Raw genomic sequence first — 129,785 nt, forward strand, 5'->3', positions numbered from 1 at the left:
GTGCCCATGCCACTGATCTTAATGAGTTCTATCCGTTCAAGAAAAGTGAACATAATTAGCAATCCAGTCCCTTCCTCCATGAACTGCAGCAGCCCTTTCCCAAAAACAAATCAGCTTTTCATGCAAAAAAGGTCCTGACTTTTATAATATACATTTAATGTAATAGTTAACCTCATATTAGTCCACATGTTGATTGAGTATATTAGCAGGGAAATAGATAGAACAATGGATGTTTTAAATTGGTTGCAAAATAATATTTTTCCTGTCATGCTAGTATATGGACTGTTTCACTTTGTCTTGATAATTCTGTACTGTTCACAGTGATGTTTTCATGCTGGAAGTATATTTTAGCACTCTTAATTAATAGCACTCCATAGCACACATAAGAATGGGTATCTTAAACCAGTCATTTTTGTGTTTGTTTGGCTTTGCCTTAGGAAACATCAGGATGGTCTTGATTGAATTGAATTGTTCTCTCTCTTTGTAATCAAATATTGTAATTGTTGTATTTGTGATACAATTTATTTGGGAACTAGTAAACCAATAAATAAGGTCAGTGTGGTTCAAAATTTAATAGTACCAAGAAATATACAGCAGTGTTTTTCAAAGGGGATGGGTGGAGCTCAGAATCAGCACTGACACCAGCTTCTGGCCGTGCCTTCTCTTGTTCTGAACTTTAAACTCTGTTTTATCTGCACTAACATTTGGATAGGTTTTAAGAGCGTCTGTCAAATGCCTTTTCTTTCTGAGCTGCAAGAATAAGATCAGATGCCTGAAGAAATAGTAAATAACGTTTCAGCAAGAGCAACAAATAGGTCAGGGCTGTGTGAGTGTTCCTAATGCAGGTAATAACAGGAAATATTTCTTTTTCGAGGGAGGAAAGCAAAGGAAACATGTCCAGGAAACGTGCAGTCTTGCAGATGTAAACATGTAAAGGTCTATAATGTTCTCTTTAATGAAACAGACTGATTGAATCAGTTAGCCTCTATATGCTATGTCTTCAGACACTGCATATTTAGCTCTAGAGACACGTTGCATGCAGATGGACACAGTTGTCTCCGCTTGAGGATATTGATTAATAAAATGATTTTTTATCTATGCTTTAGGTAATTGGCTGCCAAAGCTCATGCGCTGAAGCAGATAATAGCAGTTCTTTGCCACACAAGAAAATCTTACTGGGATGAAATCAAAACATCACATGCTACATATTGTCCTTCACAACCATTTTTTTTTTTGGATAATCATCTAGGCTTCAACATAAATGTAGCGATTTCTTTGGTATCAGAATTTTGATCATCCTAAAATGGTGGAATGTATGTCAAAATCAGTTGCTGTTTTCCCTTAAGATTCCCTCATTGCATTTTATTAATAGGGAGTTGAATCATATTAACAAATTAGCATGTTAAAGCATGTTACCAGTAGCATATTCCCATTATTCATCAGAGAAACCTCTGTCTCTCTCTTCACAATTCTTCTTTTTAAGTATATGTCAGTTTGAACTGATGTGCCTATGGAACGGTTTGGAAATGATCAACTTCCTCAACTTCCTTGTACACCATCAGGAGACTAAATCTAAATAAACATAGCTATAAATCAATGGACTAGACTCTTGCTTGCTTTATAAAAGCCCTTCATGGCATTGTGTGCATAAATAAGAGTGAAATGAAATACAAGAACAACAAACTATACTAATACATAAAAACATGTTGTAGGGCAAAAGCATATTACAATCCTATCATAAAGGTAGCGTTAAGCTGCTTTAAATGCTTTGCACCACTGGTTTCCATTACTACTGTCATGAATATTTCTGACCTGCTAGGTTTCTTTAAAATATATATATTTTTTTTTTACATCAAAACAATATCAATGAGTATAGAAGGAGCGAAGTATGTAGAGGTTTTGAAATACTGCTAGAATTCCAATTCCAAAAAAGATACACCATATCACCATATCATCTTTAAATCTCATTAACATCACCCAGATTGCACCTTTACCTTTCATAAGAGATGATAACACTGAGTGATGAAGTACAAAGACTGCATGAATAACTTCCAGTGACCTGTCCATGATCCTTAGCAATGCTGATGTAGGCACACTTTAATTAATTTATTGACTAAAATCCCTTGCATAATTAATCAATTAATCATCAGCATTTATTTTGGCACGGTGTATCACTAAACTAAGTCACTTAGAAAAAGTTGTAAAGGTAAGATATGTGAAGTTATCAGCATGCTATCATCTACTAATCATAGCAACACAATCGCAATAGCCAAACCGTGATAACGGAAATGTTCGATAGCACAGACTCATAAAGATGGTCTGCATTATTCTGAGAACTGCTGTGAGTCATTTTATGATCTCAGTTCCATGCAGAGTTTTTGAAATCTTGTCAGCAGTTTTTATTTATGATGTCCCTCTTCTCACACTAAAACCTCAGCGGGCTTCTTAAACATTTTAGCCAATGTAACATGACAGATGCTGCATGTGTCATTTTAGCCAAATCAATACTGAACTAAGTGATCAGAAGAATTTTATATGCTGGTCTTTTTTGGGTCTACATGTGTAAAATTTGCTTACTCTCCAAAACAGAACATCTGATGTGGTGTGTTGTCTTTGGAACAAACACAAATTGTGTGCAATCTAACTCAAAGGACCAGCCAAGGTCACTGGTCAGGCCTTACGCATCAGACAATAACATAGTTTCATTTAGCAGAGAAGAGGCCACTCTGCAGTTTATGTGAAGATCAGTGTGCCTCTAAAGTTAAACTGGTGGTTAAGCTTGGTAATTAACTGTAAGCTAGAGATAGCAAAGGCCCCGTATGTCATGGACAGACTAGTTCAAGAGGACAGGAAGGCTATGATAACTCAAATAACCAGTCTTTACAACCACAGTGAGCAGAAAAGTCTCAGAATAGACAACATATTAAACCTTGAGGTGGATGATCTACAACCACGGAAAAACACATTAGGTATCACTACTGTCAGCCAAGAACAGGAATCTGAGGCTACAGTGGGCAGAGGCTCACTGAACCTTGACAGAAGATTGGAAAAACTTGGCCTTGTCTGATGAATCTTGAGTTCTGCTGCAACATGCTGATGGTAGGGTCAGAATTTGGCATGAATCCATGGACCCAACCTTTCTTTTGTCAACAAATCAGGCTGCTGGTGGTGATGTAATGGTGTGGGGAATGTTTTCTTGGTTTCGTAATACAGCAATACAACAAACAATCAAGCATTGTTTGAATGCCACAACCAATCTGAGCCTATCTTCTAACACAATAATGTCACAAAGCACATGCCATCAAAAACTGGTTCTATGGACATGATACAGTAAGTCACCAGCTGACAAATCTGTAGCAATTAGGTCAGGGGTTCCCAATCCTTTTGAGCAAATGACCCCAAATGGCCATAATGAGGGGGGTACTGTGGCTTAGTGATTAGCACGTTTGCCGTACATCTCCAGGGTTGGGGGTTCGATTTGAACTGCAACAAGTGCTATAAGGTGCAGACAGTGTGTCTGTGATGTAAAGAACCATTCCTATTGTAAGAAATGGCATATTGCAAAGGAAAGATGTAATATAGCTTTATGGAGTGAAATTAGAAATGTGTGCACACCTCGGTGACCTTGTTTCCCCCACACAAAGTCTAAGAAAAAGGAAAAAAATATGCATCTTTCCTTTCCAATGGCCAAATGATTTCAGGTTTTTGTGTTGTTTTGAGCTGTAGCTGGGAGGTTCGTGAAGGTTTTACTAAGCTGCCTAAGCTGATATGTGCTGGGTTTGATTCTCTAGATGTTCATGACCAAATTGGAAATTTGAAAAACGCTGACTGTCCTAATCAGAAATGAAAATCAATATTTATGCTCAAGCACCGTCTCCTAACAATATCAGACACCCGCAGTGCTGTCATAAAAGCTAAGTACTCTGTATTCATACATAGACCTCTGGCCCCTTGATTTCGAGTAAGCATCAGGCTGAGATGAGCACATTAGTATGATTAGCTCTGCTGGTATTTTGTGTTTAAAAGCTGTTTGTATTTTTTTTCTAGGAGATAAGGGTTGTGTTTGCATGTGCTCCCTGTTTGCATGTGCTCCCCATGCTTCAGGGGTTTTTCTTCTGGGTATTCCGGTTTCCTCCCCCAGTCAAAGACACGTGCTGTAAGCTGATTGGCATCTCTAAATTGTGTGTGTGTCATTGTGCCCTGCAATGGGATGGCACCCCATCCAGGGTGTCCCCCGCCCTGTGCTCAGAGTCCCCTGGGATACGCTCCAGACTCCCTATGACCTCGTGTAGGATAAGCAGCACAGAAAATGGATGCATGGATCGATCGATGGATGGCTAGCCATTATGAAGTTTCTGTGACTGCCAAGCCTTGACCACCTTACATTTTGAAAATTCCAAAATTTACAGTTTAATTCTGTAACATTAGAACATTTCATTGTCATATGATGTCACAGGGAAAAAAATTGACTAAAAAGTGACTAAAAAATCAAAGGAATATTCGTTGCACTGGCTTACCAGAAGTGAACTTCCATGTCTTGACACAACTTTTCAAACAGTCATCCTAACCTGCACATACTTGTGGTACCTTCCTCTAGAACAGTTCAAACAAAAGGAAGCTGTGTGATGCGATCTCAACAGAAGGACTCCCACACATTGGGCAATCGATATATAGTATTCTGTATAGATGTCTCCATAATTCAATTCAATTCAATTTTATTTGTATAGCGCTTTTTACAATAGACATTGTCTCAAAGCAGCTTTACAGAAATATCAACATGGTATACAGATATTAAAGGTGTGAATTTATCCCAACTGAGCAAGCCACTGAGTGGCGACGGTGGCAAGGAAAAACTCCCTAAGATGTTTTAAGAGGAAGAAACCTTGAGAGGAACCCGACTCAGAAGGGAACCCATCCTCATCTGGGTAACAACAGATAGTGTGAAAAAGTTCATTATGGATTTATATGAAGTCTGTATGGCCTTAGGAGCAGCCGTAGTCCCAGCAGTCTGGAATTAGAGAAGATTTGAGCTCCATCCAGAGGCAGAAAGGATCTGGATCTCTAGTATCTCCATAAATTCATGTGGGGCTCGGCGAAAGGAGAGAGGGAGAAAAAAGATAATTATGACTGCGAAGTAGTAGAACAGAATCTAGTCAGGGTAGGCTTGAGTAAACAAATACGTTTTAAGCCTAGACTTAAACACTGAGACTGTGTCTGAGTCCCGAACACTAATTGGAAAACTGTTCCATAACTGTGGGGCTCTATAAGCGAAAGCTCTCCCCCCTGCTGTAGCCTTCGCTATTCGAGGTACCGTCAAATAGCCTGCATCTTTTGATCTAAGTAGGCGTGGCGGATCATATAAAACCAAAAGGTCGCTTAGATATTGTGGCGCGAGACCGTTTAGTGCTTTATAGGTTAATAAAAGTATTTTATAGTTAATGCGAGATTTCACTGGGAGCCAATGCAGTATTGATAATATCGGTGTGATATGGTCGTATTTTCTAGTTCTAGTTAGGACTCTAGCAGCTGCATTCTGGACTAACTGGAGCTTATTTATATTCCTACTGGAACATCCAGACAGTAAGGCATTACAGTAATCTAATCTAGAGGTGACGAATGCATGAACTAGTATTTCCGCATCATGTAGTGACAATATGTTTCTTATTTTAGAAATATTTCTGAGATGAAAGAAAGCTATCCTAGTAATATTATCTACATGAGCATCAAATGATAGGCTGGAGTCAATAATCACTCCAAGGTCTTTAACTGCTGTACATGATGAAACAGAAAGACCATCCAGAGTAACCATGTGATCAGAAAGATTACTTCTAGCTACACGTGGGCCTAATAAAAGTATTTCTGTTTTATCAGAATTAAGTAGAAGGAAATTAGTTAACATCCAACATCTAATGTCCTTTACACAATCCTCAACTTTACTAAGCTTCTGTCTGTCCTCTGGCTTTGCTGAAACATACAACTGTGCATCATCAGCATAACAGTGGAAGCTAATTCCATGTTTATGAATAATTTGACCTAGGGGTAGCATATATAAAGTAAAGAGCAGTGGGCCTAAAACAGAACCCTGTGGAACTCCAAAAGTAACCTCAGTACGCACGGAGAAATCACCATTTACATCTACAAACTGATAACGATCGGTCAGATAAGACCTTAGCCAGGAGAGGACTGTTCCCTTAATACCAACAACATTTTCTAATCTATCAAGGAGAATAGTGTGATCTATAGTATCAAAAGCTGCACTAAGGTCGAGTAACACAAGCAGAGAGACACAACCCTGATCGTAGGTCAGTAGAAGGTCATTTACCCCCTTAACTAACGCTGTCTCTGTGCTATGATGAGGTCTAAATCCTGACTGATACATTTCATGAATGTTATTCCTATCTAAGTACGAGCATAACTGCTTTGCTACAACCTTTTCTAAAATCTTAGAGATGAAGGGGAGATTTGATATTGGTCTATAGCTGGACAATTGAGACGGGTCAAGATCAGGTTTTTTAATCAGGGGTTTAATAACTGCTAATTTAAGTGATTTAGGTACATAGCCAGTGCTAAGGGAAGAACTGATTATATTTAAAAGTGGTTCAATTACTCCTGGACAAATCTGTTTAAACAAACATGTAGGTACGGGATCTAGTATGCAAGTTGATGAATTGGCTGAAGAGATTAATGTAGCTAGTTCGGTCTCTCTAAGCGGAGCAAAACACTCTAAACATTGATCTGATATTGCTACATTGTCATGTAATGGGTTTGTTACAGTACTGTCCGGTTTTAATTTAATGGTTTAATTTAATTTCACGTCTAATATTTTCAACCTTATCAATGAAAAATTTCATGAAATCTTCACTGCTATGTAATGATTGAGTGTTTCTCTCTGTAGTGGTTTTATTCCTAGTTAATTTTGCTACTGTGTTGAAAAGGAATCTAGAATTGTTTTTGTTGTCTCCTATTAAGGTGGAGAATTTCTAGCATCGCCAAGAGATTTCCTATATTTCAGTAGGCTCTCCTTCCATGCTGTTTGAAATATCACCAGTTTGGTTTGACGCCATTTACGTTCTAATTGTCGAGTTGTCTGTTTTAAGGTTCGCATTTGATCGTTATACCAGGGTGCTAATTTTTTTTCTCTAATTATTTTCCTTTTGAGTGGAGCCACGCTATCTAGCGTGTAGCGGAGTGTTGACTCCAAGCTTTCCATAAGATGTTGGAAACATTCCATCCTATTTTGTTTTGTTTTGTTTGCAGACAGAATCCCCAAACTGACAAATATATGTGACTCTGTATAATTATAAGTATAATTCAGTGATTCATGTAGATTTTAGTGAGGATATTTGTCAGTGGCTACCTTTGTGATTTATACTGATATGGGAGCAGGGGCACCATTACTCATGTGTTTTCATTTTTCAAAATTAAGGTAACATGTTGCTACTGATATGTTAGGGCCTGCTATCAGTGTGTAAGTTGACTCTAACTTTCCGGTCTGTCTTTCCTGGCACAGACACTAGACATTGTATTGCACATACCCAAATCCAAATTGCCCATAGGGATCATGTTATTGATGATAATTTTTCATATGTTTGACAGAATTGGAAAGGCTTAAGCTTGCACCATGGAGTGGTGTGGTCTTGCAGCTTGCAGCTTTACCAGCTCAGTGAATGAACCTGGACTTGGCTTTGACACTGGATAAGCCAGTTTCCAGATTCCAAAGGTTTTTCTTGAGAACTTTCTTGAGAGTTAAGAGTAATTTCTTACAGATGATTATGGCAATTCCCTATATGCAGCATATGGACTGAGTTCCAAAACCTCCCACTTCAAGATGGCTCCGGTTGTGAGTCATGTACAGGGATCAGGATTTGGGTTTTGGCACAACTGCCATGATTGTGTAACACTATTTTTCCTTCCCCATCATTATCCAGTGCTGGGAAGAAATTGCATTCAGTCCCATCACATTCTGTATTGGTGTTGCAACAATTGAAATTTCTACAGTATGTCATCACAAAGCCAATGTGACCCAATACAATGAAGCTCATTTCCATTGTCGTCTTTCATTCTCTGCTGCCATTTATTTTGCTCTATTGCCCACAAGCTCACACCATTCTGTTGCTGAGAGACAGATAGTTTTCTGCAATCGACAGCCAGATGATGCTATGCTTCTTATGACTTTGGAAATACCAAGGACACTAAGGAGTGAAAGCCTAGTTGTGAACTAAATCGGATGATTAATCTCTTTAAACATTTATTTTTGTCTCAGAATTAAAATCTCTGCCTAAAAGACTCTTTTGATCAAAGGAGAGATTCATTCACAATGCATCGTCTTTAGAAAGAATTTAGCAAATGTAGCCATTTCATATGGTTTTACAAGAACAAATCAAAGGGACTGAGGAAAGACTATAATGGAGGAGGCAACTCTAGGTGAGGGCAAGGATTATAAATGTGTCACAAGGAAGACCTTTGGATTGTTTCAGCATGTTTTAGCGCACTGGAACCTTCAATATGAATAATTATTTGCTCTTTCTCAGATGTTTATTGCCAACAAGTGTGCAAAAAAAGGAGGCACTCTGTGTTTGTAGGAGATAGATTACTGGAGTCCTAATATGTGTAGAAAGCTGTTAATGCTCTCTGCCCAAATGGCATTGAAGGAGAAAATTGCCCTTGGAAATCATATTGTGTCCTCATAGCTCTCATCCTTATCATTCTTATGTTCCAGGTTTTCTTCAAATATCTCCCCCCTATCCACACTCTACTCCCTTCCACTTTAAGCTGTGAGAGAATGAGCTGTTAGACAGCTCCTGAGTGCTGTGATTGAGGAGCGAGAGCACAGAGTGCACAGCTCATCTTCTGCCTGTGACATTGTCAATAACAGCTGCAGTAGTGAGGGCTTTTAAGCTCAGAATCTTTGCATGCTCCCATTATCGCTTTCTAACCAGCACCAACAGAAGGGACAGACAGGTAGGCAGTAAGGAAAAGATAGTGAGCGAGAGAGAGAGAGCAAGAGAGCTTTGATAGTAGGACGGTGGGTAGTTGGGAGAAATTAAGAAAAAAACAGAAGGGAAAGGAAGGAGGGGGTGTGAAAGGAGGGTTTGAACCCTTTTCCCATCAGCTTGTGAGGGGAAGGCTGTCAGAGAGTGTGGGCTGGGTTAAACGGCACTTAAAAGGCACCGGCTGCGAGCGTTCCAAGCCCGAGTAACGGACAGATAGGCAGGGGGAAAGGGTGAAGTGGAAGAGATAGAAAGGGGGGGGAGAGAGAGAGAGAGAAAAAGAGAACCACTGGAAAGGACCATCCAGAGGTGTGCACACCTAGACACACTTCTGCAGAGGGCTACACACAGCAACCAGGGTTATTTTTAGCTTGCACTCTTGCTTGGAGTTTCTCTGCACTTTTTCCACTCCATGGAACCAACGATGCACTGGGCCGTGTTGCTGCTGTCCCTAGTCGGAGTCGGGGTGGCTCTGAAACCTGAGTGGCAGCCTGGGAAGTACGATTCCACAGAGGCTGGGGCCATTCAGTTTGTGAGTGATTACAACTCGACTGCTGAGCAAGTGTTCTACTATAGCACAGAGGCAAGCTGGGAGCATAAAACCAACCTGACGGAGTACAATTCCCAGCAAGAGGTATGAGTCATGGTGCATGTCAGATGCTCTGTCATTGTGGTTGTTGTTATAATCTTTGTGGTTGTTGTTATTTGTCACATGTGTCTGGCTTTAAGGTGTCCTCAAAGCTTATATTATGAGATACAGACATGACAGCTGCTTTATGAAAGACCTTTGCAGGAATGCCACCACTATAGCCATAGCCCTCCAGATGGTAAGGTTCCAGTCTGTCTTCCAAAACCGTCCTGATGTAATTGCTGGCCATAAAATGACACACATTTATGATTCCTTGTGTTATTTTTATCACGACACATTCAAAGGACCTACGATTAACTTAACCAAAACCTGGAAAATGAGAGCAAGCGAAACGGCTGCTGTAGGTTGTCATTTATTCTAGTAAACAAAATGAAAATGAGAAACGGCTTCCCAATAAATAATGCTATCAGTGTATGATGGAATGAAAAGTCAGTCAGTAAGGCAACTGCTTGCTGTAACTGTTGCTACTGTCCAATATCACAATGCCGATATGCAACTATACAGTTCTATACACCAGGGGAAAGTGATATAGGTGAGGGATACTGTATAGAGCACAGAAAAAGTCAAGATGTGCTGGTCATCAGGAGACTGATGCTGAGGCAAAGGCTTAGAATTCCTACTCTCCTAAAGGAACACACACACACACACACACACACACACACACACACACACACACACACTCCCACCAGGCATCTCCTCGCAAAATCTCTCACTTTCCACACAGCTGTCCCAACACTGTTTAACACCATCAGCTGGGCACGTTACAGCGGCCCGACCCCGTTACGCCCAACAGATGTGACCGTGCTCTGACCTCAGCCCGTCATCCTAGAGCTTGATAGGACACTCCCCAAGAGATGAAATTTAAAGAACCAAACCAAAGAGAGGCATGTGGTGCACTGAGCCTAACCTGGGGCTCGCCTGGCGTGATGTCTATTATTCTGGACAGATCAAATGAGGTGATCAAAGCACGTCTGTCATGAGCAGAGGTGTGGGAATGGATTTGTACTGAAGAACCACTGCCATGTAGAAGCAACAAAAGCCCAGCACCTACATACCACAGCAATGAATACAGAAGTTAATGTCTACCCATCTTTTAGTGTGATATATTTGCTGGCAGAATGTCGGATTAATGGTACGCATGATTGGGTACAAATCAGCTACAGGGTTGGACAAATCATAAATATATTAGCTAGTAAAAGCTCCAGTGTGCTGCCCAGTCACATGTTTTGGTTGCCCAGAAACCTGACTGACTCGGATCAAATGTAGTACCTACAATAACATAAAAATGTACTGCATGGTGAGCTAGTGATTAGTCATTAGTTATTAACCCTCCTATTATGTTATGGGTCAATTTGACCCATTTGCACATTTGAAATGTCTGAGATACTGGTTACTCTCTCGTCTGACTTTACCTCATTTATGGTCATAACTTTAGGGCATGCAAATATTTCTTCTTATGGCTTGTCTCGGACAAGCCGTAATAAAGGTTTACCATTTTAAGCTGTTCTTTGCTGTTTTTTGTGTGTATTAAACTGTGGAAGTCATTTTGACCCATAACATGATGGATGCAACTTTTCCCCTCAACATAATAGGAGGGTTAATGCAGCATGTAGCAGCGTGTATGACAAAAAGACAAGTCATTGGCCAAACATTTTGGCTATAAAATGGTTTCTTCTCATCACATCACAAGTAAAATATACTATTTGAGTTTGGCTACACACTAATTAATCCATTTTGTAAAAAGCATTCCACCATTCCAGCCAGATTACGCCTCGGCTGATGTGTGTAGTGCAGCAGGTGATGGGATTTGTAACGAGAAGCTCATATTATAGTTACAGCATCAATGTAAAGCTTTGTTAAGTTTAAACATAGCTACCTACCAAGGAAAAGTGGTTTTCAAGTGAATAAGCTGTGTTTTTTTTCTGGATGTTGTACCTACTTGTCCTATGGGCAACTACAAATAAAAAAAACTAGCCTGGATACATAATCTTGTAGTGAGTTGTCAACCTCTTTATTAGTACATACAGGGTGTCCCAAAAATCTCCACAGACAGGGGATTATTTTTGCCAGCACCACATCGGTTGTACCTTCATCAGTGGATGTTCATGGACGTCCACTTCTCGGTCGGTCCGCAACACTTCAAGTCTTTTTGAATTTGTTAATAAGTTTGACAACAGTGCTGTGTATGATGTGCGTGCCATGTTTCCTGTTAAAGTCCATCGCAACCTTGCAACAGCTTCCCGATTTCAATATGTTCTTCTTTTGTTAAAAGCATTCTTAAAGGCTTTCTAAAAAAATAATAAGTATGGGCAATTTTGGGACACCCTGTACTAATGCTTTTGTTCTTCTGAGTAGGAGGTCATATATGACCTATACATTCTAATCCAGCAGTAGCAGATCATACAGGTAATAATAACTGAAGACAGGCAAATTACAACCAAATAAGCAAAACCTGCAAAAGTATACTTCCAACAAAATAATCATGCATAAACAGGTACGTAAAGATAGGGTAAGGCAGACTGAATATAATTTAATCCGTGTAAGTGAGTCAGGTCAAGCAGTGGACTGGATCAAAGAGTAGTGCCTGCTGGACTCAGTCAAGCCGATTTTTTAATTAGTCTTTAAAAATCTTTCAAGAAAGAGAGACACTACCCTCTAAAGTGCTGATGCTGTGAAAGAATATAGTGGACATAAGCACAAGCTGAAATATCACATCCCAGCCCATCACATATCGGCTATCAGTGCAGTAATGGAAGGATTATTTGCCTAACATTGAGATCATCTCGGGCAAGCGTGAATTAGAAAAATGGGGAAAAAAATAAACATGAGAAGAAGCTGTTACCCATAATAACAGCTATCAACAAGGCATTTTAGTGTGAACCAATTTCCCTTCTCTTCCTTTTCGGTAGTTGTTTTGGGACTCTAAAAACAGCCCCTGCATGCCAGGGTGGTCAAAATCATGGAAATGATGAAAGAAGAAAATGTGCCCATGCTTATCATTCTCAGACATTTACCATGCATCCGGAAAGTATTCACAGCGCTTCACTTTTTCCACATTTTGTTATATTACACCCTTATTCCAAAATGGATTAAATTCATTATTTTCCTAAACATTCTACAAACAGTACCCCATAATGACAACATGAAAGAAGTTTGTTTGAAATCTTTGCAAATTTATTAAAAATAAAAAACAAAAAAGCACATGTACATAAGTATTCACAGCCTTTGCCATGACACTCAAAATTGAGCTCAAGTGCATCCTGTTTCCACTGATCATCCTTGAGATGTTTCTACAACTTGACTGGAGTCCACCTGTGGTAAATTCAGTTGATTGGACATGATTTGGAAAGGCACACACCTGTCTATATAAGGTCCCACAGTAAACAATGCATGTCAGAGCACAAACCAAGCCATGAAGTCCAAGGAACTGTCTGTAGACCTCTGAGACAGGATTGTATCGAGGCACAGATCTGGGGAAGGGTACAGAAACATTTCTGCAGCATTGAAGGTCCCAATGAGCACAGTGGCCTCCACCATCCGTAAATGGAGAAGTTTGGAACCACCAGGACTCTTCCTAGAGCTGGCCGCCCGGCCAAACAGCGATCGGGGGAGAAGGGCCTTAGTCAGGGAAATGACCAAAAACCCGATGGTCACTCTGACAGAGCTCCAGCGTGTCTCTGTGGAGAGAGGAGAACCTTCCAGAAGAACAACCATCTCTGCAGCACTCCACCAATCAGGCCTGTATGATAGAGTGGCCAGACGGAAGCCACTCCTCAGTAAAAGGCACATGACAGCCCTCCTGGAGTTTGCCAAAAGGCACTTGAAGGACTCTCAGACCATGAGAAACAAAATTCTCTGGTCCGATTAAACAAAGCTACCAGGCACCACTCATCACCACTCAAAGAAACCAGGCACCGCTCATCACCTGGCCAATACCATCCCTACAGTGAAGCATGGTGGTGGCAGCATCATGCTGTGGGGATGTTTTTCAGCATCAGGAACTGGGAGACTAGTCAGGATCGAGGGAAAGATGAATGCAGCAATGTAGAGAGACATCCTGCTCCAGAGCACTTTGGACCTCAGACTGGGCAAAGGTTCATCTTCCAACAGGACAACGACCCTAAGCACACAGCCAAGATAACAAAGGAGTGGCTACAGGACAACTCTGTGAATGTCCTCGAGTGGCCCAGCCAGAGCCCAGACTTGAACCCGATTGAACATCTCTGGAGAGATCTGAAAATGGCTGTGCACCGACGCTCCCCATCCAACCTGATGGAGCTTGAGAGGTCCTGCAAAGAAGAATGGGAGAAACTGCCCAAAAATAGTGTGCCAAAAGTATTGAGCAAAGGCTGTGAATACTTATGTACATGTGCTTTTTTGTTTTTTATTTTTAATAAATTTGCAAAGTTTTTCAAACAAACTTCTTTCACGTTGTCATTATGGAGTATTGTTTGTAGAATTTTGAGGAAAATAATGAATTTAATCCATTTTGGAATAAGGCTGTAACATAACAAAATGTGGAAAAAGTGAAGCGCTGTGAATACTTTCCGGATGCACTGTAGGTCAAAGGAAACACATGGAGTGAACCTCTGACGATCCTGTTGAAGAACTTGGGTGTTTGTGTGGAAATGTGATCCCGAGATCAAGACAAAGTGAGGCCAAAGTTAATGTTTATGGACTGTCATTTCTTTTCTCTTGTTAATCAGTGATGGATACAACTGAGATAAATCAAGCTTGGGTTGAAAGTGCAGTCTTCAAAGATCCACAGGCTTGTCTGGTCAGTGATGGCGACACAGGAGTGACTTATGAGTGGTGCTGCCTCAGCATAGGATAAAGCTTAATCAGTTCACATAACAGAGGAGAGAGTCACAGGCACTCAGTGCCACACAAGTTACAGCAGGATGTAACAGATCTGTGCTTGTGTGTATACTATTAACTTCCAGACTATTCCTTTAAATATTTGTTTCTGATGCTTTTGGCAAGCCTTTTTATGTATTTAGTGTAGGAGAATCATAAGTGCATCACTAGAAAGCTTTATCTTTGACTATAGTCTCTTCGCAATAACAATATTCCTGGCAGGGCAATGCTTCTGTTAAATTGAGCGTCCATTATCTTGGTCCTCCATCGTTTAGACGTCACATGCTATTCCCATTTAGCTCATGCAATATGATAAAGGTTAGACTGTTTGTCTTTTTCAATGCAAGAATGTAAATATCGTGGGTGGTTAGCTACATTAGGCTGAATTACACGGACACTCTTATACACTCTGTATTCACTTCTTAACTTACACGGATGTGTAGTGAATCTGCCGTGTAGTTGGCCAATTCAAATCCAACACAAGCATAGGGATTAAAATGGACTCATCACTCACAAGACAACTAAGATGACAGCTATTATACGCAGTAGTCATAGTCATTTTGTCGTAGTGACAATTTCATCCAGTGCAATTCAGAGGAAGATGGGCTCCCTGGGTGCCATAACAGGAACTGATACTAATTTGTTTTTTCCCAGTACTGGTTCATTAGCAGCTTAAACAGGAAATTCTTCAAAGCTGTTTGGTTAGACAGCTGCAATTTTTGTACTTTTCTCTAATGTTCGTATCCGATGTTTTGCACAGGTGCTGGCAAGTCTAGAGAAACAAAATTTCACAGAAGCATGGGGAAAACTGGCTAAGGAAACATTCCCTGACACACTCCTGGACACCTTTACTGATCCAACACTGAAGAACCTCATCAAAAAGATTGATGTCCTAGGACCTGCCAACCTCCCTACCACAGAGCGAGAGAGGGTTCGTCTGCATGCTTTTCCCCAAACTAGAGATAAACATTGGTCCGAATAACACCACGCAAGTGTACACGTTGCATTCTGCCTAAACATGATGCTGTATCTGTATATCACTTGTATGTCTTGTAATTTGAAATCTCAAATCTTGGCTTTAAACTAATTACTCAGTATTTTTTATTGCACTACCGTTAGCGGGACGAGAAAGCAATTAATTCCATTTTTTTTTTTAGTACAATTTAATTCTGAGTCAGATGGGCAGCATCTATTCCACGGCAAAGGTATGTCCCAAACCAGGGGAGTGCTGGTCTTTGGAGCCTGGTAAGTGAATATTTATTGCCTTTTAGCAACCACATTTTATTTATGTAATATAATGGGCAATCTCCCATTTTGGTTATTTGCCATTGTCTCTCTGAGATGTAAATAAGGAATGAGAATTAAATGGTGTGTAAAACTACCAACTGTACACGCAAGGAAGAAGAAGAAAGCTTGAAATTTTCACAACATTTAAATTGGAATTGCGCAAAAGCAACACAAGCTAGCATTTCCTCTGTTAAGGGGCACAGTGCTAGTTTTAACATGGACACTGATTTAAGCATGACTAATGTCATAAATTTACAACACGCCATCTGTTTCTTTAAAGTATCAAACTATGCAGATGACATCATAATACTTTTGGCTATATGTATTTGCAATTAAATAAATAATTAAACAAAGCAAATCCCACCTCCACCCTGTGTGTGTGGAGCTTGCATGTTCTCCCCATGCTTTGGGGGTTTCCTCTGGGTCCCCCAGTTTCCTCCATGTGCAAAGTCATGCATTGTAGGCTGACTGGAATTTTAATATTGTCTGTAGTGTGTGATTCTGCATTGTGATGGGTTGGCACCCTATCCAGTGTGTCCCCTGCCTTGTTCCCCAAGTTCCCTGGGGATCCAGGGCTCCAGGCTCCCTGTGACCCTGTGAAGGATAAGCCATATGGAAAATTAATTGATGGGTGTTTCTTCTATTCTTCGGTGACAACTTTAATGCTCATGCAACAGCATTTAGATTGGAGAGATAAAAGTGCAGATAAACCATTCTGCACATACACATTTTTAGAGAAAGATGCACATTATATTTCTAATAGCTGCTCAAGATTCCCCAGAACTTGTATTTCATTTTTCTTTCACACTTTTTAAGGTAATGCCACTTTATGTATATTTCTAGAGTTGACAAAGATTCTGGCCACGTCCCGGAGCTACAAGCAGCTACTATACGCCTGGGAAGGCTGGCACAACTCCTCTGGAGTACCACTCAAACCCCTTTACCCTGAATTTGTTGAGCTCAGCAACAAAGCCTCCGTTTTGGATGGTGAGCATGTCATTTTATGTACAGAGAGTGTCCGTAGGAAATTGAATGGGGGACCGAAAACAGAGAAAAACCAGGATGAGATTAGATGTTTGTGTCCTGTCCAGGTTTTGCAGACACTGGTGCTTATTGGCGTTCCTGGTACGAGTCTCCAACTTTCGAGCAGGACCTGGAAAACCTGTTCAAGCAGCTGCAGCCTCTCTACCTGAACCTGCACGCCTTTGTCCGTCGCAAGCTGTATAACTACTATGGCCCCAAGTACATCAATCTTAAAGGCCCCATCCCTGCCCATCTGCTTGGTCAGTTCCTATAATGCACTAAAGCAGTGGTCACCAACCCTCTTCCTTGAGATCTACCTTCCTGTAGGTTTCACCTCCAACCAAGATCTAACACAACCAAGATCTGTTTTTAGCTGATCAAGAATTTCTTAAGACAATCATTAGATGGTCAGGTGGACACAATTATGGTCTAGCTCTCCAGGAACAGGGCTGGTGACCACTGCACTAGAGCTTGCTACTTACAGAAAGAAAGATACTGATATAGCTTGTATGTGTTGGTTTCTGTAGGAAACATGTGGGCACAAAGCTGGAACAACATCTATGACTTGATGATCCCTTTCCCTAACAAGCCCAATGTGGACGTGACTAACACCATGGTTGCCAAAGTAAGTTAATAGTCCACATTAATCTTCCAGGGGACACCAATCCTCCATCCAGGACATTAAATGATAAGCTAGATCAGGCAAGTTAGATCAGAATTTTGGTAGGAAAGCCAAAATCCTGTAGAAGGGTTGGTACACACAAAGAGCACTCAGATTACTGGAGAATGAAGAAAGGACAATGACAAATGAATTTCCTTTTCACAGGGCTACAATGCCACCCATATGTTTCGGGTGGCTGAAGAGTTCTTCACCTCTCTTGGTCTGAAGGAGATGCCTCCCAAGTTCTGGGAGAAGTCCATGCTGGAGAAGCCCACTGGTGACCAAGAGGTGGTCTGCCATGCCTCTGCGTGGGACTTTTATAACCGGGAGGACTTTAGGTGAGCAATGTGTGATAATTTAAGCACTAAAATACACATATAATTTGTCTTATTTCACAAAATAAAAGCAACCAACATATTTTTATAGGAGCTACAAATGTTTGTTTAAGTAATTCTAGGATAAATGATACTTCATTAGTGTGGTGTCACCTATCTCTATGACAGGATTAAGCAGTGTACCACAGTAACTATGGAGCAGCTCTTTACTGTGCACCATGAGATGGGGCATGTAGAGTATTACCTGCAATACAAAGACCAGCCAGTAAGCTTCAGGCGAGGAGCCAACCCTGGCTTCCATGAGGCCATTGGAGACGTGCTGTCGCTTTCTGTATCAACACCCAAACACCTGCAGACTATTGGCCTGTTGGACACACTAACTGATGACATTGGTAATTCCAAGGACTTAATCAATAATCAATGGACTTCAGTCAATAATTTGTTTAAAAGGGTTGATTTGACCAATGACTTCTTTGGTATGTTTCAGAAACTGACACAAATTACCTGTTAAAGATGGCTTTACAGAAGATAGCCTTCCTTCCTTTTGGATACCTCATTGATCAGTGGCGCTGGGGTGTGTTCAGTGGACGTACACCACCTGAACGCTACAATTCAGAGTGGTGGTACCTCAGGTACGTTCCAATGGTCTGTAAACATTGCTTTCATATGTAAATTTATCCTTTTAACCAATGTACTTTAGACAACAGCCCTGTGATCCAGTAGTATCTACAGTATATGGTATAGTAGCTGCTCTCTATGAACATATAGATAAAATGTTATCATAAATCTTATATGTACTTCACAGAACAAAATACCAAGGTATCTGTCCACCAGTAAGACGGACAGAGGAGCAGTTTGATGCTGGGGCAAAATATCATATTCCAGGAAATACTCCATACATCAGGTGAGATTATAATCTAATGCTGCTGCGATGAAGGTTTCACTCATATTTGCATTTTTGATAAAAGTTTATATTGAAACAAAAACATGGTGTTCGAAATCAGGCTTAAGGGTTTTGTTCTTCAACATTTCTTTCAGCCAGTTAGCTGGCCAGCAAGTTAGCCTACCATGTCCTCAGAGCTGCCCTGCATGAATGGCAGAGCAATGAGATCCCTATGCCCCACAACAAGCTATTTATTATAGTAATTATACTATTTATCCAATTACCTCACTACTATAAACCTCAGCTCAGCATTCAGCACCATGGGGAGTGAGGAAACCCCAACCCTGGAGGTATGAGGCAAATCTTCCCCAAGCAGCTCTCGATAGCATTTATTTCTGCCAGAGAGGGTTACTGAATTTTAAATCCACCAACTGTAATGTCTCAGTGCCTCACAATATAAAACCAACCTGATGTTTTTGTCTACTGCATCTTTATTTTATTTTATTTGAAACCAGAGCTAATCTGTTCATGAATGTTACAGGATAGTCAACCAACTGAATATACAATCTTACTTGGCATCTTTTAGATACTTTGTGAGCTTCATCCTGCAGTTCCAGTTTCACCAGAAGCTTTGCCAGGAAGCTGGACACACTGGACCGCTGCATAAGTGTGACATCTATAGATCAGCCAAGGCTGGGGCTGTTTTAGAGTACGTACTAATCCAGAATTCCTGCTTGAATATCTCAGGAAAGAGTAATGTTTTTTTTTTTTAACAAATCCTGCAGTACAATATTTGATATGTTGGAATTATGTTGGAAGACAAAACACATGGTATGCAATATGTTTTGGTTTGGATGGCTTCTGTGAGCTGAGTGTTTTCTTTGCCTCTGCTTAAAAGAAAAATCATGCAGTTCGGTTCCTCCAAGCCCTGGACTGAGGTGCTGCAAGAGACTTTGGGCACAAACAAAATGGATGCCAGTGCCTTAATGGAGTACTTTCGGCCCATCACTACCTGGTTAGAGGAACAGAACAAACAGTCAGGTGAAACACTCGGCTGGCCAGACTTTGAATGGATGCCTCCTGTTCCACAAGGTTACCCAGAGGACATTGGTAAGATCCAAGTGTAACTATTAGTGTAACGATACACAAAATTGAAATTCGATACAATTCAGTGGTGCCTCGATACGATGCATTTTTGATACAGCAAAAATAATGGAATGCATAAAATAGGCTGAATAATGTTATATTTTTATTTTTAAAATATATTCATTATATTTTATTGCTCATCAGCAACATATTTTCACTTGCTATTTTTATTTTATTTATTTATTTATTTTTTGCAGCGCATGCAAAAGATCGCAAACTAGCCCAAAAAGTTGGGGAATTGTAAAAGCAAGACACATTCTTCTTCTTCTTCTTTTATTATTTTTAAAAGTCTTTGGAAATCTAAAATTTCCAACTGTCTGTCTTCTGTATGACTACAAGCCACGCCCCTTACAAGGTACGGCCACTATTATGAGTTACGCCCACAACAAATATGATTAGGGTTAGAAAAATTTATGAAATTCAGGCACCTGGGCGTGGGAATGTTGTGTAGTGTGATATGCTAGTAGGTGGTCCATGTAATGGGCGTTCAGTGGTGCCTCGATACGATGCATTTTCAATATGGCAACAATAACTATTGCGTTAATAGGTTTTCATTTTCAATTGATTCAATTATTCAGTATTATTTAAGAGCAAAATAACTGACACTTAAGTGAATTAACATAGAACACAATTAAACATTAGCTCAGGGTTGCAAAGACTTACACAGTAACAGAGATATCTTAGCAAATGGAAATATCTTGAATATAATCATATTTTCTAGTATTTATAGTATTATAAGATTACAGTACACCAAGTATATGACTATTAAACCTAATTCTAGATTCTTCTTCTTCTTCTTCTTCTTATTATTATTAGTAGTAGTAGTAGTATCATTACAAATTTAAGCTTCAAATAGTCTAGTTTTGTTGGAAGCATTAATTTATTAAAAGAAAGCATAAAAACAGTCATTTAAATTTTTTGTGTTATATTTTGTCAAATATATTTATGATAATTTTACAATAAGAAATATTAAGTAACATTGCCCATTGTCAAGATATTTTCACTTGCTATGTTATTTTTTTTTTATGTTTATTTATTTATTTATTTGCAGTGCATCAAAACATCAACCCCAACTAAATCTCACAAATGATCCCAAAAAGTTTCAAACCTTTGACCTAAAACACTTCCAATTTGGCATAAAAAACACAAACCTGGCAACCCTACAGTCAGGGGCGTGTCTGTAGTCACACAGGTGTTTGTTTTTGTATCATGTTTTGTCCTCCAAACCGAGTGCTCTCATATCTGCAGCTATGAGCTTTCACCTGGATTGAATCAGCCAGGAAAGGCTGTTTTATTGCAGCAGAGTGTGTGTGTTCGTCTGCATCATGGTAGCATATAATCTCATGTAAACAGTGTGTTTAGGAAAAGCTGGTGTTAAAGAGAAAGCTGCTTTCTCAGAGGAGGCAGTTTGGGTTGAAGTGTAAACGTTTATTACGCATCATAATAGCTATAAGTGCTATTTTATGACATATAACCTACCTGTGCAGTCGATATACAGACGTATCGAAACCATTAAAGATGCAGTGGTCTTTTTTTAAAATGACTTATTTGTACAAATATCCTGGAGGATATGTAAAACATGTTTTAAAAAAAAAAACCCCAAAGCATTAAGCTGTTGCCTTAGCAAAAGTGTATAAAGTCGCTGAGAAAACCTGTTTGGAAAACCGATTTCCGGTGCGGAATTCTTGTTTATATTTGGATACGCCTCCTGTCAGTCATTTTATAGACAGTTCTCTGTTTGTAGATCCTGGAGGCGGAGCTTCATGAATATGGGCGGGAATGATTTGAATTTGAATGTCCAACCTAATGGTGCGTTCCAGTCATGTCGGAAAGATCGTGCTTACGAGTTGACCAGAACACCACCACAAAGTCGTAATTACGATTGGGAAACGTGTTTTCTTTGAGTTCCGAGTTGGGGGTGTGTCAATAAGAAAATATGATGGAATCAACGGATGCAACATTTGTAGTTGACTGTAAATTTGTTTAAACTGAATGTTTACTCGTCTGAGAAGCTGATTTCAGTTATGCGTTTGGGATATGCAGCAAGTTATTGTCAGGCTTTTTTAATTACAATAAAACAAGCTGAATGCCTGCACAAAATACAATAGCATTGCATAAATCCAATTAATATTTAAGGATAAAATTTACAGTGGCTTCATAAATTGATTAAAAACATAAAAAAGGAAAACGCACCTGATACACATTCTTTGTTCTTCATTTTCTAGAAGTAGAGTAAAAAAAACACCTTGCTGCATTTTTCTTTGAAGCTTGTCGTTAATTAAGAGAAGCTACACCGCTATCTTGCTCCGACCAAAGTGACTTGAACGCACCTGACATCGTAAATGCGAACTTCCCAGGAGGACTTGAACATACAGTAACTACCTAACTGCTAGAGACCTAATCGTGGAAAAAAACTACAAAACTTACATAATGCACAATTAAGCTTAATAAAAATATTTTCCTGAGCAACCTGATTAATGAAATGTTTTGCTATTTTAATTAATTGTCCACCACATCACCTTAAAAATGTGGCACTAGAATGTAATGTAAGTTCACATTATGTGACGTTCCTCATTTCCAGCCGAGAAAATAACCGATGAGGCTCAGGCAAAGCTGTTCCTGGCTGAATACAACTCCACAGCAGAGGAAGTCTGGAACGCTTACACAGAGGCTTCGTGGGCCTACAACACTAACATCAATGAAGAAAACAAGCAGATTATGGTGAGACCGGAGATCATTTTGGAATACAGTGCTTCAGCATCTAGTTCATGTTTTTACATGTATTTGTTTTTGTACTAACCAGCTGCAGAAAAACCTGGACATGGCCAATCACACAAAGACCTACGGAATGCAGGCCCGCAAGTATGACACTACTGATTTCCAGGACTACTCAGTGAAAAGGATCCTAAAAAAACTCAGTGATCTGGAGAGGGCTGCACTCCCTGACGCTCAGCTGAGAGAGGTACAAGGGAGAAGGGGAAGAAAAAGCCAAAAGCTAGAGAGAGTAAAAGCTAGAGTGAGATTTTCCTAAAGGGCCAGAATGAAACTATAACACTGTTAAGGCTGCAACTAACGATTATTTTCATAATCAGATTAGTTGGCTGATTATTATTATTATTATTATAATTTTTTCTTTCGATTAATCTGACGGGGGGCAAACTTTCAGTACCATTTTTTTTATTTATTTAAAATATAATCCACAAACTGAGTGTTACAAATATAAACTTCAGGCCAAAACTTTACACAACTGTTTGTCCAATTATATAAGACTGAAAAGAACCCAATACACACACACACACACACACACACACACACACACACACACATACACCAGAATAAATATTATTCATTTAGGACTGTAGTTTAATTCTGTGCTTTTTTGCATCTTTAAAAAGTAATACATAAATGCACAAATGTGTTTGTGTGTGTGCATGTGTGTGTGTGTATATACATATATAATTAGTATTACTGCATTACTTCTTATGGATGCACAACAAGCACAGAATTGTACAGTCCTAGCAATGCCTGGTTGATTGGTAGAACCTGTCATTCTCCAGGGATTAGTTCAAATACCAGGTTCAGTTACATTTTATTGTTGGTGTGACATTTAATTTGACTCTCTGAATTATCTTTTGTTTATTTTATCCATCAGTGCGACACTTGAACTTGTCTACCACTCATAGGTTTTTGCAAATTATCATTTCATTTGTAAATAGATTTAAAATAAATCCATCAATGAACGATCGTCAGCTCAGCTAACGTGATATTTGTGAATGCACGTGAATAACCAAATTGATTAATTTTAAAACATCTCATTTGAATAAATTTTGATGCATTTAACAAAAACATATATATATAATATTATTTAAACATTTTTAAAACTTTCCTACGGACCCCCTGCAATAGCACAAACTGACCACTAGGGTCCACGGCCACGGAAACACTGCACTAGACTGTAGAGTACAAAATGCATAGTGTAAGTGTATAGTATGTAATTTAGGACACAACTGTAGTATTTACTCTCCGAACCGTGTTTTCGGAACAGAAGTAACGTAACGTAAATGTACCGTGCACAGAAAAACTAATCGATAATGAGATTCGTTGGCAACGATTTTCATAATTGATTATTATCGATTTTACCAATAATGCACTATCTGTATTATTATAGAACACTATATGTACCTCTAGTGGGAGACCTCTGGTCTCGTTTCTCAAAGGCATTTCTATAGGATTCATGATATGTAGCACAGTATTGCTCACAAACTGCCAGTGTTACATAAAAAAAAAAAAAACCTAATTAATGCCTACAAACATTAAATTTGCTTTATTTTATTTTATATGAAAAATAACATTTTCAAATTTAGAAAACAAACAAATAAATTTTTAATGCTGAAAAGAAGAAAACAAAATAAAGAGAAATGGTAAAATGAACGTTTTACAATTTAAAAGATTAAGTATAAAATTTTAACTTCGTACCCGCTGCTTCCAGTCTGTAATTATTATTATTTTTTTAAATAATAAAAAGATATCACAATATACACAATATTTCAGAAAAAACCATATTGTGAAATAATTTATGAAAATATCAATATCATCATATCGCACAGCCGAAACCTCTAGTATATGAGATGTATTAAAAAAAGAAAAAAAAACCCTTCAAAACACTGAGCCAGTTTTGAAAAGATAATTCTCTGAGCTATTTAAAGACCAATTAATCTAATAATAAGTGACAGTTTGTGTGTAAAAGCCACATATTTTAACTAAGGACAGAACTCTGAGAACTGGGGCTGGAGCTCTGGACAGAGTGTGAGGGAGGAGTTGAATGAATGATAGGAAAAAGATGGGAAGCTGGTAGGAGTGAAAACTGCACCTTGAGGAATGAAAGTGGACATAAAAGTGCTTTAGCCTAGGAAGAAGGCAGAGTGTCAGGACTTTCAGTTATTTCCGTTTAGTGGGACTTATCACAATATTCTCCTCTCTCTCTTTTCATAGTACAATGACTTGTTGGCCTCCATGGAGACCACATACAGTGTAGCTAAAGTCTGCGAAGATCATGGTACCTGTCTACCTCTTGATCCAGGTGAATATGTTTGCATTTAATAATGTAGCTCAAATCTCATGACCATCTTAAGAACATACACGGCGTTCCTCCCACGTGACCGATTGGGATTGAGGCTCTACCTCCTCTATGAGTGAAAATATTGGGCCTCATTTTTCAAACCGCATATGAAAGAATTTATTCGTACGAGCGTTTACACAAGAAATTTGGTATTCATGAGAGTCCTGTGAATTCAGAAAAAGCTTTCATATCCTATTCGTGTTCATGAGTTTGTGTAAATTTACGCATAAGAAGACTAACTAATATAAATCTCGATTTGATCATCTTCAAATCGTATAGTTTGCATGTATTATTTAACTTTTATTACTAGAGTATAATGTCAAGTTGCTTATTTATTTTTATTACTTTTACAGCATTTAGCTGATGCACTTATTCAGAGCGACTTACAGTGTAGAAGTGCTTTGAAGTCTTGGTCAAAAATACATCCTCAGGCTAGTTTATTAGATCAGGGATCATCGAGAATATTTTGTGAAAATCGTTTGTTTTATATTATCGGCATTAATTAAAGAAAGCGAGCCAAAACAAACCTATAAATTAAGACAAATAAAACTAATCGTTCAGTTATAACCAAAGATGATGGAAATTTAACACTGCATGCTGTGCTTATGAGGGAAAGGATATTTAAAGAATAGTATATATATATATGGTTTTTTGGAAGATGAAAGCTGGTGTATAAATCGGTTGCGTTTACAGTGTAGATCTTTTTTTTCCTTCTGAATTTTCATGTCACAGAATTTTCTTTTCAACTCACTTAATTCACATCTGTTCACCTTTTCTGTAATTTGTCTTCAGATGTGCCGATATACTGCTAAATATTTTTACTGCCATAGAAGTGAGTCAAAATAACTTCCACTTCTGCCTTTTTTTTTCACCGTTCCTTAGTTAGTAATTTGATCTTTCTAGCCCTCCTTATATGGAGTTTTGTGGGCACCACTAAATGCAAACGAGCTGTCTCAGTAATGTGTTCCCAAAACTTTTGTAAATCCGGCGGAAAACTTTAGTTCGGTTTGCCTTGCGCAAACATTTAGACACAAAAAGTGATAAACGAGGCCCAATGTGAAAGTAATCCAATTCAGTTTATGTATTATTACATAAAGGTTTAATGATAATGAATCTTTATTGGTCACATATACATAACAGCACAGTGAAATTCTTTTTTCTTTGCATATCCCAGCATGTTATGAGGTTAGGGTCAGAGCGCAGGGTCAGCCATGATATGGTGCCCCTGGAGCAGAGAGGGTAAAGGGCCTCGCTCAAGGGCCCAACAGTGGCAGCTTGGCAGTGTTGGGGCTTGAACCCCCGACCTTCCGATTAGTAACCCAGAGCCTTAACCGTCAAGCCACCACTGCTCCCATCAAGCCACCATGGCCCCCCATCAAGCCACCATGGCCCCCCATCAAGCCACCACCGCCCCCATCAAGCCACCACCACTCCCATCAAGCCACCACGGACCCCATCAAGCCACCAGCGCCCCCATCAAGCCACCACGGCCCCCTATCAAGCCACCATGGCCCCCCTCAAGCTATCATGGACCCCATCAAGCCACCATGGCCCCCCATCAAGCCACCACCGCCTCCATAAAGCCACCAGCGCCCCCATCAAGCCTCCATGGCCCCCCATCAAGCCACCATGGCCCCCATCAAACCACCACCGCCCACATCAAGCCACCAGCGCCCCCATCAAGCCACCACCGCCCCCATGAAGCCACCACCGCCTCCATCAAGCCACCACTGCCCCCATCAAACCACCACCGCCCACATCAAGCCACCAGTGCCCCCATCAAGCCACCACCGCCCCCATAAAGCCACCACCGCCTCCATCAAGCCACCACTGCCCCCATCAAACCACCACCGCCCACATCAAGCCACCAGCGCTCCCATCAAGCCTCCACCGCCCCATAAAGCCACCACGGCCCCCCATAAAGCCACCACCGCCTCCATTAAGCCACCAGCGCCCCCATCAAGCCACCATGGCCCCCATCAAGCCACCACCGCCCACATCAAGCCACCACCGCCCACATCAAGCCACCACGGCCCCCACACAGTTTTCAGTATTCCTTGTTTGTGAGAGACTACATTAAAATGATCTCAGGCAAACAGTCTGAACGTGATACTGTAAAACCCCTCAAAATTCAATTCCATTAAATTCAGTCTTATAGCGTTATTCAGAGTGGGTTGTGGTATGTCAGTCTGACAGTTGATTTTTTTTTTTTCAGACCTAAATAAGATCATGGCTGAGTCCAGGGACTACGACAGGCTGCTGTTTGCATGGCAGGGCTGGCGAAATGCTTCAGGAAGAGAACTGCGCCAAAGCTACAAGAGATATGTAGAGCTTGCCAACTTAGCTGCCAGGAGTAACGGTAAATGCCTCAAAATGAAGGCTGCCTTTGTGAGAAAGAGGCCCACAGTAACGCACGCTGGTATTGATAGTAAATGATCAAAAATGTGGTCCACTCTCTATTAAGGCTAAATGCTTTTTTTTAGTGGAAATTAAAGCATCTTAGGAATTGTGGGTCACTAGTACAGTATATGAGTTATTCTTTCCTCAACAGGTCACGCTGACAATGGCGCATTCTGGCGCTCTTTGTACGAAACACCCACCTTCGAGCAGGATTTGGAGGCGTTATGGAAAGAGCTACAGCCGCTCTATCTCAACCTCCATGCGTATGTCCGGAGAGCACTCTTTAAAAAGTACGGAAAGGAGCGCATCAACCTTAAAGGTCCCATCCCTGCACATTTACTAGGTAAGAGTAAAACTGAAACAAATGTATCAGATCTCCATTACAACATTAGTGCCACATCTACAAAATGCTGAAAATCCATGCGAATCGATTTGCAAGGCTTTAAAAAAAATATTCTAACATTATTAGAGAAAAACATGGGTTATCTGTAACCTCTAAACCCTCTGGCTTGTCATAAATGCTGTAATTACTTAGCTGAGACAGATCATATGAAAAGATTTGCTTTTGGCTGAGCTCTGTGATCTTGTTTTGAAGAGCTCCACCATATTTTTGACTTGAAGCTGAGCCTGAATATGCATTCCATATTTTCTATGAATGCACATTAATATTCATCTGCTGTTTGCGGCAACTCCAAAAGAGTCGGCAGGATTTAATGTGCTTTCAAAACCATCAAGCGTGACAGTGTGCGTGCGTGCGTGTGTGTGTGTGAAAGAGTGTGTCTGAGTGTGAGTGAGAACACAGCTATGTGCATGTTTGAGTGCATGCAATCACACACACACACACACACACACACACACAGTGCTTCCACATGGCTGAGTGGTGTTGGAATTTAAAACCCAGTGGCGCACCTCGGCTCCAGAGCGCCATAGACAGACGCTGACCAATGAACCCAATCCAACAGCTTCTCTCATTTTTTTTTCTTGCACTCTTCTCAGGAAACATGTGGGCACAGACCTGGTCAGGAATCATGGACTTGGTGAACCCGTACCCTGAAGCCACTCAAGTGGACGTCACACAAGCCATGATAGACAAGGTACTCAAGCTTTTTCTTGACCTCCATTCAAGCCACATCTACATATATTAGAGATCTTGTTGAGTTTATTGTAGCCATGAGAGGAAAAAATATTTTTAGCTCCCAGGATAGGCCCTGACCAAGATAAAGGTTACTGAAGATGAATAAATGAGAGAATTTCCCATGAAGAACATTTCCCATTAAGTTTGATGTAAAAATGACCTGAAGCGCTTGACCTGTGTCTGAATGCTTATATGCATTGCACTGCTGCCACATGATTGGCTGATTGCATGAATAAACAAGTTTACTGTACAAGTGTTCGTAATATTGGTCGATGCAAGTATATACAGTTTATAAGTTTGATATACAAGGCCTGGTAACATCAGGCACCCCCTCTAGACAGCTGGCCATGATGCCTAAGCCAAGGACCAGCTCCCAGGATAGGTCCTTACCAAGATAAAGTGGTTACTGAAGATCAGTAAATTAATAAATATACAGTTGTTTTGCTAAGAAATGGGGGTCTATTGGACAACACATGAATCAACATAATATAAAATAAGTTGAGGGTTAAATCTCTCCACCTGATTAGCTCCACCTGCGCTCAGTGGCAGCTTTGTTTGGATTTTCTCAGGGCTGGGACGCTTTGAAAATGTTCACTGAGTCGAACGACTTCTTCACGTCAGTGGGCCTGGAGCCTATGCCTTCGGAATTCTGGAACAAGTCAATGCTGACGAAGCCTGCAGACCGTGAAGTGGTGTGTCATGCCTCAGCCTGGGACTTTTACAACCGCAAAGACTTCAGGTATGCCTTGGGGAAAGGAATGGAGGAACATACTCTACAGGAGTTGATGAAATGGGGTCATGCACAAAATTTGCGAGCACAATTTCTTTATTGAAATGTGTTGAATGTCTTGATGCTTATCTGGTTTTCCAGGATTAAGCAATGTACAGTGGTGGACATGGACGACCTGATCACAGTGCATCATGAAATGGGCCATGTGCAGTATTTCCTCCAGTATAAGGACCAGCCCATCTCGTTCCGTGACGGCGCCAACCCGGGATTCCATGAGGCCATCGGGGATGTGCTGGCGCTTTCAGTGTCCACACCCAAACACCTTCACACCATCGGCCTGCTTGATAAGGTCGAGGACAACCCGGGTAAGCTTTGAAAAGCTTTTGATGGACTTTTTGAGGACATTACTTCATGTAGGGCTGAAGCTTGACATGGCAAAGAACCTGTGTCTTAAACTAAATTTCTTCCATGGACTGGAATTGAAGGTGGTTAGAGTCCAAGAGGTTACTAATACATTAAGGATATGTATCGCTAATCCATTGTGCACAACACATTTGGATTTTATGAATGTATTGCTTGCATGTGCTAGTGGGGCTTCGTGTTTCAAGACGGCATAAGGTGTAATACGGTCCATATATGTCCTTATGGCATAAGGTCCATATAGTAGACTCTATGCAGTCCACGTTATTATGAACACCTGCTTATTCATACACTAATCCATCCTCACTGGAAACTGAACAGTCCTTTTCTAATCTTCAACTGTCCAGTTTCGATGAGACTGTGCCCACTGTACCCTCAGTACCCTCAGTTTCCTGTTCTCGACTGGCAGGACCATGTGGTCTTCTGCTGTTGTAGCCTATCTTTCTCAAGGTTCAATGTGCTGTGTGTTTTGAGATGCTTTTCTGCTCAGCACGGTTGTCAAGAGTTACTATTTGATTTGCCGTAGCCTTTCTGTCAGCTCAAACCAGTCTGGCCATTACCTGAAACGCTTGACCTGTATCTGAATGCTTTTACACATTGCGCTGCTGCCACATGATTGGCTGACTTGATAATCGCATGAATGAGTAGGCGTACAAGTGTTCCTAATAGTGGTTGGTGCAAGTATATACAGTTAAATGTTTGATAAGCAAGGCATGGTAAAATAGCTGATGATGCCTAAGCCAAGGTTCTGATATAACGATTAATACCATCATGGCGAAATATATTCACACATTTTCACATCATGTTAAGTTGCACTGCTACTGCAAGACCAGTGTAAAGTGCACCGTCATGCAGAGGTGAAATCAAATCGGGTGTTAATCTGTGCACAGAGAGCACCATAAACTTCCTGATGAGCATCGCCCTGGATAAAATCGCCTTCCTGCCTTTCGGCTACCTGATGGACCAGTGGAGGTGGAAGGTGTTTGATGGCAGGATATCGAGTGACGAGTACAACAAGGAGTGGTGGAATCTCAGGTGAGACTTGCATGTCAATTCAGGTGGGAACAAATGTGATTAGACTATTTGGTACACGGTGTACTGTACATTGAACAAGGCACTGTTCAGGATGTTAATTGCTAATGTTACATGCCAGCTATAATTTTATAATCTCTTCTCTGAGGCTGAAGTACCAGGGCTTGTGTCCACCTGTAACCCGCACAGAGGAAGACTTCGACCCAGGCGCCAAGTTCCACATCCCAGCCAACGTGCCCTACGTCAGGTACATAATGATATGATATGATAATGGTTTCATGATTAACCATCATCATCTGTTTACTGCTTAGCAGTGGATATGCCATTGGCCCTTGTGTGTCCTTTGATTTTTATAGTGATACGACAGGAACATTTATGACGCATAATAATCACTGTTTATGTGATAACATGGTCACATAAAATCCCTCACAAGGCAAAGGCTTGTATGTGTCTCGTTACATAAGTAAGGAATAAAAATGGGTTGTGATAGGAAAATACTCAACAACTGTGGTAAAAATCCTCTTATACCACAGCAATTTGCCAACATTAACAATTGTGTATTTATTAAAGAATGACATCATACTTTTTTTTATCCATTTGTAGTTAAAGTCTTTTTACCAGCCTCTTTTTTTCTTAAAGGCAATAAGACAAAAAACATAGAAACGAGTGCAAAGTCCTCTGTCCTGAAGACTGTACTGTGTCAGAAACAGCCTTCCCTCTGACTTTTACAAAGTGCTAACACTGGAGACTCCTTCCAAAAGTGTTCAATAAACCTTCATAGAAAACGTCACCATATTAATGCTTATACATGTTTTTTTTTTTTAATCCATTATGGAGAGTCCATCATACAAGTCCCTGTATAAGTGGTTACCATAGAAACGCTAAAGCATTAGAATGAGCATTAATAAATAAATATAAACTATAAGAAATATCAACTGTCAGAGCTGCTGTTATGGAAGATGAATCAACACCTGACCAATCAGATACGAGAATTCGACTGTGCTGTGGAATATTCATCCTACAGAAATGACATACAATGTGAAATAAAGGTGATAAAATCATTTCACCACTTTTATTTCACACTGCTATGATATCCCTGCTGAAAACCAGAAACCATCACAGAATTTCTAATGGTTTCCACTACAAATACCATTACAAACCATCAGCTAACCATTAAAACCATTACCATTACTGGTCCTTAATGGAATCCACTACACGCAAGATGCCACCAACAGAAGCAGGCAACAATTACCAGTAGAGACCCACAGGGACCATTATAATTAAAACCAATACAATTCCCATTATAACCATTAAAACCATTACAAATTCTATGTAAGTTTCTATTGTTTTTTTCAACAGGGATGTCATGGCACATAATTTCTCTAGTATGAATATGATCCCCCCCCCCCCATATTCATTAGAGACAAAATCACCAAAAGATTCAATTGAATTCAAATTGAGTTTCATGTTGAGTTTCTGATTTTCATGTTGGAAAAAATGATTTTCAGCACTGTTTTCAGTTTAAAAAGGAACGCTTTACATAAGCATCAAAAGAGGTTGTAATTCATGTTATAGCTACAGTATTTCTGTTTTGTTCTGTTTTTTTGTTCTGTCATTTCAAATTATTCACAGTTTATGCCCAAAGATCGTTCTGAGAAGACCATTTTGTTTTTCTGCGACAGGTACTTCGTCAGCTTTGTGATCCAGTTCCAGTTCCATAAAGCTCTGTGTGACGCTGCGGGTCACACTGGACCTCTCCACAACTGTGATATCTATAAGTCCACAAAGGCAGGAAAACTCCTTGGGTCAGTCATCCACTAATTATTACTTACTAGTTATGACATATTCTCCAACGGAAGCTGGTGCCCACCGATTACTAATGTTAGGCTGGCACAGTGGCAAGGCACGTTTGCCTTGCACTGTCAGGGTTGGGGGTTTGTATCGTGCCTCAACCCCATTGTGTGTGTAGTTTGCATTGCATCCCCGTGCTTCGGGGGTGTCCTCCGTTTACTCTGGTTGCCTCCCCCAGTCCAAAGACATTCGTTGTAGGCTGATTGGCATTTCCAAATTGTCAGTAGTGTGCAATTGTGCCCTGCGATGGGATGGCACCCCGTCCAGCGTGTACCCCGCCTCGTGCCCTGAGTTCCCTGGGATAGGCTCCAGGTTCTCCTGTGACCCTGTGTAAGATAAGCGGTATGGAAAATGGATGGATGGATGAAATTTAGATAACTTGTAAAATAATGTTTTCTTTTTGGCTTGTCCATGTACAGTATATATGATCAACAAATAGTTACTTTGTAGACTCTAACAAACATGTAGTGGATAGTAAACGTCATACAACTGTACTGTTGTAATTGTAAAATAATGTGTGTGTGTGGGGCACAGATTTGTAACCCCTCTCTGTATGCTCTTGCACATATTTAGTGATGTGATGAAGCTGGGCTTCAGTAAGCCCTGGCCCGAGGCGATGGCCTTGATCACAGGTGAGCCCGTGATGTCTGTACAGCCTCTGATGGAGTACTTCGAGCCCCTCATCACCTGGCTAGAGATGGAGAACAAAAAGAACGGCGAAATCCTTGGCTGGCCCGACTACAACTGGATGCCAACCACGAGTACGTGTGAAAGCTGAATTTGCTTAATCCTTGTGCATGTGCGGGTCAAAATCAACCTTTGGGGTGAAATTATACTAAAACTGGAACAATACTCAAAATGTGATTGTGATTGTGATTGCATCTACGTTTGGAATCGTATAAAAATCAGAATTATTTGATTATGTTCAGCTCACTTTGGTCCACAATAAAAGCCTTAAAAATGACTGGTGTTTTTAAATCTTTATCAAAAAAAGGTGATTTTATTGGCTGTGACACCCAGATATTTTTTAATTCAATATTACGTACACACCTGCCATCAACACAATTCTTATCGTAATATTATTTACATGAATATTAAATATATGTGCCTTTTAATTCAAATTAAACACTATAATCTTGTCAAATCAGAAGATACGATTGATCAGTGGGACAGTCTTGATCATAAGCATTTAACTGGTCCACTTCATGCCTCTCCTGTGTCCTGTGTCCTGTGGCAGCTGCAGTTGTGGAGGAGTTCAACCCTACTACTGTGGATTTCTTAGGCTTAAGTGTGGATGAAGCTGCAGCTGTAGCTGGACAGTGGGTTCTCCTTGTGCTGGGGATCGTTCTCCTGGTCTCCACAGCCTTCTTGGCCTACAAATACCGGAAATCCAGACGCCTACACAACAAGTCCATCTCTCAAATGGAGCTCAAATAGGAATCCAGATGTAGGCTAAATGTCCTGTGTGGCTGTATTTTGTTTCCCTGCAAACAAAATCCCCCCAAAATCCTTGTATATTTATTAATGATTGTTTTTTGGTCAAATTAGTTTGACTATGCAAAAAAAAAAAAAAAAAAAAAAAAGGTCTTAAGTGTTTAATTTATTTGTATAAAAAAAAAAATTAAATGTTGAGTGGGTTTTCAATAATTTGTTTGTAAAGGCCAAACTGTGTATGCATTTTTAGATAAATTTTATTGGTAAATACATTTATAATAAATATATATTCAGATTTTTTTTTGTGTCGTTATCTCTGGGGTGAAATAGCTTTCTGAAATTATGTTCAGCCAGTTTAAAAATCATCTGTGAAGCTTCATTCATACACTCTAACCACCTTCAATTCCAGTCCATGGAGGAAATTTCTTTTAAGACAGGTTTCAATAAGCACTTTATCCAGGTCAGGGTTGTGCTGGATCTGGAGCTCAGTCCAGGAATACTGCTCACACCTCAGATGGGATTCCAGCCCACCGCAAGGCACCACACACACACACACACCTAGGGGCAATTTGAGTAGTCCGTAAGCCTGTCAAGATCATTTTACGCCACTGATATAATAATAATGTAATAATAATAATACATATTATGTACAATAGTAAATAATATAGCATGTCCTTTCAAAGAGCAATGAACTTTTAATTCTCAAGTATATTCATACATTGAAATACAATATTGTGAATTGTTCATGCTTTAGTTGTTCATTGTCAGTGTTTTAGTGCGTTGTTATAGAAAGAGTGTATTCACAACTTGACTTGCCATCCTACCTCTAGCACCTTACTTAAGTTCAAATTCACATGTGCATTCGCATAATTTTGTGCGGTTTAGGTTGTATAAATGTCTGATTAATCTCGTGTATAGAATGCATTTGCGGGAGTTAATTAACCTGCTGGTAAAGCGCTTCAGTTTACAGCTGTTCATTCATTGTTCAGCTTCAGCTCACGCAGCTTAAGCGGCTCAATCCCCGACGTTATCGACTACGACTGGATTATACGAACCACTAGAACTATCTAGATTTTTCTTTTTCAAAAAAACATTGTTAGTGCATTGTTAATAATCTTGTGAGTCATTTTTCAACCATATGTTTTAATTAAAATTGGAGCTAGTGCTTGCTACGCAAATTTGAATGCACAGTTTTTGCATGTGAATATGCATTTTTATCTTAAATTCGATGAATATTCGAAGTTCGAAGTTTAATTTGACAGCCCTAGGGCAGAAGAGAGGACAGAATCAGCGCGAATGGCTAAAATGTTGGTGACGTCCGCAAAAAATGTCCATATATCGTATGACAAGCCGATAAAGTCATTATTATTGCGACAGGCCTAGCAGTCAGTACAGCTACTGGGAAGTTTTTAAGAGGTGGGAGGAAACCAGAGATAGGGAGAACATGCACAGAAACTGGATTGAAACAGGATTAAACTGGGGATCGTGGAACTACCATCTGCATCACTGTGTCACCTTAAAAATAGTCTGGGCAGCTTATTATTTCAAAAAAATACAGTAATTAAATTAAAGGTAGCAAGCCATCATTATATAAAAGTATATATCATCACAATGTCTGTCATTTAGATCACTTCACATATGTCAATTTAAAAATAATGTACAATTATCAGTCAAATTCACTGTAAGAAACAATAACAATAACCAATGCATTTATATACAAAACATTTTAATATCTGGAGTGTATAAAAGAAGTACCTTCTGACTCATATGGATTACTGAATCACCATTTCTGGATATACTAATAAATTCGGTCCTGATTTGAAGCTAATGATTTACCCAAATCTTTTTTATAGTGCTACAACAGGACCTAATGACAGTGTCATAAAACAGCTGATCGACATTCTTTCACAGAACGACACAGAAGATGAAATTCATGACGTTTCATTTCTTTTTTTTTTTTTTTTTAACATACTCTACGTGAAACCAGTTTGAACTGGAATGATGATCTTACCGTGAATCTTACAGACTAGCAGAGAAGCACATAAAACACTAAAAAAAACCAAACAAACATTATATTCTCCAGTGTATTGACTCTTATTAGTCATATATGCACATATAAAATAAATATCAATAATCAGTGATGTGTGGTACTCTTCCTTGTGCTATAATTCACTGTGTGCCTCTGTACAGGACAGTGTCGTTGTGTCTTTGATATCTATCGGGCAGATAAAGAGGTGAAATGTATTTCATCCCGGCTACAAAACTGTAACACTTGCAATCTGTTGCAATCCCTCATAATCGTTCATAGTTTGGTGGGTCAGACTGCTCTGAAGAAGACATGTCTCTCACAGTGTCAGTCAGAGTGTGAGCATCATCCTGTAGTCATTTAAAAAATACAATAAAAAAAGCCCTAAACTAAACATCATTCTATAATACCATAATACACACTATAGTACACAAAAGATATCCATGAGGAAATGTTCGGCAATACTTTCAGTATTGGAAAATCAATAAAAATAATAATGATACGTATTCAGAATGCTGAATGGTTTCAGTCATGGAAACTTGTTGATCTGCAACATAATATTGCATCAGACAACAACAAACAACAACAACAACAAACAACAACACACTTCACCCAGTACTTGATTCTTTATCATGTGTAAATGTTGTCCCAGAGTCTGTTTCATTTAACAAAGGAAATCTCCAGCCACTGAATTCCTTTAAACCAGCAGCTGAGTGGGTGCTTTCCAAGTTCAGTAGTAATATTCTTGCACTTCTGTCCAGTTAGTGACCCAGAGTTTTTTGCTGAGCTCGTGCTCAGGCTGGAAAGCCCGGCTCAACTTGTACCTCTCCTCCTTGCGTATTTTCACTCCGTGGTATTTAGGCATCACCTTGTAGTAGACAGCTCTTTTAAAGAACCCACACTGTATAACAGAGAGAGAGAGAGAGAGAGAGAGAGAGAAGAGAGAGGAAACATGACATTATTCACCAGAGACTGAATGTGCGACTCATTGCCAGGTCCTGGAGCGAGCAAGAATCAAATAGCTTTTGAAGAGAAAAACAGGCAGGAAGGCTCATTCAGAGAGATACTGTAGAGTGTGTTATTTTCCATGCTTCATTTGTGAGTAATTGGAGTCTTTGTGTACAAAAAAAAAAAAGGTTCATTAGTTGAAAATGGTACCCGTTCCAAAACAAGCTTGGCCAAACACCAGTTCGTAATAAATTAAAAAAAAAAAAAGCCCAATCCCAGAGAAACAAAACAGTTTTAATGAGAGTTCGAGGAAGGCTTATCGTTTTACTTCAGCAGGCAAATAATTCAGCTGCAAAAAAAAAAGGAAAGAGAAAGTCCTCTGATCCATGAAAAGCAAGCGCCAGTCAGTAAACAGAGAGCGAAAAAATCAGAAGAGAAAAAGTGTAAAATAGGAACAGAATGGGAATACATGGGCTGATTCCACGGTGGCTGCATTACCGAGGAGGACCAACAGGGGGCCGATGGAGACCCCGTACGGTCTCAGTAGTCCTCAGTCAGCCTCTCTGTCTCGGATGGCTGTATCTTCATCTGTGCTTTTTGGGCCTTGGCTTCGTACATCTCCCTTCGACTGGCACGTTTAAAGAAGCCACACTGCAGGAAAGGTGGGATGATGGATCGAAGTTTGATTAATAGACTATTTTTGTTTTCAGGATGTGCTGCTGCACAACGTGGATTTAAGAAACCTGATAATAAATTCAAAGCCATTAACAAGTATTGTAATTGCAAATATTATACAGTATCGTATAGTACAGTACAGTACATTATACAGTATGTTGTACCGCTACAGATACAGTACATTCCTCTGCTGGTTAGTCCAAGTCGGGCAAATTAACAGAGAAAAGTTTTATTAATGCTTTAACTTCATTGAACTATCACTGAAGTGAATCCATTCATTGAAGTATAACACTGTATGTATTCCTAACCATCTGAAAGTACTTGTCTAGTCAGAGTTTTTGTGTTTTTGTAGTCACACTAATCCCTGACCACTGACCCTACTCAACCTTAGGAAATCTTTTACTCAGAGGTGCCAACATTGCTAAAAGTACATCCTACCAAGCAAAAAAACCTTGCCAGTGTGTCAGCGAACGGGACGACTCCCTACTAACAGAATAAGTGATAAAACATGTATGGGTTGTACGGATATGTGAAGAAATTTGGATTTAAAATGAACCAGCTGAGTGTGCAAGCTCAATTTATACAGCTGTTACATAATTAAGAGGGCTTAAACGCTGGTAGGTTAGTCCGAAACAGAGCATGTTTTTGCATGATCAATTGGTAACGTGAAATCCGAGACTACCTGTAGGAGGTGGTCTGAGTTCGGTTGCACTGTAACTGATCTCGATTCCCGAGAACATGAACGCAACTTGTACTCAGGTCCACACTTTTTCAGTTAGTAAAGTAACCTGCGCATTTGTTTTAGTCGATGACGACATCGTTAGTTTCCACAACACATGTCTACGATGAGTGGCAGGGGAACACTGTGGGACACAGTAGAGATACCAAAATAATTTAAAAGACCATAAATATTGTGAATCAACAAGCTGACAATGTGGGTTCTTGAGCAAGGTCCTTCACCCTCAATTGCTCAGATGTATGAATGAGATAAATGTTAGTTGCTCTGGATAAGGGTGTTTGCCAAATATTGTAAATGTAATATAAATATTGTGAAGTTTCCTTGATTTTGTGTTCATTTCTATGATTGCAAAATCGCAGAAAGCCTGGAGCGACTGGCTAGTTTTTTTTTCTATTGGCTGCTAGCTAGCTAATTCAAATGTGCACCAAGCAACAGTAAGTACTGTAAAGCGTGACAAAAATGTCTACCATGACCGTTACATAAGCAGCTCCTCAGTTTCTGTTTCACTGGCCGAAAAAAAAAGTCCTGGCATGTTTTTTTCTATTGGCTCACAAGACCAAGGCTTGTAAATTTGCAGGAAAAAGTCAGCGTGAAGCAAAAGTAACTGCTTTAACAGATTGAAATGCACATCTTTCACATCTTGCGACCTTTCCCCTTCAGTTAATTGTTTGATTGTTATTTAAATAATGATTGTTCCACTGGGAGAATTGTATTTATGTTTGGTCTGACCACTGCTCTACCTGAAACAGCACAAAAGTGTAGTTTTTTTTTTTTTTAGTTGTAGCAAACGGTCCAAATTAGCAAATACAGTACTTTAATGTTGATGTAGATGTTGGCACTTCCGTTTTACGATATGAATTGTGAGATGGTTGGAAACATGGACCACACTACCATGAATATGTATGACATGCTCTCGAATTCAAATGATCTAATAAATAGCATTGTGAGAATCTGTACCTTCCACAGGATGAGGCTGATGATGCCTAATAAGAGGATTCCTGCTACGCCTGCAATGATATATATCCATAATGGAACGTTATATGGGGTTTCTTCTCCTGGAACAGGATCAATGTTCACCACAAACTGTAGAAAAAAAGGAAAAGAAGAAGAGAATGAAGAGAAGTGAAATGATGAGTGTTGTATATACAATATACATGAAATAAACACGAGGGAGACCTAGTATGAGTAATATGTAATCATATTGAGAATTCACTAGGCTGGTGGACTGTATGAACGGATATTCACCTAAGACACAACACACAGATAAGCAAGGCGCAGGGGGATAACAATACATGTATTTGATTAAGGGCGGCAGGCCTCAGAGCGTAGGTGGAGTACGTCTGGACACAGGCAGAAGGTCAACTAAGAGACACACACACACACACACAGAGGCCTGGTGTGTATGCAGAAAACAGAAATTAATCTGTTTCATATTCTGTTTCAGGAAAAACTCTTATAGGGTAATGTACATGCAAGCACTATAAACAAAAAAAAAGAAAATTAGAACAAACATAAAATTTACTCATAATGTTGAGATGGTGTGTTTGAAAGTGTCCGTTCTCGACGAAAATCCAGTCAGGAAGCGACACAGACAAAGTCAAGTTATTTTTAAAGAGTGAAATAAAACAAAATATATTTTGGAGCCGGAACTTCACCTGATAAGGGTCGCTCAACAGTGCCAATTGATGTATGTAATGGTGTTCCGGGATAGCTAACTCTAAACATATTGATGTCTGGGTCATCCTGACCCTAAGAAAACTGTATAAATGGAAAAGCTTCAGCTCTGGTTTTTTAGATCGCATTTTGAGGCATCTCAAACTGTGGGGATCTCGTGTGGTGGAATGGAACGAATAAACCTGGACCCTTGCTTCTTCTCACTCACGGCTGGTGTCTTATTTTTCTTTCTCTAATTGAATATGTGAGTATCTGTTTCTATGTTAAGTGTCTTCAGGTAATAGGCAAAATTTGAGCCAGCATTTGGCGACCCAGATGGGACTGGGCTAAGACCCGTATGTCTGTAATTTCTCCCGTGGGACTTCACTCTCTAAGGCAACAGATAGGCCGTGTAGGAAAAAGGCACTGCAGATGCCTGTTATTTCAAAGCTCTGTCTTAGTGATCTGTTGTCAAGAGTGGGAAGCCCCGGGGTGGGAAGAAAGACTAAGTTGGTCTCCAAAAGAACCTTGAGTGAGTGAGAAAAGGTAAGAAAAGTCTGAACCAATATGTGATTGTATAAGGGTTATGTATAAGGTGTATAAGGTTGTTTAATGAAATTGTATATGTGTTGTGTGAGTGAAAGTCCTGCAATACCGCTGGTGAAAGATTTCAGGGCTGCAATAGAGGCAGGTGGAAATGAGGCCTCAAACCCCAGATACCGGCCACTCGAGGTGGCGGCTGCTTTGGTGGGGGACCCCTAATACCGCTGGTGAAAGATTCCAGGGCTGGATATAGAGGGGTGTAAATCCTGGGCCCAGGTCCGGGTCACGGAACTCAGGGAAAGGACCCATCAAGAGAAGCGTGCCCAGTGTATGAATGTGTAACCACAATTGTGTGTGTGTAATAATATAAATATGTGTAACAGTGTGTGAATATAACATGTGTATGTGAGCTTGCATGCGATGGTGATAAAAAGAAGGCATGTGTGTGTGATAAGTTCTAAAAATTTAGTTTTGGAGACAAGTGTGAGTAAAGGCCTCCCTCAGTGTATGTGTATGTGTGTGTTCTTATCTGCGCATGCAGGCCTGCTGCTGTGTGAAAGGAAAAAAAAAACAACAAAAAAAACACCACACTGTGTGGGTGTGCTCTTCAGATTGAGATGGGTAACACAGAACTTTGTGAGATATTTCTGCTTTTTCATTGAATGTTTTGAATTTGGTACAAACTTTGTGTGAGTTGGATTGGACTGTTTGTATTATAATAATTACTTTGGTATCAATAACTGCTGTAGGAATGTTTTAAAAATTGCGGAGCAGTCAAGAACATTGTAAATATTTTAGACATCTGCCTGATTGCCCGTTGTGTAAATCAGAACTTCTAGACCTGTAATATATAACAACATATTCCCAGATTGTGTGATCCAAGGAAAAAGGAAGACTGAAGGTAGAAAAAAGTGTGCATTTTCAGGCCCCAGAAGCCATTGTTGAGAAATGAGTGAGTCAGACGCTCGAAATGTGGAGGAGAAAGTCCATTTGGACCTTTCATTTATATTCCATAAATTAAGTGATAATAAAGGGTTTCTCTTTTATGATGTGTGAGCAGAGAGATAAAAAAGGAATAGTTTTCTGTAGGCCTAAAAGGAGGTCTTAGCCCAGATTATAGAATACATGGTTTGGTTTGTCGTTCACACATACAGCCTTATAATCTCAATAGCTCAATTGTAGTTAGCTTGCTCTTTCAGCAGCCTTTGGGCTGTGGATAGTTCTATGGGAGATAAAAAGTAGTAGACACAGAGTGTTTCTTTTTTGTCTATATTGCTCATTTCATTCAGTGCCTTGTCTATAAATCCTTCAGAGATGTTAGGTATAATATTTGTAGTATTTTAGTAACTATTGTTATACAACTTGAAGTTAGTAAGTTATAAAAAAAAATTGTGTTCACAATTATGGTAATTAAGTACATAACACTTAAATCCTTTTAAATAATGTGGAAAAACTAGCTGGAACAACATGATTTTTATGAGTAATCAAGTTAAAAACTTGTGTTTATTATACAGATTATTAAATGAGTTTTAATTGAAAATACATTTGATTGTAGAGGAAAAGGTGATTTCTCCAACTCAGTGTAGTTCGTTGGTTGAAATTAATTTAAAGTTGTCATAATGCAAAATAATTGGTGTTTTGCAAAACTGTCTGTGTGGTTTGCCTAAGAGAGTGTTATGTGTGTTTATTGTTTGTTTAGTATTATGGTGTTACTGTGCGTGTTGTGTTCCAAGTTATGGGGGAGGGTCTCCGTCCGGCCTGGCTCTTCCGTTTCCTGGCATGACACCGGGAGACTGGATTGAGACTGTGTTGGGCGGATTGTATACACTTCCATATTTAGATTGTGTACACAGCTGGTCAGAGGCATGCGCGCCGGAGCTCCAAATCATTCTTTTCATTTTAATTTGAATTCCGTGTGTTTCCCTGTTTGGAAACTGAATGAAAGTGTTTTGAATTCCATGATGACGTTCATCTAAACACAGAGCGCGCGAGAGAGGGAGAGAGTGCGTGCGAGAGATTTTTGTTTTTTGTTTTTTTTCCTTTTTACAATCCTTTAGTTATCAAACTTCACACTACACATTAAAGTCAAGGTGACTCGATATATAAATAAATATTTAAACATATTTCTGCAAAAGTTAAAATCAATCAGTATTCTTGATTTTATCAGTCCGGAGAGAACTTTTATGGCAGTCTGCGTTTTGTGACACTTTGTTTTTCGCTCAGGTATATCGCCATTTTTTGCCTGACCAAAGATAAAATTGATCAGCTGACACTTGAATCCGATGTACTTAAAACTAAAGATAAAAAAACTGAAAAGTAAAATCCACATAAAATGACTTCAGGTTGTTTTTTTTTAAAAAAGGAATCCAAACGAAAGACTTTCTTATTATTGCCATTGTATATAATATTCAGGGATTGTTATGAATATGAGTACAAATTATTATAACGTTTGGATCATGAACTAATTTTGCATGAATTTGTAAACATGCCGTAGTGTTCTTTTTAATTTTGCATTCTCGGGCTCTAAATTTCTAAACCTCTGATTGTGGAAACGCAATAAATCTCCTAAATCAGCTCAATTTGTCAGAATATGTCTCAATCAGAATCAGATCCAGGTTACAGACTCTGCCTAACTGTCTAGACCACAAGGACATGCAATGTCCTATCAGCTAAGTCAAAAAATTCTCATCCTGTGTATGTAAAACAACAATATCCCTTACCTGAATCGAAAGCCCTTGATGTTGATGTTATTGTTAATTCTCTGTTACAGCAAGGTGTTTTGAAGCCCTGTGTGAGCCCGTATAACACACCTGTTAAATCCTGTTCCCAAGCCTGATGTCACATGACGAGTTAGACAAGACCTCAGGCAGAAGCTGTGTTTCGATGTTGTGTTTTTCCTGTTTCTAATACATTAATAGCTTCACACCATGCGTGGTTTAGCATGGTAGATTATGCTCTTTTGGTTTCAGTGTTCAGTCACTGTTTGCATTTACGCAAGGGGACGCCAGCTGGCCTGGACACGCCTGCCGAAGGGCTACGTTGGCCCTGTGTTTGCTTGTGTGGTGAGACGAGCCTCTGAGACTCTTTGCAAGATTTCCATGTCACAGACGACGCCAGTCAGAAGCTTGCTGCTGAACTGCAACCTTGAGACTGCCGTAGCATCTGGCTCACAAAGGATTCAAGGTTCCAAGTGCAACATTGCACCTATGTAAAACAAAGTCAAATGTTTTTGTTTTCTCTTATCAAAAGGACAGAGAAGGCTGTTGGATGGCCAGATGGCGTTCTCAACTGCCCGCTACAAAACAGCTCAGGGCCATCGTAGAACATTCGATCCACGTTGACTCCTGGGACCCATACTCATGTGACACACACACATCTGAGACTGTTTCTGCATATAAACATTTAAAAACCTGTTTCATGTTCCTCTCTCCAGCCCTGGGTCTGCCAGACTACACGGAACTTTACCATCTGCCCACTAACACTCCGGGGGTGGCACAGGAACATGCTGGGCTACCCGCACGTGTCTGCGTGCAGTGGCTGAGAGTGCTGCTCTTTTGGTAATAGATGCAGGATGATTGGTTCTGACACCCTTTGGTGTTGCACAGGTGAAACGGGTATTATCCAACATTGAAACACAACACATGACGGCTCAGTTATGAAACTGTTCTCTGTGCTACCACAAATTTGACCATTAAATTTGTCTGCTAAATTGACACCATTCCTTTACCTGAAAATCATGATTGTTTAAAAGAAACTGTTTACCAGATGTGGTAACTGAAGCACATTCATTGCCATTTAATTCAGCTCAAATTTGTGTGTGCACGATATCTGAAGGTCAAAGAATCACTATTTTTACAGACTTTTACAGACAGGGAAAATGCTAAAACTATTGTCAGGATTTTGCCGAAAGAGTACTGCCTGATCTGACATGCTGTTCTTACTGAAATTCGAATGACCCCATCTAAAACCACAGGCCTTTCACCCTTTGAGGTGTTAGTTATTCGGTCGACCTTTCCCCATGGCTTGGAAAATGTCTACTAACCTTTCTCAGTCCATAGGTGGTGTCGATATTCATCTAGACGACTATGTATGTAAATTGCTTCATGTGTTGTGTATGTGCTAAATTAAAATGACCTTTGCCCCACAGTAAATCATACTTTTTAATTCCAGGTGAACAGGTGTTCTGACCTCAGAAGGACCGATATGAGACATGCATGTTGGATAAAAGCTGTTAACAAATGAGCTCTGTCCATTCTATTTTTCCTCCACCTATTTTCTATGACTGGTTGCCCATTCAAGAATGTACCTGTACCTTGACAAGGTCTGAGCATCGGTGAACGTGTCTACAAAGGAAGGAAGTCCTGTCCTGCTGGCTGACCCAACTCCACGCCTCCAGAGAGACTGACCAGAGCTGGGGACCGAGAGAGGTTTTTTCCTTGTCCCGTGACCCCCGAATTGGGTACCTAGGGGTGTTCCAGCCCAGGAGTGAAGGGTGAGGTGTTACCGCCTCAACGGGGGGTGGTGGTCACCTTGAGCAGCGAGAGAATGGCTGAAGCAACTGACTATGAGGACATGAGACCCCCGACCTGTGAGGCAGGGGACACGTGAAGGTCCTGTGTGGACCAGAAGCTGTCAACGGGGGGTCTGCCCTCAAGAGACATTATCGCAGATCTCTCAATTCAATGGCAGGCCAGGATGAGAAGACGATGTGATGAGCCATGCCATGAGCCATGCCCTGGGTGTAAGTGCTAGCCTAACCTCTCCCCAAGTGCCGGTGCTGAAGACAACCAGCAGACTGAAGGATGCCGAGGGGCGAATGATGGACATTACCTTGATACAACTGGTTAATTGGGATGTTATATAAGGATATAAAATGTTTGTAATGTGACATGTGATGTGCAAAGAAGTGTGAACACAATCAGGCACAGAAAAGTATAATGGTGCTGTCGAGCACATGGTGCTGGCAGGGTGGGAATTTTTCCTCATAGGAGGTTTTTTCTCCCACCCCTGAGTGCGAGATTTGATTATTGGGGAGAAGCAACACACTGCGCGGTCCCGAAAAATACAAAACTGAGGGCTGACAGGCCCAGTTGAGAAAGACAGGGATGTGTAGATCCAATCAAGTAGTTACTCGTAGCTACCACTTATACTAACGACAGTAGTAGTAATAATCACTATTTAGGGGGTACACAGTTAATCAACGTGTAATCAAAGGAGTCAGGATTCAAAACAATATATACGTGTAGTTTGTGAGGCTTTATAGCCTCAGAGGGAGAAATGTTGTATATAAAATATACATGAAATAAACACGAGGGAGACCTAGTATGAGTAATATGTAATCATATTGAGAATTCACTGGGCTGGTGGACTGTATGAACAGATGTTCACCTAAGACACAACACACAGATAAGCAAGGCGCAGGGGGATTACAATACATGTATTTGATTAAGGGCGGCAGGCCTCAGAGCGTAGGTGGAGTACGTCTGGACACAGGCAGAAAGTCAACTAAGAGACACACACACACACACACAGAGGCCTGGTGTGTATGCAGAAAACAGAAATTAATCTGTTTCATATTCTGTTTCATGAAAAACTCTTATAGGGCAATGTACATGCAAGCACTATAAACAAAAAAAAGAAAATTAGAACAAACATAAAATTTACTCATAATGTTGAGATGGTGTGTTTGAAAGTGTCCGTTCTCGACGAAAATCCAGTCAGGAAGCGACACAGACAAGGTCAAGTTATTTTTAAAGAGTGAAACAAAACAAAATATATTTTGGAGCCGGAACTGCACCTGCGTGATAAGGGTCGCTCAACAGTGCCAATTGATGTACATAATGGTGTTCCGGGATAGCTAACTCTAAACATATTGATGTCTGGGTCATCCTGACTCTAAGAAAACCGTATAAATAGAAAAGCTTCAGCTCTGGTTTTTTAGATCGCATTTTGGGGCGTCTCAAACTGTGGGGATCTCGTGTGGTGGAACGGAATGAATAAACCTGGACCCTTGCTTCTTCTCACTCACGGCTGGTGTCTTATTTTTCTTTCTCCAATTGAATATGTGAGTATCTGTTTCTATGTTAAGTGTCTTCAGGTAATAGGCAAAATTTGAGCCAGCATGAGTCCTTCTACTTTTGCCCGCTTTGTTAACCATCCTAATTCTGATGTTAGAGTCCCGGAATTCTCCTGGAAAATTCTCCAGCATACTGCTCTACTACTTTATATACATACAAACAAATCAGCGTATTTCAGTAACCAGCTAACTTTGATCCATTTTGCTCTTCAAATACTATTTAAATATCCATATTTATTCAAAGACAAAGAAACAAATGTCCAATTGTCACAATCTTTTATCAATTTTACCATTAAATGCATTTGCTGTTCGCTTATAATGTTGTGAAAGGTGAACAAATTGAAGCAAATTCTTAAAAATGTAAATGCTTCTTAAGGGAAGATTTGGGTATTGAACAACCTCCTTATTTCTAAGCTCTCAAGTTGGCAACTGCGCATAGTGATATGAATAAGCAATTCATTTGCTGACCTCTCGATTTTCAGTTTTCATCTTGATGGTGGGTTTGTCGGTCTCCAGCCTCAGCGTGGCGTTCCCTTTCACGGTCACCCGAAAAGCGTTGGCAAAATCCTGAGGAAAACGAGCCCATTAGCGGATCACAGCGGGCAATGCCTCCATGTTAAGTACAGAAGAGAAAGAGCAGTGTGTTAGCTGAAAACCTTCCCATTCTGAACATTCACCTCCAGCATGGTGCTGTTCCACACACGGGCTCTCACGGTGAGCGAGGATGTAGTGGACATGTTCCTCAGTGGGCACGAGAAGGTCACACAGCGAGCTGTCTGCTCCGCACAGTCCTTTATTCATAAGGAATACAGATGAAACTGTTAGTGGTTCACTGATAATAATCACTGTACTTCTGGGCCAGTGGTGTAATGGCTTACAGTGTACTGAACAAATTCGAAGATTACATTCCCAACCACTCAAAATGACTTTATGTGTGTGTGTCTGATAGCAGCTGTGGGTCTTTACATGTGTGATATCCATCCATCCATCCATCTACAGTGAGGGAAAAAAGTATTTGATCCCCTGCTGATTTTGTATGTTTACCCACTGACAAAGAAATGATCAGTCTATAACTTTAATGGTAGATTTATTTGAACAGTGAGAGACAGAATAACAACAAAAAAATCCAGAAAAACGCACATCAAAAATGTTATAAATTGATTTGCATTTTAATGAGGGAAATAAGTATTTGACCCCTCTGCAAAACATGACTTAGTACTTGGTTTAAAAACCCTTGTTGGCAATCACAGAGGTCAGACGTTTCTTGTAGTTGGCCACCAGGTTTGCACACATCTCAGGAGGGATTTTGTCCCACTCCTCTTTGCAGATCTTCTCCAAATCATTAAGGTTTTGAGGCTGACGTTTGGCAACTCGAACCTTCAGCTCTCTCCACAGATTTTCTATGGGATTAAGGTCTGGAGACTGCCTAGGTCACTCCAGGACCTTAATGTGCTTCTTCTTCAGCCACTCCTTTGTTGCCTTGGCCATGTGTTTTGGGTCATTGTCATGCTGGAATATCCATCCACGACCCATTTTCAATGCCCTGTCTGAGGGAAGGAGGTTTTCACCCAAGATTTGACGGTACATGGCCCCGTCCATCATCCCTTTGATGCGGTGAAGTTGTCCTGTCCCCTTAGCAGAAAAAAACCCCCAAAGCATAATGTTTCCACCTCCATGTTTGACGGTGGGGATGGTGTTCCAGGGGTCATAGGCAGCATTCCTCCTCCTCCAAACACGGCGAGTTGAGTTGATGCCAAAGAGCTCCATTTTGGTCTCATCTGACCTCAACGCTTTCACCCAGTTGTCCTCAGAATCATTCAGATGTTCATTGGCAAACTTCAGACGGGCATGTATATGTGTTTTCTTGAGCAGCGGACCTTGCGGGCGCTGCAGGATTTCAGTCCTTCACGGCGTAGTGTGTTACCAATTGTTTTCTTGGTGACTATGGTCCCAGCTGCCTTGAGATCATTGACAAGATCCTCCCGTGTAGTTCTGGGCTGATTCCTCACTGTTCTCATGATCAATGCAACTCCACGAGGTGAGATCTTGCATGGAGCCCCAGGCCGAGGGAGATTGACAGTTCTTTTGTGCTTCTTCCATTTGCGAATAATCGCACCAACTGTTGTCCCCTTCTCACCAAGCTGCTTGGCAATGGTCTTGTAGCCCATTCCAGACTTGTGTAGGTCTACAGTCTTGTCCCTGACATCCTTGGAGAGCTCTTTGGTCTTGGCCATGGTGGAGAGTTTGGAATATGACTGATTGATTGCTTCTGTGGACAGGTGTCTTTTATACAGGTAACAAACTGATATTAGGAGCACTACCTTTAAGAGTGTGCTCCTAATCTCAGCTCGTTACCTGTATAAAAGACACCTGGGAGCCAGAAATCTTTCTGATTGAGAGGGGGTCAAATACTTTTTTCCCTCATTAAAATGCAAATTAATTTATAAAATTTTTGACATGCGTTTTTCTGGATTTTTTTGTTGTTATTCTGTCTCTCACTGTTCAAATACAACTACCATTAAAATTATAGACTGATCATTTCTTTGTCAGTGGGCAAACGTACAAAATCAGCAGGGGATCAAATACTTTTTTCCCTCACTGTATCTATCTATCTACAGACAGACAGACAGACAGACACACATACATACAATATACTGTATATTAGGATTAGGATATGTATATATTAGGATTATCTGTCTGTTTACTGAATAACTGAATAGCTAGATTTATATTAAATTTATCTTAGCCAATTCCCACCATCATCTGCTTCCTCAGAGACATGCAGCTTCTTGAACTGCTGCTCATGCTGTATCACAGGGGGAAAGCGCTATCTGCCCTCTTCTGCATACATGAGCATGCAGACGCCCGTGATTGGCTAGTGTCGCTGTGATTGACAAGGGAGAGTGAGAATGCCATCCCTCCCATCCAGAGAGCCCAGCCAGTTTTGTTTTCCATGAATCCTGGCCACAGAGGGCTAAGGCATTATCAGGATTCAAACTTGCATTGCCCAGGCGATGTCGCACCACTCGGGAGCCACTGGTTAAAACCCAAAGCATTTTTTTTTTATTACTGAGAAACACAGGGGAAAAACCCAGAGGTAAAATCCCAGATGTGCACAAGACTCACCTGCCAGAGAGCTAGTCGTTTCTATTTCACAATATATAAACAATCTAGGAGTCTATTTTAAGCCACAATGACCCTCACCAGACAGTTAATAAAGATGAATGAATGAATGCAGTTTTGGAATTTTAATGAATGTGGTCTTTTTACATCCTGCAAGAGTTATATTTTTATCACTCACTCATGCCTGCATGGAATTAAAAAACAGCTTGTGAATTTTTTTATTGTGTCTCATATAACCTCAGTCCTGATGTACAGCTTAGTCTCATCCAGATGCCCAGTGAACATTTCTGGCAAGATTAATTTTTTTTTTTTTTTACAGTGCAGCTAATATTCATATCTTTATTTGTATCTGTTTCGAACATTACCTGTTCATTCTGACAAACGTATTAGCATTCAGTTACATTCCTAAAAAAAAACATTTCAGTTACTTTGTAAATTAGTTATATTGCTATAAATTAAAAATAGTTCCACTGGGTCAGTGGTATGTGAGGGTTAAACAAACTGAATGATCATAGTGTAATCTAAATATAACACAGAATCTGGTGGTTTAAGTGTGGATGTGGCTGTGTGTTGTACCAGCAGGAAGATCTTTTTGCGCGGAGTGAGGCGGGTTATAGCTGCTTCAGTGAGTGGCTGGCTGTTGTCCAAATCTCGCTTATGCCGCTTCGAGCTCTTCATTGACAGCTGATCACAAAAAAGTTGGTTATAGAAGACGTTTTTCTTTCAAAATCATGTAAAACTGGAAAAAAAACCCTGAAGAAAGTCTAAATGCTATAGTCATGTGATGATGTGTATTTACATTTTCTAAAACGTTAAATGTTTACTTTGATGTGTCCTTCATGTGTACTCACTGTTAAGTTCAGATGATTAACGATTTTTCCCGGAGGAACGCAGTGTGACTCAGACGTCCCGTCAGTTAAGATCTCTGCCACATACAGCAGCCATTTACCGTTTGTCACCTCAACAGGCCATTTAAAGTCCACGACCAGAGTCCCTAACACTCCCAGTGGTTCTCCCAACACACGCACCTGGAAGCCACCACGGAAATACTGCTTTATTTCATGCACCCGAGACATTAGCACAGATTACGCTCAGGATAACTAAAAATGTTAAAATCAAACAATAAACGTTGCAGTCATGCTTCCTCTATCTATTTACTCTTGCACCGGTGTACACACCTGCTCTCAGACAAATGCTCATTTATTGAATGTCTATTTGCAAAAATGTTGCTAGTATTTGAGATAAATGGAATACACACCGGGTATGTAAATAAGGTTTACAACTGTGTTGCGTGAAAATCATAAGAGATGGTCTGGGTCTTCCATTGTACAACACATTTACCATTGTCCATTGTACAATTTTTAGTTCTGATCATAAGGTCTTAGTCATGTTACTACTATTTTGAGCTGTGATGTATTTTTTTTGTGTCTTTTTTTTTTTCAGATTGCCCAACAAATTAACATGATTTCAAGCAGTTTGCATGTTGCTGGTACTTTTATTCTTTTATATTCTCTTACTTTTGCTTACATTTGTTTTCCTCAATGTGTAAAACTAAAGATGCAAACTTCAGACACCATTGAAAACTGTATACTTGAAATACTTTTCTACTGCTTCTACTTCTTTGACACGGTACACTTTGTGCATTGTATGATCCCAAAAACTCCTGTTTACAGTATGCTGTGAATAATTAGTTTTGTTGTTTGGTTTTTTGAATATATATATATATATATATATATATATATATATATATATATATATATATAATCTTTAAACAGTTTTACTGATCTAAAAAGATATCGCTTGAGTCAATGGGACAGGACATTGTTAAGCAGTTAACAAAAACGTGAACATCAGGTAAGGAAGAAAACACTCTGGGATGTGCTGTTATAGAATATAATCCATGAGTGAGCCATGTGATTGCCATCCTGAAGTGGATTATCTAACACCACCTGAAGTGTTTGTTCCTCTTTTACCACAGCAATTTGCCAACAAGTGCAATTTTTAATTTATTAATAAAGGCACATCATGTTTGGTAAAGAATGATGATGTAATGTGTCAGTCATAATGACCCCAGACGTAGAATAAACATTACTAAACTTGACATGGTTCAACGATTTACTGCAGAAGAAGTTTCTAATCAAATACTAGCGTTGTTTGATGGTGGATCTGATAATGAAGCTGTCAGAAAACAAAATATTGATTTTGATGATTATGAACACAATAGTTTGGCACCCTGTCCAGGGTGTACCCCACATTGTACCCGATGCTCCCTGGGATAGGCTCCAGGTTTCCCCGTGACCCTGAAGAAAGGATAAGCGGTATAGAAGATAGATGGATGGATGGATGAACACAATAGTTAGTCTACTGAGAGTAATGTATCCAATGATCCAAATATGAACAAAATGCTGAATTTACTGGACAAAGCGCAGAAGGTGCCACATTTGCCTATTACTTGATAATAGTGTTTTTAGGCAGGGGTGTAACCTGGCCTGGGAATTGGCCAAAGATTTTTTATTTTAGCCCTGAATAATTCTCCACTTGGAGCGGTTTGTCACTACGTAACTGAATGTCAGTAAAAGAAGATGGCGGTGTTGTAATTTTATATCTTCAGTGAACGTAGGCGAGACCAATCAGACAGGGTTAACAGGAAAATACATGGAAATACTCGTGTCTGACAGTTCTCAATTCTGCCAAACGCTAGCTCACACGGTCAGTGTGAGGAAAAAATGGATATCCGCCGATTTTTGTTGTTGTTTTTAAACCAGTAAAGGGGTTAAAACTGGAACAGCAACATCCTCTGATGCTGAGCAGGAAAACAAAGTGTGTACATGTTTATATGAGTTCCAGTTTACGTGAACATGATATGAGCAGAGCATAAGGAAGGATAATGTACTTTGCATGACACTGTAGCAGCTAAACTCATAGCTTAGCTGTGCCTCCCCTTGGCTAGCGACACCAAACTAGCCTAGTTAGAAAAGTTTTATATTTTATCGATCTGGTAGTCCTTCAAACAGTGAGACAAGTTTTATGTTAAATCCAACTTTTTCTGATCATGTCATACATTGACAGCTGAGTTACCACAGTTTCCATAAAACAAAACTTTATGGAAGGCTGCTAGCTGAGCTGGAAAAAATGCATGAACAAGGATCTGGGCTCAGCCCTGGACAGTTAAAAACTGTTTAGCCATGCAAAATTATACATGATAAAATGACTGTAATTACGAAAATATTAAATATTGTAATGATTTTAATTTTGCTATGGTGACTGAAACGACTGAATGAAAATGCTACAATACTTTCACTATTTTAACGCGTGAATTACAAGTGCGTCATTTCAATGGTGTATATATTTTTATATGTTTATTGACAAATAAAATGTCAAAATATAACAAAATATGCTGTACTTTATTATTCTGTAATTGTTCATAAACTATTAGGACAGTTTTATACTATTGAGGCAGTTTAGAGATCCATCCGCGTTAGATATAATCTCCGGGCCCGATTATGTAATAATGATTGGCGAAACATGCATGCATTTAAGAATTAAATAACAACGCATTTTAAAACACATTAGAACATTAGATTATGTACAGCTTCCACCATACAAGTCTGTGTGAATGAGTTTCATTTTATTATTTAATATTTGATTTGATGTGATTTGAATTACAGCCGGCACTACTATCAGAGCTGCTGTTATAGGAAAATAATCAACACCTTCTGACCACTTGGATTTGAGAATTCAACAACGTGGTGATGTAATAACTATTTCTTCGAAAATACTCACCTTGAAGACGTACTCCACTAGACTGCCGATGTCACTTGTGCTGTTCATGGCTGACTCACCCACCACTTTACCACTAAAATAAGTGTTCACCACTGCGTTCTCTCTGCAGGGAGGAGGAGAGTGGATTCATTCCTTTTCATACAACAGTTATTTCCGGTCCACTAATTTTATTGGTTGAGTGGTGTTCCAAGAGTGCCCATATTTCCTATAACCGCACTGGGACCTTTCACTGTGTGTATCACTCCTCTCGTCTGTGTTCAAAGTGGAAAAATCCACTTCCTACAGTAGTGTTAGCGACATCAACCAATATTTTTGAGGAATATAACTTTTGACTTAAAATAGGAAAGCTTGTCAGTTGAAGAGGAAAAGGAAGAAGGGATGCCGATTTTACCGGAAACACCTTTAATGGGAATGTACAAATCAATGTGAGCTTGCTAGCCATCTAGCCAAAGTGAGTGTTGCTTGTTTGGGATCCATTTCCGCTCGTGGAGCAAAAATAAACAGAACATTTGGCCATATTGTGTCCGAAATGTCACTTAATCGATATTCATTTCTTGTTTATAGAACTGTTGGGTTAAAGCAATATCACACTTGCAATAGTGAGGTTATGTTGAATATTGGTATGGCTATGATTACCTACAGCCAAATCACAGCCGTGCCAATATTCAGTATAACCGCACACTTGCTCATGTGAGATTACTTTCAGTATTCCCTGTCACTGCATTACAATTGAACTTGCAATATTATAGCCATCTCATAGGTATAGTTGCATCTGTTGTTCTTAGTATCTGTTATTTTTCTTATAAACTGTCATTACATTTTCATATGTCTGTTTAATCTTCTTGTCTGCTTAAGATCTTATTTGTTAAAATTACCAGATTGTTATTGTTAATTGAGAATTTTCTGAGCCTAAAATGAGGTAAAATGGTGTTCCAGAAGGTTGTGTTTTACGTCCCTATACAGTAGTGCTCCCTTTATTTAGTTCAGCCCCTTGGACATGTTGGAAAATGTTGGCTTTCATTTATCTGCTGATGATACATAGTTACACTTATCAGTTCAGCAGGATTCAACAGCACAGCTACACAAATGTGGACATTTGGCAGAGCATTGTCATTTAAGTTGTGTATAAGCAACTTTCTATTAACATTTAAGAAACATAGCCAAAATACAGAGAATATAAAAAGTCTACACACCCCTGTTAAAATGGCAGGAATTGGAGATGTAAAAAACCCCCCAAAACCTCAAGATAAAGCATGTCAGATCTTTTCCTACCTTTAATGATCCAGCAACCAGTTAGAAATTTTTTTTAAACCTAAACAGAAACTTTTAGGTGAAAAATAAAGAAAAAAAACAGGTCTCATTCAAACTCGTGTATAAAAGTCATTATCGTACAGCTGTCATCAATGTAGTGATTCTGATTAACCCAAAATAAAGATCATCTTCTGTAGGATTTTCAAGTCCCATGGTTCATAAAGAGCTTACAAAGCATGTACAGGATCTCATTGTCAAAATGTATCAATCAGGAGAGGAGTACAAAAGAATTCCTAAAACTGTACCATGGAACACCGTGAAGGCCATCATCAACGAGTGGAGAAAGTGGGGCACGACAGCGACATTCAAAGAACAGGACGTCCCTCCAAAATTGACAAAAGGTCAAGAAGAAAACATATCAGTGAGGCCACCAAGAGCCCTTAAAGGAGCTGCAGTCATATCAAGCAAGTACAGATTACTCTCTGCATTTAACAACAATCTCTTGTATTCTTCACAAGTCTGGACGGTGGGGTAGGGTGGAGAGATGGAAGCCCAGATTAAAAACCTATGGAAAGACTTGAAGAGGGCTGTGCACAGGAAATCCCCTCACAATTTGATAGATCTGGAGCATTTTTGCAAGGAAGAGTGGAATAAAACTGCCAAATCAACAAGCTGGTAAACTCTTGCCCAAAAAGACTGAGTGCAACCATCCATCCCCATCCTGCTTATCTTACACAGGGTCGTGGGGGAGCCTGGACATGTCCCCTGCGTACAATCACACAGACATTCATGCAATTTGGAAATGCCAATCAGCCTACAATGTCTTTGGACTGGAGGAGGAAACTGGAGGAAAACTCTAAAGCACGGGGTGAACATGAAAACTCTACGCACTTGGGGCGGAGGCAGGATTCGACCCCCCAACTTCAGAGGTGTAAGGCAAACGTATTAACCACGTTTAAGCAAGCACATTTGTCCAGTGCAACCCTTTTCCTTCCCCCCCCTAAAATGTTTCTATTTGTTTTTCACTTGAATTGTGTTTGGTTGCTATATCACATGAAAGGTGGAACTCGTCTGACATCATTTAACCTGGTTTCACGATCAAGACAAAACCCTGCAAAGTGGTGTGTAGACTTTTTATATCCACTGTAAGACATACATGAGGATGAGAAATTAGTGCATGCTTTCATAAATTCTAGATTGGTGACCGTTTTACTGGCTGGTTGCTCTGATGTATTTTAAAGTAAGCTATAGGTAGTTCAGAACTTCTTGAATTATTCGATCGGGCATATCTTGCTGATTTCCTGAAGCAGCATAGCCATCATAAGCATTTCGCTCAACTGAAGCAGACTGTGGAAGATCACGCCTAATCTCTAGAATAGTGTTCAAGGCTATCACTCAGATTAAAAAAATACTTGTTTAACCTGATCTCTTTTCCTAATTTCATCTAGATGTATACATAATCATTGATTGTACTGTAGACTGCGGTTCAATATTGTGCCTTATCATAACACAACAATGCTGACCTTCGAATCTTTAATATGTAAATCACAATGGGAATGGGAAGCTCAACATAAAGCAGTGTGATGTGCTTAAAAATAAAATGAATTAAAATATATATTTAATAAACTGTGAGGATGAAAGTTATATAAAAGGTGTAAATATCTTGCAGTTGCGTAAGAGTACGTACATAGAGAAAGAGGTGAGGATTGTGTTCTCCACATTGAGGACGACTGGCACAGGATACAGGTCACTCTGTTCACTCAGACTGAACACACACACACACACACACACACACACATACTCATCACCCAGTTTCAGGATTATCAAATGACAATGGACTGCTGGATTCATCTTTCAAAGTTCACAAACCAACACGTCATTCGTAGAGATCACTTGAGAACATGGCACTTACGTAGACAGCTGGAGCTGCAGCACAATCTGCTCTGTGTAAAGTGTAGTAAAAGTCTCAAATATGATCTGAAAGGAAATCTGCAGGGAAAACAGAGAACGCAAACAGAAATCAGAGACGTCTACATGTGACAGGAGTTATGCATGTGCTACAAAGTTTCATGAAGTCATTACAGACAGGTCTTACAATAAAGTGGTAGTTTAAAAAAAATATATTATTATAATTATTATTATTATTCACAGATTTAATTCACCTTCCTGTCACTCTTAAATGGGTTTCCAAGATTGCACATCACAGTCTTGTTAGTGTTACACTCAATTTCCTGTTTAGAAAAAAAAGAAATATAAATTAAAAAAAGAACTAGATATTGTAGCGTCACTGTAAAATATTGTAAAAGAGCGCCTCTGTGTGGCCTAACCTTGGACCGAAAGCCATAGTAGGTGAGTGTAGGGGGAACGGTGATGTTGAGCATGGCATGATGTGCGTCCTCAGCCTCCCTGCCGCTCTCGGGCATGTTGCTCACCTCCACTAACAGAACCAGCTTCTTGACGCTGCTGTTATATTCCATCATCTGTCTATTATCTACACTGAAATCCAAGCAAAATGTTTTACGTTTAGGTTCCAGACAGAAGTTAAGGGAGGGAAACAGGACAGACATTAAGACTAGAGGTCGACCGATAGTGAATTTTTACAGATACCGATAACCTAGTTGCGCGGTACCTGTCGATAACCGATTAATCAACTGATATTATTTTAAAATTGATCCATCCATCCATCCATCCATCTTCTACCGCTTACTCCTTCTTCAGGGTCACAGGGGAACCTGGAGCCTATCCCAGGGAGCATCGGGCACAGGGCAGGGTACACCCTGGACAGGGTGCCAGTCCATCGCAGGGCACAATCACATACACACTCACACACCCATTCATACACTACGGACACTTTGGACACGCCAATCAGCCTACCATGCATGTCTTTGGACTGGGGGAGGAAACCGGAGTACCCGGAGGAAACCCCCGCAGCATGGGGAGAACATGCAGACTCCACACATTCGATTGGAACCCCGGACCCTGGAGGTGTGAGGCGAACGTGCTAACCTCTAAGCCACCGTGCGCCTATATTTTAAAATTGATATTGAATGAAAACATAACACTCAAAGTAAAATATTGCTGAACTTTATTAGAAAAATAAACAGTACTGACTGCACCATGAAAATGTACTGTACTTCTTTAAATGAAATAAATATATAAATATTAATATATATTAACTATCAATAAATATTAAAGTAAATGAAAGATATACATCCAAACTGAACCAAAAAGTAACACTCCAAATAACAAATAAAAATAGAGACATCCAAAATTAATAAAAAAAACACGTCAAATAACAACAAAATTGGTCAGTGATTTGGTCAGTTTTTATTTCACCTCTAGAGGCTACTCTCGTACTGTATACTGACAGGGGACCTCAACACAACGGATGCAACCAGGAAAAACTATCGGTGCGGATTTTTGCAGATTACTCAGCAAAACCGATCAAACGGACGACCTCTAATTATGACTGAGTCGAGGATGAACAGTGAACAGCCGTGATACAATTTCAGTTGGTTTTTGTAATGTGGAAACAACTGGTTGTGTCATATTTAAAAATAAAAAGGAAGCACGAGCCAATAGTACATTTCATATCATGATAACATCCTAGCCTTTTATTACAAAGGAGTAATATTGATACAAAATAAAATGCACTAGTATTAATTGGGACACTGAGCATAATTAAACAAACAAACAAACAAACACAAGCAATGTTAGGCATCATGTCAGAAAGTGCTGAGAGTCGTGTAACGCACCTGGGGAATACGGTTTGCTCTTCACTGGCAAACTGTGCCTTCACCTGCAGATTACTGCTACATTTGTTATCAGAGCCACACTCCTTCTGGAAGTTGATCTAAAACAGTGCAATGTCCAATAACTAGTGATTCTGCATTCATATATTTGTATATATTACAATTTACATTTTGTGCACTATACAGCAAAAGGTTTGTGCATACTTGACCATCACACCCATGCCCAGATACTGTAATTCCCCAAAATGTTGCCACAAATTTGTAAGCACAAAACTGTCTAGAATTTCTTTGCATGCTGTAGCATTATAATTTTGGAACTAAGAGGCCCAAACCTGTTCCAGCATGACAATGTCCATGTGCACAAAGCGAGTTCCATGAAGACACGGTTTGCCAAAGTTGGAGTGGAAGAATTCAAGTGTCCTGCACTGAGCCCTGACCTCTTGTGCTGAATGAACAAAAATCTAGTGGAAAGCCTTCCCAGAAGAGTGAAAATTATTATAACAGCAAAGAGGGACTAAATCTGGAATGCCCTGAGAATCTCAAAAAGCACATACTGGTGTGATGGTCAGGTGTCCACATACATTTTGCCGTAGCTGAAACTTTTTAATCATTTAATCAGCTATTGCATGCGGACCATGTTTGCATGTGTATAATTTGCATCTGTACCTCGGTTTTCTCAGTCAGCTGCTGCTGGCCACTGAGCATAGGGAATGCGTCAAGGTCCTGTAGTGTCTCTTGGGGTTGAACTGCAGACTCACTCAGAGAAACATTTAGGAGAAACACAACTGGCTCCAGTTTATTTGTTACTTGCTCCTGTTGTGGAGGAAACATGGTTCATTTAGGCAGGTGAACACAGCAATCGCACTACAATCACCAATCTGAGACGTGCTGTGTATTTTTGAATTGCAGGAAGTGTCTTTTCTTTCTTTTTTTTTGTAGATGCAAACTGAATCCTGAGGCATTGTATTCCTTCATAAGACATTCGATTAAGTGTCTCAAATTCTTAATCAAGCTAAACTCTAAAGTATGTGTTAACAACAACTGCTAATATATTTATTAGTAAACACCTACACTTCGATTGTACAGCCCTGCTGAACAAAACAATAGTAGCCCTCATAGAATTTGTAATGGTTTTAATGGTTATGACAGGAATTGTATTGGTTTTATAGGAAACTGTAATGGTCCCTGTAGGTCTCTACTGGTGATCTGATGACTACTGGTGGCATGTTATGTCTAGCGGCGCTAAGGACCAATAATGGTAATGGTTTTAATGGTTAGCTGATGGTTTGTAATGGTATTCGTAGTGGAAACCAGTAGAATTTCGGTAATGGTTTCTATTGGGGTTTTTTTTCAGCAGGGAGAAGATTCCCATGAGTAAAGCCTCTCTATAGTGATGAAGAGTTCAAATCGCAGCAACATTAATTACAGCCAACGTTATTAAAGGAGCAATTGTGTTGTGGGATATTCCTATTGTATTGGTGTTGGTGAAGTATTGGTGAATGTTGCGTAAAACGTAAAACATTTTCGCATTTAAGAATTTCCCCCTTGAATCTAAAACGTGATAAATATATAACTACGCAGTGCTCGAAGTGGACCGGTACTCACCGGTACGCAGTACCGGCGCATCTACATTTTACTCTTTGGTGTACCGTGTCTTTTTCTTGTGTGCGGGCACTTCTCACAAGCTGCTAGTACTCTTTTCTCCCTTTTCCATATCAGGTTCTGGACTATTCATAAATACCCTACATAACCTCCATTACCCAGGGGGCAATACATGACGCTCAACTGTTCCCGTTCTCTCGACAAGTCTGAAGATAAAGTAAAAAAATAAATTAAACAAACAAACAAAAAAATCCTGTATACATGGTGGTTGTAAGTTTGCCTGAGTTGCCATGCCTAAATACCTAAGCACCTGTTGCTACCCACAATTCCTTGCAAACTAAACATGCGCATATATCTCCTTTCAGTGGAGTTTTTGAATAAGGTGTTTACGTGCAACAACTTTCTGATTAACACACAAACACACACACACACATAATATAATCATAATAAAACTAATAGTATGTAGTATCATACAGATATTTCATTATTATATTATTACATTATTACAGTAAAACACTGATATTACATCATTAAATTATTATATCTTATTATTCTGTATTATACAATTAATAGTGTGGCAATAGGTTGTTCCTTTGAGTAAATAAATTTATGTTGTGAACATCAGCGATATTTCCTAGTATCCTTTATTCGCTGTAGAAATTCAGAATGTAATACTTAATGATTAGCCGATATGCACACCCCAACATGTGAATAAGGGGAGTTTTTTTCCACTTCAAGCACTGTAACTATGACTTTAGTATACATGGCACATTTTCCCAAATTACCATTAGGGCTACTGTAACTTTAGTATTTTAGATACATTTAAAAGGTTTTGTACTTCTATTATATAGATATCACATAAGTATATGTTAATCTTCTTGGACATCAGTATATGCTAATCTTCTTGGACGTCAGTATATGCTAATCTTCTTGGATATTCATTTGATCTGACTTTAACTGTAGTTATTAAACATGAGACTTTAAGGAATTAACAAGTGACAGCGTAATCAATCACATTACGATTTCTAATTTGGTGAAACAATTTTGTGAGGGGACAAAAACAAACAAGGGAAAGATCAAGATACGTCACTGACTGCGATGGGTAGCAGCAACATATCCAATAGTTTGCACAATCATGCATTTCATGCACAGCTGTTCACCAGCCTTCATTGAGCCAGTCAATGTAAGATTCAGAAAGTAGGCCAATGAAATCTAGTCATCTGGCTGTGTGATGTTTTTCGGTCAACGTCTCACTGCAGTTTTCTAATACTTATAATAATTATTTTCATTAGTGGATATTTGCGTAAGGTTGTTGAATGTCAGTGTACTTTTTTTATTTTGATGAGAATGCACATGTATGATGAGAGGTAATAGTAGTAAATGTGTTGGCTTGTGTAAATATTAAATAACAGTCTCAATTGCCTCTTACGTTTACTTGAAGCTTGAGCTCCTGGCAGGTCGGATAGGAGAACGATAGGAGGCCTGTGTATGTGCTTTTTCCATTGAGGAACTGCACTCTTGGGCTTCGCCGATTGCGGTCTGCCTCTACAGTGTATTTTACAGCTGAGAAGAGAAGAAAAGGCTAATGGGCTTATCATTCATAAAACCAGTCACATCCAAGCGTTCATCTGATTCCTCTTATACTTACTAATGTCCTTCTTGAAGTTGCGGTTTCCGTTGCTCAGCATATAAGTAAAACACATCTTTGCTGTGATACTGCAAATGCATAATACATAATTATGTTCATTTCAGTGGTTGCAGCCGAGACGATCTGAAAAGGATTCTCGGTGATAAAGAGAACCCGAAATGTTTAAGGCAGCATCCTTACCAAGTATCCGTGCACTGGCTGGGATCCACAATCTTTGGCTCTACTGTGAAGTTTTTGGATAAATGGATAACTGGACGTGCCCTAATATGAGAACAATGAATTATCGGAGGAATATTCATTCCTACACACTTGATGGAATACACCCTCAGGTACCGTAGTAAACATTTCATAACTAACCTCAGAAGTGCTATACGGTCATCGAGAGACCCGACTAAAATGTCAGGATATTTGTTGCCATCCATATCCATGCCTCCGCTAAGGGAATAACCGAATGTCTGGAATCCACCAGAGCCCAATGACTTCCCGTCAATAACCTACCAAAGAAAAGGGGTTATACAATCTGTACAGTTCTAGTTGGATAAAACATCATCTAATCATTCTTTTCAGGAACAGCTTCTTTTTCTGAAGTCAATTTCCATCCATTTATCTCTCCATCCATCAATTTTTCCATACCGCTAATCATACACAGGGTTGTGGGGGAGCCTGGAGCCTATCCCAGGGTACAAGGCGGGGGACACACTGGACAGGGTGCCAACCCATCACATGGCACAATTACACACACGTTAACACACAACGGATAATTCGGAAATGCCAATTAGGTCTTTGTATTTGTGGAGAAAACCGGAGTACCGGAGAAAACCCCAAATGCTTAACTTTACCTGACTAGGAACATTTGTTATTCCCTCCTTGCTCCCCATCCATATATAGACTTTTCCAGAATCATGGAACGGAGCTCCAACTGCAAAATCTGACAAAGCAGACCAAGAGAGTTGACATCGACGAGAGTTGACACCTTCATGTGTTTCAGTTATTCATCCTCTAGGTGGCAGCAAAAATCCAGGTTTTTTTTTTGTTTTGTTTTTTTTTTCCCCCCAGATACATTCAACTTCAGTTTTAATATTAAAATGCAAGAATTATTATGTTCAGAAAACTATACGGATCTGCTGACAACACGAAGCCTTGGTTTATTAAAGTAAATACAAATGCTATTCTATGCAAGACATATGTTTGGGCAAAAGTTTGTGGACACATGACTGTCACAACAATACGTGCTTTCCAGATTTATTCCCCTTTGCTGTTATAATAACCTCCAGTTTCTGGGAAGGCTTTTCATTAGATTTTGTAGTGTGGCTGTGGGGATTTGTTCTTGTTCAGCCGTAAGAGCATTACTGACGTTAGGAAAAGAAGTCTGGGGTGCAGCTGGCATTCCATCCCAAAGGTGTTCAGTGTGGTTGAGGTCAGGGCTCTGCGCAGGACACTCAAGTTCTTCCAGTCCATGCTTGGCAAACTATTTGTTCATAGAGCTTGCTTTGTGCACAGGGGCGTCGTCATGCTGGAACAGGTTTGGGCCTTTTAGTCCCAGTGAAGGGAAATTGTACAAAGAAATTCATAACAATTGTGTGCTTTCAATTTGTCCACATACTTTTGCCAATTTAGTGTACATTGCATGTATTCTTTTACTGTATCATTCTGAAGTACATTGTACCTTGGAATCCATCCTGATTTATGTCTCCTATAGCTGCCACGGCGAATCCAAACGCAGAACCCGTGGCACCGTTCAGGATGACACTAGGCTTGAGCTGGAAAGCTCCATTTTCGTTCATGAAAATGTACACTGCTCCGCCTTGGTCTTCGTCGCGGTCAAAATAGAACGGCGCTCCCACTATCAGGTCATTCCAGCTGAGGTGAGCATGCAACACAAAACATGGCAAAGCCAAGAGAGATCGGTTAGCTTTTGTTTGGTACCCTGTTTGTTCACATGGACAATTTCATGCTTGTGGTGAAAGGTGAGCAGTCAGAGGAGCGATGAATAAGGATAGACATTTTGTAGTGACAAAGAACGAATGTGTGATCACTTGGGAAAGACATTTTCTAATATTCATATCTAAATATAGTAACTTTTTAAAAATTTATTTATGCACAATTAATATTGTCTTATTTATTATTTGTAAAAAAAAAAAAAAAAAAGTATTAAACATGTATGGCAGATTTCTGTAATTTAACAGTATAACACTGGAGGTGCCAGGCATCTTGCTGTTATTTTTTTTTTTTTTACAATACATGTGTTATAATTGGCTTATGAAGTCTATACTCATGTCATTTAACCGACATTTTGTAATCACTATGTTTTTTAAATTTTTATTAAGATATCATGAATGAAGGAAAAGATTGTTGCATAATAATTATAAGACTATTAAGCCTATTTCTAGACATATTTACTAAGTTATAGCTTAAAATGTATATTAATCTTCAGATTCTCTCCATCTCTTATTTGCACTCCCATACACCTGCTATAAACATTGCTCATATGCTGCAAAATTATATCTCAGCAAGTAAAAATGCCTTATACCATATATAGGCAAATTCAACTAATATTTCTCTTTATTAGATTGTTTTTAAACAGATAGAAGATTGTTAAACATATTTTTAGACAGATAATTTGGCAGATGATTTTACTTATGGTTAAGCATTCCCTTCTAGATAAAAGTAAAATTTCTGCCAAGAGAATAAAACCATTTCAAGCTGGAAATGTCTAAAAATATGTTTAACAATCTTCTATGTGTTTAAAAACAATCTAATAAAGAGAAATATTAGTTGAATTTGCCTATCTAATCTGAAGATTAATATATTTTGGCCACCTGGGGAAAACTTGACATTTTCTACTGTACGTATACTGTATGGTTCTAAAGACTACACATTTTCCTGAACTGAAATATGTTTCATTTTGGCACATTACTCAACCACAAGTAAACTTCTAGCAATTTGAAAATCTGCTAACCTCCAAACAGTGATCCAGGAGCATCAGTGATAGTTTGACAGCCGGTTAACTGATTACAAGCGGAACTGAGTAGTCTACTGTCTTCTACTTCAGTGAATTGATCAAGGCATGACTTTCACTGTGTGAGAAAATCACACTTAAGACTGTAGCTGAAACGTTAGTATTAGCATAACTGAGGACCTACTCATCATTGTTGAGATCCGTCACTGTTATACTGCTCCCAAAGTAAGAGCCCACTTGCTCTCCTGGGATCACAATTGCAGGCTCGAGGTTGGTTGACCCTTTCACTGCCAGTGTCACTGAACCCCTGGAGTCGTCTCTGGGAGCCCCTGTAACCACTGTGTACTCGTTTATGCTCAACAACTTCATGTCTTCCGTCACAGAGTAGCCTAAAATCAAAAAGACATCATTCATGTAATTAAAACACAGTAATAGTGGCAAATGACTTGTTCTGTGCAGTTAAAACCAAGGAAATTTGGACATACCCATGTAGCTGTTGCGCTTGTTTAGAGAACCCAAGTCTTTTTCACTGTAATCCCAGGAGTTGTCTGGGGTTGTGTCTCTCCATGTAACATGCACGTTGCCTGGTGAAAGAAAGAGAAGGTTGCTCAGATCATATGCGGCAGTGTTAAGCAGTCGTGCAGGTGGAGTTATCTCTGCCGCTCACCCTGCCATTCAAAACTCCCAGTGCAGCCGATGTAGACGTCGCTGTCCGTCATGCCTGCAGAAATGCCCATGTTACACATGCCTTCCAACTCCATGTCGTTGTTGGGGTTGCACACTTCGTATGAGTGGTCCTGCCATAAGTCATTGTGGTCAAAGCTCAGGTCGTTACCCCGGACGAAGCATTTGCCCACCATGCGCCGCTGCTCCTCTCCTCCACCCTGCACTATTTTAACATAGCGGTGGCCACATGCCTGTGAGAAGAAACTATTCTTCAGATGCTTGACTAACATGAGGACATGAATATAAAAATACATATATCAGACACACAGTTATAAAGCATGTTACCATATATTGACCATATATCAGCCCTTCCAGGATTTCACAATTTTGCGATCGCGAAAATGAACGCAAAATCAAGCAAACTCTGCTGTGTTCGGAGGAGCTTGCAATTTTTTTCAGAATTACAGCAGATTTTCTGCAGATTTGGGCCAGGACACGTCATGTGATGTCATCACAACACGCATTCAGTCAAAGCCCTCTTCCTCTCATGTGCATCGAACATGAGTACAGCTAAAAGGCCTCAAACATCACTGTGAAAGACCGTGCAAACCATTTCATGCAACTGAAATTTTGCCAATGCCAGTAGTTTTCCGCAAAAAAAAAAAAAACACAAAAAAAACCTCCGCAAGTTGCATCGCAAATTTGAAGAAAAAAAAAAACTGCAGCGAAATCAAGTATTTTGGGCCGCAACAATAACAAAAAACAAAACAAAACTCTGGAATACTATACGAGCTGATATATGTACAGTATATATTTAAGTTGTGCTCATAAATTTACATACCCCTTGCAGAATCTGCAAAATGTTAATAATTTTTTTGCTTTAAAATGAGAGGGATCATAAAAAATTTATTTTGTTTTTTATTTAGTTCTGCCCTGAATAAGCTATTTCACATTAGAGATGTTTACATATAGTCCACAAGACACAATAAATAACTGAATTTACACAAATGAACCAGTTCAAAGGTTTACATACGCTTGATTCTTAATCCCGTGTGTCATTACCTGGATGATCAACGACTATATTTTTTAAGTGTTTATGTTTTGTGATAGTTGTTCATGAATCCGTGTGTGAGTGTGTATGTGATTGTGCCCTGCGATGGACTGGCACCATGTCCAGGGTGTACCCCGCCTTGTGCCCGATGCTCCCTGGGATAGGCTCCAGGTTCCCCATGACCCTGAAGAAGGAGTAAGCGGTAGAAGATGGATGGATGGATGGATGTTCATGAATCCTTTGTTTGTCCTGAGCAGTTAAACAGTTATTATTTTGCTTAAAGCTCTTGTTTTTTCATTTAGTGCTGCCCTTCAGAAGCTACATAAGCTATTTACATGTTTCCCAGAAGACCAAATAATAACAATTTACATCCTGTTCAAAAGTTTATACCCCCCTGGCTCTTAAAGTAACGTGTTGCCTTCTTGAGCATCAGTGAATGGTTGCATCTTTTGTAATAGTTGTGTTCAGTTGTCCTCAGTGTGAAAAGATGGATTTCAACATCATATAGCCGCTGTTAGAAAGAGGTCAAATATGCAGAAGATGCTGGAAAAGTAAAGAATGGGCAGGACCTGGAGGATTTTTCTGAAGAACAGTGAGCAGTTTAACTGCTCAGGACAAACAAGGGACTCATGAACATCTATCACAAATGATATTTTGCAACAATGTAATTACCAAGTTCGAAACTTGGCATGTGTCATTAAAGATTCTTGGTGGTGAAGCTAAATGGTTAGGACACACCACTCCCCTGAAAAAGAACATTCCTTAATTCAGAGACGTACAGAGACGTAGGTAATGCGACAAGTGAAACTATTTTGTCTTACACAAAAGTTATTCAGTTATTTTTAGCAACAGACAGAACTATAGAATATGAGCCCTCTGCTTAAATATTTTTTGTTTTATAGATACTTCCTCCCTAATGACGCACCACAGGTACAAAGGTTTATTAAGTTCCTCCACTGCATTACATGGTATGTTCTAATGATAGAGAAATCCTGTCTTACCAACACTCGTCCACCAGGATGCTCGGTTTGACTGGCTACGGTCACGCCAAGCCACATGCCTTCTATCATCTCGGATGAATCTGCTGCTCAAGAGAAAATGCAAATCAGAAAGCACATATTGAAAGAATTTAGGAAAAAAAATATAGAATAAAAAAAAATACAGTCCTAACTTGTCCACACGGATCACATGGAATATTAATTAAAGAGAACTCCTGTACCTTCCTCATAAATATAATGACAATAATTCTAGGAAGCAGTATTCGATTTATTAGTTAATTATCAAACCCTTATACTGCAACGCTGATGAGTTCTCGATTCTGATTGGTCGGAATGTGCTGATTAATTTTCTGTAAGAGCAGCTCTAACAGTAGTACAGGCTGTAGTGCTTGTTTTAATATGGCATCGTTTCTATAGTGATAATTTACACTCAATATAAATTGATTTTTTAAAAATGTGTAATTGTTGATATGGTTTATATGTTTTCTGCGAGATGTTCAGTAAGCATTTTTGGAAGGAGTCTCCAGTATCAGTGCTTTGTAACAGGTAAAGATAAAGCTGTAAGTTTTCTGATACAGGAAAGTCTTCAGGACAGAGGACTTTTTGGTTTCTTGGTAACTTTTGGGTTTCTCGGTAGCATGACGAGATGCATTTTTTCCTTTAAACTGGGAGAATAAGCAGCCTATAAAGGATTTCACTGAGTTTATTTGTGATTGTTGTGGCCAAAAGTGCTTTATTTTGTGGCGCTTGTTTTGAAATTTGCGATGCAATTTGTGGAGTTTTTGTGGAAAACTATTTGAATTGACGAAATTGCAATTCCAGGAAATAGTCTTTCGCAGTGATGTTTGTTGGTAAACGAGACCTTTTAGCTGTACTCATGTTCCACGCACGTGGATCGAAGAGGGCTTTGTTTGAGTGAGTGTTGTGATGACGTCACATGACGCGTCTTGGCCCAAATCTGCAGAAAATCTGCGGTACTTCTGGAAAAATTCCAAGCTCCTCCGAACATTGCGGAGTTTCCTTGATTTTGCCTTCATTTCTCATCCATCCATCCATCCTTAACTGCTTATCCATTATCGGGTCGCGGGGGCAGAAGCTCCAGCAGGGGACCCCAAACTTCCCTTTCCCGAGCCACATTAACCAGCTCTGACTGGGGGATCCCGAGGCGTTCCCAGGCCAGTGTGGAGATATAATCTCTCCACCTAGTCCTGGGTCTTCCCTGAGGTCTCCTCCCAGCTGGACGTGCATGGAACACCTCCCTAGGGAGGCGCCCAGGGGGCATCCTTACAAGGTGCCCGAACCTCCTCAACTGGCTCCTTTCAACACAAAGGACCAGCGGCTCTACTCTGAGTTCCTCTTGGATAGCCGAGCTTTTCACCCTATCTCTAAGGGAGAAACCAGCCACCCTCCTGAGAAAACCCATTTCGGCCGCTTGTACCCGCGATCTAGTTCTTTCTGTCACTAACCAGCCTTCATGACCATAGGTGAGGGTAGGAATGAAAATTGCTCGGTAGATCGAGAGCTTTGCCTTCCAGCTCAGCTCTCTTTTTGTCACAACAGTGCTGTAAAGCAATTGCAATACCGCTCCCGCTGCTCCGATTCTCCGGCCAATCTCCCGCTCCAATGTTCCCTCACTCGTGAACAAGACCCCGAGGTACTTGAACTCCTTCACTTGGGTTAAGTACTCATTCCCTACCCGGAGTAGGCACTCCATCGGTTTCCTGCTGAGAAACATGGCCTCAGATTTAGAGGTGCTAATCCTCATCCCAGCCACTTCTCACTCAGCTGCGAACCGATCCAGTGAGTGCTGAAGGTCACAGACCAATGATGCCATCAAGACCACATCATCTGCAAAAAGCAGCGATGAGATCATCAGGCCACCAAATCGTAACCCCTCCACACCATGACTATGCCTCGATGTCCTGTCCATGAATATCACAAAAAGGATTGGTGACAAAGCGCAGCCCTGGCGGAGACCAAACCCCACCTGGAACGAGTCCAACTTTTTGCTGAGCATCCGGACACAGCTCTTGCTTTGGGTGTACAGCGATTGGATAGCCCTACGAAGGGAACCCCTCACCCCATACTCCCCCAGCACCTCTCACAGTAAACCCCTGGGGACATACGCCTTCTCCAGATCCACAAAACACATGTAGACCGGATGGGCATACTCCCAGGCCCCCTCCAAGATCCTTGCGAGAGTAAAGAGCTGGTCCATTGTTCCACGACCAGGACGGAATCCGCATCGTTCCTCTTCAATCCGAGGTTCGACTATTGGGCGAACCCTCCATTCCAGCACCTTGGAGTAGACTTTACCAGGGAGGCTGAAAAGTGTGATACACCTATAATTGGCACACACTCTCTGATCCCCCTTTTTGAACAGGGGAACCACCACCCCGGTCTGCCACTCACCTTGGGCACTGTCCCCGACTTCCATGCAATGTTAAAGAGGCGTGTCACCCAAGACATCCCCTCCACACCCAGAGCTTTCAGCATTTCTGGACGGATCTCATCAATCCCTGGGGCTTTGCCACAGTGTAGTTGTTTGACTACCTCAGTGACCTCCACCAGGGAAATTGACGATGATCCCCCATCAGCCTCCACCTCTGCCTCTACCATAGAGGGTGTGTTAGTCAGATTCAGGAGTTCCTCAAAGTGTTCCTTCCACTGTGCAATTACCTCCTCAGTTGAGGTCAACAGTGTCCCATCCTTACTGTACACAGTTTGGATGGTTCCCCGTTTCCCCTTCCTGAGGTGGCGGATGGTTTTCCAGAAACACCTTGGTGCTGACCGAAAGTCCTTCTCCATGTCCTCTCCTAACTTCTCCCACACCCGCTGCTTTGCCTCTTTCACGGCAGAGGCTGCAGCCCTTCGGGCCTGTCGGTACCTTGCCACTGCCTCCGGAGTCTTCCAGGATAACACATCCCGGAAGGCCTCCTTCTTCAGTCAGACGGCCTCCTTCTTCAGTCGGACGGCTTCCCTGACCACCGGTGTCCACCACGATGTTCGAGGGTTTCCTCCCCTTGAGGCACCTAAGACCTTGAGACCACAGCTCTCCGCCGCAGCTTCAGCAATGGAGGCTCTGAACATTGCCCACTCAGGCTCAATGCCCCCAACCTCCACAGGGATGCCCGAAAAACTCCGCCGGAGGTGTGAGTTGAAGATCTCACGGACAGGGGCCTCCTCCAGGACCCCGGGCTTCCTCCAGGCAGGGTAACTCCTCCTCTCTTTGGTTTCTTTATGATGGTTTCTTCAAACCATTCTTAGTCTGGCCCCTCCCCTGAGACCACTTTGCCTTGGGAGACCCTACCAGGAGCACAAGGCTCCAGACAACACAGCCTTCAGGTTCATATGGACACACAAACCTCTCCACCAGAATAAGGTGTGATTGCGATTGCAAAATCGATAAATCCTGAAGGGACTGAATAAAGCTGGACAGTAAGGTTAACAGCTGTATATAGCTGTTAGAAAGTATCTCGTCTCACAGGTTTCCACAACATTAAGTGCAACTAAAAGTATAATCAGATATAAAAAGTATGATTTGCCTTTATTTGTTCTTAAATAAATTCAAAAAATGGTTATTCTTGGCAAACATGTGCTGCTGTGGTATAAGAGGAACAAACCACTATCAGGAAGTACTGATATAAGAAAATAATAAACTCTACTTTGTGTGTGGTGGCTACATCACACCCAGTTGTCATTGATTATTTTCCTATAGCATGCCCTATTATGTTTTAGTGTTACTCATTGGACTAAATAATATTTATTTATTAGTGGAACAGGGAAAAGCAGTGACACTTTACAATAACAGTACATGAATAATCATGCACTAATACCTAAATTAATGCTTACTTCAATATGAACTCATGATGAGTTAAGGCATATACTAATCAAGAGCTAACCTTAACTATGACACGAGTCTTATGAATTCATATGTGAATAACGACCACCTTAAGTACGTTTGTACACGTGTGTTAGTTAATGTATTAATTAATATGAAGGGGTAAACTAAATCAAACATGCTCTATAAGAAAGCATTTATATTTCAGATTATTTATATACTGTATGTGTAATTTGCCACATGAAGCTGCGTATTTACATAATTAGTCCGTCTTTCTACATTGGATAAGGAGAATCAGTGCAAATTATGAAAGTGATCCAGTGCCATCCAATGATGTTTGTGTACACAGCTGCATACGGAAAATGGAATAAACAATTTGAAAGGTTTCATTCATATTCTTTCTTTTAGAGCAGGTTGGATTTCATTTACCCCTATGTGTTAATTACTACGTAAACAAATACATAACAAACATGTACTACCATGTACTTAAGGTGGTCGTGAATTCATAAGACTCGTGTCGTTGTTAAGGTTAGCTCTTTATTAGTTCATGATTAATGCATGCCTTACATAACTCATTAGTTCATATTTAAATAAGTATTAATTCAGGTATTAGTGCAGTGTCACTGGAAAAGCCAAAATCGTGCACAGTTCTAGATATAAGACTTTTTGGTTTATATAATTCTTCTCACAGACTGTGTAATAAAAAAAAAATAATAAAAAAAAACTACACCTACAAGCACTCCGGTGTGAGATTCACGTGTGTGAGATTTGTTTCGACTTTGCAGTTGTTTATTTTACCTGCATATTCGCACTTAACAGTAGTGCGATAGCTGTGACTTGTCATTTTCGTTTAGCACTCCTAATGAAATGATATCAGCCATGCCGACAATGTGTAAATAACTTTCAGTCTGAGTCTTATATGAAAATCAACAGAGAGAACAAAGAAAGTCAGAGACTTCAGAGGAAGTCAAAAGTTTATTCAAGAAACAAAAGGTCGGCTCTACAAAACGTAGTGTTTGCGTAGGTAATCGCCTTGCATAACTGGGCCAATACATTTTTCATTCAACATAAACAGCCGACACAGGCATGGGCAGGGCATGAGGTGTGGTATGTCAATTATTTCAGGATTTCTGCCACTGACTAGAGCAGTACCAGTACAATCATCGGTGGGTGTGAAACTTCACAGACGGTATGTGAAAAGGACAGTTCAAACAGGTGTTATTAAAGAGGAGTGTAGTGAAATTAAACACACCCTTGTTGACCTGAAAGGGACAATCCTTAATTGTCCCTACGATGTACAAATAAATAGCACACAATGTACTAGTTTCTGTTCCAACACACATACATGTCCCAGATTTGTGTAACCAATCACCGCTCAGCTGTGTGAGGGCGACAGGAACTAGTCTTTTGAACATAATAACCTGTGGCGTGACACTCAGACAGGTGTTGCTACTTGTGTGTCGAAGCTGAAGCATTTACTACAAAAAGCCAGAAGAAAAAAAAACTGAAGTGGGTTTGGGGAACTCTTTACGCTTTTATTAGTCATATGGAAAACAATTTTACTTCTATCAGTGATTTGATGTGCAGAAGTGGTGAAAGGACCAAAACTCTTTATTCACTTACATAAAAGTGCCTCTTCAGTTAAATGAGAAAAGTCTTAACTCTTGAATTGACTTATAAAATTACAAGAAAGAGTCCGGAAATTAATCACACAGATTTTAGTTACCGATGGTAATTGAGTCTCCCTTTCACTAAGGAAGCAAGAAATGTAGGAAAACATTGGCCAAGGCTAACTAACAGCTCTCAAATGTTAGCTAGTGTGATAATAATGAAGATAAAAACTCTCAGGATGCTAACAGCTACCTAGCACAATATAAACTGCCTTGAGAAATACAAAGTGTACGTAGCACCAGACAGATTACAGTAACGGTTATTAGGTCTCGTTCTGTTAAAGTTTAGATCTGTTAGGAATTTAGAGCCACCCCTTAACACTTTCTGATGCTTAAAAAGTCACTTTACAAACATATGACTTATTAATGATGTTGCAAATAGAAATTCAAAAGTATTAGGAAAATATATACGTGTATATTTTGTGACTGTCGCAGCCAAATTGCAATTGCACAAAATTGTTTTGCGCAGTCTTTCGCTGTGATGTTTGTTGGTAAATGAGACTTTTGAGCTGTACTCATATTCGACACACATGAATCGAAGAGGACTTTGGCTGAAATTTGTGTTGCGATGAAGACATATGACGTGTCTTGGCCCAAATGGGCGGTAATTTAGAAAAATTGCAAGCTCCTCTGAATATTGCAGAGTTTGCTTGATTTTGCCTTAAGTTCTGCAATTGCGAAATTGCTAAATCCTGGAGGGACTGATAAGGAATATAATTCTGGACCGACTGGCATGTCCCCGGGTGTTTAAGGGAATATAATTTCCAAAAGCCATTGATTCATGTTTTTTATTTATTATTTTTATATTGTATTTAATTTTATATTACATATACTATATTACATATATTACATATTACATATTATTATTATTATTATTATTATTATTATTATTATTAACAATAAATAAATACATAAACAAACAAACAAACAAATAAATAAACAAATTAATTAATAAATTTACACTTTTTTTCACTTTGATAACCTCGGATTAAATTGAACATATTCACTGTAATAGAAAGGTGATTTCTCACAAACAATTTTACGTTCATTAGAAAAGCACATCAGAATCATTTGAATGTTAATAAAATAGGCAAATTGGTCGTTTAGACCTGAACTGAGCATAAGGGTTAAACACAACATTACAGGTGAATTACAGGTGCAAACTCGCTTACTGGAGGTGATTAGGTCCACTCTGGTGCAGTCGGTCAGGTCTGTGGTGATGGGGCATGAGTAGATGGCTCCAGTCTCATTTACCTTCAGCTGTGATAAGGCTTTCTCTTTGGGTGCTCCTGCCAGGAGTCTGCGCATAAACAAGTACAAGTTTTCAGATCATCTCTGGATTTGACACGCAGCATGGATGAAGTTTATGTTTTCTGTCAGGCTGAAACTCCTGTATAAACAGTATGCAGGAGAAGGAGAAAAAGGTTTTGCAAAGCCTTTCTTATAAGCTTCAGCAGGGACAATCATTTTTTTATTATTCTACTGTGATGATGTGTAGTGATAAATCTTGTGGTATGACTTACAGTCGGTTTGGATAAATAGAGTTAGCATCATGCCATTAGAAAAAAATGTGAATGATCTGAATTTGAATTTTGAACTGACATTTTGTTTAAATTCTGCTGAATTTCACGCTTGTGGGTGTGCTATTAAAAAGTTTTGATTGAACGAAATTCAAAATCAAGTAGCGTACATGTACAATCAATTTCCAAAACACGCTCAGTCTGTCTATTAATTCATATTCTAAGATTCGCTTTCAAAATCATATCCAGGTAAAAACAGTCGAACACAAAACTTATATAAAATGTTATATTCATTCTAGTATGGGCTAAGCCTAAGTGCCTATGGTTAAGATATGGCTCACACAAGTAGCTGATACACTGTGTGTGCGTGTGTGTGTTGTATGGTTGTGTGTATGATTTTTGCAAACCATAAAATTCAGTCTCAATTCCAAATTCAATTTCAGATGCTATTATCCAAATTGAAAATACTAACATTTGTTAGAATTCACATTTCTGATTTCCGCTTCCAACGCCACAGTCACACAGCAAACCCTACGACACTCCAAATCTCTAGCTGTGAGGGAAAACAGAAGACACTGAAGCACGTTTGTCATCAAAGGAATGGGAGGGGGCGGGCAATGAGAGAGAAAGACGAGTTCAGACCTGAGTGAGGAGGTGGGACGGCTGATGAAGGGTTTCATGGGTTTTTCAAACCCGCTTTCAAAGAGACAAAAAAAAAGCACACAAGACACTGAATTCTGTCTTTCTGCGCTCGAGCAATTTCCAGCTACTAAAACATTTATGCTCTGCGTATATGTACTCTACATGTGACAGAAAAGACAGGTCTTGTAACAGTCAAGACAAACTGGACCAAATTAAATAAAGAAAACCGAGTAAAAATCTTTTTTTTAATCATAAATGAGAGAAAAAAAGATTCTCGTTTTTTTCCCCTATCATTTCGAAGTCAAGACTACAATTCCTAACTAAACCTAATGTTTTGTTCAGAAGGCACGGTGGTGTTTCTCTTTTTATTATTCCCATACGTTTACTGACTTTACCCATCTGCAGCACTGACCGCAAAGAATTTGCCCTCAGTCCGTGAAATTTCTTTGCCTGAATGATGTCATGAGAGACTAGCTGTGTTTTTGGTGTACCTCGGGGCCATGCGATCTTTTACCAGGTGTCAAAGAGCAGCAAGCAGCTTGGAGAAGTCGGGACTTGCAAAAGTTGTAAACGTGAACTCCAAGACTTGAGTGATAAACCACCTTTGTGAATGATATATATGAGCCCGTGGCTGAGAAACAGTTGCTCATTTACAAAAAAAAAAAAAACCCAAAGAACAATCAAACTGTTTTTGAAAAATGTTTAGTTTGGACCAGATTCCTTAGTGAGAAAAGAAAACTCATCCTGATTATATGGTTGTAGCCAAATAATCATTGTTTTCCTTAAAGTCTTGAAGTCAAAATGTGGCTTCTAGTATGAATATGTCAGCCTTAATTGTTTTCTATAAGCTAGTGCGCTCCAAAACAATGACAAAATTCACATTTAGAAGATATATGCATTCAAAATGTACAGTCTCTCTCTCTCTACCACCGTCTACAGTCTCTCTCTCTACTCTACCATATAGATCAACAATTCTGATGACGTCGTTCTGCACTTCGGCTTCTCATCAGATTTTCTGTCCAATCAAATGCTCTATAGAATCTGAAGAGTCCTGCCACCGACATTATAAAAATCTATGGTACTAACTGTCATGTACGGCATAGACCGGGCTGTAAGGTACTGCACACTAAATGATATCGGCAATTTTTAAAGGGGGCGGAGCCACACAATATGTCCTGCCCTGACTTCCTGTTTCAGTGGAAATTACAGCAGCACATTGAATAACGCTGTGTTTTAAGGCACTTCACAGGAACTGTAAAATGTACGAAAACTCACAAACTGTCTTAGGATACAAACATTTTTCTGAAGTAACAAGATTTATTTGTGTGAAAATGTTATGGAAAAATATTGTGCCCTGCGATGGACTGGCACCCTGTCCAGGGTGTACCCTGCCTTGTGCCCAATGCTCCCTGGGATAGGCTCCAGGTTCCCCATGAGTAAGCGGTAGAAGATGGATGGATGGATGGATGTTATGGAAAAATGGCAAATTTTAAATAAAAGATAACAGTTATTTGAAATAAACTCATTCTAAGAAAATCCTTATCACATTTTCTAATTTTTTTATTTTTTACATTTTTTACTTATCATTTGTCTATCACCTATCACAGCCAGTGTCTTGTTTTAGGAGAGAAACAGTAAAATGGTAGGAAAAAAAATGAACAACTGACAAGTGGTTTTGAAAGATGTTTAGTTTCTACCACTTCCAGTGAGCAAAGATTCAATAGGCACGGTACAACCCACTCACAGGTGCTGGCAGAACATTTCAGTGTGCTTTTAGCAAAAAAAGTTGATAAGTTGTGCTGGTCTGTACTTCATTTACGCACCATTCTGGAAGGCTGAAGTCAATATTTAAAAAAGATAAGACTGACCTCTTTTACTTTGCCATGGAAACGTCTTTAAAATGACATAGTTTTGGCTAGTTTATTGTATTATTTAAATGATTTTCCACAGTTGAGAGCCATGCTTACCATTAGTCACTAACGCTCAGCCTTGAATTAAGCACAAACTGCTCTCCCACTTGCAAATGCCAGAAGTGGGATGAGTTCAGCTCGCCTGGCTCAGTCTGGCACAATTCCCCTGATGCAAATGTTTACATTCACCTGGCTGCTGTGTGAAAAGATGGGACTGAAAAAGGAAGTTGGAAGAGTTCCAGAAGTGGACCATTTAGCAGGAAGCTAAAGGATTGCAGAAGCACGAAGAAAATCGTCCGCTCAGGAAGATAAAATGGGTCGATATGTTTAAAAGTTAGTGACAAAGCAAAGTGGATCTATAAAGCACCATCAAAGGTCTCAATCTGGTTTGAAAAAGCATAATTTCTGACATAAATCTTTTTTCGTTTCCAGGTCTCTTCTCAGGAAAAAGCTTCACAGCATATAGAATGAAACAAGGACAGTTTACCATAGTGCTGCTCAATTCTCAAATCTTATTGGTCAGAAGGCATTGATTAATAACTATGACTACGTTTACATAGACAACAGTAATCTAATTATTGACCTTACTCTGAGTAAGACAATAATGTGATTAAGGTGTTTACATGAGTCACTTTTGGAATACTCCTTTCATGTTCCCGTTTAACATGTTTTAGAACATAATTAGATTAATAGCCATTACGTCACCGAGTCACGCCATCCGACATCCCTCCAGAATTTCACGTATCAAACATACAGTACGTCTTCGTTCTGGTAACGTATGCAGTTTTGGGTGTTTTTATTAAATTTTTTTACGAACGCTTTAAGTGCAGTTAATTATTTGTAATGCTATACGTGCTAATAGACAACTGCTTGAAGCCGTGGGCTGCGTCCCAAATCGCGTACTTACCGTCTATATAGTAGTCGAGATACATGTATTTTTCCCCACTATAGGCCTATAGTAGGCAAGTATGCGGTTTGGGACGCAGCAGAACTCTCTTGTTCGCCGTAAAACGTAAAACTGCTGTGTGTGATCGTGTCCTGTCGCAAAATGCGGTGAAAACTCTCACACGATGTTCATAATGTGATTAAGGTGTGTACATGTCCGTAATACACGTCGATAATGCGACTAAAACAGGAATACTCCACCTGTCTTAATTAGATTATTGCTTACTTCGAGTATGACCTTAATTAGATTAAGGTAATTAAAAATTGCTGTTTACATGGTAGTTTCTTAATCAAAGTATGGTCTTAATCGGGTTAAGAGTGGATTATCGTTGTCCATATAAACGCAGTGTATGACAATGCCAACTGTAACTCAAATCTCAGGCTAAGCTTCTTGTTGATATGGTGAAGTTTCAACACCAGGACAGAGAACTTTGCACTTTCAGGTTGGATTAAGCTGCCTTTACTTCTCTTATTAACTTCGATAACGAAAAACGAACCTGAAAAACTAACCTGTTTTAGTTAAATGTGTTAGCATTAAATCTAGCTATAAATGGTTGAAAGTTTCATTAAGAAATTTTAATCTTTAGCAAACCACTGACATATATAAGGAATAAAATACTTCAGGACATACTCTTATAGTAAAATAATCCTATTCAAATTCACGTCAGGTCGTATCCCATCACCCTGCTGTGGTTTATGTTCCAATAACAGCTATGTCTACATTTTTATAGATTTACCAATCATAAGCATGAATGTCCAGTGAGGACCTGTAGCAAAAGAGACTAGTGTAGAAAAATTCTCCTGTAGAGTAATGGTGTACTAATAGTCTTTAGTAGAAGGTTAAGTAGTCATGATCGCTCAGTGTCGGTTTTATCTGAAATTCCACAGGCACACACTGAGCCTAAGAGAGAGAGGACTAAAACCCTAGCTTACCCCATAAGTGTGTATAATTGAGAGAGAGAGAGAGAGAGAGAGAGAGAGAGAGAGAGAGCGAGAGAGAGAGAGAGAGAGAGAGAGTGGTGGGGGTAGACAAGTCACACTAACGCATGTAGAAGATATCATTGTTGCCTTCTGGATGTAGCTATCTTCAATTGTCTATTTTAATCTGCATTTAGACACTGAATATGTTTATTATCATGTGTTATGCCAACAACAGACATACACTGAGTTCCAGAATTATTGGAGCTGTAAAAACTGGTCTTTGCTTTGTGGTTAATTAGTTTATAATCATACTAAAAATACAAACTAAATCTAACCTTTACTTGAATTGTTGACAAAACCCCTGTGAAAGTTTTTCATTACCTTCTTACCTATCGTTACAAAGGATGCCAATAATTCTGGAGCTGACTGTATAGTAAGTATATAGTATGCATATAATATAATATGCCACTTCCATGTTCCTCAAACAGAAAGTAAATATATTTAAGTGTGCAGGTACATGATGGCAATAGTGCGAGGCATATGCAGTTGGAAGAAAAATAATCAACAATGGTGTGATGCAATTCCCATATCAGCTTTTTTTGTACCTTTTTAGTACATTACAGTTACATTTAATGTTTGTGGAATGTCCATGATGCAATTTACATAATGATACAAAACAATATATATAGAGAAACCTGAAGACATTCCCATGTTAGAAAACTTGCTACAAAGCACTGACACTCGAGACTCATCTGTAAATGATAAACAAACATCTCATCATAGAACGTCACTATATCACTGATTATATATTAAGATTAAGCTTATGGTGTCTCCAATACAAGTCCCTATAAGTGAGTTGTTACCAGAGAAACAATAACACTGTATATCAGAAAGTGCATTTGCTTTGGAACCAGCACTAATGTCAGAGACGCTGTTATTGTAAATGAATCAGCTTCTGACCAATCAGATTAGAGAATTCAGCAGCGCTGATGAATGAGAAAACATTTTTTTTATTTTTTAAAACACAGTTGAAATGTATCAGCAGGATACATATTGGACTTGGACATATTGGACACAGCATGCTTTGTAGAAACAGGAAACGAAACCACAGCTGAAGCCAAAACTCAGTGTAATCACTCAGTAATGCTGTGACGAATGGAGCCTGAATGGTTCTGATCTCCTAATCCAGAAGTTGTGTATTTATTAAGCTGAATGTCAGGAAACAATAGAAAACAAGGTGGAAGTTTGGCAATACTGCATCTGTTTGTAAAGAGAACAACAGCTGCAAATGAAACAGCTGCGTATGGAAGTGTGGGTGTATATAGTATAGGAAAGTATGTGATTGTTTTGTGTTTTTTTTTAAATTTACAGTAAATTCCCATTTACTGTGAAGCAGCAGGAGGTAAAGTGTGACCAAGTGTATCCTTTGAGTAAGCTTTGAGCTGTTAAGGTAGCAGTGGTTCAAAGCACCAGTAACGTTATTCTAGATCAGGCATGTCAAACTCAAATTCTACCTGGGCCACATCAGCATTTTTGTGAGAATCTGAAGGGCCACAATCGAAGTCTATATTTAATAAAGATCTAATAATAACATTTATTATACTGATTATAATAAAATGTTTTTTTAAATGTATGCATTCCTTTGTTTAACCTGTTGTTTACTGGATACCAGCTGCTGTGATGAGAAACAGGATTAACCACAATTTGATTATACAATTTCTGTTTGAAAGATACTAGGCAGATAGCTAGACTATAAGCACAGAGATATGGAGTTGAGAGCCGGTGAAGTAGCTTGCTGCAATAGACCCCAAAAGAAAAATAGACCAGGATTTATTATATAAGGTGCAACTTTCCGTATTATTATTAACGTTATTTTAATCATTTTCAGTGGAAAATATCCTAAAGGTATTTCATGGTAATGTTAATATGAAAAGACGTTTTCATGGTAGACTGGAACGCGTGTTTGGATATTTTAAAAAGCTGAAAAAAGGTTACAGCTCATTGGTTTTAGTTAAGCAGTGTGAGATGTGTTTGCGCGTGCTGAATAATTGTAGTCGCTATGCTATGGATCTGTTGCGAAATCTGGATAGTGTGAAAATGTTGAGTAGTAGCATAGGCTTACTCTGGGCTGCTTCATTGCTATTTTTTCCCCCAAAGATTCAGTCCACAAGTTCACAAAGATTTCAGTCATTTTAATCTAGAACAAAATGAGTGACATCTTTGTTTGAATCAGTGTCTGTATCTATATTTGCTGGTGTGAACTGGAAATGTACTTGTGTCACCCCTAAAGGAGCTTGACTTGATATGGGAGCTGAAGTCTGAATAGTGGGACAATGAAGTCATCTACAACAATCTTTAGTAAGACAACTCACAAAAGTGCCAACACTATTTCCCAGTTCCATGTCTAGTTCACTGAGGGGAAAAATCCTCTCTGTCTAATTTGCTGGTTTTCTTGGCAGAGTGACTGAGTGTGTAGCTTCCCACGCTCAGACCATGTTACTATGCTACAAATAAATACTCACAGGGCCTTTTTTGACCACTATATAAATGATCTTTGAGAAAATCCAGACCTGTCCAGTCTTTGGGGACCTTCATGACCTTCATTCGAATAACATTTTTGTTGTATTCCAGCTTCCAAACCAGCAGCCGAGTACCCAAAACTTTTCTCTAATTACTTGCTTTAGGTGCATTAGAATATGGTGCATATTGGTTCCCTAATCCGTAAGCATATTCTATAGAGTTGTAACAATTCGGGTATGTTTTAGAAGCTAGAATACTGGGACTTGAATAACGGTCTCCAAGGACTGAACCAGTCTGGATTTTCTCATCCATCATTTCTACACTGGCCCATAAAGTCTTGGGCGTATTTCTTTGAACTGATTGTTTCATTCCTCAAACTTGACAAGCATTAGTTTTCATATGAATTACAAGGCCATAAATATGTAAGCTTTCAATCAACAACAACCAGATGACAAGGAGATTTTTAAGGACTCTTTCTTAAAGCTAAGCTTACAAAGAAGTAACAGAGATGTTAACACTTTGCATAGTCTTTATGACCCATCAGCCTCTTGTACTGACATGGTTTATTTCTCACACCTGGTATTAACATCCATCTCATGTCATCCAAACACAAGTGGACAGCTGAATCGCTTTACACCTGGCATTTTGAATGTGTCTCCAGTGTCCACTTGTGATCGGATTTCATGCATCGTTTCCACTGAAGGAAGGGTGTCATGTACTTTATTATATAGGTCTTTAACTGCATCTGATTTCAGGCAGTAATGTCTCACAAATACAATCTACCCGTACTGGCTGTTTAATCGTACCGTTTCCTGAATAAACTTATAAATGAACAGGTGATGAGATGATTAGATGGTTCTTCTTTGCTGTCTGGGATGCATCAAAACACTATTGTGTTCACACTACAAATGTTATGAGGTCATATGAGGTGGCTTGAGTGATTGGATCACAATGTGTCTCTGAGGCACCATGGACACCTGTTCTTAGTCCTTTCCATTAATGACTGGATCACCCAGGACGTATGTTAATGCCAAGTTACTGTGTGTTCTAACACCTTTCTATCATAGCCAGCATTAACTTTTTCAACAATTTTGTTTTCTACATTACAGTAGCTCCACTGTGGGATCGGACCAGTCGGGCTAGCCTTCACTCCCCATGTGCATCAATGAGCCTTGGGCACCCATGACCCTGTCACTGGTTCACTGGTTGTCCTTCCTTGGACCACTTTTGGTAGGTACTAACCACTGCATTCCAGGAACCGCCCACAAGACTTGCATTTTGGAGATGCTCTGACCTAGTCATCTAGCCATCACAATTTGGCCCTTGTCAAAGTCGCTCAGATCCTTACGCTTTCCCATTTTTCCTGCTTCCCACACATCAACTTTGAGAACTGACTGTTCACTTGCTGCCTAATATGTCTCACAACTTGACAGGTGCCACTGTAGCGAGGTAATCAATGTTATTCATGTCACCTGTCAGTGGTTTTAATGTTATGGCTGATCGGTGGATGTAGAAGTGTTAAAATTTCAGTGCGAGTATTTTCAAAAGCTGTTCAAAGTGCTTACATGTTTAATGTGTTGTGTTTCACACTTGCATTCAAACTTCCATGCATGTCAATGTATGAGACATGAGAAAGCGGAAACCACAGTGATATCTGTGTGAGATCCTAATAAGGACACAATGTTATTTTTTTGTTCAGTCAAGCGACTGTAGTGTCACAATGACTGAAATAGTTCATTTTTTTAAATCATATTGTTCATTTCACAGTTTTCACAATACTAATCTTAGCATAGTTAACATGGGTGCTCTAATTTTTGCTCCTCCAACGTATCAATAACAAAGAGGTACTAGCATATTTTGCCCCATTTTAAAATCCGTAAGAGAAAGAGAAATTGTAGTGCGCAGGCTAACACGAGAACCACAAGAGTTTGCAGTTTGTGTAAGAAACCACCCCCACATTCCTCCAACTTCTCACACAAATGAGGTCAGAGACTACATGACTGTACACATGCCTCACATTGTTCAAGATGGACATCCTCATGGCTTCTATCGGTGACTCAATTATGACAATCAGATACAAGTCTGAACATTTCCAAAATGATAAATAGCATGACACAGTTGTCTACAATAGACAGACAGAGTGCTGTAAGGAGAGAAAGTGTGTCACTCTGAGAGAACCCAGATCAGTGAGTGATCTAGAGCATGCTGGAACCAGTCTGTGATGGGCTGAGGACAGGAGGGCACCATCGGGCCGACAACAGAGAGATGGCATCTATGTTGAAATGCAGCTATGATGATAGTAAGCATCATGGACATGCACAGAGAGGTTACGCAATCTTAGCATATTAGGACTGCTACAAAAAAGAAAATCAGTGAGCATATTGGATTTTCTATTAGAATCAGAGAGCAAAGTCCTCAATCTAATCAGCAGTTAGTAAATGGGACAATTAAGTGTGATTACTACTCAGTAAAGAGGAGTAGGAATCTGATTATAGTGCATACGTCTGTATCATGTCCCTGTGATGATATATCAAAATGACAGTTATCACGCAGAACAGTGTTTTTGTAGATCCTGATTTATTTATTGAGTCTGGACTACTCTACACTACTCTACAATACACTACCTGTGAGTTTTTTACTACAGAATATACAGTAAATGCACATTTTCTGGTTTAGGAGCCAGACTTTTCATTACTGAAAGAAAACTTACTGGAAAACCTATTCACTGTTACAAAATGCTGGCACTGGAGACTTCTTCCATAAAGGTTAAATAAACATCTAATAGAAAACTTGACCGTAGCAACTATATATTAGGTTTTATTTGTTAAATAACATGTTTTCTTAGGAGGTTTTCGCACCTGGCTCATTTGGAGCATTTGTTTTGGAACCTGGTTTGTTTTTTGTCCCTTGGTTCGGTTCGTTTAGACATATACGAACACTGCAATCATGCTCGGATCCGCACCAAAACAATTGGTCTGAGACCACATGAGTGAGGCAAATTAACTCTGGAGCGGGTCACTTGTGTTGAGAAAGCAATCCGACCCAACGGACCAACGAACCAACCTGTATAGCAATGTATGATGGGAACTGTGTTTGCTAACGGCTCGCAGTTTACCTTGGACAAAAAATTTCAGTTTGGTCTGACCAACATATTTTTGAACAACTTTCAAAAACACATAAAAACACAGAGGTTTACAAGGTGTTCAGCGAGCGTCTCAAAGACCACGGCACTCTGACCAATGAGAGGATAGTTTACTCACATGTGACTTGCATAAACACATTTTGGTGCACTTTGTAATGTTGCCTTGTGAAAGTGAACTGAGCCAAATTTAAGTCCCCGTTTCGGAACAAAGCACAAATCTACAGGTCAGAAAACACCCTTAATGTCTTTATTTTGGATTGGATTATGTGAGCTGTTACTATAACATATTAGAATGAGTGCATTAATATAAAACAATTGTTTATGTTACACCCAGAACTAATGTTATGCTAATAGTCATGTTGTTATAGAAAATTAATCCATATAGATTTTTGCCTATGTAATATTTCGTTACAGACAAAAATTTCCGGGCTTTACATTAAATTTCCGGGCTGTTTCATGTATTCAGCACAGAGCATCAGTGCACTGGTTTTGATGTTGGAACAACACAGAAAACATTATTCAAATCAGAAATAAATAAATGGACATTTTTCAAATGAGGCATCTGACTAAGACTTAAAATGCAAAGTCAAATGGATTTGACTTGCATTTGCATTTTAATTTTTTCAGTGATTGTACATTTTTGTTCACAAAAATGTAACTGAATTTGAATTATGTCCTCAATTATGTGCACAAACCCACAATCACACACACCCACACACACACACACACACGTATGTGCATCATTTGAATTTGAATAAAGTCTGGATTATGCTGCCATAGCTACCCTTACTACAGTGCTGCTAGAAAGTTTGTGAACCCTTTTCTGTATTTCTGCATAAATTTGACCTGAAATCCAGATCTTCATCTAAGTCCTTAGACTAGATTAATGAGTACCCACTTAAACAAATAACACAAAAACGTTATAGTTTTTACATTCATTTATTCAGCACAATTATCCAACATTAAATATCTTTGTTGGAAAAAGAATGTGAACCTCTAGGAGTATGAGTTCATTTAAATGAGTAATTGAAGTTAGGTGTTTCGATCAAGGGAACTGCAATCAGGTGTGAGTTTAGCAGCCCCTCCCATGTTTTAAGAACATAAACTTGGGTCTTCACTATTCAAGTCTGGTCTTCACTACACGTTTATGGAAGTGTGCCATGCCTCGATCAAAGGAGATTCCTGAGGAACTCAGGAAAAAAAAGGCACTGTACCTTTACCTTTTTCACACAGAGAACATTTATTAAAAGAGCAATAAACCTGAGATTGAATTGCAGCAGAGGTCGTCTCTGAATACATACATTTTTTGACTTGTGTAAATTGACCTATGAGTATACACTGAAAAGATTATTGTCACAAACGTCCGACTTTCCTATTGTGTGACCTGGAAAAGGAACCAAAGAGAATATTCTTTATTAAATGGTACCACTGTGATGCGTGTATAAAGGAGAGAAGCTCAGTATAGGGAAGAATGCTAGTGGTTTTGAAAGGACAGTTCTGCTTTCTGGTCCATACTGGCATGAGGCAGTTTATTCAGATGTGTCCCCACTTATTACAGCCACAACTACTAGGGCTGGGTCAGAACGATCAAATGAGTCATGCAGCTATTTTGCGAGAATCAATGAAGTTTATTGTGAAATGGTAAACACTCTCTCCACACTCTCTGAAATGCTTTTTAAAAACATCTCGTAATCAGTTCTGGAGTTTTTTTTAATTGTTTCAAATATATTAATTAAGGAAAAAAACACCATGGGTGCAGTGTGCTGTTGTAGGAAAATCACCAGCGCTGAGATTATTCTCCAATAACAGTGTTTTATTCCTCTGATACCACGGCAGTTTGCCAACGATTACAGTTTTTAACTTAATAATGAAGCACACTGCACTTTTTAACCGGTAATAGTTACATTTAATGTTAAGGAATGTCCACAAGACAAGTTAGCTTGTGCTACCACTTACATTATAGCAGCTATAAACAGCTGATCCATCACCAAACTCTCTTTCTCTCTCTCTCTCTCTCACTCGAAGTTAATAAGACAAAAAAACTGTCACCAGAATGAATAAATCCATTTTTAAGAATTTCCCATGGCGGAAAACCTTCCGACAGTTTTAAAATTAAATTTAATTTAATTTAAAATGTGTCTCTGTGTGGATTGATCTTTTATATCTCAGTAAGCTTTTAATTTAAGAGAAAGGCACCGTTTTCCAAAAATAAATGTATCCATTCATCCATTTTCAGTAGCGCTTATCCTACCATGGTTGTGGGGGAGCCTGGAGCCTATCCCAGGGAATTCAGGGCATGACGCGGGGGATACATTGGATGGGCTACCAACCCATCGCAGGGCACAATCACACAAACATTTACACACTACGGACAATCTGGAAATTTCCCAGAGGAAACCCTGAAGCATGGGGAGAACATGCAAACACCCTGCACTTAGGGCAGAGGGCAAACCCCTAACTCCAGAGGTGCGAAGCAAACATATTAACCACTAAGCCACCGTGCACCCCCCAAAAATACATAGATTTATTTAAAACTCCTATTATATTGGGAAAAAAAAGTTACATCCATTATGTTATGGGTCAAAATGACTCCACAGTTTAATACACACAAAAACAGCAAAGAACAGCTTAAAACGGTAAACCTTTATTATGGCTTGAAGAAATATTTACATATAAGTTCATGACCCTAAAGGAGGAAAAATGTTTAAAAAAAAATCAAGGAGAAAAAGAGCGATTAACCAGTATTTCAGACATCTCAAATGTGGAAATGGGTCGACCCATAACATAATAGGAGGGTTAAATATTTTAGATTGCAATAGAGAATAGGCATTAGTGACATTACACTACTACCGTAATCTATAGTACAGGTGCATCTGAAAAAATTAAAATATTGTGGAAAAGTTCATAAAGTCTTCTCTAATATTTTGAGATACTGGATTTCTGATGTCCATGACCTGTAAGCTGTAATAATCAAGATAAAAAAAAAAGGTTTGAAATATTTCACTTTATGCATAATGAATCTAGAATATATGAAAGTTCCACTTTTCGAATTAAATTATGGAAAAAAAAATTTTTTTCAATGATATTCTAATTTTTGAGATGCACCTGTGTGTGTATATATGTGTATATATATATATATATATATATATATATATATATATATAATATATATATATATATAATATTATTTAACGTATCATCAATATCTTCATACACTATTTCAGTATGCAACAATTGTCTATTTGTCTAATTGTCTATTTGTGTTGCATAAATATCAATACCTGTATATACAGTATGACATATGCTTGCTTTCCACAAGCAGATCCATTATTCACACAAGACTAAATAAAACCTGGCTATTTTCGACATCCATGTATGTGTGTGTCTGCACAAGTGAACTTATCATTGGCTTTTTCTCCAGACAAACTACCTTTCTGCGTGGCACCAGCAGCCATTAGTGAGAGAGCAGCAGAGAGAAACATGCATCATTCAATTAACAGCCATAAAAACAAAGAGCTACAGCAAGTGCACACTGTATTACAGGCAACATCTAAAAGTATTCCTGACAGCATGACTGTTGTATCTTCTGGTATGAACCCTTTCATCCATATTTCTGCTCTAAAAAGAACATCCCTAAGACAAATGCAAATAAATACGTCAAAAAAACATCCCTAATATATTATTTCAGCAGTGTGAACACATTTTAATTTATGAAGTAGAGTTCAGTTGTCAGTTATAAAATTATATAAAATCTAGCTTGTGCGAGGCAAACGTGCTAACCACTACTTTCACGAATGATCATTGCGTCCATGTTTTGTTTTGAATTCCCATCATACACTTTTGATTTTTGATCATGCATTTTTCGTTTTGATTCTAGTCCTGTCTCTGCCCCTGTCCTGTCATTGGTGTGTTTCCCAATTATGTCCAGGTGTTCCAGGTTTATATATATATATATAAAAACAGGATTTTTTAAATTAGGAAAATGCCATTTAACCATTTTGAGGTGGTAATGTCAGCACAATTAAGGACAATTTTGGAGCATGGGTTTGAAAATACCCTTCTGCTAGCAGATTTCAAATGCCACACCTTAATTCTGCCGCTCCACCCACACCAGTGAAATGTTTATTTATCACCATGAAAAAAATTACGTGCAACCGAACTTAAAATACGCTTGCAATATTACACATGCACTTGCACAAGAAAGAGCCTACAGCCAGGTCCATAAATATTTAGACATCGACAAAGTTATTGTTATTTTAGCTGTATATCACAGTATATTGGAGTTGAGTAAATAATTATATAATGAAATATTTAATATGGCCTCAAAGAGCAGATGTTCAGCTTTAATGTGAGTTACATTCAAATTGCATGAACAGTGTAGGAATTACAGCACTTTTTATGTGGTCCCCCTTTTTAAGAGACCAAAAGTTGGACAATTGGCTGCTCAGCTGTTCCATGGCCATGTGAATCCGTGGATTCAAGCCATAATGGTTCCATGGTGTGTGTTGTTCCCTCATTAATTCACTTACAAGTTAGCAGATAAAAGGTCAAGTGTGGCATTTACATTTGGAATCTGATACTGTTAACTCTCAATATGAAGTCCAAAGACCTGTCACTGTCAGTTTCCCGTTTTACATGTTATAGAACATAATTAGATTAACAGCCCGCATCATTACGTCACCGCGCCACGCTGTCCGACGTCCCTCCAGAATTTCACGTATCAACATACAGTTCGTCTTCGTTATGGTACCGTATACAAGTTTGGGTGTTTTTGTTTTTTTTAAACGAATGCTTTAAGTGCAGTTAATTATTTGTCATGCTATACGTGCTAATAGACAACTGCTTGAAGCCGTGGGCTGCGTCTCAAACGCATAATTACTGTCTATATAGTAGCTGAGATACATGTATTTTTCCACACTACAGGCCTATAGTAGGAAAGTATGCGGTTTGGGACGCAGCCGAACTCTCTTCTTTGCCGTAAAACGGTTGAGCACTGCCGGGTAAGATCGTGTCCTGTCGCAAAATGCGGCGCAAACTCTCACACGATGTTCATAATGTGATTAAGGTGTTTACATGTCTGTAATACACGTCCATAATGCGACTAAAACAGGAATACTCCACCTGTCTTAATTCGATTAGAGCTTAATTCGATTATGACCTTAATTAGATTAAGGTAAGTAAAAATTTCTGTTTACATGGTAGTTTCTTAATCAAAGTATGGTCTTAATCACATTAAGAGTGGATTATTGTTGTCCATGTAAACACAGCTACTGTTGAGCACAAAAAGACCATGGAAACAACTCCAATATATTTTAGTAGACAGGTGAAATAACAATAACAGTAAATAATAACATTACTAAACAATAACATTAATAAAAATTTGTACTGCCTTATTTTAAATACTCAAGGCATTGTATTTGTGAATACGTTCTAAAAATCAGTCCTTACTGTTCAAATTCAATGTGTGTTGCTGTTTTACCACCAAATCAATTAGATATCAGCCCCTAGTAGATAATATTAAACATGCTGGTTACCTCATTTTAGTGTTTTAGTGTGATTGTTACACATCCATAAACTTGTGCTTTGTCCATTTGACACACACACACACACACACACACACACACACACACACATACACAAAGCTAAATATACTTGGCAACTGTGTTGCTGCTTGGTGAAGGCATTGTCTTGCGTACCCTTGAAAATAACCGGGCTATTTAGGTAGGCCATATTTTAATTTTACTGACGTACATTTTACATTTTCATCTGGGAATTTTTCAAAAAGCTAAAAAAACCTGATTTGTCATACTTACAAAAACATGTTCTTGAATAAGAATTATTTAAGCATAAATTTGTAATTGTTTTGATAAATGAAACAGTCTTTGGACTGGGGGAGAAAACCAGAGTATCTGGAAGAAACCCCTGCAGCATGGGGAGAACATGCAAACTCCACACCCACAGGGCCATGGCAGGAATTGAACCCCCAACCCTGGAGGTGCAAGGCAAACATGCTAACCACTAAGCCCATAGCCCACCAGCGTTTGCCATCTTGAATTTGATGCTCATTCTCTATGTACCTAAAGGAAGTCTGACAAACAGATCTTTGGCGCTAATCCCCTAATCTTTACAAGAGTGTGAAATCAGGGATTCGTGTTGAGAAAGGCCAGACATGGTCACTCTGGCTCCCCTACTCTTCTCCCTGTGAGTTATGAATGGCTGAATTTACAGCCAGCTCTATGTTTATCTAACTAATCCACCAGTATCCCATTGGTAACATATCTCCTACAGGTGGGACATTATTTCCGGATAGGGATTATCTGCATAAAAATAAGCATGTAAATGTCTCCAAGACATATTTGCAGCAGTGAGGCACCAGGGGCGTGTTCGAATGCTGGCTGTGAATGGAAGGAGGAATTGAATGAGCAGGTAATGAGTTAATGTTTACACTGGTTAATGAGAAGCTTATTTCGAGAAAAAGAGATTGCACTTCCACAAGCAAGGCCACAATTCAGACAACTTTGAACAACCTGACGCTGTGTGTGTGTTTGTCAAGGAGTTTAGTTTTAGTTTAATATTTTGTGTTGTCTGTTTCTGAGTCTCTTGAGCCCTCATTCTCTACCTACCCACCTGTGACATAAACACAGGTTTAAATCTACTCAAACCACCTCAGGAGGTCTGAGATGCCTTTAGTCATGTTATACAAGTGTAAATGCATCTGTCTCTACAAGCAACATTTGGCAACCAAATCCTCTCCCATAATGTCATGCATGTGCTCCAATATGCAAATGTCTTACATAAATACAACTACAAAACAAGGAACGACAAAGAAGGTTGTGAGCTCATTTGCTTATTAACAAACAATACAGATCTCAGTCCTGACCAGAGATGCATTTGACTACAAATACATGTGGTTCAAATCTTATCAGGATACAATCCAGATAAAAGAGCAAAATAATTCATTCTAAAAGTTACGCCAGAGAAAAATAGAAAGAAGTTCTTCATTGTCATGTCACAGCAAACCAGCAACTCCATTTCCCAGAATGCACCACGAACTACAAACATGGCCGACAACTACAACTCCCGATGGAACACACAGACAAGTCACCTTCTCCTGAGGACTAATCACACACACCTGTTCTCAATCCCATCCTACTACTTTAGAAACTCTCACACACAGCTATTGTGAAGAATTACGCTCAGTTGGTCTTTTCTCTGTTGTGTACCAAGCCTTAATCTAGTGTTTGTTAGCCTGGTTTTTGACTTTGTTTACTCCTTTGACCTTAATTCCTGCCTTACCTGCTCTAGCCTGTTTGCCTGATCACCTGACCACTGCCTGGCTTTGTTTATGTCTTTTGCCTTGCCCTCTGGATATTATGATCGTCATTAAAGCTCTTAACTGCAATAGCATCTGTCCTAACCTCCATTACGTGACATTTAAAAAGCACATCAAAACATTATCTTAAAACTGTGGCTGCCCACTGCAAATACAAAAGTACATTAATATAATAAAGTGACAAACCATTCGAATATTTAATACCTTCTAATCAGTTTTCTGCCATATGATCCTGGTGCTTAGTGACACCATTTTGTGCTTGGCCATGTTGACAAAACATTTTTTATGGGGAAAGGACACTCCTGGGTCATCTCATTCATATCCTTCAGTACATGCTGAAAGACAGCTCATCTGTCTCATGCTGGCTTTGCCAGTGAAAAATGAGATAGAGAAAGAACACCAGACATATCCTACATGTCGGGTCCCAAGACGGTCATATCTCGTCACGCCTGGGGCTCTTTTATCTGCAGGGATAATCTGCCAAGGATGAGCAGGAAAGTGTCGTTCCCTGCTGACTGGAGAGAGGACTTAGTAATATTCCCAGAAGGCATCTCTTCATGGTTGATCCGTAAAACATCATTCAAACCCCAACTGTGAATTTAATTATATTACCAGACATTGTCTTTCATCCTACAATTTTTCAAAATTAGATGTTGCATGATGTCCCATACACCCTACATAACACTTTTTTCGCAAAATGTCCTCCAAAATTTTTCATATTTAGTTTGTATTACATATATTTTTTCAGACCGCCTTTAAGAATGGACTGGAAGTGTTGCAGACCAACCGAGAAGTGGACCTCCACGAACATCCACTGACGTAGGCACATCTGAAACGGTGCTGGCAAACACAGTCCCCTACTGTATGGAGACTTTTGGGGCACCCTGTATAATCAAAGCACTAATTTACAGCAAGGTTTTAAAAATGAACTAAAAAGTGACATGAAAAGTGAGTGAAAATCTACAGTTCAATGAACGGACACAAATATTTTCAAAGAAATGTATTTTTATCATGGAAAAAAACCTCATGGCATCGATGCTTTCACAGCATATCAAACACAGGAGTTTAATGCTGCATTCAAAAAGACTTTCCATCTCTTTTTATCATTTCACATTCAAGGATGTACAATCCAGCACTACAAAATCTATAATGGTCGCTCATGACAAGCCTCGGTTTGGCACCCTGTCATCCATTTAGCCTGAAATCAATCTCTGTCTGCGTACATGCCTATACCAAACCAGCAATGCATATCAGTGTGTTTTCTGACAGAAGCCAAAAATTCTTGGTTAATGTACTGTAGCCTAATAGCTACTCTGTCGAGCCATTTGATCAGATCTTGAGAGACACATCGAATTTTAGCATAATCTAGCATTTGGTGAGGTGATCTGATGACAGGAAAAGTAATGGATAGAAACAGATAAGATAGATCTCATTAATGCTGGGTTTACAAAGCATTCATTTCAGCCTGATTTTGCTGTCAAAGAAAAATCACACAGTATAAATTTATTTTTTTTTTAAATTGTGAGATGTAAGAACGGCAGTCTTAGAACACAGTGTGACGTGGTCACTGGTGGCTGATTTAGTCGATGTTCTGGAAGTGTCAAATAAAATTTGAATAAAATCTCTGCTATGACGCTTGTCTACAAGCCGGCAGTATGAGGATGGCACAGGATGACAACGAAACAGCTACAAGTATTGTAGTGGCAATGGCAAAACATAAACAAATACATTCTAATTCATGAATTTTATCTTAATCTCACTTTCAAGAATGTTTCGGCCTATTTGACCCAGTTTTCTGCGTGAGCCTGGCTGGCGCTGATTGATGATGTAAGTAGAACGTAGTTATTTTTGTTGATCACAGGTCCACCGTTAGAGGATCTTCATCATATATTCTGACATGGAGAACACATTATTACACAGTCTGTTATAGAATTTGGCCAAGATTTTATTGGAATAATCTCATACAGTGTAACAAGTAATTATCCTAAAAGATAAAGCCTAGAAGTGGATTTATTTATATACATTTCAATGGAAGAAGGATTGTCAAATTATAAAAAAAAAGTTCACTTAAAAAAATAAAAGGATTTGCTTCACCAGAATGACTACAAAATTATCTCCATCTGAATGATTTCCATATCAACCACACATGATCTATATGTGCGTCCTTGCTTGCACACTAAAATTGCTAAAATAACCTTGTAGTAATATCACTTTATAGGAATATAATTAGTTGGCTGTTGTGTGCAAGCTGTTAAAAATGTACTGCAATGTCCTGCTGTTTTTTTTTGTTTGTTTTTTTTGGCTTAAAAATAAATAAATAAATCATGTTATACTCAACACAGCATAGTCGCTCTGAGTGATAAGATTGTAAAGATTGGAAAGGTTGGAAAGATTGAGCAGCTAGTGATTCACGATGACCAGATAAAAGCATCACTCTGAATTACTTATTCATTAGACCAGCGTGAATGAATAGCCCAGTTTGTTCTGTAAAGACCAAAAGTGCTGACTGAAAGTGAGACACCATTCCTCTTATGGCACACAAACAAATCTGAGACACTTCATGATCATTTTTATAGTAAGAAATAAATGTTACATTCATATATTAAAGATGTCATGAGGTCATTCGAAATTATTTTGAAAAATTGTAATTAGTGGTTAGGTATGAGGTGAGAACTGTATAAATGCAATGACAGCCAGTTCATATCACAATTTTTGATGCATTATCAGATGATTCTGTAAATCTACATCAAGGACAATAGATGTGAACTAGCCCAGTAACTCTAGCTAGCTAACTAACATACAGTCTAGGGAACCTAACTATGACACCTGGTCGATTCTGACTTGTGTATGTTCAGTACCTGAACCATGTTCTATATTCAATTTTATTCTCTAATCTATGAGTTTTGTTCTACAGCCTGGAAGATTATTATGCAGAATCTCTATAATGTTAGCATGCTAGATAAATAAATATGAGTTATACACCAACTGTTATCAAGTTCTCCAGGCACTGTTGGCTGATATATCCGACTGTTATAACTGGGTAACGATACAAATTCACTAGCTTCCCACCAAATTAGAGAAATGATAAATGCCTTACCTATTTAGCATGAAGAAAGCTAAAACTCCATCATTCTGAATATGTTTTAACTTCATCAATCACTCTATGAATATCACTATCACTCTGGGTTGGTTTATATTCTTGAGAACTTTCTCGGTCTTATCTGGTTGGCTCTCAACTCCTGCCAGTCACAGTGTAGTCAGACTTCTTTCATGCCCAAAGTAATCTGTATTTGAGCTGCTGTATGACACATGCATACAGATTTCCCATCAAAATCCGACCCAACACCCTTGTCATCACTGACTGTGAATTATCATTACAAGTTTGTCAGTGTGACTAGTTTTTTATATCATAAGATATTTTTTAAAATATCATTCATATTGTTTATATTTTCTTAGTAACAAAAAAAAGTAATGTTATCATTCTTTCAGATTATCATGATGTACCATCACACCTCTATTAGTTATCATATGCTGCCTGTGAAGGTTTAAGTTTGCAGGTTAAACAAGCAATATCATGAAAGGAAAACTGTAAAGGGTACCATCATGTAACACAGCAGCTGCTTCACAAAGCCTTCACATGAATCACACACTGTAACTACAGCATGAAACCTGAGCTTGTTGGGGAGTCGCCAAGTCAGTGAGATTCAAACTATCAGTAACTGCAAATACATCATTCATTCTTCCATTTTAGAACTACAGTATCTTCCACAATCATTTATTCTAGAAATATAGCAGCACTGAATTAATCAAAGAGGATCTTATAAATATTGCCTTAAAAGTCATTTATTTTTCAGATCGTGCATTGTAGAACGACAGAATAAGAGTGGGAGGTCGGAAAAAAATCTGGGAGCTGAGAAGTTAAAAACAGAACGAGGAGATAATTATTATATATAAAGCGGGGTAATGTTTTCCTTGTGGGAGATCGAAGGAGAGGAATGCAAACTCTCTAATGGGTCTAAAGTCTAATTAAAGACTGATTAAGCATTTTAGCTGCCAAAAAAGTACTTTCTTGCATTGCTAGGTTTTTAATCAGACACTCTGTGTCAGATATGTTGCGGCCTAACCATTCTTTAAGCTTGAATGTGATAATTTCAGCAAGAAAGAATAATGCACAGGACTGCAAAAGGGAAAGAAAGAAAAAAAGAGATAAGTGAGGTTGTTACCGAGATGTTCCTGCTTGCACTTTTCATATGTATTCTCTTTTGTTCAATTCTATCTTTTGTTCAACTCTGATCTCAATGCTTGAAAGTGAATTTACTCTAATATAATACATTATTGTACTTGATATAGTTATGCCAATAAAGATGGTAAACTGATTTGAGCTGAGTAATAGAGACAGAGAGATACAGACCGAGAAAGGGAACTGTATCAAATAAAAATGCTGAGTAACTCAGCTCACAGCCTTGAGCCACGAGAGCACAGCATGCAAACAGCTTAGCAACGCCATTCACCCGTTTAATTAAATGTTCCGTGTGGAGAAATCAGATCTATAGATCTTCTCCAAGTCACTAGCAAATTGCTACAGTTAATAAACTCGCTTTTCAAAGCAAGGATGACTGTGCAGGACCGAGGCTGGTGTGTGTGTGTGTGTGTGTGTGTGTGTGGAGAACTAATAGGCTACTAATCCTTCAGAGTTCAGGATGTTGGTGGGGTAGCAGGTTCCCAAGCTCAAGCTTACTCTTCCCATGCCCGTCTCAACCTGCAGTCTGACAAGAATGAAAAATTCCTCACATTCCTCAGGGTTGGGGGACCTAAACAGCCAATGAGGGGCTGGAGAGCAGCTTTCCACAAGTGGAGAATATACAAAGAACCTGCAGACCCTCCACCCTGAGCCACACTTGATGGATAAGGTCTGGAAAGGTGGGAATGAAGGGGGAGTTGGTGAGTATTTTAAGAGAAAGTGAATCGCTAGTTGTGTATGTGTGTGTTTGTGTATATATATATATATATATATATATATATATATATATATATATATATATATATATATATATATATATATGTAAATATAAAACACACACACACACACACACATTATATATATATATATATATATATATATATATATATATATATATATATATATATATATATATATATACCCCAAGCTTCCTATCGCATTTAATGAAATCATCTTCTGAGACAATTACTGCGACAATTATCGTTTATACACTATAATATACACATGATTGCATATTTTGTACATTTGCCTCACTACTTTAATCCTAATTGTTTCACATAAAGCAAAGATAAGTGTTTTGACTACTGTGACCAAATTTTTAAATTTCAGCCTCATCAGTAAATTCTTCCTGAATCCTGACAAACCAGCGCTGCATGCATGCCGGGACTAGATTCCAGCCAACCCCTTGTACTTCTAAAATTACCGGGCTCCTACAGCTCAGTATGCTGTATGAGTAAATGTGAGTCCTCAGCTCTGAGGTATCGCACTAGATACACTGGGGTATTTTCTAAACCTTCGACCTCTGGCAAATCCCACAGTTAACACTTACACATGCCAACTTGAGGCAGCACATTCCAGTGTCGCAGGATAAGCCGCAGGAAGAACAGTGTCTGGGAAGTGTCCTAGACTGACGAAGAGGGCCTGCGATGTAGCAAGATAAATTATGTCGCGCTTCCTCCATGCAGGAAGCTTGACGCTCCCCTACATTAGGGATGTCACGAGAACTGATACTTCGGTACCAAGTCGGTACCAACATTCTTAAAAGGTGCCGGTACTTGTTTTTCTGCAGTAGCCTTAGTACCGATTGTAATAAAAGGTACCGAGGTTGCAATTCTTCCGGAACTGAAGGGGGCAGCAAATACACGCAACTGTTTTAGTCGGTCCACAAGTGGTGAAGAAGAAGAAGAACACCTTCAAGCACACAAAAAAACTACATAAGATTAGCTTAGCTTAACAAGTTTAGCGCCACCCCGACTCGTTAAGAGGCAGAGCGAGGATAGCTTGTTGAGAGGAAAGGTAGCTGGTTGCCGGTGTGCAACCGATGCTATCGTTCATTTCAAACAAAGCGAGGAAACACCTGGAATTTGGCGAAGCACCTGAAAGACGGTCCCTATATTATGTTTGTTTGAGACAGCTGGCATTGTTGCTGTGAAACCAACTATCGTTATGTTCCATGTAATGTTTGTGTTAGCCAGTTATTTGTTAACGACGCTAACACATTGAAATGTTATAAACTACCTCCTAACGGGCCACCATGCATCGCCATTCAGCCCGTGTCCTGTCAGCTAAATGTAGCCTAATGTCACTAATAATTATTGAACTGTTAAGGGTTTTAATCAATCTTTTTGGCCTTCCACCATATCAGTGAATTTAAACTAACGCTTGCATTCAGAGTATAAGGGGTGTGTGCGCGCGCACGCTCGCGTTTAGGAGTGTTTGTTATTTTTAACACTTGTTATTAGTCATTGTCAGACAGTGTTTGATAACTAAACTATCCCCCTCTCTCTCCCTCTCTTTTTCCAGTATCAGCCAGAAGAGGATGTCCTCCAGGAGTTTTTAATTTTATTTAAAAATTATTATTATTTTTTTTTAAACCACACCGTGGTATCGACTTTGGCATCGAGTATCGTGTACTTTTGGTGGTATCGGTACCAACTACTATATTTTTAGTATCATGACATCCCTACCCTACATCAGCAATCAGAACTAGCTTGTACGCTTTTCAATGAAATCCATGATGGAATAGCTGTCATTTATATGATAAAGTCAACAGACCCAAATTCTTACGATCGTAAACCTCCTCCAGTGTACAGGAAATACTTTATGACCTTTTCTGAACACAGGAGGTTGACTACATTATCTGTTTATCAGCTGACAAACATCCAGTGCATATAGTGAATTTATTGGTGTGTAAAGCACCTTGAGGCCCTGGTTCATGGGCAGACTATTAAAATAACGTAGCCAGCTGCCATTCAGTCCAGGCAAATGCTCCTATTAAACTAAGTGCTATATTTTTTTGGTGGCGGTTCTTGTTTGTGCTCTCAATGGCCCCAAATGCCCAGAAGAGATGGACCATCACTGTGGTCATGTGACTCCCTCTCGTATTACAAAGCTTGGCTAACATCACTTAAGCAGCAGAGTATGGATGAAGCATTGATCCAGATGTTCACTTTGAACCACCATGGTTCATTCGGATTTAGCCGATTAAGTCTTACGTAGCATACAAAAAGTTAAAATTGCTAGGAGACAAAAATATATCACTTCAAATGCTACTGTTCTTTGAGGTTCCCTGAAATGCTCTATGATGATGGCTTTGTCTCAATCGAACAGGAAATCCCAAATAAGGATAGAGTTCAGAAAGATGAGGACGGTTGGGGGAACTCCCAACTGTACCACAACACAAGGAGGATTATGGCTCTGAATAAGCTTCAACGGATTCTGTCTAGCCTTCACCACTTGTTTGCAGGCTTTGTGTACAATGTGGAAATAAACAAATATACACATACACACATGATTAGCTGTCTGAAGAATTAATCAGTTTGAAGAAATAACTGGATAACTCTTAAAAATAAAAAAGTGCCAGGAAAGGTGATACCAGTGAAAACCTTTTTGTTGGGGATCTTTAACCATTCTGGGTTACTGATAGGAAGGTCAGGGGTTCAAGCCCCAGCACTGCCAAGATGACACTGTTGGGCCCTTGAGCAAGGCCCTTAACCCTCTCTGCTCCAGGGGCGCCGTATCATGGCTGACCCTGCGCCCTGACCCCAGCTTCCTGACATGCTGGGGTATGCGAAGAACAGAATTTCACTGTGCATATGTATATGTGATAAATAAAGACTCATTATCATTATTTTTTGTACCACATAAAGCCAATAAATGTTGGCATTATATAAAATGTTGGCATTTTTACGATGCAAAATGATTATCCAGTTTGTGTTGCAACAACATAAATGGTTGAGAAACTATGGATAATTCTTCTATAGCAGTGGTCACCAACCCTCTTCCTTGAGATCCACCTTCCTGCAGGTTTCATGTCCAACCAAAATGTAACACAGCTGTTTTAGCTGATCAAGAACTTCTTAAGGCAATGATTATATAGTCAGGTGGGCACGATTATGTTGGAGGAACAGTATTCAGGAAGGTAGCTCTCTAGGAACAGGGCTGGTGACTACTAGTCTATAGCATCAATATAGAGCCATATTTACTTGGTGCTCATCTGATGGGTTTCCTAGGGATGTGTGGATGCAATACATACAATTGCTTCAGAATTAAATTCCAGGACTTTCAAATATTCTTCCAGCATTTATTTTCCAGGAACTTGGTTATAAGTAGCTCCAGGGTCACCAGTTTGATCCTAAGCTTTGCTTATTGTTTGTGTAAATGTGTGTGGACAGGCGTCTCATCCAGAGTGCATTCCCGCCTCACACCCAGTGGTTCCAGGATCGGCTCTGGATTCATCAAGACCCTGGCCATGATAAACCAATTACTGAATGAATCAATTAATGATTAATTAAATAATTATTATTATTATTATTTTTTATGTTTTTAAGATCGGCACCCTGTCCAGGGTGTACCCCGCCTTGTGCCCGATGCTCCCTGGGATAGGCTCCAGGTTCCCCCGTGACCCTGAAGGAAGGATAAGCGCTATAGAAGATGGATGGATGGATGGATGTTAATGCTTTTAAGCACTTCTCAATAGAAAAAGTTGTTTTCCAGGTTTTTCAGTATTTCCAAAAGCTAAATCCATCCAGGCAATCCTTGATCAGACCCTTTTTTAAACTCCAAGTCATACATCTATCTGACATGATGACCTCTTCTTCCTTCTTTCAGGAAACAGTTACGTCTTCTGTGTGGTCTTTGGTGTTACATGCACTCAAAACCTCAGCATGGGTGCAAGGAGACCCATGCTTCACTCCTTCTTCACTTCAAAACTTTCAAAATGAATGAAGTGACCAAGTTTTTGAAGCTTTTCAGATCCATTAAGTTAGAAAGTGTACATCACCTCATAGAAGTTGGCGCTTCACAGAATGAGAGACACTTGTCACTAAAATCCTATAATACTGTAGTTTCTGTAATAAATAGCACACATTATAGTCGGTTAATATGTTAAATATGTGTAAATGGAAACAGATTTTTGTATTGTCCTGTCCAGCAGGTGCTTGAGCAAGTTTAAGCTTGCCATGTCTATTCCTACATACTTAATACTACATTGCAGAACCAGTTCACATCATTACTGACTCCTGGTTCTTTCCCACACACCTTTAAACTAGCGCACTGCCAGCCTTCTTCCTGCAGGACCTGTTAGGAGTCTGAAGGAAAGGTAGGGAAAAACACTCACAGGTACTTCCTGGGCTTCACCGTCACACTGTGCTGCGCTACGGAGAACCCGAAAAAACTGCCTTTGGTTTTTCCTTCCTTTATAACCGGGAAGCGGACATCCACATTAAATCCAGAACACGTTTGCGCGGTGTATATCATGCAGAAGCAGAAGTGCAGAAGAGAGCTGGGAGCCATGTTTTAGTCTCCTTCTGTCCCTCAGTCTCACTCTGAACAAGACCAGAGTTTCACTCACACTCCATAGGAACAGTGCGCTCTCAAGCTCAGTCGCGCACGCGCGCGCGCGCACGCACACACACACACACACACACACACACACATGCGCGCGCACACACACACACACTCAGTATTCTCAAGGTGTTTGCTCTCAGTCGCTTTCTCCACCCCTTTGTCCCTTCAGACACACAGAGAAATTGCTGCCCTTAGGCACAGTGTGTGTGTGTGTGTGTGTGTGTGTGTGTGTGTGTGTGTGTATACGTGTGTGCATGTGTGGAAGGACTGCAGCTACACACAGCGTACGTTATGTGATCTATCTATCTATCTATCTAGTAAAAATTAAGTGCAGTACAAAAAGTTTCCAGAGAGCAGGACAGGTCTTTCATCAGCTGTGCAAGCGCTTCTGGAGGTGTATAGGAGGTCTATCTATCTATCTATCTATCTATCTATCTATCTATCTATCTACACTATATGGCCAAAAGTGTGTGGACACCTGATCATCAGACCCATTTGTGCTTGTTGAACATCCCATTCCAGATTTAGTCCCCCTTTGCTGTTATAATAAGCCCCACTCTCCTGGGAAGTCTTTCCACTAGATTTTGGAGCATAGTTGTGGGGATTTGTGCTCATTCAGGTACAAGAGCATTAGTTTGGTCAGGCACTGATGTCAGGCGAGGAGGCCTAATGCACAGTCCGTGTTCCAGGTTCATCTCAAAGGTGTTCAGTGGTCAACTTTGTGGCAAGTTTGAGGAAGAACCACATATGAGTGTGATGGTCAGGTATATTGTGTGTAGAAGGTCAGGTTTTACTGCATGGCAATGATCTGGATGTTTCTGCTTTATTCATAACACGTGGGATGTTGTTAGATGTTGTATTTTTGTCAAAGAATAGTTTTAGTATTTAATTGAATTTTTTCAGTAAATTGGCTTGGCTTTCTTTTGTTTTGTTTAAATTGTTGATATCTTTTTTCTCTCTTCGCACGCAGTCAAGGTATCTATAGCTAGACAATTCCTAAAGAATTTTTTTTAATAGTTTATCTCTTCATCACTCTCTCTTCATCTCTTTGTCCCTTAGTTCATTGTCTTGCTCTCTTTGTTACTGTCTATATCTCTGTCTCTTTGTCTCTATCAATCCATCCCACAACAACGCCTGTTGCCACGTGCTTTAACATCTTGACTGGTTCTGTAGTTTTCCCCAATTCTGCTCTGTTACTTTTTAAGAGGAATGTAAATAAAACAGCAGTCCATCACGACACATTGAGCACACATGCATGATGAGGACAATTCCAAAAACTCTGAGAAGATTTTCAGTGATTCAACTTAAAATGTATTCCAGGCGGTGTGTAGAATTAGCTCTGACGTGACTAAACAGCAGGCCTGTTTGCAATAAACGTTTGTTTGTGAGAACTCTGGCTTCTGAGTCTCCTGGGCAGGCTGATTGGAGGTGCGCTGCCCTCGCATGGGAGTCCCGATAAGAGTTCCTCCTTACAGTGAGGCCACGAAGGTCTGACCTTGGATCAGTCTGTCATGTTTTTACAGTGGTAATCTGCTTACAGAGGAAAGAGAGGGGAGGAGGAAAGTACTGCCATGAATCAGTTACCTCATAATCTCACATAATGCTGCTCCTGGCCTGGAGTTATTCGCCTGTGTGTATTTGTGTGATTGAGCTGAGGAGTGTGTGTGATTTTGTTCTGTCAGCGAAACCCTTAAAATTCCTACAAAAGAACACCGTCCATCAACACACCCCCAGCCACCATTTCAAATAATGACTAATAAAGGCGAAAAATGAAAGAATAATAATAATAATTTAAAAAAAAAAGTTGACCCATAACATTGAATAATAGCTCTGTCTCTTAACCATTTGCATGCTCTCACTGGAACATGACCATATCTGCTCAGCTCATGGTGGCTGAAAAGAGCAAACGTGGCATCCTGTTTCTTTTCGCTGATCATGAAGAACCCAAACTCCCAGACATGATATGTCTTGCATCAAGAGAGTGTTGTCTTTTTGAAATGAGATGTTTGCCTCAAGTTGTTTATGAAGTGATGCTTTGTAGATTTCAGATTACAAATGTACATTCCACAGCACATGTTTCCCTGCAACAAGAATTTTATGATGCATCTCATTTTTGTGGCTATTATAGCTGTGTATTATGGACTTAAGCACAATTTTTTTAATTAAACAAGGAGATTTTTTTGCTATTGAACAAAACAAAACAGGAAAACATGTATTGCTATAGCCGTCTTCTAATGTTCAAATGATATCGAAAATATTTCAGATGTGATAATGGTGCAAGCACATAAACACAGAGAAAATGTATGTAACCATGGTTCTGTGTGAGTTGAGGCACACCAGCACAGTTTCCTTTGGAGCTAGTGCAATTTTCCTGTTTGCTTGTTTCCTTGCTGAATACCAATAGTAACCTCTTGACTGTGACCCCATGTGGGTAGCCTATAAAAGGTCCCTGCTATGTCATGCCCAACCTCTGGCCATTCTCGTTAACCCGAGTGACCCATACATCATGGTGGTCCTCCACTCAATCCCGGAAATATACCCAACATACTAAATTCTGGATCATAAAACTATCCAAACCTTTGAACATTCTATAGAGCACCATTAAATCCATTAATAAAAAATGGAAAGAATATGGGAACACCGCAACTCTTCCTAGAGGAGGTTGTCCACTAAAAGTCAGTGATGAGGTAAAGAGGGGATTAGACAGAGAAGCAAAGTTGGCATGGTAGTCAGATAGTAACATAACAAAAAAAGCAAACAAACCAAACAAAATATGGAAAAGCGTTACCTTATTGTCCAGAAAATCACAAGTTTGAATCCCACAGTGGCACAGCCATCAAAATTGACTGTAGTCTCTGGATGGGAGGGTCAGTCACAGCAACATTTGAAAATCATAGGTGTCTGTGAGTTCATTTACGTGAAAGAAGGTAGATGGTGCTTTCCTCTAAGTATGTTACTCTGCTCTGTGAACAGCAGTTTGAAAAAGATTGGTTAGCTGGCTTCACATATCTCAAAGGAAGCATGTATTAGCCTTCACCCTCCCCAGTTGGTGGCTGTCATATGATTGGATGAAGCTGGTTGGTGAGTGTGAATTGGCAGATTGCTCCACTTATAGCTAAAGACACATTCGCAGCTCATAGAGAGATGGAGAGAAAAGAGAGAGAGAAAGAGAGGGATACCTCGTATAAATATATATGGGACAACAGTACTCAGATATGCCAAATTAGTAATAATAGCTGACACCCAAACATCGCCTTCCCAGTGCAGACTCTTGCTAAAACATTCCCTATCTTCTACAATATAATCCATGAACAGCAAGCTAATGGAGACTCATAATTATGCTGTTGATCTGAATGCATTTTTGCATTTAATACAATTTGTGGTGCAATTGCATGGGCGTATGGTTGTGCATTGCATGCTAACAGTATAATAAGGGCTTGAAATTAACTTTGTAGCTCACCAACCACTGGGTGTTACCCAATTCCACTGATAATCATTCTATGTGGTGTGATATTCTTACCTTTACACATTACTTTCCCATTTGACTCTTTGACTATGTCTTTTCACACCAACATCAACATTTTGCCAGATTTAGTTAAATAATCATCATAGAAATAAAAGAAAAATGAGGATGATAAACTGTATAGAAATAAGAACGGTCAAGCTGAATTGAAAAACTGAGCGTACGTTGATTCATACACATGGTATATATTGTCTACAGACTATATAATTTATGCCTTTTTAATGATCAGTAAGTACAGCCGCCAGTGGCAAATTTTACCCACATTTTGCAGGTGGATGTGTATTAATTTCAAGCCCTGAGTATAATGCCTGCTAACAGCACTATAACAAAAGAGAAAGCTTGATAAATGGAGACTCCAGACCTTCTGTAAACTAACACTAGTCTCACTGTGCTGGGGGATAAAAGCTGCTAATGCTGTCGCATACACTCTGGAGACCCTCGGCACAAACATCACAATTTACACATGGGCTCAGATCTTTACCACTATCTTAGGTCACTTTTTCCTTTTTGAATATTGAGCACTACTCTGTGGGTATGGTACAAAAAATAACGAGATCATTTCAATATTAAATATTAAAAAAAAAAAAAAATACAAAATAAATAAATAAAAATGAAGCAGGGCTGTAATGTAGTAAGGGAACTCCCATCTCTGATGTAATCCCAAGAATGGATTGATTGTCAGTTGGGATTTGATCAATGGCCTAAACACTTGGAGGGAATAAGTGTGGTAACCATAGCTTAAGGGTACATCTAATCAGAGTCAGTTCAGTCTTTTTAGCTGACAAGAGTAAAGAGTAAAGATGGATGAGGGTTCACGTGTCTAAACGTTAAACCTTCAGCATTGCTTACCTGGATTTAACTCCTGAACTCCTCGGCCTCTGTTTATTCTTTCAGGCCACTGAGGGAATCATGCACTTGATTCATTCAGGCAATAGAAACAAACAAATCAGTACTGATGGTCAAACTGAAGAATACTTGAAATACACAATACTTGAAATATAAGATGTCCTCAGACACAAACACTGACTGACTTAGCAGAATAAAACACAGCCATGTTTTATTCTAAACAATTTTTACAAGAGCAGGAAAGTAAGTGACCATGAATGAGAAATCTAATCCATTTACTGTGCTGTCTAATATACTGAACAGGAGTGTATGGTTTAAAGCACGTCCACTGTTTCACTCACCTAGGGCACTCATTTGAGGGCCTGCCGTTGTCATGGAGATCACAGTTGCTATGTGATTTCCAGGAGAGAAAGGAGATAGAGATCTTTTAAAGCCTTGCCAAATTTCCCAGCTTTGATTTTGACCTTTCATTTTTCGGTACACTCTGTGGCAGAGTCAATTAATTTTTTACAGAGTGAAGTGTGACATACGTGACAGGTGTTTCGTACATAATTTAGTGAAACATGATGTACTAGGTAACGCTGGGGGCAGCACGATTAGACCAAAGGTTGAAAAAAAAGAGATATCCCTAAACCTAACCACCTCCCATTCAACACTAAGTGTTTGGACACCTAATTATGAAAAGTAAAAAACAAAACAAAACAACAGTTTGGTACCAACAGATTCACATCCACCTAGTTTAAAGAGAGCAGAGCTTTTACAAAGCAACATCCAATTCAACTTTACTGCAAACAAATGGCAAACAAAATAAAACCTGCAGTGTTGAAGTTTTTGCAGGATTTCATCTGTATTTAGAGTTTGGGTTAATGTACACTAAAGTTTAATACAATCCCACTATACTGTATGTATCTGTATCTGTTTAGTGCTTCAGATATCTGTGTCTACATCTGAAGTTGATTTTAACCCAAAGAGGGCATGACCTCAACCTGGAAGGTTTTTTTTTGTGCTTGTACCCTTGGCAGGTTAGTGAGACAGTAACATATTTTTTCATTCATTCACTTGTGTTCAGTAACCTATTTTTATCATGGACAAGCAACCCTACCACTGTGGCCCTGGAATCATTTGAACGCACCTACAGGTAAAAATGGCAGCACTGTCTATATGGTCTGTGAAATCTGACTCGAGTTTTTAACTGGTCTCATATAGACATTTTTGTAATCCTGTTTGCACAATTATAATTTTTGGTTGGGTTCTATGTCCTAAAATAGGAACAAACTAGCAACTCAATTTAAACCAGTGACCCTGACCAGGCAGTTACTAAGGATGAATGAATGAACACTGTACATTCTTGATAATTAATGTAGTCTTGTACATGGTTTGTTTGCACCTGCATGAAATTAAAAAGCTCCCACATGTGTGCTGTTTTTGTTGCATATTGTGGGATCCCAGTCCTCACATACACCTCTAGACTCAACCAGACACTATATGAACCATTCTGCCAGGATTTCTTTTAATACATTTTAATAAGAGGTTTTTACACAAAAAGTTTATTTTTTCCTTAAAATTAAATTGTTTCCCCAAACAAGTAGCTTTCATTTAGAGCAGAGGAGAAGCAGTAAGTGGCTTATTTGGGAACTTTTACAAAAGCCTCCTGGGGGAAGATCCTCATGAAGCTGGATGGGAAGATCACAATCAGAATCATTTTATTTGCCATATACATTTACATGTATTAGGAATTGTTTTTGGTGTTTGGTCACAACACGATACATTTCAGACAACACAACATAATTACCACCTTAAGTGGAAATGGTAGATCAGTTGTAATTTATATTACAGTGGAGGTGTAATAGCAGTTGGATGCTGTTCAGAGTGCATTTGCATCATACATATATACTTAAATAGTATAAATAGATAGTAATAATACTAACAATATTTAACAGTTAAAATACGTCTATTACTACTACTACTACTTTTACTACTACTACTATTACTACTATTAATAATAATAATAATAATAATATGTCAAGAGTGTACAAATCTTCATCAGGAACACTGTTAAAATGATCTAAATAATTTTGATTTGTTTAACACCTATCTTTGTCACTGTGTAATTTCACATGTTGCTTCAGAGTGTTATTGATTTCATTATTATTTTAAAATAGTAGAAACAATTAAGAAAAACCCTTCTATGATTAGTAGTGTTGTCACGAACCTCGAAACGGCACTGAAGCAGGAGCGGGCGGCGGGTGAAGAGCGTAGAATCGGGAAGTTCAAGAAACGTAGTCGTAGGGCAGGCACGGGTCAAGCGATCGGGCGAACAATACAAACGGGGTCAGGCAGAGAGCATAGTCGAAACCGAAAACAAGGGTCGATGATCACGAGAAACAAACAATCTAGAACGGCTTGGTAACGCAGCGGAACGAGCTACTGAGTGTATACTTCGCGTATAAACTGGTTGAATGACTTCCCTAAATACTAGCGGTGAGTGTGTGTGATTGGTGCCAGGTGTGTCTGATCAGAACTCCGGGGATGGTGAGCGCATGCGTGCATGAGAAGTGAGTGTTGCATCTTGGGAATTTGAGTTCTGATTGGACCGAGCTGTGACAGAACCCCCCCCCAAAGGGCTCACTCCAGGAGCAGAGTTCTTTCTTGGCCTCCCCCGGGGTCGTGGACCAGGGAGATGAGGATGGGTTGCGTGAAAGTCTTTAGTAAGCTGTGGATCCAGTATATCCTGCTTGGGAACCCAGCACTGTTCCTCAGGTCCATAACCCTCCCACTCGACCAAATACTCCAGCTTGCCCCTCCTGTGTCTAGATTTGAGGATGTTCTTGACACGATAAGCCGGTTGTCCATCAATTTCCAGAGGGGTCGGAGGAGTTTCAGCTGGTACTTCGGTGGCTAGTGGACCGTTGACAACAGGTTTGAGACGTGATACGTGGAATGAGGGGGAGATGCGGCTGTGTCGTGGCAGTTCCAGATGGTAGGTGACTTCATTGACTCGCTTGAGGATCTTGAATGGTCCAGTGTATCTTGGCGTTAGTTTTTTACAGCTATGGGCTTGTCTCAAGTCCTTTGTGGACAACCACACCCGAACGCCTGGTTGGTAATTAGGGTGTTCTTTGCGGCGGCGATCTGCGTTGTGCTTGTACATGTCTGTGGTCTCTTTCAGGCGTCGGTGGGTGTCAGCCCAGACACGTTCACTACGTTCGAACCAGTGGTCAACGGCCGGAGCTGCGGTGGGAGTTGCGTTCCACGGGAACAGTGGAGGTTGGTAACCTAGCATGCACTGGAAAGGGGTGAGATTGGTAGCCGAATGACGTAGTGAGTTCTGGGCGTACTCGGCCCATGGCACAAACTTGCTCCAATCCTCTGGGTTATTGGCACAGAAAGTACGGAGGAATCGCCCCAGTTCCTGATTGATTCGTTCAACTTGTCCATTGGCTTGTGGGTGATATCCGGAGGTGAGATTCACTGTCACTCCCATCTTGGTCATGAAGCTGGACCACACTCTGGAAGTAAACTGCGGGCCCCTGTCACTGACAATCTCCTCCGGAATGCCGAAATATCTGAACACATGCTGGAATAGAAGTTCGGCTGTCCCAAATGTGGTGGGGAGAGCAGGTAATGGAATGAAACGGACGGACTTGGAGAACCGGTCCACTGTGACTAGAACTGTGGTATTTCTTTGGGATCTAGGCAGGTCTGTTATGAAGTCTACAGATATGTGTGCGTTGTGTCCCTGGATATCCTGTGCCGAGTACCGTGTGTGCCCAGATGATGAGTTCTTGGCGGTACTCTTCGGGTACAAATAGTTTGTTCGGAGGACACTTTACGGGTACTTGTGACTGGGGAATCTGCTCTCCTGGTCCAGATCCCACTCTAGCGCATTGATAACACATGAAGGATGAATGATGTACTCTTTATGCTCGTTGACACGTTCTGTGTGGTCGAGACAAGACAGAGCATCAGCTTTTGTGTTCTTGGACCCGGGTCTGTAGGATAACGTGAAGTGAAACCTGGTGAAGAATAGGGCCCATCGGGCCTGGCGAGGTGTGAGTCGCTTTGCAGTGCGAAGGTACTCCAGGTTCTTATGGTCTGTGAAGATGACAAATGGATGTGTAGCCCCCTCTAACCAGTGTCTCCACTACTCCAGCGCTAACTTGATTCCCAAGAGTTCACGATTTCCCACATCGTAGTTTCTCTCAGCGGGGGAAAGCTTTCGCGAGAAGAATGCCACCGGATGGAGCTTTGGCTTCTCTCCAAATCGTTGGGATAGAATGGCTCCTACCCCGGTCTCTGACGCATCCACCTCCACTATAAACAGTCTGGATGGGTCCGGATGTTTGATGATGGGTGCAGTAGTGAAGGCTTTCTTGAGCTTGTCGAAGGCGGATTGGGCAGTTGAATTCTATGACAGACGTTTGGGTTTCCCCTTTAGCACGGACGTGAGGGGGTTGGCGATGGCACTGAAATTTCTGATAAACCTTCTGTAGAAGTTCGCAAACCCCAGAAACCTCTGTAGTTCCTTGATCGTCGTGGGTGTGGGCCAGCTTACTACTGCCTGGACCTTTTCTTGGTCCATGGAGATCCCCTCGGGGCTGATGACGTATCCCAGAAACACAATGGTGGTTCTATGGAATTCGCATTTCTCAGCTTTAACATATAACTGGTGACGGAGCAGTCGTTGTAGAACTTGGCGGACGTGGTGAACATGTTCCTCCCGGGAGTCAGAATATATCAGAATGTCGTCGATGTAGGCGATCACATGGCGTCCCAGCATATCACGTAACACGTCGTTAATTAGACATTGGAAGACCGAGGGAGCGTTAGAAAGCCCATACGGCATGACCTGATACTCATAGTGGCCTGAAGTTGTGCTGAACCCAGTCTTCCATTCATCTCCCTCTCGAATCCGGACCAAGTTGTATGCACTGCATAAGTCCAGTTTCGTGAAGATGGTGGCAGTGCGTAATTGTTCCAGAGCGGCTGGTACTAGAGGTAGTGGGTAACGGTACTTGACGCAACACTGGTTTAGTCCTCGGTAGTCGATGCATGGTCGTAAACCTCCTCCCTTCTTCTCCACGAAGAAAAACCCCGCGGATGCTGGAGAAGTAGATGGTCGTATATACCCTTGGTGCAACGCCTCCTGAATGTACCCTTCCATGGCTTTTTGCTCCGTGACCGTTAACGGATAGACTCTCCTTCGTGGTGGTGTAGTGCCTGGGAGCAAATCGATTGCGCAGTCGTAATCTCGATGCGGAGGTAGTCCGCTAGCCTTCTTCTTACTGAATACTTCTATGAGGTCGTGGTAAACACTGGGGATCAGAACGTTGTCTGCCTTGTCCGGGCTCTCAATGGATGTGGATGCTAAGGAGATCACAGGGACTTGAAGACAGTGATTGATGCAGTGAGCTGACCAGCGAGTGATCTCCCTTTGATTCCATGAATTTTGTGGATTGTGATGTTCGAGCCAAGGAAGACCGAGAACCACTGGATGCCGGGCCGACACAATGACATGGAACGTAATCTTCTCCTGATGAAGAGCGCTGGTGCGGAGGTTAATAGGTTCGGTACAGTGGGTGATTAAGCCATCTCCAATGGGGGCCCCATCAATGGCTTGGACATGGCGGGGGGTGCTGAGAGGACGAACGGGGATGTTATATTGGAGTATGGTCTCTTGGTCAATGAAGTTCCCGCCGCTCCAGAGTCGATCAGCGCCTCGAGAATACAGGAAACGCTTGAGTAACCCAATATAACGGGTAATACGAATGCAGACTGAACTGAGTACTGGGCAATGGGTTCTAAACTCACCCCTGGCTGAGGTTGTCGGGCAGTTTTGGTTTCCCCTCGGGTAGAGCACTGTTTGAGAGGGCATTGTTGCACGAAGTGGCCCCTCTCACCGCAGTAGAAACAACAATGTTCACGGCACCGTCGTTCTCTCTCCTGCATGCTCACCCGAGTCTGTCCCAGCTGCATGGGTTCGCTAGGGCTCTCAGATGCCGGTGCTTCCGCCTCGCTGCGTAAGGAGCGGCGGCTCCGTAGTAGACGATCCAGGCGGATAGCTACGTTGATGAGTGAGTCGAGGGTCAGCTGATCATCGCGGCACGCCAGCTCCATTACGATGTCGGCATTTAATCCCCGGCGAAACATAGCCTTTAGAGCGGGTTGATTCCATCCGCTCCTAGCGGCCACAGTATGAAATTCAAGAGCGTAATCCGCCACACAACGTGATCCCTGCACCAAGGACAATAAGTCCTCCCCAGTCTCCCGGTTGTCTGGAGAGTGATCGAATACAGTGCGGAAGCGTGATGTCAGCTGCTCATACGTGCTGATACTGTTCCCTTCCTGTTCCCATTCCGTGGTAGCCCAGAGGAGAGCTCTCCCGGTTAAAAGTTCCATGAAGTGGATTATCTTCTGATTCTCCGTCATGTCTGGGTACGTGGAAAAAAACAGGGAGCACTGGAGTAAAAAACCTCGACAGCGTGCCGGATCTCCATCATTCTTCTCCGGCACTGGAGTGGGAGGTAAGCGGCGGGTCGGCACCGTAGAAAGCTGCGCGGCTTGGTTTAGCCGAGCTACCTGCTCAGCCAGGTGGGCGAGACGGTGATCATGTTCACTAATCATCCGGCCATGTCCCTCGATGGCTTGCGGCCAACGATCTCCCGCTGCTTCCATTGGAAGGCGAAGTATTCTGTCACGAACCTCGAAACGGCACGGAAGCAGGAGCGGGCGGTGGGTGAAGAGCGTAGAATCGGGAAGTTCAAGAAACGTAGTCGTAGGGCAGGCACGGGTCAAGCGATCGGGCGAACAATACAAACGGGGTCAGGCAGAGAGCGTAATCGAAACCGAAAACAAGGGTCGATGATCACGAGAAACAAACAATCTAGAACGGCTTGGTAACGCAGCGGAATGAGCTACTGAGCGTATACTTCGCGTATAAACTGGGTGAATGACTTCCCTAAATACTAGCGGTGAGTGTGTGTGAATGGTGCCAGGTATGTCTGATCAGAACTCCGGGGATGGTGAGCGCATGCGTGCATGAGAAGTGAGTGTTACATCTTGGGAATTTGAGTTCTGATCGGACCGAGCTGTGACAAGTGTACTGTCTGCAGCCCTGTAAAATTATTTGCTCCATCCTGACTTCTTCTGTTTTTGTGTAGATCTCATACCAAAATGTTTCAGAAATGAAAACAAAATCTAAGATAAAACAAAGGCAACCCGAGTAAACACAAATGATAAATGATAGTGTTGTTTACTGAAGCAAAAAAGGTATCCAATACCAACTGGGCCTGTGTGCAAAATGTATTTGCCCCTGTAGTTACTAATTCCCGAAATGCAAGAAACTGCATTCATAATGGGGTTGAGCTGGATGAGACACAACCAGGCCTGATTACTGCAAACCCTGTTCAATCAAATCAACACTTAAATAGAACTTTTCCAACAGCATGAAGCTGGTTAAAAGGTCTTAGTAATACACGATGCCAAAGTTTAAATAAATTCCAGAAATGATGAGGAAGAAGGTGATTGGAACACATCAGTCGGGGAAGGTTTACAAAGCTATTTGAAAGGCTCTGGGACTCCAAAGAACCACAGTGAGAGCCATTATCTCCAAATGGAAAAACTCATCCCAGTAGTGAACCTTCCAAAACTTTTCAATATTCTTCCAAGAGCACAGCAACTACTCATCCAGGAAGTCAGAAAAGAGCCAAGGACAACTTCAAAGGACCTACGGGCCTCTCTTGCATCAATAAAGGTCACTGTTCATGACTCCACTATCAGAAAGACACTGGGCAAAAATGGCATCCATGGAAGAGTGGCCAGGTGAAAACCACTGCTAACCCAGAAGAACATTAAGGCTCATCTGAATTTTGCCAAAACACACATTGATGATCCTCAAACTTTTTGGGAGAATGTTTTGATGAAGAGTCAAAAGTGGAACTGTTTGGAAGACAGGTGTCCCGTTACATCTGCCATAAACCAAACACAGAATTCCACAAAAAGAACATCACACCTATCAAGCATGGTGGTGGAAGTGTGATGGTGTGGGGATGCTTTGCTGTTTCAGGGCCTGAGCGACTTGCAATAATTGAGGGAAATATGAATTCTGCTCTCTACCAGAAAATCCTAAAGGAGAATGTCTGGTCTTCATTTTGTAATCAAGCAAGTGCAACTGGATTATGCAGCAACACAATGATCCAAAGTGTAGGAGTAAATCCTTGTCCTAGAAGTAAGTGAAAGTCTGATCTCCAGTTATCGGAAGTGTTTGGTTGCAGTTATTGCTGCTAAAGGTTGCACAACCAGATTTTCAGTTTAAGGGGGCAGTTTGTTTTTCATATGGGTGATAGGTGTTGTATGGCTTTTTTTTTTCTTCAATAAAAAAAATCTGTATTTTGTGTTTACTCAGGTTGCCTTTGTTTTATGTTGTATTTCTATTGAAGATCTAAAACTATTTTAGTATGAGATATACAAAAAACAGAAGAAATCAAATACTTTTTTCACAGCATTGTATATCTTGTTTAATAATTTAATATTCTGTTCAGATGCACAGTATTCAACATATTTCTGAACAGTCAGGTAAAGAGTGGCTTTCCTCCATGGTTCAAATAATGGTTTGTTTAAAATACCATTTTACACACTAACAGATTTACACACTATTTTTTCATCAGGGTTATACATGTTATATATAAGTGTCCATAGACATGTCATTGCATTGTACAGTGCCCTCCACTAATATTGGCACCCTTGGTAAATATGAGCAAAGAAGGCTGTGTAAAATTGTATTATTGATCTTACCTTTTGATCCTTTTGATACTTTGATCTTGTCTTACCTTTTGATCTTTTGTTAAAAGAAATCACAAAAATACTCTGCTCTCATGGATATCGAACAATTGCAAACACAACACAGGTTAAAAAAAATCTTAGTTAAATATAGGCATGCAATAATTATTGGAACCTTTTTCGCCAATACTTTGAGCTACCTCCCTTTGCCAAGATAACAGCTCTGAGTTTTCTCCTATAACGCCTGATGAGGTTGGAGAATACATGGCAAGGGATCTGATACCATTCCACCATACAGTATCTCTCCAGATCCTTCATGCCCATGGTTAAATATGGTGGTGGCTCTTGTTTTGGGGCTGTTTTTCTGCCAGAGGACCATGACATTTTGCTAGGATACATGACATCATAAATTCTATCAAATATCAACAAATATTAAATGAAAACCTGACTGCCTCTGCCAGAAAGATTAAAATGGGCCATGGTTGGATCTTCCAGCAGGACAATGATCCAAAACATGCATCAAAATAATAAAAAAAATGGTTTACTGACCACAAAATCAAGGTCCTGCCATGGCCATCCCAGTCCCCTGACTTGAAACCCATAGAAAACCTGAGGGGTGAACTGAAGAGGAGAGTCCACCAGTGTGCACCTTGAAATCTGAAGGATTTGGAGAGATTCTGAATGGAGGAACGGTCTCTGATCCCTTGCCATGTATTCTCCAACATCATCAGGCATTATAGGAAAAGACTCAGAGCTGTTACCTTGGCAAAGGGAGGTAGCCCAAAGTATTGGCGAAAAAGGTTCCAATAATTCTTGCACATCCACATTTAACAAATATATATATTTTTTATAAACCTGTGTTGTGTTTGCAGTTGTTTGATATCCATGAGAGCAGAGTATTTTTGTGATTTCTTTTTAACAAAAGATCAAAAGGTTAAACAATAAAGACAATTTTTCACAGCCTTCTTTGCTCACCAAGGGTGCCAATATTAGTAGAGAGCACTGTAGCTCATGGCAGTGAGATCACAACTGCTGCCTGCCCACAAATTGCTTAACGCAGAGTATGTGCTGCATATGTCTAACATACCAGCCATCTAACAATAGTGTACTGTTATTTGATACGCTTTCTGAGTCTCCTATAAGGAAATGACATTGCACAGTTTCACTGTGGTTCCCATGCTTTTATACTACCAAACAAACCACTTTCTTCAATCCCTGTTAAACAAGTCCTGTATAATATGTTTGGAATGTGAACAATGAAAAACTGACCCAGAGACATGCTACAACAAAGCACAATATTGTCAATATTCATTATTTATAGTAATACTAACATACAAGATTAGTCTGACTTTTTGTCCACATTGGTATAAGAGCTGCTAATTGACAACAGGAACTATGGGGTAAATTTCAGCAGGTATTAAAAGTTTTTAATTTATGATCAGAGCTTTAAGAATTTATTCAAATGCTTGCACAGGTTTAGTTCATGACTACAAAAGTTTATTAACCCCAATTTAACAAAACTGTATTGCATTCCGATGTGCTGATTGAATTTATGATTAAAAAGAAATCAGAGAGGAATGGATTGAAGATTGCGTTCAATCTAATCTACAAATGTACAAATGTACAATGTACAAACATGAGATAAGCAACTAGGGTAAAGATAAAAAAAAAAGAGAAAATAATTATGTAGACCCTTTCCTTGTGTAATCATTAATCTGTTGGTACTGTAAATTCTGATTTGCACGTTATACATTTGTTGTGTCTTTGCTTTGCATTTTAGCAGTAGAGCTAATTGTACTGACCAGGAGTGTAATGCAATGTCACTGTCTGTAGCTGTTTCTGTAGCTGTGTCATGCTCGAAATATCTGTATTCAAATTTGAATCAGAACTGGGCATAGTCTAGACTAGTGGAAAATCAATATATCGTTAAAGGCAAATATATATCGGTCAATATTTGTCATTTTTTAATGATCTACATTGGCCGATAAATCTCCCAGTTCAGCCGATACGTGAAAAGCCAGACTTTTGACTTTTAGCACTTAAGTGCATTTCCTTATTCTGGCTAAAACTTGCCCACTCAGATGTAAAGCAATCATCTGACAGACAGTAAAATGACCAATCATCATTTGCTTTTTAACGTGACGTTATGTACACAACGTTTAACGCGATGTTACACACAACAACACTCCGGCATGCAACAAAGTCGTATTCAAACAGTACCGTGAGATGTCTGAGCTGCAGCCCAGTGGTAGCGAACAAGCCCACGGTGAGCTCCTGCAGGGACACAGACGTGCGATAAACAAATTCAGACTAAACTGAAAACATTTTACCTCAGAAACAATCACAAATGTTGTGACTGGTTCTTCCTCAGGCATGTGCATCGTCTTCAGTAACTTTTAAACAAGCCACTGTTTTCAAAAGCCTGTGTGCCCTCGAATGAAAGCTGGGTAGGAAAGACTGGATGAGACTTTGTTTGCGATATAATGTGAGATAAAAGGTCTCTGGAGATACTCTCAGAATCTAGTACAAACCTGGGATGCAGTGATGTTGTGAGTAAGCATGGGCTTTTTTAAGCAACATTTCATTATAATGTCTGTATGCTCTTCTGTCAGGGTTTACTTTTAATAATGATGGAGAACGTTCTTTGAAGAACGATGAAAAACACAAATGAAAGTAAAAGTGAATATTTTTTTAATTAATTCAGTTATTATTAAGTAACATTTACTTTTCCAGCCTTTTGTTGCCCCGTCCCAACTTTTTGCGGCCATCAAATTCAAATTACCATATTTTTTTCTTAAAATGGTACATTTACTCAGTTTAAACATTTGATATGTTTTCTATGTTTTATTGTAAATAACATATGGGTTTATGAGATTTGCAAATCATTGCATTCTCTTTTTTATTTACATTTACTTACATTTTACACAGCGTCCCAAACATGATAGAAATATAATTTTATTTTGGAGCTCAGTGAGGTAGTGTTTAGGTCAGACTACTGGAGCAAACCGATCATGAATTTCAACTTATAGGAAGAACTTTAGCAGACAATCTATCAAAGACCTGTCATGCTATCTAATGTTTTGTTTAAACAGCTTGACATCATTATATTATCAGTACAGGAGGCCATATTTTTCTGTATTTTCACTGGGCATGAAGGCTGCTCTGACAGAAAGAGTGATGCTTTGTCATGGTGATAAGAAAGTAAATGTAATTTAGCAGCAATTTTGGTGAATAATGATGCTATTACAAATCAGAGGAGATGGCCATGCCATGTCTCAGGGTAGACTGAGTACAGTGTCAGCAGATCTCGGGAATGATCTTTTTTTTCTTCTTTTTTTGTTTTTTTTGTTTAGAGTGGTCCTTTTTTTACATATGCATATAACCAGACTTTTAAAAAGTGAAGTTTGTGTGTGTTCTGTAAATGACATCAGCTGGCTGTTAGATGGATGATGGTTCTTCTTTAGAGCAGTCAGGAAAACTACAGGTGCCTGTTTTATATCTTTGAATTATAAGATTGAGATTAAGAAAAGTGCTAGCTCTGACTTCAGTCACACAAACAGTAGCAAAAGGCATTTAAACAGGGATGTATGGTATATCTGTAGTTCCTTAATAGTTTGATGGCTATGGCTATGTTTGAGATGTGAAGCACATAGCTCATTTAAAATAATACCATTCATAAAGATCACAGATCTTGATCTAATTGTGTACACAATTAAATCTAGTATTATCACAGGTGGAAAGATTGTAAAACACACTGCCTTGAGTACTGCTACTGTAGTAATAATTGACTTGAATAAAAGTAAAAGTAATGATCACAAAAAGTACTCAAGTAAAAGTAAATAGGTGGTCTGGTGAAAACATACTTGAGTAATTAGTTTACAAATGGCACGTTTACATGTCTACAAGTGACACGACTACTCTATTGTTCTCTATTCTGAGGACTACATTTTTAACCAATTATGCTAACTAACCAATTGGGCTAAAAGGAATGGAGGTGAACCTCTATTTATCTGTATGTTTAAAAAATGTAACATTAGCTGGCTAGCAAATGTAGCCAAAATGTGTTGGTGTTTCGGTATCTTCCTAGGTTTGTTTTAATTTCTACATCTTTCTAGCTGCATACTTAGCTATGTAGCATCAATGCAAGTCATACATTATCCTAAGAATTACCTATAGGCTATAACACAATAGAACTGAACATCAAAGTGACATCTTAAGCTGAAGATAGAGCTTTCATATTGTAAAATATCAAAAGGTCTGGGTAGCTAGTTTCTCACTCAGCTAGCTAATGACTTACCTGTACATGTTTCTGCAGGTTGGATGTTTAGCTGTGAATTGCATTTAAAACTGATGATAAACTGGGCCAAGGTCTGGTGCTGATAAAGAAGGAATTTGGAGCCAGAAGTGTAGATTTTGTCAGATTTTGTTTTATTTTGATTAGGTCTTGAAATGGAGGTACAGTATTTAAAAATGTGCCCATAGTGTGTTTTACATAGCTTAATATCTTAAAGTGTTAAATGCACTACTCTGCATCTACTCTGTAATGGTGAGTCGAAATAAATGTAACAAAGTTGAATATTATTTTTTTTCAAATATGCAAGCAATAGTGGAAGTACTATGATTTAATTATACGCAAGAAAGTACAATGAACCATATACTCAAGTACTGTGAAGGGAGTACATAGTAGTTTGTTACTTTCCACCAATATTATACCTGTATATATTTTGAGTGGATTAGACAGAAAGAGGAGACAAAAAGAACGGAAGAGTGATGGGAGAGAATTCAACAGCAGAGTAGACCTTTGTCTCTGCACACAAGAAGAACAACACTCCACAGACGCACATTTTCCACTCAGCTGAACGCCTCTTTTAGATCATTAAATAACCATTCATTAGTGTAGTGGGACACAGATTCAGCACAATAGCAGAGAAAAGCATGGGAGTAGACTCTTTTTCACTGCTCCACAAATAATGCACGGGACTCACAGGTCTCTAAAACAAGCATCAAGAAACAATCAATCTGGCGATCAAATGAATAACTGATGCCTTGCTAAAGTTGTGTATGCATTTTTGAGCATTTTAAGCATCTTAGAGCACAGTGAGAGGTTAGGAACATCATATGTAGTTGATGAGCAGGTTTATACAGTGAGGGAAAGAAGTATTTGATCCCCTGCTAATTTTGTACGTTTGCCCACTGACAAAGAAATGATCATTCTATAATTTTAATGGTAGGTTTATTCGAACAGTGAGAGACAGAATAACAACAAGAAAATCCAGAAAAACGCATGTCAAAAATGTTATAAATTGATTTGCATTTGAATGAGGGAAATAAGTATTTGACCCCCTCTCAATCAGAAAGATTTCTGGCTCCCAGGTGTCTTTTATACAGGTAACGAGCTGAGATTAGGAGCACTCCCTTTAAGTGTGTGCTCCTAATCTCAGCTTGTTACCTGTATAAAAGACACCTGTCCACAGAAGCAATCAATCAATCAGATTCCAAACTCTCCACCATGGCCAAGACCAAAGAGCTCTCCAAGGATGTCAGGGACAAGATTGTAGACCTACACAAGTCTGGAATGGGCTACAAGACCATTGCCAAGCAGCTTGGTGAGAAGGTGACAGTAGTTGGTGCGATTATTCGCAAATGGAAGAAACACAAAAGAACTGTCAATCTCCCTCGGCCTGGGGCTCCATGCAAGATCTCACCTCGTGGAGTTGCAATGATCATGAGAACAGTGAGGAATCAGCCCAGAACTACACGGGAGGATCTTGTCAATGATCTCAAGGCAGCTGGGACCAGTCACCAAGAAAACAATTGGTAACACACTATGCCGTGAAGGACTGAAATCCTGCAGCGCCCGCAAGGTCCCCCTAATCAAGAAAGCACATATACATGCCCGTCTGAAGTTTGCCAGTGAACATCTGAATGATTCAGAGGACAACTGGGTGAAAGTGTTGTGGTCAGATGAAACCAAAATGGAGCTCTTTGGCATCAACTCAACTCGCTGTGTTTGGAGGAGGAGGAATGCTGCCTATGACCCCAAGAACACCATCCCCACCGTCAAACATGGAGGTGGAAAAATTATGCTTTGGGGGTGTTTTTCTGCTAAGGGGACAGGACAACTTCACCACATCAAAGGGACGATGGACGGGGCCATGTACCGTCAAATCTTGGGTGAGAACCTCCTTCCCTCAGCCAGGGCATTGAAAATGGGTCGTGGATGGGTATTCCAGCATGACAATGACCCAAAACACACGGCCAAGGCAACAAAGGAGTGGCTCAAGAAGAAGCACATTAAGGTCCTAGAGTGGCCTAGCCAGTCTCCAGACCTTAATCCCATAGAAAATCTGTGGAGGGAGCTGAAGGTTCGAGTTGCCAAACGTCAGCCTCGAAACCTTAATGACTTGGAGAAGATCTGCAAAGAGGAGTGGGACAAAATCCCTCCTGAGATGTGTGCAAACCTGGTGGCCAACTACAAGAAACGTCTGACCTCTGTGATTGCCAACAAGGGTTTTGCCACCAAGTACTAAGTCATGTTTTGCAGAGGGGTCAAATACATATTTCCCTCATTAAAATACAAATCAATTTATAACATTTTTGACATGCATTTTTCTGGATTTTTTTGTTGTTATTCTGTCTCTCACTGTTCAAATAAATCTACCATTAAAATTATAGACTGATCATTTCTTTGTCAGTGGGCAAACGTACAAAATCAGCAGGGGATCAAATACTTTTTTCCCTCACTGTATTTACTACATATTATGGTTTATATGGATAGGTTTATAGACAAATTGTTAGAACATATTATTATTATTATATTATTATTATTATTATTATTATTATTATTATTATACAAGTATTATCCAGTATACTGGAATACAATGATGTACATGTTTTACTTTAATTATATACATTATATGACCACCACTCCCATATGTGGTTCTTCCCTAAACTGTTGCCACAAATTTGGAAGCACACAATTGTATAGGATGTCTTTGTATGATGTATAATTTCCATTGTAATGCTGGAACTAAGAGGCCCAAACCTGTTTCAGCATCACTATACCCCTGCGCACAAAGTGAGCTCCATGAAGATATGGTTTGCCAAGGTTGGAGTGAATGAACTTGGGTGTCCTGCACAGAGCCCTGACCTCAACCCCACTGAACACCTTTGGGATGAACTGGAACAAGGACTCCAACCCAGGTCTCCTCACCCAACATCAGTCTAAGACCTCACTAATGCTCTTGTGACTGAATGAGCACAAATCCCCACAGCTATGCTCCATAATCTGGTGGAAAGCCTTCCAGAAGAGTGGAGGTTATTATAACATCAAAGGGACTAAATCTGAAATGAAATGTTCAAAAAACATTAAAACACATATGGGTGTGATTGGTCATGTGTCTACAAACTTTTGGCCAAATAGTGTAGATTGGCCTGATACAGCCATACTCTTGAGTAATAAATCTAAGGCTGTAGCCTATTATTGTTTTTTAATAATTCCATTTATGCAGTTTTTTTTTTTTTGGTCTTACATGCCTGTAATACATTCTAACAATTGTACTTGTTTCCATTTCCTAAAATATAAACAAAATATTATCCCAATTTAACCTGATCAGGCAATTATTAAAGATGAATGAAGGAACACTATACATGCATTTGTTTGTCTTGTGAGCTTTATATCTGACCTCCCGCTTACTGAGAATTTTTTTTGCACCCCAGTCCCGATGCCCACCTCTGAACCTTTTTGGCAAGCTTTCTAAACAAACAAACCAACCAACAAAAAACCCCCCCAAACAATGGTGCATTTTTCTTAATAACTTTATTTGTTGTTTTTTTTTTTTTTTCAGTATGAATAATCTAGTCATTCTGAATAATGTCTTCTTATTTGGTTACATCACTATTTTATTCATAATTGACTAGTTAAAGTTAAATGTCTGATATCTAAAAGGGCTTTAAATTTTTGAAGACCCACTAAATAATATTATTTATGATGTTTTACCATGGTGGCTTAGTGGTTAACCTGTTCACCTTGCAAATCCATCCTGTGTACGCAGAGTTTATATGTTCTCCCTGTGCTTTGTGGGCTTCCTCTGGGTACTCCGGTTTTCTCACCCAGTCCAAAGACATGCGTTGTATGCTGCTTGGCATCTCTAAATTCTACGTAGTGTGTGATTGTGCCCTGTGATGGGTTGGCACCCCGTCCAGGCTGTCCCCTGACTTGTGCTCTGAGTCCCCCTGGGATACGCTCCAGGCTTCCCATGACCCTGTGTAGGATAAGCAATACAGAGGATGGATAGATAATGTTTTACCATGTACTGCACATTTCCAACTCTGAACCAATCCATCTTTTAATTCCACAAAACATATGGACCTTTTTGATAACAGTTTAGTTCCCAAGAGTGTTTTCTAATGCAGTCCATAATTCTACCTTAATTTCAGGTTTTTATGTGATGTCATGATTCAAACAGAGCTCATCTGGCCTTCTTTTTGTTTTAACTGAAGCCAAAGCAAACAGAGACTACCTATGGTGTGGCTTCCTTGGCAACCTGACCACATGCAGTTTTCACAGTAATGGGAAAAGAAGGTTTCTAAAATAGTACTCAGCAAGTCAGTGGAAACACTGATGTGCTCAGGGTAGGAACACAGCCAAGAAGGGCATGATATTCTCATCTCAGGTCATGTTTTAAAAGCTTCTGTGCATCATGCTATGCTGACATGTCAAAATGATACATGTATGTCTAATTAAAGACGTGTGTGAGTCACTCTTTCATTTGTTGTAATTTTGTTGTTAGTTCTGTTTAGGTGCTTGTTGTTCCCACCAACAGTTTGAGATTGAGTACTATTTAAAAATTGAATGGAACTGAATTAGCTCAGCAGCCAGGAGTTCAGCTACAGTGTTTCCTCAGAAACATTTGGCAATTGGGAACTGACTACTACTGAGTGAGGCACCAGTTAATAGCACAGCTTGAACACAAAGACAGGAATGAATAAAAAGTAGAGAACCCAAATCTTGCCTTTGAGGAACTCCCATTCCAGCTGTGCCTGTCCACCCTTTTTGCTATCCACACTTCAGAATGAGTGGCTCTCTTTCATTAAATTAATGCATTCCTGAGAATCACAGCTTTGTTGCCTAGAGAGCCGATCTGATTTTGCTTGGTTTCTCTGTCTGGTGGCAGTTGGAAGGTCTCCTAGTCTTGCATTCTCAGCCAGACTATCAGGGAATAAAAGAGATAGATAGAGAGAACATGCTCCCTTCTATGATATGCAGAGGGAGACATGACATAGACACTATTCATAGAGGACAGGATTCTAGTAAAGGCAGACAGTGGTTCAAAAATAAGATAGGGATCGATGATCATGCAGATTAAATCATTTCCACTGAAAGAGAACCTTTTTTGTAAGATAAAGGATGCCTTTTCTTTTTATACAGTACAATTATCTGTAAATGTACTGCATTTATTTTACAGCAAAATAATCTGTTATTATTTTACAGGATTGTATTGTAAACAATTGGGAAAGTAGAGCATTGGTTTACAGTAAAATACCCGAAAGCGCAATGTATGTCTAAAGTTTTAGGCAGGAGTGTGAATGGTAAGAATTTTCATAATGTCAACATCTGAAAACTAGTGGATAACGGATAGACTAGGATCTGACTATTTTAGTTTGAATTTATATACTAATATGTTTAGTAAAGCATTGAAATTTGTCTTTTAATGTGAATTGATTCAGTGGTAGATTGAATTAACTGTGGTGGTTGGATCAGTGCACACTGGCTGAGGAAAGTGGTGGCTTAGTGGTTAAGCCTTTGAACTACAAATCCAAAGCTTGTGAATTCAAATTCCAGCACTATACCAAGCTGACATGGTTGCATCCTTGAGCATGACCCTTAACCTTTAACTGCTCACTTCAAAGTAAGTTGATTTGAATAAAAGTGTCAAGCAAATGTTGTGGTTTTTATTTTATACTGTACTTACCATGTATTTTCAAGTCTTTTCAGGTAGGTGGCACAGTGGCACAGTAGGTAGAGTTGTAGTCTCACAGCTTGATGATCCCTGCTTTCAATCCTGAGTTCATGTTACTATCTATGTGGAGTTTTGCATGTTCTCTCCATGCTTGGGTTCTTCTGGGTTTTCCAGTTTCCTCTGACCTGCCAAAAACATGCCAGTAGGTGAACTGGCTAAACTGTTACTAGGTGTGAATGATGTGTGTGTGCATGGTGTGTGTGTGCATGGTGTCTGTGTGTGCATGGTGTGTGTGTGCATGGTGTTCTGTAATGCAATGTTTTCCCACCTCACTCCCAGGATAGGCTCTGGATCCACCATGACGCTGATCAGGATAAAGTAGTTACTGAAAGTGAGTGATTGAGGGAGAGTATTTACTGTAAATGTATTCAGCTTTAAAATTTACAGAATATTACAGGCAATATACAATGATAAAAGTAATAACCTGTAAATATATGACAGTACTTTACAATTATATACTGTAAATTAACAGTGCATTTCTGGCAACTCTGCTGTTGGTAAATTACTGTAAATTTGACATTTAATTTATTATGGAAACATTTTTAAATGGAATAGTATTAAATAGAAAAAAAAAGTTATTGATGCATACTATTATAATAATCATGAGTGAAGTGTGCACCTGCTGTAACCTGAGAGAGCCACAACTAAACTAGTAAAACACAGAAAAGCAGAGGTCAGCATTGTTTTACTGCAGAATAGGGACCTAGGATGTGACATACATAAAGGACAGGGGTGCCTCAACAAGCATCACTGCCAGAGAAAGGGATGTAATTAACATCTGGCAACATCTGGCTGTCATTTGCTAACTAAATCCTTGAACAGCTGAGGCCTGTCAGGAGTGCATTAAACAGGATTGACCCAAAGCTTGTCCTCTCTCCAGTTCAGGCACACTGAGCTCAAGACCTTACACAGCCATCCCAGAGACACACACCAGGCTTCTAACATTTGCTAAATAGTCTGGTACTTTTTGTCATTAAACTCAGCCAAAAACATGGCAAATGAAAAACCACAGACATTTTCCCATAACCTGTCAGCAAACATGCAAGACGATCATGTGTCATCACTGTTTTCTCAATGTTTCCTTCCTATTTAATAACTTTTAAACATAGGATTCCATTAACCCACTCCAAAAAGCTTATCGTGTTCAATTTTTCATTGTGTGATTTCTTTACCAGCTGAAAACCAGTGCATGGAAATGCATACACATGGAAGTTGAGAAAGCCAATCAGATTGTAAACTTCAACATTCTGAAGGTTGTGGCCAGAAAACTGTACTAAAGTTATCGGATATACTGTGGTCCATGGGCGGAGCATCTGAAGCTGAAACTAAAGGCCCTTTTATAATTCTAATCCAAATACACTTCCACTGCCTTTGTATTTTTGGAAAGACACTTTGGATAAAGAGCATGACATTTTGGAAAAGTCACTCCCTGCCCTCCACTGCTATTGGACAGTAGAAACATGGAAATTAATAGGGGGTGGAAACCGGTGGGAGCTCAAGAGTCTCATATCACAGAAATTGTTGGGTCACAGCAAATCTACACTATCTAGCCAAATTGTTTGTGGACACCTAACCATCACACCCATATGTACTTTTTGAACATCCCATTCCAGATATAGTCCACCTTAGCTGTCATAATAACCTTCACTCTTCTGTGAAGGTTTCCACTAGATTTTGGAGCAGGGCTGTGAGGATGTGTATTCATTCAGACACAAGAGCATTAGCGAGGTCAGGTGCTGATGTTGGGTGAGGAGGTCTGGGGTGCAGTCAGCGTTCCAGTTCAACCTAAAGGTGTTCAGTGGGGTTGAGGTCAGAGTTCTGTTCAGGCTACTCGAGTTGTTCCACTCCGACATTGGCAAACCAAATTGTGTAAATGGGCCAAAATTGGGATAAAAGCTTGGAAATCCTATTATTTGCATTCACAGATGCAGAAGCCTTGAGGTATGTTGGATATGATTACCAGAAAACTTGGAGGATGATCCGACACCAAGTAACAATTACTTTCAGTACTTCCTTGACCAGACTCCACAATCTGGGTTATTTATCATGGGCTACAGGCTGCAACATTCCTTTAATCCAGCTCTAAGAAAAATTGCAGTATTGAATCATACTTTTATATGTTTTCCATTAAATGTTGTGCTTGTGAATAATTTTCTTCAGATGAGGGTGCAGCAAAATCGGCAACATCCTCATCTCGGTCAAAGCAATCCCATTTTATTTAAACAGACAACAGTAAGTCACGTGCTTTCACAAAAGCTCAGAGTTTGGTTGGATTGGCTCCCAGAAACAGTTCTGATGAAGTTTAATGAGTACTACTACAAAAAATAGCAAATGCTTAAAGTGCCAAAACTACTGGTGTGTGTGTGCATTGATGTGGTGCATAGTGAGAGGTAATGATGTACATTATTTGGTTGTGGGAGCTGACATGTGGTTTGTCTGTCAAATGGCTACATTCAATCATTGAAATTATTTGGACTCCAGTTATTGGTGTACTGTAGTTATGCAGAGATTTGATTGTGTATCAAACTGTCCTTCAGAAATCTTAAACAGCGTGTGCTACCCATTTTTAGTCTATATAATGAGTGTTGAAAGGGTGACTATTTAGTTAGTGTGTATGAGGGTCATGGCTTTTGTGTGGTGTTGCCTGTTGGTTGTAATGTAAATTTTATAGTGTGTCACACAATAGGCTTTTGCCTGGAGTGGCAGCATGGCACATGCCCTGACAAACACAACTGATCACATTATAGCACAGGTGAGGAAGATTTTGGTGAAAGTGATACTATACAGTTGGGCAGGTACATTGGTGCAGAGGTAACGTTGCCACCTCACAGCTCCAGATCCCTGGTTTGATCCTGATTTCTGGTTTCCTCCACTGTCCAAAAACTTGGCAGTATCAGGACTCGCAACAGTAAATTGCCCCTGTGTGTTTGTGGGTGTGTGTGTGTGCCCTGCAATGCATTGGCATCTCATACAGCAGTGAAGTGTATCTTGACCTCCAGTATTCAACAATTCAGTGTACAGTTAAAGGAAACTGGCTGCAGTAGGGAGTGCTGCTGAGTAGGAAGGAATTTCTTCTAAGCTTGAGTAATTTCTTAGAAGAATTTCTGAGTGGGGATTTGGGGATTGTGAGGACAGATTGGGTTTTCACAGTACAATGCTGATTTCTTCTGGTTTTCTGTATATCACATACTAAATAGTTTTAGATCTTCAAATGAAATACAACATAAAACAAAGGCAACCTGAATAAACATAATAAACATAAAAAAGTTATCCAACACCTATCACTAATGTAAAAAACTAATTGACCCCTAAAACTTAAAATTCTGGTTATTTCACCTTTAGCAGCAATAATTGCAACCAAATGCTTCCAATAACTGGAGATCAGTCTTTCTCTTACTTCTAGGAGTAGGATTTACTCCTATGCTTTAGATCATTGTTTTGCTGCATAATCCAGTTGCACTTGAGTTTCAACTTATGGACTGAAGGCCGGACGTTCTCCTTTACGATTTTTGGGTAGAGCAGAATTCATATTTCCCTCAATTACTGCAAGTTGCCCAGGCCCTGAAACAGAAAAGCATCCACACACCATCACACTTTCACCACAATGCTTGATAGGTGTGATGTTCTTTTTGTGGAATTCTGTGTTTGGTTTACACCAGATGTAACGGGACCCCTGTCTTCCAAACAGTTCCACTTTCAACTCATCAATCCACAGAACATTCTCCCAAAAGGTTTGAGGATCATCAAGGTATGTTTTGGCAAAATTCAGACGAGCCTTAATGTTCTTCTGGGTTAGAAGTGATTTTCACCTCACCACTCTTCCATGGATGCCATTTTTGGCCAGTGTCTTTCTGAAAGTGGAGTCATGAGCAGTGACCTTTATTGATGCAAGAGAGGCCTGTAGTTCCTTTGAAGTTGTCCTTGGGTCTTTTGTGACTTCCTGGATGAGTCGTTGCTGTGCTCTTGGAGGAATTTTGGAAGGTTGGCCACTTCTGGGAAGGTTCACTACCATGCCAAGTTTTTCCATTTGGAGATAATGGCTCTCACTGTGGTTCTCTGGGGACGAAAAGCCTTTGAAATCACCTTCTTCCTCATAATTTCTGGAATTTCTTTCAATTCTGGCATAGTATGTTATTGGGTAAGACCTTTTAACCAACTTCATGCTGTTGAGAAAGTTCTATTTAAGTGTTGATTTGACTGAACAGGGTTTGCAGTAATCAGGCCCGGTTATGTCTAGTCCAGCTGAACACCATTATGAATGCAGTTTCATAGATTTGCGGAATTAGTAACTACAGGGGCAAATACATTTTCACACAGGCCCAGTTGTTATTGGATAACTTTTTGGCTTCAATAAATAACATTATCTTTTTAAACAATTTCAGTAACATTGAATTTGAACCAACTTTGAGGCTTACGAAGGGTACACAATTTAGAAGCCTTAACTGTTCTATGGTTGTTCCATTGGGGGAAACCTAAAAGTTTCTATGTAGGTAATACAAAGCTACAGACTATCATGAAGGATTCTAAGTAGAACATTGCAAAAAATATCATAGAAAGTTAGATGAGGTATCTGATATTTCTCATCATAAGATTATTGTAAATGTAATGTAAGCTTATTCAGCATGTTTTTTGACACTTACTTCAAACTTTAATTTGTCTTTCTTCTTGTCTTGACAGATCATTTTGCTGGGCGCATGGTGGCTTAGTGATTAGCACGTTCGCCTCACGCCTCCAGGGTCTGCGGTTTGAGTCCCGCCGGGGCCCTGTGTGTGCGGAGTTTGCATGTTCTCCCTGTGCTGCAGGGGTTTCCTCCACCAGTCCAAAGACATGCATGGTAGGCTGATTGGCATGTCTAAAGTGTCCGTAGTGTATGAATGGAAGTGTGTATGTGATTGTGCCCTGCGATGGATTGGCACCCTGTCCAGGGTGTACCCCACCTTGTGCCTGATGCTCCCTGGGATAGGCTCCAGGTTCCCCGTGACCCTGAAAAGGAGTAAGCAGTAGACGATGGATGGATCATTTTGCTTCTTTCTAGAAATAAATGCTTAAAATTACGCAAAATATCAATAGAACAAGACCATTTCAAGCATGAAATAGCAAAAATGTTTAGAATTAGTTATATATACACACAGAATATA

General features: G+C 39.7%; 2 protein-coding genes across 3 annotated transcripts; one reads left to right on the top strand and one right to left on the bottom strand.

Moving 5' to 3' along the window:
• Window positions 1-8,282: 8,282 nt before the first annotated feature.
• ace (angiotensin I converting enzyme (peptidyl-dipeptidase A) 1) lies at window positions 8,283-34,250 on the top strand. The gene is made up of 25 exons (XM_053639127.1): window positions 8,283-9,624; window positions 15,257-15,427; window positions 15,654-15,741; window positions 16,627-16,770; window positions 16,875-17,066; window positions 17,334-17,431; window positions 17,633-17,805; window positions 17,971-18,194; window positions 18,290-18,434; window positions 18,608-18,706; window positions 19,272-19,394; window positions 19,584-19,795; window positions 22,413-22,552; window positions 22,635-22,793; window positions 24,824-24,911; window positions 27,166-27,309; window positions 27,502-27,693; window positions 28,347-28,444; window positions 29,055-29,224; window positions 29,357-29,580; window positions 30,526-30,670; window positions 30,816-30,914; window positions 32,350-32,472; window positions 33,092-33,279; window positions 33,756-34,250. Exons 1-25 carry the CDS (start codon window positions 9,403-9,405, stop codon window positions 33,953-33,955), a joined length of 3,861 nt encoding a protein of 1,286 aa, XP_053495102.1. The 5' UTR covers window positions 8,283-9,402; the 3' UTR covers window positions 33,956-34,250.
• Window positions 34,251-35,455: 1,205 nt separating this feature from the next.
• On the bottom strand, window positions 35,456-101,628 carry itga3b (integrin, alpha 3b). 2 transcript variants are annotated; one of them, XM_053639128.1, is made up of 26 exons: window positions 101,249-101,628; window positions 74,129-74,256; window positions 67,449-67,531; window positions 65,398-65,647; window positions 65,216-65,314; window positions 64,915-65,119; window positions 63,438-63,631; window positions 62,611-62,699; window positions 62,129-62,265; window positions 61,952-62,032; window positions 61,772-61,839; window positions 61,553-61,686; window positions 59,188-59,334; window positions 58,525-58,622; window positions 57,097-57,265; window positions 56,932-57,000; window positions 56,682-56,758; window positions 56,457-56,534; window positions 53,519-53,621; window positions 50,587-50,763; window positions 50,312-50,419; window positions 47,290-47,403; window positions 47,081-47,179; window positions 39,298-39,423; window positions 37,425-37,577; window positions 35,456-36,879 (listed from the first exon to the last, which is right to left on the bottom strand). In XM_053639128.1, exons 1-25 carry the CDS (start codon window positions 101,422-101,424, stop codon window positions 37,467-37,469), a joined length of 3,120 nt encoding a protein of 1,039 aa, XP_053495103.1. In that variant the 5' UTR covers window positions 101,425-101,628; the 3' UTR covers window positions 35,456-36,879; window positions 37,425-37,466. The 2 variants fall into 2 exon arrangements, with proteins under 2 accessions (XP_053495103.1, XP_053495104.1); XM_053639129.1 differs by lacking the exon at window positions 101,249-101,628 and adding an exon at window positions 74,949-75,235.
• Window positions 101,629-129,785: the final 28,157 nt, after the last annotated feature.

This window comes from Ictalurus furcatus, chromosome 13, assembly GCF_023375685.1.
Source record: "Ictalurus furcatus strain D&B chromosome 13, Billie_1.0, whole genome shotgun sequence".
NCBI classification, from domain to species: domain Eukaryota; kingdom Metazoa; phylum Chordata; class Actinopteri; order Siluriformes; family Ictaluridae; genus Ictalurus; species Ictalurus furcatus.

Coding starts and splice junctions, on each gene's coding strand:
- ace (XM_053639127.1), top strand. CDS start 9,403: ATGGAACCAACGATGCACTGGGCCGTGTTGCTGCTGTCCCTAGTCGGA. Junction 15,428..15,653: donor CTACCACAGAGCGAGAGAGG/GTTCGTCTGCAT, acceptor TTTTTTTTTTAG/TACAATTTAATTCTGAGTCA. Junction 22,794..24,823: donor CTGACGCTCAGCTGAGAGAG/GTACAAGGGAGA, acceptor CTCTTTTCATAG/TACAATGACTTGTTGGCCTC.
- itga3b (XM_053639128.1), bottom strand. CDS start 101,424: ATGGCTCCCAGCTCTCTTCTGCACTTCTGCTTCTGCATGATATACACC. Junction 62,266..62,610: donor TAACAAATGTTCCTAGTCAG/GTAAAGTTAAGC, acceptor TTTCTTTGGTAG/GTTATTGACGGGAAGTCATT. Junction 61,687..61,771: donor CAACTTCAAGAAGGACATTA/GTAAGTATAAGA, acceptor TTCTCTTCTCAG/CTGTAAAATACACTGTAGAG.